The sequence below is a fragment of the Schistocerca nitens genome, chromosome 3, assembly GCF_023898315.1.
Source record: "Schistocerca nitens isolate TAMUIC-IGC-003100 chromosome 3, iqSchNite1.1, whole genome shotgun sequence".
NCBI classification, from domain to species: Eukaryota; Metazoa; Arthropoda; class Insecta; order Orthoptera; family Acrididae; genus Schistocerca; species Schistocerca nitens.
In genome coordinates this window covers 321,150,221-321,294,399 of record NC_064616.1, presented here as the reverse complement: position 1 = coordinate 321,294,399, position 144,179 = coordinate 321,150,221, and the positions used below count along the sequence as shown (strand labels likewise).

The following is a 144,179-nucleotide window of genomic DNA, read 5'->3' as shown; positions in this document are numbered from 1 at the left end:
CCTAGGATTTTCTGTCAAGTCGGTACATAGAATTTTACTTTCGAATTCACTGAACTCTTCATGCATGGCCCTCCTTATGCTAACTTTGACATCGTTGAGCTTTATCTCCATGAGTCGGTTCTCTGTTTAATTGGTGGAGGTAATTTTCGGATAGTATTCCAGATTTTCTCTCAGTTGTTCTGCCACTAATGCTGCTGAGTCGGGAGGTCGGTAAAAGGAGCCAATTATTAACCTAGCTCGGTTGTTGAGTATAACCTCCACCCATAATAATTCACAGGAACAATCCACTGCTGTTTCACTACATGATAAACTAAGACAAACACGCCACCACCGGTTGCATGCAATCTATCCTTTCCAAACAACGTCTGTGCCTTTGTAAAAATTTCGGCTGAATTGATCTCTGACTTCAGCCAGCTTTCCATACCTATAACGATTTCAGCTTCGGTGCTTTCTATCATCGTTTGAAGTTCCGGTACTTTACCAACGCAGCTTCGACAGTTTACAATTACAATACCTGCCGCCGTTGGATAAGCAGCTGCCAGCAGAAAGTCGTATACTCCTAGCTCACTCATTTCTTACATAGTTTAATTCTTAATTTCTTTGCGTGTTTTTGGTACTTGCATTGTTTAAATTCATAAATTTCGGGCGTATTATAGTATTTGAGAGATGTAGCATCGCGTTTTAGTACCTGAATAGTGTAAATTCGCGTAGTCGTCTGTCTCCTGTTTTTGTTTTGAACGGCCAGTGTCGGTTGGTCTCAGCCAGTGTGCTCCCTGCCGCCGTTGGATAAGCAGCTGCCAGCAGCAAGTCGTATACTCGTAGCTCACTCATTTGTTACATAATTTAATTCTTAATTTCTTTGCGTGTTTTTGGTACTTGCATTGTTTAAATTCATAAATTTCGGGCGTATTATAGTATTTGAGAGTTTTAGCATCGCGTTTTAGTACCTGAATAGTGTAAATTCGCGTAGTCTCCTTCCCCCGCCAAGCAGTGGGTCAGCAGTGCGCAAGTACCAGCATTACTGCATTTACTAGGCAATCTTGTATTTTAATAACCGTTTAAATTTTGTGTCGATTTGTTTGTGCTCTCTGTAGATTAGTTCAGACGTTCTTTGCACAACAGTATTTAGCATGGATAGGGACTGTGACTGCTGTGTTCAGATGCGGGCTGAATTGGCATCCCTTTGCTCCCAGCTTCAGGCAGTGTTGGCTTCGGTCACACAGCTTGAGGCTGTTGCCAATAGGCATCACTGTGGGGGGCTGGACGGGGGTTTGTCGGGGATGGCCAGCTCGTCCCATGCATCCCCCGATCGGATTACAGCTGTTGCTGCCTGGGATACTGCCCACATTGAGGCTGACCCCTCACCCATGGTAGAGTGGGACGTCGTCTTGAGGTGTGGCAGGGGGTGAAAGACATTCCAGAGGGCTGAACGGAAGGCCTCTCCAGTTTCTCTGATGAACCTGTTTCAGGCTCTGTCTCTGACTGAAACTGATCTTCGGCCGGACATGGCTGCTTGTCCTGTTCCAGAGGTTGCCCCTCAGTCTGCAAGATCCGGGCGGTCGCAGAGGGTGGGCTTACTGGTAGTTGGGAGCTCCAACGTCAGGCACATAATGGGGCCCCTTAGGGATATGGCAGCAAGAGAGGGGAAAAAAAACCAATGTGCAGTCTGGGTGCATACCGGGGGGAGTCATTCCAGATGCGGAAAGGGTCCTTCCGGATGCCATGAAGGGTACAGGGTGCACCCATCTGCAGGTGATCGCTCATGTCGGCACCAATGATGTGTGTCGCTATGGATCGGAGGAAATCCTCTCTGGCTTCTGGCGACTATCTGATTTGGTGAAGACTGCCAGTCTCGCTAGCGAGATGAAAGCAGAGCTCACCATCTGCAGCATCGTCGACAGGACTGACTGCGGACCTTTGGTACAGAGCCGAGTGGAGGGTTTGAATCAGAGGCTGAGACGGTTCTGCGACCGTGTGGGCTGCAGATTCCTCGACTTACGCCATAGGGTGGTGGGGTTTCGGGTTCCGCTGGATAGGTCAGGAGTCCACTACACGCAGCAAGCGGCTACACAGGTAGCAGGGGTTGTGTGGCGTGGACTGGGCGGTTTTTTTAGATTAGATGGCCTCAGGCAAGTACAGAAAGGGCAACAGCCTCAAAGGGTGCGGGTCAAAGTCAGGACATGCGGGGACCAAGCAGCAATCGGTATTGTAATTGTAAACTGTCGAAGCTGCATTGGTAAAGTACCGGAACTTGAAGTGCTGAGAGAAAGCACCGAAGCGGAAATCGTTATAGGTACAGAAAGCTGGCTGAAACCAGAGATAAATTCAGCCGAAATTTTTACAAAGGCACAGACGGTGTTTAGAAAGGATAGATTGCATGCAACCAGTGGTGGCATGTTTGTCGCTGTTAGTAGTAGTTTATCGTGTAGTGTATTAGAAGTGGATAGTTCCTGTGAAATATTATGGGTGGAGGTTACACTCAACAACCAAGTTAGGTTAATAATTGGCTCCTTTTACTGACCTCCCGACTCAGCAGCATTAGTTACAGAACAACAAAGAGAAAATTCGGAATACATGGCACATAAATTTTCTCAGCATATTATAGTCTTAGGTGGAGATATCAATTTACCAGATATAGACTGGGACCCTCAGATGTTTAGGACGGGTGGTAGGGACAGAGCATCGAGTGGCATTATACTGAGTGCACTATCCGAAAATTACCTCGAGCAATTAAACAGAGAACCGACTCGTGGAGATAACATCTTCGACCTACTGATAACAAACAGACCTGAACTTTTCGACTCTGTAAGTGCAGAACCAGGAATCAGTGATCATAAGGCCGTTGCAGCATCCCTGAATATGGAAGTTAATAGGAATATAAGAAAAGGGAGGAAGGTTTATCTGTTTAGCAAGAGTAATAGAAGGCAGATTTCAGACTACCTAACAGATCAAAACGAAAATTTCTGTTCCGACACTAACAATGTTGAGTGTTTATGGAAAAAGTTTAAGGCAATTGTAAAATGTGTTTTAGACAGGTACATGCCGAGTAAAACTGTGTGGGATGGGAAAAACCCACCGTGGTTCAACAACAAAGTTAGGAAACTACTGCGAAAGCAAAGAGAGCTTCACTCCAAATTTGAACGTAGCCAGAACCTCTCAGACAAACAGAACCTAAACGATGTGAAAGTTAGCGTAAGGAGGGCTATGCGTGAAGCGTTCAGTGAATTCGAAAGTAAAATTCTATGTACCGACTTGACAGAAAATCTTAGGAAGTTCTGGTCTTACGTTAAATCAGTAAATGGCTCAAAACAGCATATCCAGACACTCCGGGGTGATGATGGCATTGAAACAGAGGATGACACGCGTAAAGCTGAAATACTAAACACCTTTTTCCAAAGCTTTTTCACAGAGGAAGACCGCACTGCAGTTCCTCCTCTAAATCCTCGCACAAACGAAAAAATGGCTGACATCGAAATAAGTGTCCAAGGAACAGAAAAGCAACTGGAATCACTCAACAGAGGAAAGTACACTGGACCTGACGGGATACCAATTCGTTTCTACACAGAGTACGCGAAAGAACTTGCCCCCCTTCTGACAGCCGTGTACCGCAAGTCTCTAGAGGAACGGAAGGTTCCAAACGATTGGAAAAGAGCACAGATAGTCCCAGTCTCAAGAAGGGTCGTCGAGCAGATGCGCAAAACTATAGACCTATATCTCTGACGTCAATCTGTTGTAGAATTTTAGAACATGTTTTTTGCTCGGGTATCACGTCGTTTTTGGAAACCCAGAATCTACTCTGTAGGAATCAACATGGATTCCGGAAACAGCGATCGTGTGAGACCCAACTCGCTTTATTTGTTCATGAGACCCAGAAAATGTTAGATACAGGCTCCCAGGTAGATGCTATTTTCCTTGACTTTCGGAAGGCGTTCGATACATTTCCGCACTGTCGCCTGATAAACAAAGTAAGAGCCTACGGAATATCAGACCAGCTGTGTGGCTGGATTGAAGAGTTTTTAGCAAACAGAAGACAGCATGTTGTTATCAATGGAGAGACGTCTACAGACGTTAAAGTAACCTCTGGCGTGCCACAGGGGAGTGTTATGGGACCATTGCTTTTCACAATATATACGGTATAAATGACCTAGTAGATAGTGTCGGAAGTTCCATGCGACTTTTCGCGGATGATGCTGTAGTATACAGAGAAGTTGCAGCATTAGAAAATTGCAGGTAAATGCAGGAAGATCTGCAGCAGATAGGCACTTGGTGCCGGGAGTGGCAACTGACCCGTAACATAGACAAATGTAATGTATTGCGAATACATAAAAAGAAGGATCCTTTATTGTATGGTTATATGATAGCGGAACAAACACTGGTATCAGTTGCTTCTGTAAAATATCTGGGAGTATGCGTGCGGTACGATTTGAAGTGGAATGATCATATAAAATTAGTTGTTGGTAAGGCGGGTACCAGGTTGAGATTCATTGGGAGAGTCCTTAGAAAATGTAGTCCATCAAAAGGAGGTGGCTTACAAAACACTCATTCGACCTATACTTGAGTATTGCTCATCAGTGTGGAATCCGTACCAGATTGGGTAGATGGAAGAGATAGAGAAGGTCCAAAGAAGAGCGGCGCATTTCGTCACAGGGTTATTTGGTAACCGTGATAGCGTTTCGGAGATGTTCAGCAAACTCAAGTGGCAGACTCTGCAAGAAATGCGCTCTGCAACGCGGTGTAGCTTGCTCGCCAGGTTTCGACAGGGTGGGTTTCTGGATGAGGTATCAAATATATTGCTTCCCCCTACTTATACCCCCTGAGTAGATCACGAATGTAAAATTAGAGAGATTCGAGCGCGCACAGAGGCTTTCCGGCAGTCGTTCTTCCCGCGAACCATACACGACTGAAACAGAAAAGGGAGGTAATGACAGTGGCACGTAAAGTGTCATCCGCACAAACACCGTTGGGTGGCTTGCGGAGTATAAATGTAGATGTAGATGTAGATTGCTGCTTGGTCCCCGCGTGTCCTGACTTTGCCCTGCACCCTTTGAGGCTGTTACCCTTTCTGTACTTGCTCGAGGCCATCTAACCTAAAAAAACGCCCAGTCCACGTCACACAACCCCTGCTACCTGTGTAGCTGCCTGCTGTGTGTAGTGGACTCCTGACCTATCCAGCAGAACCCGAAACCCCACCACCCTATGGCGCAAGTCAAGGAATCTGCAGCCCACGCAGTCACAGAACCGGCTCAGCCTCTGATTCAAACCCTCCACTCGGCTCTGTACCAAAGGTCCGCAGTCAGTCCTGTCGACGATGCTGCAGATGGTGAGCTCTGCTTTCATCCCACTAGCGAGACTGGCAGTCTTCACCAAATCAGATAGCCGCCAGAAGCCAGATAGGATTTCCTCCGATCCATAGCGTCACATATCATTGGTGCCGACATGAGCGACCACCTGCAGATGGGTGCACCCTGTGCACTTCATGGCATCCAGAAGGAACCTTTTCATATCTGGAATGACTCCCCCCGGTATGTACATGGAGTGCACATTGGTTTCCTTCCCCTCCCTTGCAGCCATATCCCTAAGGGGCCCCATTACGCGCCTGACGTTGGAGCTCCCAACTACCAGTGAGCCCACCCTCTGCGACCGCCCGGATCTTGCAGACTGAGGGGCAACCTCTGGAACAGGACAAGCAGACATGTCTGGCCGAAGATCAGTTTCAGTCAGAGACAGAACCTGAAACAGGTTCATCAGAGAAACTGGAGAGGCCTTCCGTTCAGCCCTCTGGAATGTCTTTCACCCCCTGCCACACCTCGAGACGACGTCCCACTCTATCACGGGTGAGGGGTCAGCCTCAATGTGGGCAGTAACCCAGGCAGCCACAGCTGTAGTCCGATCGGGGGATGCATGGGACGAGCTGGCCATCCCCGACAAACCCCCGTCCAGCCCCCCCACAGTGATGCCTATTGGCAATAGCCACAAGCTGTGTGACCGAAGCCAACACTGCCTGAAGCTGGGAGCGAAGGGATGCCAATTCATCCCGCATCTGAACACAGCAGTCACAGTCCCTATCCATGCTAAATACTGTTGTGCATAGAACGTCTGAACTAATCTACAGAGAGCACAAACAATTCGTCACAAAATTTAAACGGTTATTAAAATAAAAGACTGACTAGTAAATGCGGTAATACTGCTACTTGCGCCCTGCTGACACACTGCTCGGTGGCAGAAGGCTAATTGTACTGTCAGTAACGTACAAAGACAATTTGAAAGAAATAAACAAATGACTCACGACTCTGCGACTTGACACATCACAGATATCAAAATACAAATCTGACCCTGCTGATTACGAAACTACACAATTATTTGACGGATTTAGATAAACAAGTGCGCTAAGGACACTCAAACAAATTTTAAACTTGACTACTACAATTATATGAACGCTAAATAAGCCACTTGCTGCTACTTGCGCACTGCTGACACACTGCTCGGCGGCAGAAGGCTAACTGTTGATGTGTTGCAAGCACAACGTGAATATAGCTAAGGTATGCCAAACGTGATAACCACTGCACCACAGATGAGTATATGACCAACAGTCATTTATTGCCAGGATATCTCAGCATACAGAGGACATGAGAGATAGTGTTCTGGCACTCAGCCAGTGTGATGGTTTCAATATGCTGTCCCAATGAAGTGATCCAGTTCCAGCTGGACCACTTACCAGTTCACACAAGTCGAATTGTTCAGCAATGGTTTTCACAATAATCTGACATCAACCTGACTGACTGGCCTGTTTGATCACTGGACTTGAATTCCATTGAAAATTTGTTGACCAAAATGAAGCCTCATATTAACTTACACTGGCCAACACCAATCTCCGTACCTAGTTTTGGATACATGGGAGAGTCTTGTGCATGATGAGACATATTTTCAGAGGCTGACCACCCCCATGCCAAATCAGATGGGGCAGGTAATTGATGCAGTGGTCGGTGGATCTCATACTAGCCTCATCCCTGATGTGAAACTACACTTTAATTGCAACATTCTATACGACTGTTAATTGGAAGTCTATGTGAAATCATTGTACATTACATTTTATTTATTGAATTCATGCTATCTAACACTTAATATATGTAAATTTGGAAAAAAGCTCAAACACATCAGTTTGAATAGAAATGATGTCCTAGTACGAGACAGAGAAAATAATACACCCATTTAGGATCAAAGAAATGTAACTACAAAAACAGTGTTTTGAGATAATTCGATTTAAAAGTTTTGTCCAAAAAACTGAGTACTTTGTAATAGTTTTTCACAAACCTTTCTATGGTGAATAAAAAGTATACTTCATTGACTGTTTTTTCTACTATGTGTTAGATATTTTAGTGACTTGATGGACACTAATGAAACTTTTAATGAAATTATGCACGCAGTTACATTTGTCCGATCCTTAACTTAATGGCTGCTGCTGTATAACATATTAAAGTCAAACAAATAATATGCAGCTTTACACAATATTATCATATTAAAGATTACTGCAGTTGTGTTAATAATGTCTTTATAAATACAGATTACATGGAACAAGCTAAGGGAATGTGTGTCAGTGCTTTAATGAGTAATATAAGCAAAAGAACTATTTTCCAGGAAGTTTATTATCAGTCTATGGTGGAGAATACGTAAAAGCCATTATTATTTTCACTTTGCATTATTTGTCTGCAGTATCATTGAACTTACAATAAATAATTTACAGGTAACAGAAATAATATTCTTGTTTTCTAATCTTCACGTAACAAAAATAAGAAAAATCATTTTAATGAAACAGTGCCCCCACACCCCTGTTTTTCTGTTCGTGGATTACTGTTTCAAAAATAATACTACACTGACATTTAAACGAGACAAAATTAGTAGTTTACATGAAATAGCTAAGGTGATGAACTAGCAACAATAATAACAGAGACAAAACCAGAAAATAAACATGAAGTCTATTCCTGTGATTCTTCCACGTTTTCCTCATTTTCTAAATCATTAGCAGCATTGAGTCCTTGATATAATGTGTGATACCTAGGCGGTATAATACCCTTATTACATAAATCTATAAGATCTTTTTTTCTTTTCTACACTTATGGAGAGAGGACTCTTATATGCTGGGCACATAGTCTTCAGGTCCTGAATTCAAAGAATTTCGTAGGCAAGGTCTTTTCTTGGTGTGCAAAACTTGAAAGTCACGGTCATCGTAGGAATACTTGAAAAACATCATGTCAGGCTGATCATTCCTATATTGCAACCAAACCATCTTAAGCCATTTCACAGATTCTCCATTCTCAACAGTTTTCCTATTCTGAATTATTTTCTTCTGAAGATGGTCGAAATCTAAAATTTGAGTGTTATCCATTTCTGTCACTCTGTACTTGTTGGAAGTCATTCTTACAATTGTATACCAGCTAATGGGATCAAAAACACCCACATGTTTACCTTTTCGTTTGATGCTCACATACACTGAGTCTACTTCCATTTGTGCATGTCCAGGCTCAAAAAAGCATTGGTCGATAGTTGGAATTTCCAGTGCATTCAGTGCATGCAAACATATCGTGCTCATGTTGGCATTGCTGTTCTGGCCCTGACATGTATCAGAAAACAAGGTTATCGCTTTTCCCTGTGCATGTTTTTTCAACAAATCCCACAGACATGAAGCCACCTTTATGGGCCCCCTTTTTGCTGTTGTCTTGTCCCACATGTAGCAATCGGTTTTGTTTTCTCCTACACTAAGAACTGTGTTGTACATGGAGAGCCTTCTTTAATAGAATACTGCCTTTGCATTCACTTTAGGGAAGTAAAGCACAGCTTGTAAGTCAAATTCAGCTAGCAAAGATTCACCCCTTCTTTTACTTTCTTTCTTAATGTTCTTAAATTCTCTTGCCATTTCTTTCCTTTTCAGATGCTCTTCCTGTTCCCTTTTAAAATCTTTGTCTTTATTTTCCTCAACCGAAAGGTGCAAAACATTAAACATTTATCACACATATCTTTTTGTAGGATTTCAGATTAAATTCCTTTGTGAATATCTCCCTATACAGCCATAATTTCTCGATTGTCTTTCCTTCCTCATAGCGTTGTTCCTGATATAACTCGTACATTATCTTAATAGTCATAGCAGGTAAATAATCTGCTGTACACTCTTTCCTCTTGTAATGAGAAGGAAGGGTAGGAAAACTCTTAATGTGTTTCCTTATAGCCTCTTTACTTTTTCCTGATCTCTTTATACCTGGCTCATGGCATCCTCTTCACTCTTTCTCAATTACATGATCTTCATCTCCTTTTTTTAAATAGTATTTCTCACAAAGGTTTCAGAAATGTCAAATGTCTTGAGAAAAACCTGCATACACACTTGAATTTTATCAGATCCCTTTATTAGATAGAATTTCTTGGGCCTCTTCCTTTGTGAGTTATCCGATTTTGTCCTCACACTTCGTTTCTCTTCTTCTTCCACAACTTTTTTACGTATTGCCTTTGTAGCTCAACTGACCCAAGATCCCAGTAGGCTCTATGGATATTTTGTCTGTCTTGCTCAGTAAATTTACTGGTGCACTGTCGTGGACATTTAAAGCGACCTTTTGGCTTCACATTTCTTGCAGGAACTTCGGAATTCTTAGTAGAAATATATGCCCTACCATGCTGTCGATTGATTTTTCTTTGATTTCTTTTCCATTCCTCTTTAACCGCTACCCTCTTTCATTTTCTTCTTTTGTTACTATTCTCAGTACCAGCATTGTCATCTGAAATTTCTGCTTCCTGACGGTGATGATTTACTTGTGCACTAGTTGCATCCTCAGCATTTTTTGTGACATTCTTTACAAGCGACGTTCCTTGTTCAATACTGCTGTCTGTAACAATAACATTACAGGTATTCAGAGGAAGAAAACAGAAAATTAACTGAAACTGCTATAGTGTCTAGTAATTGTTGGCTACTCACCAGAATCTGTAGTGTTGTCCAGTTCATAGGAAGGATCATCATCTGTATCTGAACCAATGACTGTCCTGACCCTCTCCACATAACGTTCTTTCTCAGCTATGAATTTAAACAATAATAATAATAATAATAATAATAATAATAATAATAATAATGATGACAATGGCAGTAATAGTAATAATAATAATGGCAACAGCTGTGATAAAAAAAATAATTATTATTATAGTATTTACTGCCAAAATACATACACTAAAAACAGGTTCTAATACTTACAAGATTCCATTAAATTATGTTCCTTCTGACAGGCACATTTGAACCATCCTTCCTCTGGACTCCATAGCGCTCCTACTTGCTTGTAAACCCATTCACATGTGAAACAAAATTTATCTTCCTTGCCAGGAAGTAGCAGTTCATTGTTGTCACTGAGTGATGGCGACAATGCTTCTAAAGAGAAGTTGCGGGAAAAGCAACTGCCAACAGTTCTGTTAGGATCAGAGAAACATAAGAGCTGTTCCGTTTCACAAATCAACACTTTGTCCAGTGGTCAAAAAACGGATCAGCTCTTCTGTCTGTCTGATTCTTACTATTTTTTGTAAAGTGTAGATACGTTGACAACTAAAACGGAGACCACATAAGATAGAGTTACGCTTGTTTGATCGTAACAAAGGTGTTGATTTAGTGTATCTTATGGTACTAACAACTCAAAAGTTGCAAAAATGTAGTTACGTCTGTTGGATCCTAAATTGGCGAATATCAGTCAGTATAAAAATGGGTAAACCCAAAACTAATAATATGCCCTTTCGTAGTACCTCGTCAACAATTTCTGTGTTTATTATGCAAAAGAAGTGTAATCTGGACATAAAAAGCTCTTTTTCAAGTAAACATTTTTCAGGACCCTAAGGATAGTATTCCATCCATTGTGCCCATTCCGTATCTCAGTCTTCAGAGAAACAACCACTGCAGAATATGCATTCAAATTGCACATTGGGGCATTGATCTCATTTAAATTTGTATCATACTATGACCCACTGGAAGATTTTATCCTGTGTTTTTCTTTTTCCACAACAAAACTTTTGTTTCAGTCTCCTTTGATTCTTCTGCAAATTTCATCTCTTTGAACTGTTTTAAACATTCCCTGTATGGCGACTATGTTAGCTACTTAGCAGATTCAAAATGTGCTGATTTTACTACGTCAAGTGGCTCTTCATGTGGCTTGCTGATTTCTGAAGTGGGCCAGGTACAAGTTAGACTCACATTAATTCATTCTTTGCACCTTTTATGTCCAACTCCTTGTGTTTTGCCAAGTCACTGTCTCTAAAAATATGTCTGTTATATGGAAAGAGCTCTGTTGTCCTGCCGGCCGGAGTGGCCGTGCAGTTATAGGTGCTACAGTCTGGAACTGAGCGACCGCTATGGTCGCAGGTTCGAATCGTGCCTCGGGCATGGATGTGTGTGATGTCCTTAGGTTAGTTAGGTTTAATTAGTTCTAAGTTCTAGGCAACTGATGACCTCAGAAGTTAAGTCGCATAGTGCTCAGAGCCATTTGAACCTGTTTTCCTGAGGATGATTATACAGTGACAGAAAAAAATCGCATCAGCAAAGAATAACTAATATAGAGTAATGAAATTTCAGAAGTATATATTTTTATGTAACACATTTAAGTGATTAACACTGCAAGATCACAAGGTTATGGAAGCGCAACACAAGCCATTGCAAATGTGAAATGCTAGTACATTAATAACTGTGCTGTAACCACCAAAATGTTGAATTCAAGCATGCAAACATGCATGCATTGTGTTGTACAGGTTACAGATGTCAGTTTGAGGTATGGATTTACATAGGTGTTGCACTTGTTTGGTGGATGCAGGGACAGTTTATGCTGTTTGTGGATGATGCTGGATTTGTCATCAGCTGATGCTCCACAAGTGCTTGATTGGAGGCCAAAGCAACATGTTGACACTCTGTAGAGCATGTTGGGTTACAACAGCAGTATGTGGGTGAGTGTTATCCTGTTGGAAAACACGTGTGGCAGCCATTCCATAGAATCCCGTGGATGGTGGCACACCAGTATTCACCTGCGAGCACAGTTTTTACCATTGGGACAACCTTTGGCAACAGTGCAGCACCCATGGGCACGAAAAAGACAAAAGTGAAAGTCAATGTGAGCTAGATCTCCTTGCATTGTGGACGTTTACTCCAATCACAGATTCTGTCACATGTGAACCACACGGGTCAAGTACAATGCATGCTCCCCACCAACACGTTTGTGAATTTGAACAGGTGTTGATCATTTGCTCCATCCCATCATGTCCACAAATTAAACAGGCCCTGACACGAGAGGTAATTTGTGGATTCAGCCGGGCAAACGTCCTCTGTCTCTCCACAGCCCCGAGACCATGCTATGCACTCAATCACTGAGAAGTGTGCACCCTCTCGCATCACTGGTTGAGCTATCTACCACAGTCATTCGACCATGGTGTGTGAACATTTCAGACGGTACCTCTGCAACGTTCTTAGTGTACCAACTGTTGTCAATAAATGTATTATTACATAATCACGTGTTTGATCAATTACAGTCAACTGAGCATACACCCTGAACTTAGTGCATAGGTGTAGCAGTAAAAGCTACACTATGTGATCAAGTCTCCGGACAGCTGACTTAAAATTATTCAAAAGTTCATGGCACCCTCTGTTGGTGATGCTGGAATTCAATATGGTGTTGGTCCACCCTTAGCCTTGATGATAGCTTCCATTGTCGCAGGCATCTGTTCAGTCAGGTGCTGGAAGGTCTCTTGGGGAATGAGAGCCCATTCTTCATGGAGTGCTGCAATGAGAAGTGGTATTGATGTCGGTTGGTAAGGCCTGGCATGAAGTTGGCGTTCCAAACCTTCCCACAGGTGTTCTATAGGATTCAAATGAGGACTCTGTGCAGGCTAGTCCATTACAGGAATGTTTTTGTCATGTAACCACTCTGCCACAGGCTGTGCATTATGAACAGGTGCTTGATCATGTTAAAAGGTCTAGCCGCCATCCCCTAATCGCTCTTCAACAGTGGGAAGTAAGAAGGAGCATAAAACATCAGTGTAGGCCTGTGCTGTAATAGTTCCACACAAAACAATAAGGGGTGCGTGCCCCCTCCATGAAAAACACAAGCACAACATAACACCACTGCCTCCGAATTTTACTGTTGGCACTACACACGCTGGCAGATGATGTTCACCAGGCATTCGCCACACCCACACCCTGCCATCAGGTCGCCATATTGTGTACGGTGATTTGTCACTCCACACAACGTTTTTTCACTTCCTTACAACAAGCTAGGCGTCACTCGGCATTTACCGGCGTGATGTGTTGCTTATGAGCAGCCGCTCGACCATGAAATCTCAGTTTTCTCATCTGCCGCCTAACTGTTATAGTACTTGCAGTGGATCCTGATGCAGATTGCAGTTTCTTTGTGATGGTCTGGATAGATGTATGCCTATTACACATTACGACTCTCTTCAACTTTCGGCAGTCTCTGTCAGTGAACAGACAAGGTTGGCCTGTACGCTTTAGTGCTGTAGGTGTCCCTTCACGTTTCCACTTCACTATCACATCGGAAACAGTGGACCTAGGGATGTTTAGGAGTGTGGAAATCTCATGTACAGACGTATGACACAAATTACACCCAGTCATCTGACCATGTTCGAAGTCCATAAGTTCTGTGGAGCGCCCCTTTATACTCTCTCACAATGTCTAATGACTACTGAGGTCGCTGATATGGAGTACCTGGCAGTACGTGGCAGCACAATGCACGTAATATGAAGATTGTGTGTTTTTTGATCACATAGTGTAATTCACCACGCGCTGGACTTGAAAGTAATAAAAACCACTCATTTCCCACTTCACTGGTGACACCAACATGATTTGTAAGCAAAACATGTGGTCATGGATTTGATCAGCAGAAGTGATGCAGAACCACAAGTGGAGTCCTGGAAAAATGTTTCTGTGCTTGCCCATAGCCGTGTGCACGTGGGGTTTGAACATTGAAAATTTATTCTTTTTGTGTGTATGTTTTATGTATGTGTGTCACATTACCCTTAGTGTGTGCTTTCCCCTTGTGTGTGAGGGCTTTGTTATTACATTATAACCGCTATGGGAACTAGAAAAGGCAATAGAAGAGCTGTTGGCATGCAGACAGCTCCTAGGGAATGAGCTACAGACATGGCCCACAATAATGGACCCACCTCACCTGCAGCCCGTTCATAAAAACTTGTATGAGCAAAACAGCGCCACACCAATGCCACCCACCATCGCTGAGGCAATGACTACCACAGAACGTGTGGTGGTTATGCTGCCCCCTTTTGGCCGTGCAACAGATTCATTTGGTTTAGTAAGTGGAGGCAGTTTTTCTATGTAACATCACTTGTGAGCTTGCCACATTTGGACGTTATCAGCCAGCTCGATCAAAACTATGTAGCCAGAATGCAGAACATAATGATGCAAAGTACTGTTATCCAAGATGGCGGCCATGACATCACAGACACCCCCCAGTGACAACATCCAAGATGGCGGCCGCGACGTCACAGACACTCCCCCTGTGACGTCATCCAAGATGGCCGCCGTGACATCATAGACATACCCCCAGTGACGTCAATCAAGATGGCGGATTTAGGTGGGAAGTTTGAATTTTGATGGCAAGAAGGTCAATTGGGCTGCCTCCACTAACATAACCCCCTCCCCCCCCCAGAAAATGACCGGAAGTTCAAATTCCATCATAATACATCACACCTATGAAAAATAGACTTGTCTTTATTATTTAACCAATTTCAAGCACATGTGTTCCCCACTGGGTCTGGACTCCAACTGACTTAGTTCATATTGTCGCCACCAGAGAGCGCCACTGTGACGTCAGATCATGATGCAAGTACCCTTATTCAAGGTGGCTGCACCCAGTGGGTTCACCTCAAGCTCCAGAGCCCAACTGACTTAGTTCATATCGTGCCCACCAGAGGGCGCCACTGTGAAGTCGCGTGATGACACAAGATCGTCTGCTCTCTCTCTCTCTCTCTCTCTCTCTCTCTCTCTCTCTCTCTCTCTCGCTCGCGCGCGCGCGCGCGCATTGGTACCGGACACGCACCGCACCCCCGGCCCGCGGGTGTCTGACAGATTACGTCACACATCCTTGGCCGCCTTCTCCATACAGACGCCAGACATAGTCTTCTGTAAATATGCTAACTAAAGTAGCATTCACATCCCGCATCTAACCTATCAATTGCCTCAGTAGCTAAGTACTTAATTCCATTTCAATTTTAATCATATTCAATAATTCAATTTACAATTTCATATGGGTAAGAAAAGGTGTTCAATATACTTTCAACTGCTTTTCAAGGTCCCGAGCGCCACCTCTTCCTAGCAAGAGGTGCCGAGTTTGAATTCTGGCAGTAAAGAAAGGTCACTTGCGCTTTCGCCACCAACCTAAGAAAATTGTTGCAAACGAAACTCACCACCACTAACCTAAAACTCCAGGGCGCTATTTCTTCATAGTCGTTGCTTGTAAAAGGACTCAGCCCACACTAGGCTGATGGAGAGAGGAAGGAATATATTTATTGGGCGCAGTTTATTTAGGGATGGAGTATATGCATCACAGAACACATGCTCTGACATACCCCACAGCATACAGACCTGCAAACTGTTCCTACATAACTCATGTATAAGGCTCTAAACACACACTTGCTGATTGTAAACCATCAAAATTAACGCATTGCACAACCTACAGACATGCGAACCACTCGTAATAATGCAATACATTTACGTCCAGATAGCCAAACAACTCCTAAATTGTCAAAATAATAATCCATTTAAAACAGTCTGCTTGCCAATCTGTCTAAATCAAACACCACTTTTTGTTTAAACAATTAGAGGTAGCACCACCACCAAGTGTATTCACCGCTGAGTCCATAGTCCAACTGACTTAGTTCATATTGATGCCACTAGAGGACACTGTAATGACGTCAGGTGATGACGCAAGTACCATAGTCTAAGATGGCACCACTTAGTGGCTTCACCACGAGCACCAGACCCCAACTGGCTTAGTACATTTCGTCGCCGCAAGAGGACGCCTCCATGACACCAGCTGATGATGCAAGTACAGTTATCCATGATGGCGGCAAACTGTGTGTTCTCCATGAGGTCTAGTACTCAGTACCACCAGCAGAGGACGCTGTCCTCCTTTTCATGATGTAAACCAAAATGGTGAGGGAAAATGGTGGGAAACCGACTCAGCCTGCTCTGGGCTGCTGGAGAGAGTAAGGACTGAGTGCATTCTATTTATTTTCAAACAACTTATTTAAGGGTAGAGTATATCTATCACACTGATACAAAAGATCCGCCCTGATGTGCCTGGGGTCATGATGCACAGCCCACAGACACACAACCAACTCGTAATTTCAGGACACAATAGAAAACTGCTCCTAAATAATACTTCACACTGACGTGTAGACACACTCAGTACTCGTAAACTGTCGAAATAGCGCATAGCAGGGCCTACAGAGCCGCTTGAAGAATAATGCAATCAATGTGCGCAATCACAGTCCACCGCCCCCTGTCCAGCAGAGTGCACAGGAGGGAGTGACAAGTGACGCATTCATGAGATGTCAAACTGCGTACAGCCCCTGCTCGTCTTCCACAAGCATGAGGTGGTGGCACCCCGTTCATACATAACACATGAGAAATTCCTATCCGCTAGACACCAATGATGACGCGAATGCACGTATGTTGAAGGCAGGAAGCCTATCACGTTACGTCTGGGAAGAAGACTGGATTCAGTGATATTTTGGTAAACAGGTCCTGTTAGCGCAGGAATTTTGGCGCATACAAGCTGAGACAACAGGAAAGCGAGCGTTAACTATTTCTCGGCCACTATAAAATTACGGAGAGCTGGACTTGGCTCATTTTTTTTTGACAAAGCCATGTGATGTAAGAATAACATTGAGAATGTTTTAGATGGTGATGTGTCGGTCACACTTGGGCGGATACGTGCGATTGAACATGTGTACCAGTACACTCTGTGCTATTCTGCCTTCAGTGGTAAAGACAAGTGGTGCCTGGAGATGCCTCGAACATGGGACTAGCGTGAACGCACTTTGGGATGCTACGACTGTATGGAGGCATGCAAGTTTCACCGGTGCTTGACAACGCTGGCACGGGGACTGTGACGAAGTGTGTGGCACCCGAGCTGGGGCTACCTCACTTCGTGGAGGTTGTGGTGCGTGCGGCCATAAATGGATGTCTGTGAGTGCTTTGACAGCTGACGGCCGTATCGACCGTATGTGTGATTGCATCATCATTGGTGTCTAGCGGATAGAAATTTTTCATGTGTTATGTATGAATGGGGGTGCCGCCAGCTCATGCTTGCGGAAGCCGAGCAGGGGCTGTGCGCGGTTTGACATCTGACGAATGTGTCACTTATCGCTACCTCCTGTGTACTCTACTGGTCAGGGGGCAGTGGACTGTGCTTGCACGCATTGATAGCATTATTTCGCGAGCTGTGTATCATGACCCCAGGCATATCGGGTGGATATTTTGAATCAGTGTGATAGATATACTCTATCCTTAAATAAGTTGTTTGAAAATATATAGAGTGCACTCAATCCTTACTCACTCCAGCAGCCCAGAGCAGGCTGAGTCGGTTTCCCACCATTTTCCCTCACCATTTTGGTTTATGTCACGAAAAGGACGACAGCGTCCTCTGCTGGTGGTACTGAGTGCTAGACATCATGGATAACTGTACTTGCTTCATCAGCTGATGTCACGGAGGCGTCCTCTGGCGGCGACGAAATGTACTAAGCCAGTTGGGGTCTGGAGCTTGTGGTGAAGCCACTAAGTGGCGCCATATTAGATTACGGTACTTGCGTCATCACATGACGTCACTACAGCGTCCTCTAGTGGCATCGATATGAACTAAGTCAGTTGGGCTATGGACTCAGTGGTGAACACACTTGGTGATGGTGCTACCTCTAATTGTTTAAATAAAAAGTGGTGTTTGATTTAGACTGTTGACGATTAGCAAGCCGACTGTTTTAGATGTATTATTATTTTGACAATTTAGGAGTTGTTTGGCTATCTGGACGTAAATGTATTGCATTATTTATGAGTTGTTCGCATGTCTGTAGGTTGTGAAATGCGTTATTTTTGATGGTTTACAATTAGCAAGCATGTGTGTAGAGCTTTATACATGAGTTATGTAGGAACAGTTTGCAGGTCTGTATGCTGAGGGAATGTCATAGCATGTGTTCTGTGACGCATATACTCCATCCCTAAATAAATTGCGCCCAAATAAATGCATTCCTTCCTCTCACCATCAGCCTAGTGTGGGCTGAGTTATCAGCAATCCCTATGAAGAGGTTGCGCCCTGGAGGCTTAGGTTAGTGGTGGTGAGTTTCGTTTGCAACAATTTTCTTAGGTTGGTGGCGAAAGCGCAAGTGACCTTTCTTTATTGCCAGAATTCAAACTCAGCGCCGGCTCCTAGGAAGAGGTTGCGATCTGGACATTGAAAAGTCGTTGAAAGTATAGTGAACACCTTTTCTCACCCATATCAATTCGAATGACGCGACTAATGCAGTAGCCAATAGGAATGCGGCATTGTAGGTTGGGGGAGGGGGGTGCTAGGTGATGAATGAACACCACGCAGATAGTGGGAAAATGTGGAACTTCTCATTTGATCACTGAATATTGAAATTGTAAATTGAATTATTGAATATGATTAAAATTGAAATGGAATTAAGTACTCAGGTACTGAGGTAATTGATAGGTTAGATGCACGATGTGAATGCTACTTTAGGTAGCATATTCACAGAAGACTATGTCCGACGTGTCTATGGAGGTGACAGCCGAGGGTGTGTGACGTAAGCGGTCGAACACCCGCGGGCAGTGGCATTGTGCGTGTCCGGTTATATTGCGCACGTGCGAGAGAGAACAGACAATCTTGTGTAATCACGCGACTTCACGGTAGCGCCCTCTGGTGGGCATGATATGGACTAAGTCAGTTGGGATCTGGAGCTTGAGGTGAACCCACCGGGTGCAGCGATCTTGAATAACAGTACTTGCATCATGATGTGACATCACAGTGGCGCTCTCTGGTGGCGACAATATGAAATAAGTCAGTTGGAGTCCAGACCCAATAGCGAACACACATACTTGAAATTGGTTAAATAATAAAGATAAGTCCATTTTTCCTAGGTGTGACGCATTATGATGTTGGAATTTGAACTTCTGGTCATTTTCTGGGGGGAGGGGGGTTAGGTTAGTGGAGGTAGCCCAATTAACCTTCTTCCCGCCAAAATTCAAACTTCCCGCCAAAATCCGCTATCTTTGATGACGTCACAGGGGGTATGTCTGTGACGTTACGGCCACCATCTTGGATGACGGCACTTTGTCCCTGTACATACATTGTTCCAATACTCACAGGTGCAAGCAGTAATAGCCACGCAGACAGATATGCATGAGGACATTGTTGCAAACTTAGCTAATTAGGAATACAATGCACTGGCAATGGTGCCACTGCCTCAGACTCCAACCTACACTACCTAGTGCGGGAATTGGCTGTCCAGATGGCCAGTCTTAACATGCAGGTTGATCTCTTGATGCACTCACAGCCGGAAGGCAAGAGGCATCTCAGCAACAGCAGATCTGGCAACAGACGATCTGGCTGTGCAATTGGAAATGCAGCAACAGCCATTCTAATGGTACCCTGCTGACAGTGGAACCCCTTATGAGCAATTACTGTTGGTACTATGCCCATTTTGGCAACGAAGCAACCAATTGTTGTTCATTATGCTCACACCCAGATGCTAGTTGCGACTGGGCCTCAACACACTGAGCTGCAGTGCAGGATGAGTGTGTCTGTTTGTAGTAGAACAGGGCAGGGGTGTGAGGTACCTCGTCGGCAGAGGTTCGAATTTATCCATTTCCCCACAGACGATGTTTAGAGACCGTAGGAAGGCCAAAACTCCATGTCTCATGGCATCAACAATTCAGTCATAAAAACATACAGTACTCATCACCGGAATCTGAACCTTGGACTGTTCCACAGACACTATAGGCTGCTTGCTGACATTGCAAACATCTAAGTGAACGACTCCACAACGAGTTTGAGGATAGTGGGACAGCGACAGCAGGCAGTGTTCTTTAGCATAAAACCCATGCGTGCTCCTGAACTACAGACATCCTCAAGGAATTCCTGGAGCTTATTCGCCCTTCAAGGGCATTGAGGGAAGTCAAGCATATGACACTCCACCACATTATTACCACGCCCGGCCCTCCTACCTCCTGCTGCCCATGTTGCTTCACACTTGATAGTCTCGCAGTAGCATAGGCTGAGTTGGAGGCCATGCTGAGATAAGGTGTCATGTGACCGTCTGTGGTCTTCCACCTCACATTAGTACCAAAAAAGGACATTTCGTGGTGCCAATGTAGGGACTACCATGCACTGAATTAAAGGATGGTGTGAGACAGCTACTCAGTACTGCACCTGCTGGATTTTAGCTACGCCATGGGGGGCTTGACTATATCCAGCAAGCTCGATTGCATGAAGGTGTGCATGCAGATCCCCATGGCACTGGAAGACATACAAAAACCAAAAAACAGGGATAATCACCTCCTTTGGCCTCTTCAAGAGCGTTTATATGACGTTCGGCCTTCGAAATGCTGCCCAGACTTGGCAGCATTTTCTGGACAGCGTTTTACGAGGCTTTCCAGGCTGTTTCACATACCTTGATAACATCCTAATGTTCTTGAAGTTGCCCAAACTCCATTGCAGCCACCTGATGACCATCTTTCAGTGTCTCAGCGAGGCTGGCATCGTTATAAATAGTCATAGTTGTCGACAGCAGCCAGACTGCTATGTTGCAACAATGAGTTGGCGACAGCCGGCAGCCAATTGGTTTCTTTGCCTGTAAGATATCAGTGCGGCAGCACTCATGCAGTGCATGCGATCACAAGTTGCTTGCAGTATACCAGGTCGTGAAATACTTCCATTCACTGGTAGAAGACCACCCTTTCAATATTTTCACCGACCACAAGCTGATAACTCACGCATTTCAGAGCAACAAGATCAAACGTTCACTGTGTCATCTATAATGGCTGGAGTATGTGTCACGGTTCACCAAGATATTCGCCACATTTTTGTGGTGTACAACAACATCATCATCAACTGCTTATCCTGTGATTGTGCTGTTATCTCCTCCCATGTGAACTTTGAGGACTTTGCCCAAGAACAGGAGAGTGAGGACCAGCTGGACAGTTTCCATCACAACACCTCCAGTGGCCTATGACTGGAACTAGTGCTCATTTCCAGGGTCCTCCTGCAAAATTTGGTGCAATGTTTCTACAGGTGTGTATCGCTTATTTCTGCCAGAGAAATTCTGGTGCTGCACATTCGACTGCATCTGCAGGCTAATACACCTTGGTGTAAACACCACTGTGATTCTCGTGGCTATGTGCTTTGTCTGACCAGGACTCTGGAAAGATTGCCAGGAATGGGCATCCACCTGCGCTGCGTGGCAGTGTGCCAAAGTTGGGAGTTATACCCATGCACCCATCGATGCCTTCCCGGACGTGATATACTACTTTGCACATGTACACATGGACATCATGGGGCCCCTTCCTCTGTCCCAATGCAAGCAGTATCTGAGAATGGTAGACCATTTCATGCACTGATCTGAGCCAATAGCGGACATCACCGCCGATACTATCGCCACTGCCTTCATCGACACCTTGGTGATATGCTTCAGCTGTCCCAGTCACATAACAACAGACTGTGGCTGCCTCTTCAACAGTGTGCTGTTTACGCACATTGACCGACTCTGTGGTGTGCAGCTACATCAAATGACCAGCTACCACCCAGCATCTAATGACATGTTCAAGCAGTTCCATTAGACACTGAAATTATCCATTATGTGTCATGACATCGCCTGGATGGAGGCACTTCTGCATGTACTCGTCAGCCTGTGAGTAACACCAAAGTATGAGATTGTTGCTTCACCTGCAGACTTCATCTATGGTCAATCCCTCGTGATCCCCAGTGAATTCATGGAGAAGATACCACCGCGACACAATGCCTCGACCCCATCACTGACAGAATGTCTCCACAATAGCTTGGTCAGCCTCCGACTGCACACACTGATGTGGCACAGCGCCATCAGAGTATTTGTTCATGCTGATTTATAGCACTGCACAAATATTATGTTGTGCATAGATGTACTTAGGCTGTCCTACTTGGGACCACACTGCATTATTGCCCGTGATGAGAAGACTCTGTAGATCGAATGTAACGGCAAGCTGACTCAAATCTCAATCGACTAAGTCAAGCCAGCTTATCTCTTGACTGCTCCAGCAGCCATTCCCTTCTTCAACCCAGAGGAGAACCTCTCAATGGATGACACTTCCCACACAACCTGTCAGGCAGAGTCCGCACCCATAACTACCAGTGATGCATGGATGCCACCAGCTGTCATCATGCAACCATGTGCACCTCAGCTCGCCCAACTAGCCGCACGCTACTTCCTGAGTTGGAAGGCGTGCCAGTCCCTGGCACGAATTCACCTGGCAGATTAGTGTCGAGGTCCTGTGCGCCGATTTTAAGGCCATTTTCCATCTACCTTGGCAAATGCAGGCTGGTTTCCCCTATTCTACCTCAGTTCAGTTACACTGTGTCAGCAGTTGCTGCACAAACTCAATTTCCACGTACGCGTATGCTGTTAATTATTCTACCACCACCCAAACATTTGGGGTTACACTTGACTGGTATGAGATGTTCCTGGGGGGGGGGGGGGGGCGGCAGAGGGCTCAACAGGGGGCAAACTGCACAATAACCCTGGGTTCGGTGTGGGGCATCAGTGGGATGGGTGGACTGCTGTGGCCTGTTGTGGGGTTGTGAACCACTGAGGCCTATGGTCGGATGTAGCCTCTCTGTCGTTTCTAAGTCCTCGGTTTAATATGCACATACATGCTCGTGCACCTCAGCCTACTCCCAACCTGCCCAGGGAGCCACCAGTACGCCCTCCACACAGTACCACCGGCCACCCCTACCACAGCAGCGAGCAGATTACATCACATAAACTGGCTACCGAGACCATTTCAAACGCCCATCTCATGATGTAGCCATCACTAGACCCATTTGCTGCCTCCTGCTCAGGCACTATCTCCAGCGAGCAACCTCACCAGTTGCAATGTCATCTCCAGGTGAGATGTTTGTTTGTCACAGCTCCTGAACCTGCTGTCATGTCTCTGTGCGTCCAACATGTCCCGCGTTGAGGCCGGATCGACTCCTGTGCCAATCTCCATGGTGTGTTTCTCCATGGCATGTCCCTTTTAAGCTCTGAACACTGCCTCCCAAACTACTGGGCTTGTCTATCACAGTTCTAGGACCTGCGTTCGAGTCCCAATGACAGCACATGTGTGCAAGCCTAGACTCTCTGTAGTCTCCATGCCCCTGCAGCCATGCGTATCGAGGCCACATCAAGTGCAACACCATGTTTGTGAGTCGGCTGTGCCAAGAACTCAATGCATTATGAACAGCGGATCTGTGTGAATGTATGTGTAGCGTGCAGAGAGGTTGGTTGCAGGCCATCGAATGGCCTTGTAACCAACACACCGCCATCACTGGCACTGAGGCAGAACCAGCTTTCATTGGAAAACACAACAGACCTCCACCCTGCCGTCCAAAGAGCTCTTGCTTGACACCACTGATGTCGCAAATGGCGGTTGTCTGGGGTCATTCTATGTCACCTCAAAGGCATTCTTGATTAACATCAGCTCATCACATCAAATCTCAAAGATAACTAACGCTCACAACCGTTAGAGCTTGTATTTAAAGCATATCTGATTTGCATCCTCACAGTGGCGCTACTAGTGCGACACTTACGTGACTGGTGCGAAATCTGAATAGACATCATCTTTCAGATGTAGAAACACGCCTACCAACTTTAGTTTATGCCATACAACTCCTTCTTGGTGTTTCAAAAATGGCTCTGAGCACTATGGGACTTAACATCTATGGTCATCAGTCCCCTAGAACTTAGAACTACTTAAACCTAACTAACCTAAGGACATCACACAACACCCAGTCATCACGAGGCAGAGAAAATCCCTGACCCCGCCGGGAATCGAACCCGGGAACCCGGGCGTGGGAAGCGAGAACGCTACCACAAGACCACGAGCTGCGGACCCTCTTGGTGTTTCATTTTTTCCTATTAGTGTAGCATTTTTATTGTTACTGACCTCAAGTAGGCCACTCCAAATAACTTTTTCATCAAAAATGAAATTACTAGTTGACCTGGGTTATTGGCCCACTAGGTTTCTATTTCCTGGAAATAATACGTTTTCAAATGTCACATGAATTCCACACAAGAAGTGTAGACTGGTGTGATATACAGATGATGTGCACACAGTTTTCTCTTGCTTTGTATATCACATGAATGTGATATGATGCCCACCAAGTATTAGCACAACAGGTTCATGACCATGTGGCTTCATAAAGTTAAAAAAATTGTCAGATCACTTAGTAACTTAAAAATATGAGTCTGAATCTAGCTACTTGGGTGGCGAGATAAAGTTACCCTAATGTGATATTCCATGTCCTAATATGCGATACTGTTACATATTAGGATACCCATGGTATCACGTACTAGGAATAAGCCATCTTACACTAGAAACCTAGCCTCACAGTTACACTGTTTGGTTTGAAGGAAAATTCATTATAGCGAATGAAAGAGTACTTTGTCAAGAATATAATCATATGAAAATTGTTGCAACAGCTACTCAACTTCAGATATTAAAGCCCTACAAGTACATATACTCAAAAAAACTTGAAATTCGACATTTTTAAAATCAATTATTCAGCTCTGTAAAGATCTTATTGTCACTACTATATTCCTAAGTCGCTGTGAGAACGAAGGTCTGATACTTCCCATCAGAGAAGAGCAATTACTTTAGTTAGAATCTAGGTTCCTCATATTAGCAAACACTCCCACAATACGCGTTTTTCTCTGTATTCAAAACTATTAATTTTCCTCAAATTAAATTCTAATTTCAGTAAGGCAAAGAGTAGCACATTCCGTCATTTGGTATCTGTAGTTTTATACCGGCAGATCATCGAAGTTATTTAGTTCGATTTTCCTTACGAATTACGGAGAAACGAACCATGCTTTACGCTGGAAAACAATATTCTATTCTTTTCCTGTCTGTTGGAAGGTCATGCAATTTTGTACCTGCTTATCTCTTTCTGAGCGTTATCAATGTCCAATGGGATTTTAATAAATACTGTCTAGCAGAATCTAAACGTCTTATTCAGACCCATTACGATGAATATGTACTCACTCACTCCTTGCCGCTACAGCCCGTGTCCATGTACGATCCTGGTCTCTCTGTCTTGACGAACTTCTGCTCGTTTCCTCGGTCTTCTTACTCCCCTCATTCTCAAGTCTTTTTCCACATCATCCAGCCATTGTTTCCGTGGTTTCCCTTTGCACCTGGATTTCCTCTGAAGATCTTTTTGATAGATCTGTCCTGTCATTTACTGTACATGATCCAACCATCTTCATCTGTTGTACTTGATTTCTGAAACTAGGTCAGCGTAGTCATATAGTTCTTCCAATTCCTTGTTTTCCGTATTCTCCACTGCCCTGCCTCACTCACAACTCCAAAAAATTTTCTTAACCCTTAACTTGCGAGGGGACTTTTCTGTAATGTATACCATGAGGTGGGGTCTCTGGGACCTCTATGTTCAACCTGAGATTTAAGGCAAAAATCATTTGAATTTTTTAGTTTATGCTATATAACATTTATTTTTACAATTATTTAAGTGTTGTTTAAATGCTTCTAGTTTATTTATTGCACTAAACAAAGCCTACAGCATTTTACTATTTATCACACAAAAGCACATAATTTTGTGTTGTTCTTTTAAATGGTACACATAAATAGACTGTTAGAGTACTGCATTTTACATTCTGAAAAATTATACAATCTCTGTAGGAAGTAAGTCTCCAAATAAAACTAAATTCCAGGGTCTAAATTTGCACATAAAAATTCCACTCGATAGGTGCAAAAAGAAAGTCTGTCACACTGACATTCTTTGCTGGGAACTTCATTTTTATCACCATCCAGAACATAATATAGTTTAACAGACAGTTTAAGTATTTCATTGAAGAAACAGGCAGATTCTCATCACAACTTTCCTGAAGATCTTCCTCTGAATGACACTCTTGTTCGATAGCAGAACTGTGATCACTGGCTAATGTAAAATCGTCGTCTTTTTGTTTATTTCTTGAACTATATCACTGACACCTTCCTCCATAGACCGACTAACAATTAAATCAAACAATGGAAAGTTAAATTGATACATCCGTGCCAACACATTTTGAGCTATACAGTGTGGTATTGAAGAAAACAGGTACGTAGTTCATGATGCGCGGTCTAGGAGACTCCAACACCTATCAATAACAAGTGTAAACAATAGACACAGAAGGTGATAACAAAACATTGCAGGCTTGGCAATTTAAGGAGGGTAGGCGGAGTATAGAAGCATTTCACAACAACTGACTGGTCTTGGAGAGCGAGTTCGAAAATTTTCGCGAAGTCTGAGAGACCACACTTCGTGACTTAAGCGTTAATATTTTCCTCTTCCATCTTCTCAGGAACTTATCTTTTGTCAAAGTCATTGTCAATGTTTCTGAGTCACACATTACCACAGAGGCCGCTCCTGCAAAGGTTTGTAGGTGTGCGCTATCTCTACGAATACATTCGTTAAACTGCGTTTGCATTTTGAGCTTTCTATAAATGTGAAAATGTAGCACGCCATTTATCACTTTTGAAATTCCCTGGCTGTAAGTGCCGACAGTGCGGAGGAGGAGAATAGTGTTTTAACGTCCTGTCAGCAGTGACGTCATTAGAGACGGAGCACAAGCTTGGGTTAGGGAAGGATGAAGAAGGAAATTGACGGTGTCCTTTCAAAGGAACAATCCCGGCATTCGCCTGAAGTGATTTAGAGAAATCACAGAAAACCTAAATCGGGATGGACAGACACAGGTTTGAATGTCATCCTCCCAAATGTGAGTCCAGTGTGCTAACCACTGCGCTACCTCACTTGCTCGAAAGTGGCGGAGCGGGACGAAAATGTGTCGACGGCGACTTGTGTTGCACCGGGCATACAAACACATACATTTGCTTTGGCGTATAAACGCCACACCCGAGCCACCTGACAGTGGACGAGGAAGCCAGGAGTAAGCCGAACAGCATCTGACCCTGACATGCTCAAACACACGAGACAACACGTCCTCACCACACAACAAGCGTGACTGGACATGCGGACGCGAGCTGCAAAATCACTTTTGCTTCATGCTTTCATTGTTATGGCCACCACTTGAATCGGATGATGATTAAAGCCCCTGAGGTTAAAAAAAAGTGCAAATGCTTTTCATCAAATGTAAGGGACTTCGCAGCTCCTTTTCAGCATTTCCACAAAGAACAGTAATCTTCAATGAAACGATACTAAAACAGCTGCCATATTTAGTGCCTGTTCATTGAAATTTTCAGTCAATACTGTTTTCGAATTAGGAAGGATATTATCAAGCACGAGTGCGTGAATAAAATTACCAATACGGAAAAACTATGTAATGAAAAGCCAGTCCTACTAGCCTGCAGCTTAGTAACGACTTTGAAAGATAAAAGGTTCATTTGGTGATTTTCGGTTGTTCATAAAATTCCAATCCATATGGATATTTTGCATAAACAGCTACAGAAAAGAGATACTGGCCCAAGCTGATAGCTTTTGAGCATTAAACTACAAACATTAGGGAAGGTGTGACTGAAAATTCAACAGATCTGCACGAGTATCATGAATGAGGTAGAACGTTTTAAGTTGCGAAGCGAAAGAAAGATTCAAGTTCACTGGACACGTAGTTCCTGCCTCTCTTTTTTTACCAGGGTAATTAGCTCTTCCAGCTTTCAGCGTTGGTGTTGAATACTATTGTTTTTTGGAAGCAAAGAAACTTCGAACAGAACTCTCAGTTATTTATGGGAGAGGGGAGTACAAACATATGAATGGAGCTTTGAGTTTGCTGGATTACATAACCCGTAATAATCTTTGTGATACACTGAGCTAATCTGTGAAATTCTTAAAAGCAGTAATTACTCAAGCTACATGACTGGATAATCTTAAACAGGGCCCAGTAATATTTATTTCCCGCAGCAATCTTTGCTTTTATTTCTTCAGTTATGCTGTTATCATCAGTTACCAGTGCTCCAAAGCACTCTAATTTCTCACACCTCTCATAGTTTGCCCCATTCAACTTCATGTATTTCTCTGTAACCGCAGCATTTCTCCTGGAAGTGAAGGGATGGTGTGTTTTTGTGTCGTTTACTCGAAGCCTCAACTACTTTGTCTCCTTTTATAGTGTGAGAAATCCTTCTTCCAGCTCTTCCAATCTTCTAGAGAGATATATACATCATCGGCATATGATAGTTTTTGGTTCACATGATTAAATAGAGTGCCACCTGTGTTATTGATTTCCACTCTTCTCATCACTCTCTGCAACACTATTGTAATGTCATTACACAGCAATGCCAACTTGCTGTCCACACTTGCTGCTGTCCACACTGTACTCCCTCTCCAGCACTTAATGCCACAGTGCCAGCCACTGTCTGACTACTGCTAGGGAGCAGCATGTCGAATCTTGTTGTCAACAGTCTTCCCTCACCACTGCAAAAGATGCCACTCATCAGAGTGGTGTCAGCAGGGTATCTCTGAATCGATCACCACGCTGTTTGGTGACAGCAGAGGGAGCAGCAACGCCTACAGCCACCATCTGTGAGTGAAGATCATGGCTTAAGGGTGGAGCTTCGTCAGCACATGGTTGGGTGAGTGCAGTCCTAGTCGTCTTGTTTTTGTTTGACTGTGGGGTCAGGCAAGTCAGTGGTTGCCTGGCGTTGAGTTGCACTTGTAAGTTCAGTAGCTGATAGGTGAACTCAGATGGTATTTTGAGGACGGGTAAATGTAAGTGTTAGTTTTCACCTGGTTGATATGGGCAATATGGGTGTCATGAAAAAGAGGTGTGGCTTATTAAAAGTATATAAACTATGAACCATGAGTCGTGATTCAGGAGGTGATGCTAAGTTTAGTCGTTGTTTCGGTGTACAGCAATACGTGTGAGCAGCCACTCAGGCAAGAATAATTAAGTTATAGCAGGGAGTAATATGATAGTGTTAAAGTTAGATGTTCTCATGATTTGATTTTGTATTGTGCCGAGCAAGGAGCATGGCTCGGTCTTCAACAATTTTAAGTAGTAGAAAGTGTCGATAGTTGCATGATTAGGTGTTTCTTTTCGTTAATGTTTGTCTAATTGGTTACAGGAAATCACGACGTGGTCAGTACTGCAGGTAGCAGGTTTGTCAGTACCGCAAAAAGCTACCAGAGAGGAAGTGTTTAAAATTTTAAGAGGCGAAGTAGATATGTTGCAAGCAGTAAGGGTGGAACTGGATAAGAGATTAGAAGCACTTGATGCTGAGGCGTAGGAAATGACTTATCACAAAAACCCTGGAGTAAAGGGGAAAGTTGTAGAAAGAGCATGAGGACTGGAAAATCGAAATCGGGTCTTGGGATTTGAGGAATATGTTGATTATACAAAGAATGGAAAGAAAGGAAAAAGAGTAAGCAGAGAGAGGGGAGAACGAGGAAGCTTGTGGATAGTTTACATGTTCCTGCAGAACATCTAACTATCATTAATGTAGTTGAACTTATCAGTCCTATAAAAAGCTGGGAAGAATATAACCGCTGGGCGAAGGATTTTTTCGGTGGAAAGATTAAATTAGTTGCAGATGGTGTCATAATACAAGTTCCTAGGAATTTACATAAGCCATGGAATTATGACATTGCAGAAGTTAAAGAGAGTGATGTAGATGCACCAGCTCCAATATCCAGTGGAATTGTCGAGTCTGAGGTAGATTTAGTGGCAGAAAGAATGATTGTGGACTGTACTGAAGTGATTGAGCATGGGGAGGGCAACATGGGTGATTTAAGTGCGGTGATATCTGCCCCACTGAGTGATTATGGGTGTTGTGTCAGGGCCAGAGAGCCTGGACCAGATGCACAGAGAAGTGCATGTGCCGGTAACTTTTGTGTCATGAGTGGAACTGTTAATGATGCTGCAATTTTACATATTACAGGAAATCCACAGGAAGTTGTTGATACCCATGCTGCAGATGTTGTGGCTGAAGCGGTACAGACATATACATTTTCTCAGAAGCAAGGTGAATGAAGGAAAAGTAAAAGGAGATGAGTTCGTTGAGCATATGACCAAGTAGACACAGCTGAATCTGTTCAAGAGTGTACACCAGAAGTTCAAGATGTAGCGCGAACGCAAGTACTGTGTCACAGACTTGCAGGACAAGCAGCTGACGTGCACAGCAAGCTGTTTGCAGCACAGCCAAGGTATGATCTACTTGACGAGTATGAAGTAGGTGAAGGGTGCAATGCGAGCCTGAAAGTAAACGTTCTGACTGAATATCATGCCAAAGTTAACCTATAGCGACAGAAAGCTGTTGACAGTGTAAAGCTGTCACGAGGTATTCTATAAGAACAAAGCTGTTAAACTGTGGACAAATACATAAGAAGCAATTCGCATTTTATGGTGCCACCAGGCACCAAGATGTTGTTTCGGGTGAGTAGGAGTACCAGAAAGCCAAGCATTTCGAGGAGGATTCGGTTTTTAATGGGCTCTACAATACGGGGACTAAGTGGGACTACCTGTCAAAGTGTTGTGAATGACAATGGTGTATGTGGTTTTCACGTGACAATAGTCTGTTGAGTATGTTGTCATGAGAAGCATAAGGAGAACTCCTGTTGCAAGGACAAAGTTGCGAAACTTGTTCCACAACAAAGGGTTAAAAAACCACTGGGTAGACAGACAAGATACCAAGTGTAAGAGTTTAATGAAGCCAGACAATGTTCTGTTGAAGTATATATGTTAAGAATAGTTTATTGGGAAAGGAAGAGTGTCATTTTTAATTTGTATAGTTAGAAGCATTTTGTGCTTAAGCATGGCAAGAAGCCTAGCAGTGAAATGTGTTTTGTAATATTTGAGGTAATGAGCAGTGCAAGGGATCCTTGAGAGATGATGTGAGATTAAGTAGCACGAGTAAGAGACGAGAAATAAGTTTATGGAGTTTTAAAAGATTAATATACTACTTGTATAGTAGCTAAGAATAGCGAATCTAGTACCACATACTTGTTTTACACATTAAGTGCAACGGTAACCTCAGCAGAGAATCAGCCCAAAGCAAGAGCTGAGTAACTGGGTCTTTTCCATGGTGGGAGGCAGTGTGGTGTCACTACCAAGTCTTTTAGAAAAAGTAATAAGCATTTTAGCAAAAGTAATACGAAGTCATGAGAAAGCCATTGTGAAATATTGCATTAGCAGCCATAGGCTGGTAGCCACAATGTGGTGACATGTGGTTCAGTATGACATACACATAAGGGATTGCAAGATGAGACTAACCACACTCAGCAGAAAAGCGCACCCCACAGGTGTAATGACCATAGTGTTAAGGTCAATGTCATGACATCACGGCAAGTCTCTTGCTGTGGGTAATGTGACCAGGTGCCAGATTTTAGTGAAAAAATGCGCCTCAGAACGACATAAATATTACAGAATTTTGAGGTAGAAGCACTTCTCGGCACCAATGTCCACCAGCACCACCCTGAAGCCAGGGCAACACCAAACAGCAAGACGATTGCGCTTTACCACCAGCAGCCTTGGGTTCAAGACCAGGCTGTACCTTCTGCCACAGCACTAAGTTCGCCACAGCACTGCCAACCTGCCATATGCACCTGTTGCCACTTACACTTAGTTCCCCGTAATACCAACTGCCATCTGACTCCTGTTCACTGGCAGAGGGCAGCCCACTGGCTGTCCGTGACCCGCCAACCATTGCATGGAAGTCCTGGCAACCTTTGTTGAGTGCTGGTCAAACGAAGTACCCCTGGTGCCTTCTTTGATGTTGAATCAGGCGAAAAGTACCAACCTGCTTTCTGTTTAACAATCTTGGAACACATGGGCACTTTAAAATATGCTTCAAATATTCTGTATATGCGCCAACACTGTGAACAATACTGGTATCAGGGATTATGCATCAGCTTTGATGTAACTGACAACAGGTTTTCCTGTAATGCGGACCTTGTGAACTATATCCCTCCCAGAGAATTTAAACCAGTTTTGATGTTACTGACAAATAATGCTGCATATCCTGTCTTCCCACCTGTGTTCTGTATGTGGGTAGTCCTGAAGGATGTAAACAGTTCCCCTCCCAGCGAATTTGCCCCAGCCTTAATGTAGCTGACACCTGATTTCCTGGCGAGGGCTGGTGGATGTTGACAAAGGCACTCCCTGTCTTTCCAACTGCGTTCTGCATGTGGAGAATGTAACAATATCTGATGTGTCTGAACCTGCCACCTGGGGTTTCCCCCCACCTGGAAACTGTTGAGAGACTAGTTCGCTATATTGCAACCAGAGGGTGCTCAAAATTGTGATGTTATAGGTTCCCCACCCCTCTCCCCATCCCATCCCCCTCGCCTCTGGAAAATCCCCCAGCCCTCCACACCCCTATCCTCCCCTCTCCACCCTCCCCGCCCATCCTCGCTACCCCAAATGCAAATCTGGCTTTTCTCCTGTTGGTTCCCCCCAAATTATTGGGAGGGGTTTGAGTCTATTTAAACCATATCCCCTCCACAGTCATCCTCATCCTGCTCCAATCTGTGGTTTTGTCCTCATCATTGTTAGTGATCTCATCTAGCACAATGAAGTGAGCAGCAAGCAGCAGTACCAGTGGCACTGCCAAATGCCAAATGCAGTACTTGGAGAAATTGCCATGCAAGTACATATTTTCATACAATGTGTCCTGAATGTGTGTGTGTGTGTGTGTGTTTACAAGTTCCTCAGCAGCTATTTCATTTGTAGATTGGCAGGAGGCAACTCTTCCCACACTGCAATGATAGTTTGCTGCAGTATCCCTTCATACCGTGTAAGTATGTGTGTGTACTAGTTACACAGCATCTATTCCTTTCTACATTGGAGCGAGGCAACTGTTCCTACACTTCATTGGTAGTTTGCTGCCCTATCCCTTCATATGATGTATGTATGTGTGTGTAAAAGTTCCACAGCGTCTATTCTCTTGTTAGATTGGTGGAAAGCAACTGTCCTTACACTTCAGTAATAGTTTGCTGTCCTATCCTTTCATACCGTGTAAATATGTGTGTGTGCAAGTTCCACAGCATGAATTCACTTATAGGTTAGTAGGAAGCGACTCTTTCTACACTTCAGTGATAGTCTGCTGTCCTATCCTTTCATTCCATGTATGTATATGTGCGTGATCAGATTTCGTTTATATTTTCGTAGTGTTCATACTTTGTAGTATATTTTCGTAGTTTGTGTTCAGACTTTGTAGTATATTTTCGTAGTTCTTGATCGGATTTCGCAGTATATTTTCGTAGTTGGTCTTCAGGTTTCGTAATATATTTTCGTAGTTTGTGTTTAGATTTCGTAGTATATTTTCGTAGTTCCTGTTTGTGATCAGATTTCGCAGTATATTTTCGTAGTTTGTGTTCAGATTTTATAGCGTGAGGCAACTCTTCTTCTTCTTGTTGTTGTAGCATACACACCCCAGATGCTGGCTGAGCTCAACCAGCAGCTGGTGGCCAAGAGAGAGAGCAGCAGCAACAGGCCATCCCGGGGCAGCCTCCTGCAATAAATGATTTTCTGTCACCGCTGGGTCATATAAGTACATATTCTTGTTTGAGAACGTTTCTATGTTTACACTACAGCTCATTACTTTCAATACGCCCTGGTATTTCAGATTTACAACACAAATCAAACGTTATTTCTCACAAAATATAATTATATTAACGTCCACATAAATAATACAATCACAATCATTATATTTTACTTTCATCAAAGTATCCTCCTTTGGATTTAATGACTGCCTCACAAACTCGAGACACGCGGTCAATCAGTTTTTGTAGGTGAAACTTCCTGGCAGATTAAAACTGTGTGCCGGACCGAGACTCGAACTCGGGACCTTTGCCTTTCGCGAACAAGTACTCTACCAACTGAGCTACCCAAGCACGACTCACGCCCCATCCTCACAGCTTTACTTCTGCCAGTATCTCGTCTCCTACCTTCCAAACTTTACAGAAGCTCTCCTGCGAACCTTGCGGAACTAGCACTCCTGAAAGAAAGGATATTGCGGAGACATGGCTTAGCCACAGCCTGGTGGATGTTTCCAGAATGAGATTTTCTCTCTGCAGCGGTGTGTGCGCTGATATGAAACTTCCTGGCAGATTAAAACTGTGTGCCGGACCGCAAGGTTCGCAGGAGAGCTTCTGTAAAGTTTGGAAGGTAGGAGACGAGATACTGGCAGAAGTAAAGCTGTGAGGACGGGGCGTGAGTCGTGCTTGGGTAGCTCGGTTGGTAGAGCACTTGCCCGCGAAAGGCAAAGGTCCCGAGTTCAAGTCTTGGTCCGGCTCACAGTTTTAATCTGCCAGGATGTTTCATAACAGCGCACACTCTGCTGCAGAGTGAAAATCTCATTCTGGAGTTTTTGTAGGTATTGTGAATCTATATGGTTCCACACATCCTTAACAATATTCCAGACACGTTCCTTGCTAGATATATTAACTTTCCTGATAAGTCTGTCCACTTCATCCCAGGCCACTTCAATGGGATTACAATCAGGGCTTTGGGATGGTCATACCTTGTCATTCAGTACTTTCTGTTTTTCCTTTGATACAATGTAGTTCATGCAGTATGCTGACCAATGTTTTGGGTCATTATCCTGTTGTAAGGTGAACCCTTTCCCTAATAAGCGCAAACCACTTCGTATTGCATGATGGTGGTACTTCTTCTGATCAATATGTCCTTCTATTTTCACAATATCGCCAACACTATCTCTGGCAAAAGCATCCCCAAACCATAATAGAACCTCCACCGTTTTAACTGTAGGTAGAACACACTGCTGGGCTACCTTTTCCCCTACAAATTGGCGATCAAATATTCTCCTTCTGGTTCCAAAAATCTCGAACTTCGATTCATCGATGAATAACACCTTTTTCTAATCTTCTGATGTCCAGTTAGTATGTTTTCCACCTTTTTCTAATCTTCTGATGTCCAGTTAGTATGTTTTCTAGCCCCTTCAAGTCTCTTCTGTTTATTTATGGGCCTTATAAGGGTTTTTCTTCCTGTGACACATCCATTCAAGGCGGCTTCAGTCAGCCTCCTTTTTACTGCTACAACAGATATTGTTGTCGCGTTCATTTCTACCAATTCTGCACGAATTTGGTGTGCTGTTTTGAATCTATTTCTCTTACTGGTAATTCTGATATATTTATCATCACTTTTAGTTGTTTTACTAGGTCGTCCTGGTCGTGGCATGTCCTTATTGCTACGGTTACCTGTTGTCTTCTAGAGATGGTGTATTGCAATCGCCCTATAGGCACACTACACTGTTTCACAATTTGGCGAATAGATAAACCTGCTTGGCAAAGTGCTACAATTGCAGCTCGTTTTTCTATGGATGTCTCCACTCGTGGAGCCATATTAGCGATGTCCACACTTCAATGTCATGAAGGAACTGACGTGCAGGAACCACATGTTATGTATCGTAGCAATGCTTGCCGTTCGCTGCGGACATCACATCACTACAGGGAACAACACAGGTGCACCAAAAAGTATCAGATAGGTACATAAAAGTTATGTACACAACACTGTTTGTTGGGTACTATTGTATCTCGATGAGCACGAACAAAAATCATGACATTTGTATAACTGTTGTACCATTACTTTGCTTCCTCAACCATGACCATGGTATTAGACTTTATCTACAGAGAACTAGATGTCATTTATTTTGTGTATTGAAATTAATGAGCGATAGTGTGCCTCCTCAGTATAGTTTTCCCCCCCTAAATCAGTCTGTTGCTTCTGTATAGATAGGAGATTGTGAGAAGCTTGATAAATGGATCCGTACCAGTTCTGACACTGTGATGCTGGAATGGTTGGAAGAGGTGGAGCGAGAGTTGCAGTCACATGATACCGAATCACCTGAGTGGGCGGAGGTGGCTGCCATTGCAGAGCTTGGGGATGTGATATCATCATGGAGGCAGGAAGATTTCGGTAATTTATTTACCCATCTTTATTATGTCTGTAGTACCTACAACCAGTGTTCTTTCTTTCTTTGCAGTGGCAGCCGAGTTTATAACAAGTGTACTAATTTTTCATATCCTTTCTCTATAGGTGGTGAGCCAACATGGCTGGGTATGCGAGCTTCCCCTCCACCATTCCCGCAGTATGCTATGATGTTGGTGCTGGGGCAGGTGAAGACGGTGTCGCCAAATTTCAGTCCTGTGCAGCATGCCTCGCCTGCCAGGATGAGGCTAATGGCTCCACAGCCACCTCAGCTACCACCATCCGAGATGTTCTCAGCCCCACTGCTGCTGGTGTCGCTGTGGCCCTGCTCTGGCCTCCAACATGCAGGAAAACAGGTCAGGTGTCACCCTCACCACTACTGCCTCACCTGCGCTGTCACTATGGTGACTGCAGATGGCAAATGGCTCACAGACATCCACCACTCTGGCCATGCTCTGCCCAGTCATTAGGACGATACCACCAACTGGGTCAGGGCTAGGAATTGCTGACATGCATTGTCCCCCCACACAGGAGCCATCTCCACACCCTAGATGCTCACACTGGGCAGATCGAGTGTCATTCCACCCGAGATATCTGCGGAAGAATGGAGCACCTCATTGGGTGTCATACTCCTCACTGCAGCCAGCGTCATTGATGGTCTGGATGTAGTATAGTCATAGTGATAGTTTTGGTGATCATGTGGCTAGTGTCAGTTCCCTCTCCCATTCTGTTATAGATAAACGCCAGGTTAGTAACACAATATCATAGCTAAACTATGAAATGATTGAGGGTTCATTTGAGGAGTGCATCTGGTTTTCTCGTATAGAGGACCGATTGGTTTTCTGAAAGCACGCTTTCCTGTTTTGGAAACTGAGCTCCTCAAAATCATTAATGATCCATGGTACCATGCCATAACGTGCTGAGTGGTGCTATGTTGTAAGCCCTCATATCTCCTTCCCCCCCCCCCCTGCAAACAAGACTCCAGTGTTGAGGAGACAAGCATTTTGTACATTGGGAGGGGGAGGGGGGGGGGGAATGGCATGGTATCGTAGGGCATCTCAATCCATAAGTTGTTTCATGATTCCACCTTCTTGAGTGCTATACCCGCCAAGTTTACCAAGATGGAAGTTAGTGTCTCAGGTAAAGCACTCAGCCAAGTACTACATATCAACATACATAGACATGTCTTTGATCCAATAAATGAGGGCGTCAGCTATATCAAGCTTCCTAAGGATACAGCTGATAAGAAGCCATCTACAAAAAAGACAACTATTGTTTTGCATAGTCAATCCTGGTTTGTGAAAGAAATTATAAGAAAGATCTGAAGTGTACATCTCAATATGGCAGAGATACTGACATTCGTCAATGCTATAACTTTGACAGTATCAAGTTCCCTAGTAAGATCCAGGCAATCCTGAATTTGAGGCACAGAATATCCGGGTATCAGTTCATATTTATAGCCTGAAGGACAACAAGAAAAATAAAAATGGTGAAGTTACAGAGAAAGTTGCCAGACCTCTTCATTTTTCTGAATTTGCCAGTCAGTATAAGAGGCTTGTAAACATGCTGATATTCTCCGATGGGGATAATAATAGTCACTACATCTGGATCAGGGATATGTCATGACTACTTTCATCCCAACTCAGTAAACAAGGACATAAACAGCACATTTGCCTAAGATGCCTCAATGCCTTTTCCACAAGTGACTTATTAGCAAAGCTTATTGTGGATTGCTCTACCAGGAAACCGATATGTGTTGCAATGTCAACTGAGGTAAAAACATCTTAATGATTAAGAATTCCCAACATCAAGAGCGTTGCTCTTTTGTAGTGTATGCTGACTTTGAGTGCCTCCTCCTCCTGTGACACGCAGTGAAGGCAGTTCTACAGCTTCACATTCACAGAAAAGCACATACCATATGTGGTAGCGTATCTGGCTGTTTGTTCATATGATTCGAGTCTTAGCCATCACAAATCACATGTCAGGGATAATCCTGCGATTTGGCTGCTGACTGAGCTCGAAAAACTTTCATGGAAGATTAATAGGTTTTTCAGCACCAACATTCCCATGACCAACTCGAAAGAGAATGATGGTTTGTACAAGAAGGCAGTTGCTGTCATTTCACTGGGCAGCCATTAGATTGGAAAGCGGAAACTCCTCATAGGGACCATTGCCATCTAACAGGGAAGTTCTGTGGTGCCACCCATAACATATGCAACCTGAAGTATAAATTACCACGATACATATCCGTCTTTTTGCACAATTTGAGTGGTTATGATGCTCACTTTCTTACTGAGCACTTGACTGATTTCGGTATTAAGAATGACAAGGTCAGTGTCGTGCCTGAGAGTGTTTAGGAATATATTTCATTCTCCAAATGAATGATGCCAAGAATTATGGTCTGCTTCCTGGACTCGTTACATTTTATGTAGGCACCACTCTAGGAACTTGTTGAAACTCTCCCTCAGGATGATATGCACATTACTCGAGGTGCATATTCCTATGACATAAAAGTTTCATCTTGTGACAGGTAGGGGTTTTTCCCATGTGGGTATCTGAATTGTATGGGAAAACTCAACAAACCAGACTGCCCCACAGAGCTGCATTCACCAGTAACCTTACATAAGATGCCATATCAGATGCAGAGTATGAGCATGCTGTGAATGTATGCCAGGAGTTTAACATTTACACTTTAGGAGAGTATGCGAAACTGTTTTTGGACACAGATGTGTGTTTACTTGCTGATATTTTTGAGAAATTCCAGACTATATGCACAACCACATATGGTCTAGACTCTGCCACTCATTACACAGCACCTGGGATGTCTTGGGAGCCTATTCCCAAGAAAACGAAAGTAGGCATCAAACTATTGACCGAAATTGACATGCTTCTTTTCCTTGAGTGAGGGATTTGTGGAGGACTTTGCCAATAAGTCCATGGTCACACCAAGGCAGATAGCCCATAGATGGACAAGAGGTTCAAGGTATCCCTTGATTTGAGCTGCATCATGTAGTTGGATGTGAATAACTTGTATGGGGATGTCATGGAACAATTGTTTCCAATTGGCGAATTTCAGTGGCTGTCTGAAAACGAATGCAAGGGATTAGGTGGAAATGTCCATAGTGCAGTGCCTGATTCTGGTGTACGGTTGGTTACCCTGTTAGATACCCTATTAGTTTGCGTGATGTGCACAGTGATTTGCCACTATGTCCAGAGCAACTAGTTCCATGAAAAGGCCCCATCCACAAACTGATGATAACGCTGGGGAATAAGCAGAGACACATCATGCATTACAGAAACCTCTAGCAGTGTCTCAGCTTAGGAATGGAGCTGGTAGAAATCGCCCACACTATCTACTTCAAGCAATCAACCTGGTTGGAGGAGTATATTGATTTAAATATCGAGAAAAGGGTTTCAACAAAGAATGATTTCGAAATAGATTTTCTTAAATTGATGAATAATGTGATTTTCGGCAAGACAATGAAGAATTTGAGAAAACACTGCATAATTCCTATTGCAACACAGTGGGATGGGCGTTATGGCGTAAGGAAGTGTATTACCAGACCAAATTTTAAGCAGGTCACTATCTTCAGTAAGAACTTTATTGCTGGGAGATGGTAAAGACCACAGTTCTTGAACCTGTGTATGTGAGGATGTGCATATTAGACCTGTCCAAACTCCACATGTACCAATTCCATTATGGGTTTGCAAAAATTAATGTCGCTGATCCAAAGTCACTTTATATGGATACAGATAGCATCAACTGTTGAGTGAAGGGCAGTGATCCACATAAAATAATGAAGTGCCATACCAACGCATTCGACAAATCTTCCTATGCAGTCGATGATTCTTATGGTACTGTTCCACAGAACAAGAAGGTTATAGGCCTAATGAAAGCCGAGGCAAATTGGTTGCTCATTCTTGAGTTTGTGGGTCTTAGATCCAAAATGTATGTATACAGCACGCTGGGAGGTGCCATCCAGAGGTAGGGAAAGGGTGTGCATCGTACAGCAGCAGTGGCCCTCACAACTGAAGATGATTTTCAATGTCTGCACAGCAGCGTTTGTGGTGCTCCACCACAGCCACAGAATATGGTGCAACAAACTAGTATCCAATTGTGAGGGCACAAGGTGTACACTATTTTGCAGTCTAAAATCGATCTATCCCCTCATTGTGATAAGCAGATCATTTGTGAGGACAGGACTGAAACTCGACTGTACTCACACTATTCACCTGATTAGAGTGATGTGAATGACAGAGAGTGAGAGTGAGTGTGAATAGTGTGCATATGTGGAATGGTGTGCCCTGTTCATCATAGTGACAATATTTTTTTAGTGTAAGTATATATGTATACCATGTGTGCTGCCATAGTCATGCACTTGTATATATACATACACAACACTTGTGCAGTGGTAATATAAATAGACCAAAAATTGTGTAAAATATATGCACATCACGTGTACCGGCATAGTTGTGCACTTGTAAAAATATATGCACACCATGTCTGCAGTGATAGTGTAAACAGACCAAAAATCGTATAAAACATAGTACACCATGTGTGCTGACATAATGCATAGTTGTAAATAGCCCTTTAAAATGCCTACACTTGTAAATAGTCCCTGCACATAATCTAAATAGAATAGTTTTTAAGTTTCACGTGCCACTAATCATCTGTTGAGTGGTACTTAAGTAAATAAATTAGTGAAATCAAAGTGAACTAGAAATTAGAATATAAATGAAAAACTTGGTTTAGTTTAGAGAGTTACATACTCGCAAACAGCGGGCAGAACAGCGGAACAGAAGAGACAATGACTGTGAAGTCAGCAAGTTCCACATAAGCGGGCGCTGTCGATTCAGCCGTCAGGGCATCGCCCGACCGGCTCACATGTTTCTCAGTTGTCGCATGTGAGCAAAGGCCCTCGCCTACATCCCAAGAGCCAATGACCGACGTTAAGAAGATTCTTCGAGAAGCTTTTCAACGTGACAGAAGAGGCAATGACCGGCTCACGTGTTTCTCAGTTGTCGCATGTGATCAAAGGCCCTCGCCTACATTCCAAGAGCCAATGACCGACGTTAAGAAGATTCTTCGAGGAGCTTCTCAATGTGACAGAAGAGGCAATGACCGTGAAGTCGTTCACCTCCAGTAAATTGAAGTGAATAAATACGCGAGACGCAGGGAGCCAGAAGGAGACGAAGACGGAGTCGGAGACGGGGACGGAGACGGGGACGGAGACGAGAGACGAAGGAAGAAAAGAAGAGTAGCAGTAGTTTTCAGTCAGTTTCGGTGCTGAAGACCGTCATGCAAGAAGAGTCTGCATCATGCACAGACGAACCAAGTCCGCTGCTGTAATGGAATAGCAAGCAGCAGCCGCGGCGCCAGAAGACAGAAGTTAAAAGGTATTTGAAGTCTGATTTTTACGTACCCGGGTGACTCGTGGGGACGGGAAGGAGACGGCCTCACCTCAGCAGTCACCTGTGAGCTGGGATGAAGACCTGACAGCCGAAGAATAGCAAGCGGGAGTCCGTGGTTTGAGTCCGGGACACTGGCCTTGCCCCGCCGCGCCGCTCCGCTGGTCGACGCACAACACACGCGGTCGCTTAGAGAAGAGAAACACTGGGACGCCACATCCAAGGTATCACCATCCGATGCACGACTTCGCTCGCAATAATTAAAAGGGCCACCTCGCGCTGCGCGTCTCCAGTCAACTGGGCGAGACGGCGACACGAGATACACACCGCTACGCGTAATCAGACGCCGCCGCCGCTGCCGCAGCAGAAGACTTCACAAACGACACAGCTGCCGCTCTCCGAACCAGAACATCCTGTAAGATACAGTTGTACAAATCTTCAATAAAAGTTATCTTATGTAAAAATGATGTTTCATTCGACCTCATACCCGAGCCAAGGAAGAACCCACCCTGCCCACATGTTGTTAAGAGAGAAAAGTTAATTTATTTAATATTTTCACCCTGACAGAATGCTTTAGAATGCTCATCCTGACAATTGACAGCAGCAAAAGAGAAAACCCAGTTACATTTAGTGACAGAAGTGTCACATTTAGTATCACAACTGTTACACATCCAAGTCTGATTAGTTTTTAGTGTTGATATATTTAACCCCCAAGTCCGTCGAAAAAAATTGTGAATATTTTCAGCCAATGCAACCTACTGAAAAAACTGTGAATATTTTTTGCCAGGGCTTGTGTGCCCCAAAAATCGCCGCACAACACCAGCAATGGGACTACAGTTAATCACACGGTGATGTAGAACTAGAGCATATGCCACAGAGCATTCTGGTAAAATTTCCAAAGGTTAAAATTTAGTTCATACATCTATTGGTCCTGATTTAATTATCTCATTCTGTTTTTAGCACTCTGTTATGATGATTAGAGTCAGCTCCACAAATTTTTGTGGGCTGAGTAGACATCCTTCCTCTGTAACACCCTCATAGCAAGAAGCATGGAACTTCACATACATGTCAAATGCTATACTCATTTTCGTCCCACTCTAGTAGTAAATTGTCATATAGATACAATTCCAAATTCAAAGAGACCCAGTTATTAGTTAACTTGCAACTATCAAATGTGGTGGAATCATTTGCTATATTTCCCTTCTATCAGTCTGAAATGCAAGTATGATGAAACTGTGTATCTCCAATTGAACAGATGTTTTAATAGCTTATGTCTGTATGGCTGCTGTCAGCAGCACTGGGTATTCGAAAAGCTCCCATGAATAGAATTTTAATGGCTGATATACAACAGCATTCAGAACTTTCAAAAGCTTGAAACACTTCTTGTCTGCTACATTGATGTGAGGCGTTTCCCGTATTGTTGTATTCATGGTGATCTCGTTCTCCTCTTGGGTTCCTTGAAAGTATGGAGTTGTTGTCTGTTGCACTCTGTACCAGAATAACTTCCTGTTATTATTAATTGCATGTCCTCAAAGTATTCCACAAGCAGTTTTACAGGTATTCATGCAATAAATCTCTTGTACTCTTCCACTGTCCTAGCCACTGGCTCGTCTGCGAACCATCCTGCATTTTGTAAATCTCTCAAAGCTGAGAGCGAGACAGAGACATATATTTTAAGGGTTGATGCTATGCCTGCATTATGTGTACAATCAGTCTGTCTCGTTAAGTTCACATCTCCTGAAGTAGGAATGCTAAAGCATTATGTGTAAGCTTTGACTCCAGTATGAGAGAACTATACTTTTTTTTCCTAAATACCCCATCTAAATACATGAAACTCTTGCATGGGAGGGTTAAAGCATCTTGGTGCTGGATGACAACCCTAATTTCATGAGTCTTGTTAAATGTGATTGGAGCATAAGGTTTATGTGAGAAGTATTTTTGGCATATAATTCACTCATCGATATTTTACTGAGATCGTTATAGTGAGCGACCTCATTGCAGGTCTCATGCCTACTGATGTAAGAAATTTGAAGTTCACCAATGTTATCACTTTGCATTTCTGCTGTGAGGCGCTGCACTGTGGGTTGTGTGCATTGGTTTTATACATTACACCCAGCCTGTCTTAGATGTAGTCACACAATAATGTTCTCACCACAGAAATCAACAAGTTGATTGCTGTGGTCCACAATATGCAGTTGCAGACAGTCCAATGTCTGAACTGTCACTGGAAACTATATAGCATTTATGAGAGTCTCGGAAATCTTATACACCAATCCAACTGAGGAGAAGATTCCGTAAATTGTATGAATCAGTCTGCTGTGAGATAGGAGCTTGTTGCAATGTTACACTTGACGGGGCTTGAACTGATGGGGAGTATATCCACAGTCTGATCAGATCTGTAAAATTTATAAGAACTCTTCTTCAAAACCCAGTACTTGTCCTACTGAATCTTTGTGGTTAAAGTCAACTGTTGCATTCACCACCCTTATTTCAGACAAAAGTGTATTGATGTTTGCACATAGCTCGATCCCTTTTCCAGACTGTCTTAAAACTTCCTTTAAATTGTCAATTCAATATGCATGAGGTTCTGTTTCCACAGTTTCTTTTCTACCATTAATTTCCAAATGCAGGTTATTATTAGCCTCTGTGATATATTGGATACAGTTTTATGTCTTCAGCCCAGTTACTGCAACACACCAATCTCCAGTGCTTAAATCAATCTGTGGTAAGTAATTCGCATGTCATACTTATTATCGTTCTTTTAAATGTAGAGTATATGACATTGCATCTGACCCCACCTGGCGAATCGGTGCTTAATGCACCTCCTTATATATCCTTCTTTGTAAACATCAGGAGGAACCTGATGCACAGTTCACCACATAGGTAAGTATTGAAGTCTTGGTAGTGCTGAAAATTATAGAACACTTGTCTTCTGCTGGTGAATTATCGCTGTAATTCTTCCAAGGGTTGCATGTCGCCAAATGAGTCAGAAGAGACATTAATTGTATTTTTTTAACATACGCCACCCAGTGGGTTCCAGGTCCTACAGAAACATCTAAATTCACAATTCCACATTCACTGGCTTTCCATGTAGTCTTCACTAATGTGTCCTGCACAAACACACAGCACAGAATCATGGGATATGGAATCTTTTTCTAACAAAGTTAAACAAATCAGTATTTGTAAGCGCTCTGTCTGGTAGGATGGCTAAGCCACTTTTTTATTTACGGAGAGACCTAGCCCTTTCTTGAATGGTTCCAGATACAGCCCTTTCCCAATAGCTGCTGCTTCCATCATGCAGTCATGTCTTCTTGGCCCTCTATTTGCTCCTGAGAGTTATGTGCATTTTTGACTGTCCTAGCAATAGCTACAGCCAGAGAACCAACTGCAGAGATACCTGTGAGGACTGGAATGAGGAAGGGAATAATTCAAACTGACGTCTTGAGTAATGGCAGAACTCTGGGTGCTTTAATCGCTCCTTTACGCTTCAGAGCACTTATTTTAGCTGCATACATGGCTTCCAGGATACTCCTTCTCCCTCTTCTTCTTTGTCATCATTTTCTTCTTCTTCTTCTTCTTCTTCTTCTTCTTCATCTTTAGTGTATGATGTACTGTGTTCATAACTTACTTGAAATTTATCCCGAAACCGAACTCAATTATACTGTGCATGGTATTTTTGAATGCAAATACTACAATACGCTGTCCTATGCCAAAATCTCTTCTTGCATGAACTGGCTTGGCTTTATCAGCTGAAATTCAGTGTGCAGCATGGATCTTTATTTTCTGCATATTGAGTGTCATGTTCCAAACACACCTTGTCAAGCACATTAATCCCATTAACATGACGTGCCAACCATTGTTGAAGCTTTGTTTCAGGTCCACACTAGCTACATTCCAGAATGTGTAATTTGACCAGCAGTTTGTTGAGAATATCATCACTTCCTCTAACACTTCTCTTATCACACATGATATACTACTATGGGTATGTTTATAAATAACTTTTCTGCAACCAGTCACAATATACTTTTATTCATACTTTACACGACATGTTTCAGGAAATAATTCCTGTTTTCATGTGTTTCTTCTTTGTACTTTGCCATTTTTACGTAATGTTTTCGATGTGTGAAGATCTGTTTGGTTTTGTTTTCTTGTTAACTTAGATAAACAAGCAGTTACAAAGATGTTTTATTAGAGTCAGGCATCTAAAAACACCTTTGTAACTGTTTGTTGATGTAAGTTATTCTTGATGTATACTGTGCACTGAAAGTTGTGTGTGATGTTTAACAGGTGTGGAACTCTTCACAAATGGGCCATAAGAAAACTTAAGGTCAAAAAAACCAATCAAAACCTCACACAACGAAAATATTACGTAAAAATGGCATAGTACTAAGAGTCCTGCTCCAACATGCTGACCAAGTGTGCTACAGGATCCCGCATGCTAGGGGTCACTGTCACTTGTGCAGGTCCCAACGCGCTGGAGGCCGCTTCTGGTCCACACACACCAGAGGTTGCACAAGGTCCAGACATGCTGGAGATCATAAGCAAAGAAGAAGAAGAGCCATTAAATACATTAGTAATACATAGTTTTCCACTTCTTCCTATTCTGCTGCTGCTGCTGTTGCTGTCTCGTGATTCTTCCACTGAGTGAGACTAGCAGGCTACCACATTTGCCTTATGTCCCTGACATCATGATCATGTGAGCGGGTGCTGCATTACCGTTGGTTCCCACCAGCTTTTTTCATCCATGATGTCACAATTTCAAGCACACTCTGGCGGCAGCACTGTGAACTAGGTCAGTCGGGCTGGGGTTGTTGAAGAGCACACATTCATCTCTTATGTATACTGACTGGCCATCCCAAAAAGGGTAGATAGTGCCAGCACAAGCAACTATCTGTATGAGTTGTGAAATGCACTTTCAGACCCTCCTGATGCGTCACCATTATGTGATTAAAAATGTTCTTCTTACACCCCTCCATTAGCTTTCCTTTCCAATCCTTATGTAAGGCACTATGGACACAGTCCTCGGCAGCATGCTTACAGGTAATACATTTATTAAACGCCTCTCTGTCTGCACCACAAGATTTTCCCAACAACTTCCAACAGGATAACACCCAAAATAAAGAAAATAAACTACCCTACACCCTTCCACACTAACAGCTCAGCACAGACTGAGCGATTTTTCCCTGACAATTTCCAAATGAGAGGAAGGGAGGACAGGTAGAGGGAGTGGGAAGAGGTGGGAAGGGCTGTAGATTTCCCAGAGGGGGAAGGGGGAAAACCTATGACAATCATTGACACTATCAGTCCAACTGCCACAGCTACACTAGGGGGTGGGGGGACAGTTCACCATCTCGAATAAATTAAATCAGCACCACGATCGACTCTCCTTCACTATTGTCACTACACCAGAAAACGCCCCCCCCCCTCCCCATTTTGTTAACCCTGGAGCACATGTGACGTGGGTGAACAGGTGTTTTACTGCTTTTCCCACTCTTGTTACCACTGCTTCTTATGGTGGCAGATGTGTTTGTAGCTGGTAGTACTTGTGTGCCAGCGAGTCTCCCCTCACATTGTCTTAGGCCTCCATTTGTGTTGGAGGAAACAGGCTGAAATTAGAGCCTGGTGGAACAGAAGGTGTAACCCATAGCCTCTGATCCATTGAGTCCTCCTCTACATGGGCTGGCTTCAGTTGTTCGAGGAAACCGTTCTTTCCCTATCATTGCATACTATCTTGCATGTTTTCACTTAACATTGGCTGACTATATACAGTCCTGTGTAAAGAGGTCTTAAAGGTGGTCATACTGTATCATTCCACAACCAAACATGCAAGGTTTTTTGTTAGTCTTTGTGAATGAAGGTAGGTTTAGTACCATGAGTTTTTGGTGCTGAAGGTCAAATTTGGGCCATGCTTTTTTCGAGAAACTGTCTAAATTCCTTTGTGACTTCCTCAAAACGCTGAAGGGGGCAGAAATGATTTTGGCTGGAAGTTTCAGATGCTCTCTGTCCACCAGTTGAGCTGTGGTGTATCCCAGTCCACTGCTCTTCCCTTGCTGCTAGCGGAAGGGATAGCTGGTTGTTCTAATATGCAAGCAGTCACATAGTCATACGAGTTCATCGAACACTAATGATTCGAGCTGCCTTACACAGTCTATTGTTATTGTCTGAGATACCCTAAATCTTGCAATCCAGCCGCTTACAACAGCTCAGCTCTGGCCACAGCTTCTGCAGCCATATAAGTGATCAGGAAGACTTCGAGCTAACGTGTAAATCTGTCAACCATCATTGATACGTAACTACCCTGTCCTGTACTGGATAAAGTACCAACAGGTCAACATGAATATGGATGAAGTGCGCATTAGGCATAATTATGATACTGAGGGGTGCTGATACATGCCTGCCAATCTTGCACTGTTGGCAGCTGACACATGTTTGAACCTATTTTCATTAATCTTCCTTAAAGCCCCCAACCAAACCACATTTTCTTATCAACTTGACTGTGGCTCTCACTCCCAGATGTGCTAAATTGTGGAAGGCCTCAAAAACTTGGCAACTGAATCTGTGGCTTGCAGTGGTTGCAGCTGTAGGTTGTGCTATATGTCACACCACAATGAAGCTTGCAGTTTGTCCACATATATCTGTGACAAAATGAGGCTGAACTGCTTCTGCTCTAGCATAAAATGTGAGATGCTGTCATTCTGTTGTTGTTCTGCAGTGCCCACAGAATGGCCCTCATACATGAACAACAATGTGAGAAAAAACCAGCAACCACATTTCTGCACCTACTGGTATGTTTTACATATGTAGTGATCTGAGAAATGCACTCATATTGCCTACACTGCCTCAGCGAGCCACATTAGAGATTTTAGAAAAGAATGCAGTAAGTGGAACAAGGTCCATGTAGACAGTGAAGTGCTTGCCTTCCACTGATTTGCAAAAATGTTGTATTGCAGCATATATAGCATAAAACTCCCTGTCTCTTGTGCTCCAGTTCTTCCTGTGCTGTCCTAAGTATTTGCAAGAAAAACACTATGGGCTGCCAGGCTCACTGTATGAGTTGCTGCAGGGTGGCTCCTATTTCTACCTGGTTTGCTTCTACCATTAATGCCATTGGTGCATTAATGTGGATGTGCGAGGAGCATGAGCTGGCATATTCCTTAACTGAATTGATCACCAACAGTTGTTCTTGACTCGACTTCACTTCTCTCCCGCCGCCTGTATATTTTCCTTTCAACAACTCCATGAGGTACATGCAGTTCTCCTGATTTTGGGAGGTGCCCTCTGTAATAATTAAGCACACCATGGAAATGCTGCAGATCTTTGTATGTCTATCCTATTGGCACATTGCGCATGTTTTCTACCCTCGTAGGCACTGGAGCTATACCCCCTACTGACATATTAAAACCAAGAAAGTTCACATTGCATTATCCGAAGACGATTCTTCTTTGTTGATGATTACCACATATTAGCATAGGCTTTGGAAAAGCTGTCTGAGATAGTTCTCATGCTGTTCTACCTACTCAGAAAACAAAACAATACCATCCATGTTACAAAATACAAAATCAATGCCTCTGAGAACATGGTAAATAAAAACACTACCATATTTGTGCCACATTTTTCAAACTGTATGGCATGAAATGGCACTTGAACAGACCAAACTAGTTACTGATGGCTGTCTTTTTTATATCAGCAGAAGCAACTGGTATTTGTGAATAAGCTTCCTCACAATCAATGATACTGAATACTCAAGCTTTCAAAATACCATTTTTTAAGCCCATTACAAGTGGAATAGGATATTTATCTGGTACAGTTTTGGTGTTCAGAACTTTGTAGTGACCCACAATTGCCACGTATTTTTCCACTTTAACACCTTGGGTAGTTGGAGATCCAATGACTGTCCGAAGGTGCCATCACACCCTCTTAGAACTGCTTATTAGTGTCTTCTTGCATACTCTCACATTTTTTGGGCATCATACAGCATAGTGTGGCCGACACCAGCGGTGCAGACAATGTGTGAATGAACTGTATAGTATTGTTCTTGTCACAGTGTGTTGCATTTTCTACTGACTTAATTTTTGGAAATTCTTCTATGATGCTGTCCAAGTTTCTGATGCAGTGTGTTGATTCTACTGTTGCTCGTGACAATAGCTTCCCATTCTTGGAGATCTGCCACAGGCAGAAAATGGTGAAGGAAATCCGCCCATATTATAGGTTCAGTAACATTCACAACTATGAAGGTCCACCAGAACTTCCTCTCCAAACTAAGGCTCAGATTCAACTGCTTCTTCCCCTTTGTTTGAATAAGAGAGTTATTAGCTGCCATCAAAAGTTATGATCTTGCACAAAGAGTATTGTGCAAGATCATAACTTTTGATGGCAGCTAATAACTCTCTTATTCAAACAAAGGGGAAGAAGCAGTGCTGAAACTGTGATTTGGGAGTACATCGAGAGCAAATCGTGTGTCCACCAGGAATTCTGTTCCTGTTAAATTGCCTGCAGAAATAGTCTTCTGGAGTCATTTACAGCCGACTACAGGAAACCAATTCTCTGTAGTTGTTGGAACAACTCATTGCAGGAGGCCCCGAAATTCCTCTGGTATTTGAAGCACATTTCTTCAAAGCTTAAGTTCTCAAAACCTTCCATAAAGGTTAGCACTGGCATCTGGCAGTTATGAGTTTTGGAACTCAATCTATGATTACTGTATCAGAACCCAGAATGGGAGCGAACTTTGCCTTGTGAATGTTAACATTATTCTGCTTTGAGGAGAAGCCTGTGGTACTTGTCTCCACTTTGTTTAGTATGAATCTGAGCCGACTGGTTGCGATTGGTACCAGAGCCACTCATGACCTGTTTGTTTGTTTGTTTGTTGCTTTCCATGTTGCACTTCTGGATCTGTCAAGAGAGTAGTGCTGAAAGGAATTTGCTGCAACAAGCTGTTATTGGACATCTTCCTGCATTGTGCAACTGGTTGCACTCTGCGGGCATTAACAAAAGCGTACACCATGAGAATTCCCAACACGGCAGCTGCAGAGGGAGGATAGTGGGTAGGGTGACTATTTAAAAGAGAGTCACAGCTACTGATGCCCTTTAGTGACTGTCAGAAGCGTTTGGATGACTACAGGGTACTACAATTTCCCTAGCTTTGCTTCTGAATCGTTGGTGATACCAGCATCAGCTGAACTTCTCAGCACATATTTTGTCATCCTGATCATGGAGAAAGAAAGGATGCATTGGTATGTCTTACAGCATCACTATGTTGCACTTTTTAAGTGCCGTAATTTGAATTTTGGCACTCGGCTCTTTCATGCTTGCAGCCAATTGATACGTAGTTGTCGAGTGTGCACTGCTTAGAATGCATGGTCCAAGGCCGTAGAGTGGATCTGCACCTAGCACGTACAGTTGGGGACCATCCACCCTGTAGTATTTTGCTTCCATTCTGCCAATGTTGTAGTGCAAACAACTTGCAATGGGTTTCACGCTATCCACTAACACGCCAAGTGACAACTCCGTGTTTCCTGCCAAAATGATACGAACATCTGTAGGGAGCTGTCTGAGCCACAACATCCATAAGGAATTTCCTGGTAACAAATCTAGCCCCAGCAGTGACTAAGCTCCTGTAATAGTTGTCTGGGAGATCTATATCCCAACAGCTCATCTGTAAGTAATCCCTGAAGCTGTACTTCAGGTGTTGTGGCATGAAATTTTTGATAAGGCAATATTTTTAGGCAATGTAACTATGTGTTAGCAAAACTTTTTCTGCTTAAACAATCTGAATTTTGATGAAGTGGGCAATCATGCAGTGAAAATTTTCCGTATCATTCCTGACATCATACTGACTGAAAATGCTTTCTGCCTCATTGAACCATAACTCAGGTCCATAACGAAGGCAATGTAACATAGTTAGCGTTGTAAGTTGCGTGGGATGATGATCTGTGATGTACCTGCCTCGGAATGCTATGCCATATGCATTCCTTGATATGTACCCTGCAGCTGCCATCTTTGAGGTTATTCATTTCCTGTGTTCCTTTGTGGGGTTACCAGCGTAGGCTTCGTATGTTCACTAACTGAACAACACTTCAGTGATCATGTAGACACGATGTCTGAATATACACGTTTATTTTACTTCACTTTCCACCACATGAAGACTTCTTACAACAAGCAAGAGCGCATGATAAGCAAAGAAGTAAAAAGAGCACAACATACAAAAATATCGCATACAATTTGTCTACTGTTTGTTCATGACTGATTGGTCGAGCCTGAGGTCACTGCAAGCTACTTGCAGAGCGACACTAACCCCTCCTTCAGACGGCATCTAGCCTTAATGGTCAAATGTCAAAAAACCCCATACTTTCATGTATAATGTTTAACTGTTATTAATTTCCAATGTTGTGTATACTACATGTCGCTGGTATGATAATATGTTGCGCCTATAAAGCAACATGGGCTTTAACAGGGTGAAACAGTGTGAACAACAGCAAGTAGGGGGTATTAGTAGTAATGAAGTGTGTTGCTTTGGGATTGCAGAGATCCCCTCTGGTTTCAAGAGGCTAGCTCTAGTGATAAAGACTGCCAGTCTTGCTTGCACGGTGAAGGTGAAGCTCCCCATCTGTAGCATCGTCGACAGAACTGACTATGGTCTTCTGGAACAGAGTTGGGTGGAGTACCTGCATCAGAGGCTCAGATGGTTCTGCAATCATGTAGGCTGTAGATGCCACGACATACACCATAGGTTGGTGGGTTTCTGGGTTCCACTTAGGTCAGGGGTCCACTACAAACATGAAGTGGCTACACAGGTAGTGAAGGCTGTGTGGAGGGGACTGGGAAGTTTTGTAGGTTAGAGGGTCTCGGGAATCTACAGCAAGGGCGTCAATCTACAAGTGTACAGGGGAAATGCAGGACCAAAGTAAACCTAACAACAATTGCTTGTCGCTGTAAATTGTCATAGCTGTGTTGGGGAAGAATCGGAGCACAAAGTGCTAATAGGAAGCACTGAACCTAAAACTGTGTACATACAGAAAGCTGCCTAAAACTGGAGAAAAGTTTAGCCAAAATTTTTACAAGGAACTTAATCTTGTTCAGAAAGGATAGAGTAAATACAGCTGGTGGTGGAGTGTTTATTGCTGTCAGATGTAGTTTACTTTGTAGTGAAACTGAAGTAGATAGTTTCTTTGAGTTACTAAGGGTAGAAGTTCCACATGAAAACTAGCATATACACTATGTGATCAGAAGTATCCAGACACCACCAAAAACATACGTTTTTTATATTAGGTGCATTGTGCTGCCACCTACTGCCAGGTACTCCATATCAGTGCCATGAACTTTTAAGTCATTTTTAGCCAGGTGTCCGGATACTTTTAATTACATAGTGTATTAATAATCGTTTCTTTTCACCCACCCCCTGACTCAGATGATACAGTTGCTGAACAGTTCAAAGAACACTTGGGTCTCATTCCATATAGGTATCCATTCATACAGTTATAGCTGGTGATGACTTCAATCTACTTTTGATACGTTGGCGGGAATAGATGTTTAAAGTTGGTGGTACGCATAAAACAATGTCCAAAATCACACTGAATGCTTTCTCGGAAAGTTATTTTGAACAGTTAGTTCAGGAGACCACCTAAAGTGTAAATAGTTGCAAAAACATACTTTACCTCTTAGCAACAAGAAATCCTGAGCGAATAGGGAGCATCATGATAGATATAGCGATCTTTTCCCAGAAGGTGGATGTAGCAAGACTAAATACTGTAACATCCAAAACCACCAAAAATAAACAAAAAGTACATCTATTAAAAAAGCATATAAAAATTCGCTTGAGACATACCTAAGAAACAGTCTTCACTCCCTTTAATCAGTGTAAGCGTAGACCACAGGGAATCTGATTTCAGAGAAATAAGATTGACGACAATTGATATAATATAAATTTATGAGAGGTGGTACTGATCCCCCATTGTACAGAAACAGGTCAGAAGACTGTTGCAGAAGCAACAAAAAAGGAATACTAAATTTAAAAGAACGCAAAATTCTGAATATTGGCAAAGTTTTACAGAAGCTTGAAATTTAGTATAAACTGCAATGCGAGATGCTTTTAATAGTTTCCATGACGAAACTCTATCTTGAAATATGACAGAAAACCCAAAGAGATACTGGTCCTATGTAAAGTACACCAATACCAAGACACAGTCAATACTTTCACTCTGTGATAACAATGGCAATGTTACTGATGATAGTGCAGGTGCCACTAAAGCAGAGTTACTAAACACAATTTTACGAATTTACTTCACCAGAGAAGACAAAGTAAATATTCCAGAATTCAAATGATGAACTGCTAGCATGAGTATGTTTGTAATAGACTTCATCAGTGTATCAAGCAAGCTTAAATCATTTAATAAAGGTAAAGCCTCTGATACAGGTTAAATAGCAGTCAGGCGCCTTTCAGAGTATGCTGATACAGTAACTCCATACTCAGCAATAACATACACTCATTCGCTTGTAGAAACATCCGTACGCAAAGACTGAAAAACTGCACAATCACACCAATACCCAAGAATGGAAATAGGAGTAACTCACTGAATTAGAGACCCATATCACTAACGTTGATTTGCAGTAGGATTTTGGAACATACACTGTGTTTGAAAATTATGAATTACCTCAGCCCGGCATTGTCTCCAGTAAGGAGCCCCACTTTGAACTGAGCTCCGATGAGCAGCAACGATGTATCTACATCTACATTTATACTCCGCAAGCCACCCAACGGTGTGTGGCGGAGGGCACTTTACGTGCCACTGTCATTACCTCCCTTTTCTGTTCGAGTCGCGTATGGTTTGCGGGAAGAACGACTGTCTGAAAGCCTCCGTGCGCGCTCTAATCTCTCTAATTTTACATTCGTGATCTCCTCTGCAGGTATAAGTAGGGGGAAGCAATATATTCGATACCTCATCCAGAAACGCACCCTCTCGAAACCTGGCGAGCAAGCTACACCGCGATGCAGAGCGCCTCTCTTGCAGAGTCTGCCACTTGAGTTTGCTAAACATCTCCGTAACGCTATCACGGTTACCAAATAACCCTGTGACGAAATGCGCCGCTCTTCTTTGGATCTTCTCTATCTTTTCCATCTACCCGATCTGGTACGGATTCCACACTGATGAGCAATACTCAAGTATAGGTCGAACGAGTGTTTTGTAAGCCACCTCCTTTTGATGGACTACATTTTCTAAGGACTCTCCCAACGAATCTCAACCTGGTAACCGGCTTACCAACAATTAATTTTATATCATAATTCCACTTCAAATCGTTCTGCACGCATACTCCCAGATATTTTACAGAAGTAACTGCTACCAGTGTTTGTTCCGCTATCATGTAATCGTACAATAAAGGATCTTTCTTTCTATGTATTCGGAATACATTACATTTGTCTATGTTAAGGGTCAGTTGCCACTTCCTGCACCAAGTGCCTATCCGCTGCAGATCTTCCTGCATTCCGCTACAATTTTCTAATGCTGCAACTTCTCTGTATACTACAGCATCATCCACGAAAAGCCACATGGAACTTCCGACACTATCTACTAGGTCATATATATACACTCCTGGAAATGGAAAAAAGAACACATTGACACCGGTGTGTCAGACCCACCATACTTGCTCCGGACACTGCGAGAGGGCTGTACAAGCAATGATCACACGCACGGCACAGCGGACACACCAGGAACCGCGGTGTTGGCCGTCGAATGGCGCTAGCTGCGCAGCATTTGTGCACCGCCGCCGTCAGTGTCAGCCAGTTTGCCGTGGCATACGGAGCTCCATCGCAGTCTTTAACACTGGTAGCATGCCGCGACAGCGTGGACGTGAACCGTATGTGCAGTTGACGGACTTTGAGCGAGGGCGTATAGTGGGCATGCGGGAGGCCGGGTGGACGTACCGCCGAATTGCTCAACACGTGGGGCGTGAGGTCTCCACAGTACATCGATGTTGTCGCCAGTGGTCGGCGGAAGGTGCAAGTGCCCGTCGACCTGGGACCGGACCGCAGCGACGCACGGATGCACGCCAAGACCGTAGGATCCTACGCAGTGCCGTAGGGGACCGCACCGCCACTTCCCAGCAAATTAGGGACACTGTTGCTCCTGGGGTATCGGCGAGGACCATTCGCAACCGTCTCCATGAAGCTGGGCTACGGTCCCGCACACCGTTAGGCCGTCTTCCGCTCACGCCCCAACATCGTGCAGCCCGCCTCCAGTGGTGTCGCGACAGGCGTGAATGGAGGGACGAATGGAGACGTGTCGTCTTCAGCGATGAGAGTCGCTTCTGCCTTGGTGCCAATGATGGTCGTATGCGTGTTTGGCGCCGTGCAGGTGAGCGCCACAATCAGGACTGCATACGACCGAGGCACACAGGGCCAACACCCGGCATCATGGTGTGGGGAGCGATCTCCTACACTGGCCGTACACCACTGGTGATCGTCGAGGGGACACTGAATAGTGCACGGTACATCCAAACCGTCATCGAACCCATCGTTCTACCATTCCTAGACCGGCAAGGGAACTTGCTGTTCCAACAGGACAATGCACGTCCGCATGTATCCTGTGCCACCCAACGTGCTCTAGAAGGTGTAAGTCAACTACCCTGGCCAGCAAGATCTCCGGATCTGTCCCCCATTGAGCATGTTTGGGACTGGATGAAGCGTCGTCTCACGCAGTCTGCACGTCCAGCACGAACGCTGGTCCAACTGAGGCGCCAGGTGGAAATGGCATGGCAAGCCGTTCCACAGGACTACATCCAGCATCTCTACGATCGTCTCCATGGGAGAATAGCAGCCGGCATTGCTGCAAAAGGTGGATATACACTGTACTAGTGCCAACATTGTGCATGCTCTGTTGCCTGTGTCTATGTGCCTGTGGTTCTGTCAGTGTGATCATGTGATGTATCTGACCCCAGGAATGTGTCAATAAAGTTTCCCCTTCCTGGGACAATGAATTCACGGTGTTCTTATTTCAATTTCCAGGAGTGTATATTGTGAAAAGTAATGGTCCCATAACAATCCCCTGTGGCATGCCAGAGGTTACTTTAACGTCTGTAGACGTCTCTCCGTTGATAACAACATGCTGTCTTCTGTTTGCTAAAAATTCTTCAACCCAGCCACACAGCTGGTCTGATATTCCGTAGGCTCTTACTTTGTTTATCAGGCGACAGTGCGGAACTGCATCGAACGCCTTCCGGAAGTCAAGGAAAATAGCATCTACCTGGGAGCCTGTATCTAATATTTTCTGGGTCTCAAGAACAAATAAAGCGAGTTGGGTCTCACACGATTGCTGTTTCCGGAATCCATGTTGATTCCTACAGAGTAGATTCCGGGTTTCCAAAAACGACATGATACCCGAGCAAAAAACATGTTCTAAAATTCTACAACAGATCGATGTCAGAGATATAGGTCTATAGTTTTGCGCACCTGCTCGACGACCCTTCTTGAAGACTGGGACTACCTGTGCTCTTTTCCAATCGTTTGGAACCTTCCGCTCCTCTAGAGACTTGCGGTACACGGCTGTTAGAAGGGGGGCTAGTTCTTTCGCGTACTCTGTGTAGAATCGAATTTGTATCCCGTCAGGTCCAGTGGACTTTCCTCTGTTGAGTGATTCCAGTTGCTTTTCTATTCCTTGAACACGTATTTCGATGTCAGCCATTTTTTTGTTTGTGCGAGGATTTAGAGAAGGAACTGAAGTGCGGTCTTCCTCTGTGAAACAGCTTTGGAAAAAGGTGTTTAGTATTTCAGATTTACGCGTGCCATCCTCTGTTTCAATGCCATCATCATCCCGGAGTGTTTGGATATGCTGTTTCGAGCCACTTACTGATTTAACATAAGAGCAGAACTTCCTAGGATTTTCTGTCAAGTCGGTACATAGAATTTTACTTTCGAATTCTCTGAACGCTTCACGCATAGCCCTCCTTACGCTAACTTTGACATTGTTTTGCTTCTGTTTGTCTGAGAGGTTTTGGCTGCGTTTAAACTTGCAATGAAGCTCTCTTTGCTTTCGCAGTAGTTTCCTAACTTTGTTGTTGAACCACGGTGGGTTTTTCCCGTCCCTCACAGTTTTACTCGGCACGTACCTGTCTAAAACGCATTTTACGATTGCCTTGAACTTTTTCCATAAACACTCAACATTGTCAGTGTCGGAACAGATCTGTTAGGTAGTCTGAAATCTGCCTTCTATTACTCTTGCTAAACAGATAAACCTTCCTCCCTTTTTCTATATTCCTATTAACTTCCATATTCAGGGATGCTGCAACGGCCTTATGATCACCGATTCCTGGTTCTGCACTTACAGAGTCGAAAAGTTCAGGTCTGTTTGTTATCAGTAGGTCCAAGATGTTATCTCCACGAGTCGGTTCTCTGTTTAATTGCTCGAGGTAATTTTCGGATAGTGCACTCAGTATAATGTCACTCGATGCTCTGGCCCTACCACCCGTCCTAAACGTCTGAGTGTCCCAGTCTATATCTGGTAAATTGAAATCTCCATCTAAGACTATAATATGCTGAGAAAATTTATGTGCAATGTATTCCAAATTTTCTCTCAGTTGTTCTGCCACTAATGCTGCTGAGTTGGGAGGTCAGTAAAAGGAGCCAATTATTAACCTAGCTCGGTTGTTGAGTGTAACCTCCACCCATAATAGTTCACAGTAACTATCCACTTCTACTTCACTACAGGATAAACTGCTACTAACAGCGATAAACACGCCACCACCGGTCGCATGCAAACTATCCTTCTAAACACTGCCTGTACCTTTGTAAAAATTTCGGCAGAATTTATCTCTGGCTTCAGCCAGCTTTCTGTACCTATAAAGATTTCAGCTTCGGTGCTTTCTATCAGCGCTTGACGTTCCGGTACATTACCAATGCAGCTTCGACAGTTTACAATTACAATACCGATTGCTGCTTGGTCCCCGCATGTCCTGACTTTGCCCCGCACCCTTTGAGGCTGTTGCCCTTTCTGTACTTGCCTGAGGGCATCTAACCTAACAAACCGCCCAGTCCACGCCACACAACCCCTGCTACCCGTGTAGCCGCTTGCTGCGTGTAGTGGACTCCTGACCTATCCAGCAGAACCCGAAACCCCACCACCCCATAGCGACACACATCATTGGTGCCGACATGAGCGACCACCTGCAGATGGGTGCACCCTGTACCCTTCATGGCATCCGGAAGGACCCTTTCCACATCTGGAATGACTCCCCCCGGTATGCATATGGAGTGCACATTGGTTTTCTTCCCTTCTCTTGCTGCCATATCCCTAAGGGGCCCCATTACGCGCCTGACGTTGCAGCTCCCAACTACCAGTAAGCCCACCCTCTGCGACCGCCCGGATCTTGCAGACTGAGGGGCAACCTGTGGAACAGGACAAGCAGCCATGTCCGGCCGACAAACTGGAGAGGCCTTCCGTTCAGACCTCCGGAATGTCTTTCGCCCCCTGCCACACCTCGAGACGACCTCCCACTCTACCACAGGTGAGGAATCAGCCTCAATGTGGGCAGTATCCCGGGCAGCCACATTCGTAGCCCGATCGGGGGATGCGTGGGACAAGCTGGCCGTCCCCGACAAACCCCCATCCGGACCCCCACAGAGATGCCCATTGGCAACAGCCTCAAGCTGTGTGACCGAAGCCAACACTGCCTGAAGCTGGGAGCGAAGGGATGCCAACTCAGCCTACATCCGAAGACAGCAGTTGCAGTCCCTATCCATGCTAAAAACTGTTGTGCAAAGAACGTCTGAACTAATGTACAGAGAGCACAAACAAATCGACACAAAATTTAAACGGTTATTAAAATACAAGATTGCCTAGTATATGCAGTAATGCTGCTACTTGCGCCCTGCTGACACACTGCTCGGCGGCGGAAGGAGACTACGCGATTTTACACTATTCAGGTACTAAAACGCGATGCTACAACTCTCAAATACTATAATACGCCCGAAATTTATGAATTAAACAATGCAAGTACCAAAAACACGCAAAGAAATTAATTAAACTATGTAACAAATAAGTGAGCTAGGAGTATACGACTTTCTGCTGGCAGCTGCTTATCCAACGGCGGCAGAGAGCCCTGGAGATGCCTTGGACAGTGGTGGGATACTAGCCTGACTGCTGCCCACCGTATGGCCTCACTACCAGGAGTGATCGTCTGGGGTCAGGGGTGCCATTTCATTTCATACCAGCACTCCTTTGGTTGCCATCTGTGGCACCCTTACAGCACATCAACAGTGCTCTATGCCACGTTTTGTTGCCCTTCATGCCAAGCCATCCTGGGCTTACATTTCAGGAAGATAATGCCTGCCCCCACATGGCAATAGTTTCTACTGTTTGTCTTCATGCTTGCCAAACACTACCTTGCCCAGCAAGGTCACCAGATCTCTCCCCAATTGGGCACATTTGGAGCATTATGGGCAGGGTCCTCTATCGCAGGATTTTGATGATCTAGTGCACCAATTGAACAGAACGATATCCCTCAGGAGGACATCCAACAACTCTATCAATCAGTGCCAACACAAAGGATGGGGCCCTCCACGCCCACGCCAATGTGGTTACCAAACCAAAAGTTCTCGTGTCACATCCGTATAACATGTTAGTTTTTTAATCAGGAGTAATAGGATGTGGGCTGTGATGTTATCCATGCGTCTGGGTAAGATTACTCATTAACATGGTCCATCAGGAGATAGAAAGTGGACGAAAGTGATCGAAGGGTAGCGGTTGTAAGGGCAGAGGAAAAAAAGTGTCAAGGCAAGCGCCAAGGGAAAAAAACTTCTGCAACAGTAGGAGTGGCTTGCTATCTGCGACAGTGTATGCAGGGTGTGGTTACGTTAGTGCGAGGTATCGTGCATCGTTACCATTGTCATTGCGGAAGCTCGTTGTGGGGCCTGCTGCAGTTGCTGCGTCCCTGTAACAGTTAAAGGTCGTCATACATTAGTGGGCGATTAGTCATAGATCGACTCACAGACAGTGTACGGGGTGTGTGTGGCTGGTTTCCCTGCGGTTGCCTGTTTTTCGGCGGGTCGAGCATCTGGGGTTACCAGTAGTAGCTGTGTTGCAGGGGCTCGCCAGTATCGTCGTGTTAGCGTTCTATGGACCATAGATGTTTAGTTCCTTGCCAATAGTGTCTTTGGTCTATTATGTTTCCATCTATGGTTGTGGTCGTAGTTACACAGAGAAAGGATAAACGGGTTGCGCGAGTGTCTCGTGTTATTGTACAGTCGTGTGGAGAGTTGTTGGAATACCTGCAAGATAGTATCTAGCCGATATTCCCGGTGAAGGTCCGCGGTGAGTGTGTAGAGCGGAGCGTTGCTTATGATTCTGAGTACTTTGTTCTGTATGAGCTGCAGACGGTGCAGGCGTGTGGGCGCAGCGTATCCCCAGACAGGGGCTGCGTACGTCATCAGGGGTCGAATACGTGTCATGTACATGGACCTAGACACCCTCCTATTCAATGTGCTACGCCTGTTAAGCATAGGGTAGAGTTGTTTGAGCCTTGCGTTTGCTTTGTTGGTCACGTGTTGAATGTTGTCCCCCCTAGAGTAGTATCCGGTCCAGCCGGAAACTGAGATATTTGACCTTGTCGCGGAAACGTATTGGGCGTGCATGTAGTGTTATTGGGTTGCAGTGCTGATGTTTACGCAGTTGTTTCGGTCTTCTAGTGAACAGAACGGCTTCGCACTTGTCGACGTTTACTCTAACCCACCATTTCACCAGCCAAGGCTCTGCCGCTGTGAGTGCAGTCTGTAGTCGTGAGTTAATGTTAGACGGCTTCCAATCTTGTGCAAGGATGGCAGTGTCATCTGCGTAGATTGCCACCGTTGTGTTGTGTGTAGCTGGGAAGTCGTTAATGTAGAGGTTAAACAGTAAGGACCCTAGGATGCTTCCTTGGGATACTCCTGCCTGGATACCATGTCGTGTCGATTGTTTGCCCTGCGTGTCGGTGTTGAAACTCCTGTCCATGAGATATGAGTGTATGAGACGTACAAGCTCGTCGGGGAACCCTGCGTCACTGAATTTGCGTATAAGGCCGTTGTGCCATAGACGATCGAAAGCCTTATCGATGTCCAGTTGCTTTGTTTGTGTTGTATCCGTGTGTTATGTATTCAGTGACGTGGAGCAGTTGTTGTGTTATTGAGTGGTGATTCCTGAAACCGAATTGCTCCAGTCTCAGGGTGTCGTTTGTGATACAGTGCCTGGTGAGTCGTTTTAATATTACCTTCTCAACGATCCTGCTGAGTGCGCTCAGCAGACTGATGGGTTGGTAATTTTTTGGGAGGAAGTGATCTTTCCCCAGCTTCCTGAACATCAGGACCTTGGCTGTCTTCCAAAAGGCGGGGAAATGTTGATGTTTAAGTATGGCTTTCGTGATGTGTGTTAGGTAGTCTACTGCTTTGTTCGTGAACTCCTGGAGGACACGGTTTTGAGTGCTATCGTGACCAGGGGGCTTCCTAGTGGTGGTATGCATTATGGCCCATTTGACTTAAGCTGTACTAGCTTGTCGGATGATGTTGTGCGCTGGTTGGGCCAGGATGCGTGTGACCTCGTGGTCGGTCGCAAGTGTGAATGCTGGGTCTGAGGGATCCAGGTTCGGTTGAATAACGCTGCGAGTGTGAGGGCCATCAATTCCGCTTTTGCTTCCGCAGAATATGCTGGTCCATTGGGCCCTTGTAGCGTGGGTGTCTACAGTTTCTCCCTGGCGAAGTGTCGGGCCATTTGCCACACGCCAGGTCGCGTGGTGTCCAGCCCTTCGAGTTTCTGGTCCCACTGTTGTGTTTTAAATGTTTGTATTTTGTCCCGTATTATTCCCTGGAGCCTGTTCATGTGCTGTTTGAAGTGCTGGCGCCTGGTACGCTGCCAATGTCTCCTGAGGCGGTTTCTCATTGAGATAAGGCCCAGGATCTCCTGGGACATGGCAGCACTGTGTTGTTGTTGTGTGTGAATCGGTATGGTGTCGGTTATTGCGTCTTTGACGGCGCTGGTGAGGGTTTCAACTGCCTCATCAATTTGAGCTGTCTCGTTAATCGCGTGGGTGGGTGGGACGCGACTGTCAAGCGTTTCCTTGAACAGCGTCCAATTCGCGCGCCTGTAGTCTAACATCCTGCGTTGTTCCATGTGCTGCAATGTTTCTTCAATGTACAGTATAACGGGTTGGTGATTTGAGGGCAGATCGTTTTCAAGGCAACGTTGAGTGTCGTTGTTATGCCCTTAATGAGAGCCATGTCTAACACGTCTGGCCTGTGTCCCCTCCGGTAGGGAATGTGCGTCGGTTGGGTCGGCGCTAGTGTGATGTAGTTTCGTCCTAGTGCGTGTTCGTATAGTTTCTTGCCATTGGAGTTTCATATATATGAGTTCCAGTCAGGGTGTTTTCTGTTAAGATCTCCAGCGGCGATTACGCGCGGTGATTTGTTGAGTATTGTGCTGATGTCGCGTGTTTCGATGTTTTTAGGGCTGCTGTATACTGACACCAGTGTAGTGTAGGCTCTGTTGAACATGACCCTGACGGCGGTTGCCTGTAGTTTTTTAAGTTCAGGGAGCACAATGTTTGTGTGTTCTATGTCTTTGTGTATGATGATGGCTGTTCCGCCATGACCAGAGCCGACCTGTAGGTCGGTACGATAGACGCAGTAGCCGGTGAAGTTTAGTTGGTTGCGTGGTTTGAGCTTAGTTTCGCTCAGTAGTGCGATAAGGACACCCTTACTCTCCATGAGCGCGGCAAATTCCGCCCTTTTGTTGTTGATCCCATCTGCATTCCGGAACAGGATCTGTGTCAGTGTCTGGTTGTTTGTGATGGGGGCCGGGGGTGTCATGTTATCCATGTAGGGGTGCGAACAGCATGGTGAGCGCTGTTTCTATGGCGGCGCAGTATTGCCCACGTGATGAGTGTAGTGACGGCCACCGCTCTCTTGCTAAAGATCTGAGTGGTCATGTGCTGGGGGAATATTGTTGCCAATAAACCCTCAAGTGTTATGTTGGTGTTGTGTGTGTGTGTGTGTGTGTGTGTGTGTGTGTGTGTGTGTGTGTGTGTGTCGGCCTGTGGCTAGGTTGTAGTGTTGGCGGCCGCTGGTGCGGGTGTTGGCGTTATGTGTGGGCTGGCGCTTGTGTTGCTGCTGTGTGGTGCATTTTGTAGTGCCTGTTTTTCAGCTGTAGTGAGGGGTGGAGTAGTGTGTGTGCTGGTATCACTGGCTTGCTGACTGTGTGCCTGCGTTTCAGTGTTCTGTTGTTGCTGGGTAGTTTGTTGTGGTGTACATGTGATCCCACTCCTGTTACCTCATGGTCGCCTACGCTTTCTCTGGGTTCTTGGTCGCCTTGTGTAGGTGCGTCTTCCTGTGTGCTGTGTGTGGATTCGCAGGCTGTGGTCTCAGGGGGTGGGGGTTGTGTTGTTTTGGGGAACTGGTGTCGGTACCAGTGTGGTTGTGTTGTTGCATGTTGGCTGAGACGGTTGTGTTGTTGTCGCAGTGGTTGTGTTAAGTGTGTGCGCTGGGCACGGAGGTTCCTCCGCTCCTCCAGGACGTGTGGCCATGGCAAACGATACTCCGTTCCTAACAGGGTTTGGTGTGGGCCTTGGACGTGGTATGGCGTTGGGTTGTCTCAATTTTTGAGTTTTGCGCCTCTGCGCCTCTTTGTATACGCTGCAGCCCCTGTAGTTGGCCGCATGGCCTTGACCACAGTTGTAGCAATGGCGTATGTTTTGATGGATAAGTGTACAGGCGTTGGATGCGTGTTTGCCAGCGCACCCGCGGCAACGGAGTGCCAGGTCGCAGCGAAGGCCTGAATGACCGAATCGCTGGCAGTTGTTGCATTGTTGGGGGACTTGTGGTGGTTCATATAGCTCTACCCTTACATCCATCTGCAGAAGGCTCTTTATCTGCAGAAGGCCGCGGGAGGTGGCCGTGTCAGCCAACTCGACCAGGTAGTGTGGTAGACGATTGTGGGAGTGGAAGCCCATCATCTGGGAAGCACTTTTGCAGTCGAATCCCAAGAAGTTGAGCGCCGCTTGTACTGTTGTCCACTCCCTTGACCACATACTGCTGTGTTCCTTCTTCAGCTGTTCTGTACATGTGGTGCTCGATCCCCTTTTCTTTGAGGAAGATAAGATCTTTGTGTTCATTGTTTGTTGATACGTACAGTGAGGCCCTATCCCCAGAGTACTTTGTGTGAAGCGTACAAGGTGTGTGTGCCTTACCGCAAATGTTGTGTTGAGGACACTAAGGTCCCCTTAGTTTTGTATTATGACTGGGGGAAAACCAGTCTTTTGTTGTGCGGGCATAGCTGTGGTTGGTGTTTCTGTGGTGGTGTTGACCGCAGGTTGGGTCGTGTTGGTTGTTGTGGTAGTGTCCCTAACCGGAAGTGTGGGTTTCGGTGTAGGCAGCAGCGCCTTCTGGCTGCCTAGCGAGTGTGGTTGCTCACTTGTTTGCGTAGTGTTTCTGAGTTTGCGTCGTGGGCCCTCCACCTGCCAGAGCACAGTGGTGTGGTGTTCTGGGTCTGCATCTGCAGCCGCTGGTTCCACCGCTGGAGTCAGCTGCCACAGTGGGACGGTTGTACAGGAGTCACCAGTTGCAGGTGAATGTAGCGTAATGTGAAGAGTGCTTGTCTGCGTGGGGGAATCACTTGGGCGCAGAGGTCGGTGATTAATTGACACTGGTTGAGCAGTTCCTGTGCTTGCGCAGTGATCTGCCGATCCTTGTTGGCTAATACCTCCTCAATGGCAGCAAGCGGGATGTTGGCACTGAGCACAAGGCGTAATGCTGCTGAGACTGTTTGGTTGGCACTTAGGGGTACCCTCCGATGCTATCCGTACAAAATCCATCGGCATCATGAACTGTTTCCTGGCGATTTAGTGAGGGCATTTGCGGTGTGGGCGTTTCAAAAGATGGTGGAAGATGATGATTGGTTGAGTAACGTGTTGTGGACCGATGAAGCTCATTTCACGCTCCAAGGGTCTGCCAACGCACACAACTGCAGAATTTGGTCTATCAAAAATCCTAGAACTGTCGTGGAAACTCCAATGCATGACGAGAAACTCACGGTATGGGTCGGATTTACCACATCTACCGTTATCGGGCCTTTTTTCTTCGAGGAAATGCGTGATTCCGGTTTTGTAACTGCTACCGTGACAGGTGAGAGGTACACCGATACGTTACAGAATCACATCATCCCCAGCCTGGCTGATAAACACCTGCTGGAACGTACGATGTTTATGCAGGATGGCGCTCCACCCCATATTGCTAGATGCGTGAAAGATCTCTTGCGCGCGTTGTTTCGTGATGATCGTGTGCTCAGCCGCCACTTTCGTCATGCTTGGCCTCCCAGGTCCCCACACCTCAGTCCGTGCGATTATTGGCTTTGGGGTTACCTGAAGTCACAAGTGTATCGTGACCGACCGACATCTATAGGGATGCTGAAAGACAACATCCGACGCCAAAGCCTCACCATAACTCCGGACATGCTTTACAGTGCTGTTCACAACATTATAGCTCGACTACAGCTATTGTTGAGGAATGATGGTGGACATATTGAGCATTTCCTGTAAAGAACATCATCTTTGCTTTGTCTTACTTTGTTATGCTAATTATTGCTATTCTGATCAGATGAAGCACCATCTGTCGGACATTTTTTGAACTTTTGTATTTTTTTGGTTCTAATAAAACCCCGTGTCATTCCAGGCATATGTGCCAATTTGTACATCTCTATCTACATTATTCCCTGATTTATTCAGTTTTCAAATACTGACTTTTTGATCACCCGGTATATGAGACTGTGGTAAAAAGACAGAGCTTGTAAAGTTGTTGTCCAAAGGCAGTATTGGGATTCGTGGCTTGTTATTTATGTTTATATATGTATGGATATTCTACATGAGGCTTAGAACTACTGTAATCCTTTTGTAATTATATTATATATACTATATACTAGTATACTATGGCAGTGCAAAGCCTAAGGCCCACTGCCCATGTTCGGTCTTGCAACGCATTTCTGGAAATACTGGCTGCTAATCCAGGAATTATTGACAGCTTGATGATATCTAATAAGGCACACTTCTTATTGTTAGGGGCAGTTAACAAGCAAAGCTACCATTTTTGGAGCACTGAGAACCCACAGAAAGTCCATGAACAGGCACTACACAGGCCAAAATTAACAATGTGGTGTGGACTCACTACAGATGGGATCATCAGTCCATATTATTCGGGACAACAATTGTGCCACATGTACTGTGACTTCTGAATGATGTGTGTCCACAATTCAGAATTTTCTCATCCCTGCACTACAACAGCATCAATGGCCAACAATGTGGTACCAACAGGATGTTGCAACTGCACACACTGCCCATTTGTCAATGGATGAACTGTGTGAATATTTTCCTAACCATCTCATCTCCTGACTTGGTGATGTGGCTTGGCCAGCACCTTCACCCTATCTGACGGCTCCCAATTTCTTCCTCTGGTGGTTTCTTAAGTCCACAGTGTTGGAAAATCACGCTGTAAACCTCCAGGCACCGGAGGCAAACATCTGTTGAGAACTCATCGTTATACCCGTCGCTGTACTGGAGGACACTGTGTAGCAGCTTCATAGCTCATCTACACGAGTGCTCTGATAAGGCGCTGCTCATACGAATGATGTGATCTTTAAGGAGTGAGTGCTGTATACCACATGTAACTCTGAAGATTTACAAATATGTCTGCATTTGTAGATCATGAAGACCTGTGTTTATAAAGTTTTTTTTAAACTGTAGAGAAGGGGTTTCTTTCTGGATCATCCTGTATTTGTGAGTAATACTTTGTTGCTGGACTTTGTCAGCCAGCCTTGTGCCTGTCACCACCTTGATGAGCAAGACCCTTTCAGTGATGTCTCAGCCTGTTACCTGCAGTAGCCTGCCTTTGTACTCAGCACCCTGTTCTGGTCAAGCTCACCAAGTTCCATCTCAGTGCCACGTCAGCCTCCTCGACCAAGCTGCGAGTCAGCCAGGATTGTAAACTCAATCTCTGGTACTTTCAGTAACTACTTCTCATACAGTGCAAAGATGTAGGCCTACTGAACGACATGTATGACAGTGTTGTGGACATATTCATTTCCCCTTCATGCTTTCTTTATTCTTTGTATTTGGCTGTTAACTTTTCGAGTGCCTTACCCATACTGCAGATAAAGGCATTTGCAGCAATTGTTTCTTTATAAACTGCAAAGAGCCAATGAGTAATATCTAAGATCACATTGTTATTACTCTTGCTAATCAGATATGGTGGTTATATTAAGGCATGTATACAATGAAGCAGAAAACGGGTTTCTATTTGCAAAATGTTCAACCAAATGTTGACAACCTTGTTCATTGTTTGTGTCTATCTCAACACTAGTGACAAACACGTGTATTCGCATCATCTGCTGTGGTGAGCTTGTGCAACATTCCATGAACCATGGACCTTGCCATCGGTTGGGAGGCTTGCATGCCTCAGCGATACAGATAGATGTATCGTAAGTGCAACCACAATGGAGTGGTATCTGTTGAGAGGCCAGAGAAACTTGTGGTTGCTGAAGAGGAGCAGCAGCAGCCTCTTCAGTAGTTGCAGGGGCAACAGTCTGGATGGTTGACTGATCTGGCCTTTTAACAGGAACCAAAACGGCCTTGCTGTGCTGGTACTGCGAACAGCTGAAAGCAAGGGCAAACTACAGCCATAATTTTTCCCAAGGGCAAGCAGCTTTACTGTATGGTTAAATGATGATGGCATCCTTTTGGGTAAAATATTCTGGAGGTAAAATAGTCTCCCATTCAGATCTCCGGGCAGGGAGTACTCAGGAGAATGTCGTTATCAGGAGAAAGAAAACTGGCATCCTACAGATTGGAGCGTGGAATGTCAGTTCCCTTAATTGGGCAGGTAGGTTAGAAAATTTAAAAAGGGAAATGGATAGGTTAACATTACATATAGTGGGAATTAGTGATGTCCGGTGGCAGGAGGAACAAGACTTTTGGTCAGGTGAATACAAGGTTATAAATACAGAATCAAATAGGGGTAATGGAGGAGTAGGATTAATAATGGATAAACAAAATAGGAGCGCGGGAAAGCTACTATGAATACATTATTGTAGCTAAGATAGATACAAAGCTCACACCTACCACAGTAGTTCAAGTTTATATGCCAACGGGCCCCACAAATGATGATGATGACGATGATGATGATGATGATGATGATGATGAAGAGATTGAAGAAATCTATGATGCGATAAAAGAAATTATTCAGATAGTGAAGGGATACCGAAAATTTAATAGCCATGGGCGACTGGAATTTATGGCAGGCAAAGGACGATAAGGAAAAGTAGTAGGTGAATATGGAATGGGGGTAAGGAATGAAAGAGGAAGCCACCTGGTAGAATTTTGCACAGACCATAACTTAATCATAGCTAAAACTTGGTTCAAGAATGATGACAGAAGGTTGTAAATGTGGAAGAGGCCTGGAGACACGAAGATTTCAGATAGATTGTACAATGGTTAGACATAGATTTAGAAACCAGGTTTTAAATTTTAAGACATATCCAGGGACAGATGTGGATTCTGACTACAATTTATTGGTTATGAACTGTAGATTAAAACTTAAGAAACTACAAAAACGTGGCACTTTTAAGGAGATGGGACATGGATAAACTGAAAGAACCAGAGGTTGTAGAGAATTTCAGAGAGAGCATTAGGGAATGGAGGAGAGAAATACAGTAGAAGAAAGAACGGAGGAGAGAAATACAGTAGAAGAAAGAACGGAGGAAAGAAATACAGTAGAAGAAGAATGGGTACCTTTGAGAGATGAAATAGTGAAGGCAGCAGAGGATCAAGTAGGTAAAAAGATGAGGGCTAGTAGAAATCCTTAGGTAACAGCAGAGATATTGAATTTAATTGATGAAAGGAACACTGAAAGTTTTAAGTTGAAACAAGGCCCTGGGAGTAGACAACATTCCATTAGAACTACTGATAGTCTTGGGAGAGCCAACTATGAGAAAACTCTACCATCTGGTGAGCAAGATGTATGAGATAGGCGAAATACCCTCAGACTTCAAGAAGAATATAATAATTCTAGTCCCGAAGAAAGGAGATGTTGACAAATGTGAAAATTACACCGAACTATCAGTTTAATGAGTCATGGCTGCAAAATACTAACATGAATTCTGTACAGACGAATGGAAAAAGTTGTAGAAGCCAATCTTGGGGAAGATCAGTTTGGATTTTGTCGAAATGTTGGAACATGCAAGGCAATACTGACCCTATGACTTATCTTAGAAGATAGATTAAGGAAAGGCAAACCTACTTTTCTATCATTTGTAGACTTAGAGAAAGCTTTTGACAATGTTGATTGGAATGCTCTCTTTCAAATTTTGAAGGTGGCAAGCGTCAAATACAGGGAGCGCAAGGCTATTTACATTTTTACAGAAACCAGATGGTAGTTGTAAGCGTCAAGGGGCATGAAAGGGTAGTAGTGGTTGGGAAGGGAATGAGACAGGGTGTAGCCTGTCCCCAATATTATTCAATCTGTATACTGAGCAAGCACTGAAGGAAACAAAAGAAAAATTCGGAGTAGGAATTAAAATCCATGGGGAAGAAATAAAAACTTTGAGGTTTGCAGATGACATTGTAATTCTGTCAGAGACCGCAAAGGACCTGGAAGAGCAGTTGAACAGAATGGACAGCATCTTGAAAGGAGGATATAAGATGAACATCAACAGAAACAAAATGAGGACAATGGAATGTAGTCATATTAAATTAGGTGATGCTGAGGGAATTAGATTAGGAAATGAGACACTTAAAGTAGTAAATGAGTTTTGCTATTTGGGGAGCAAAATAACTGATAGCAGTCGAAGTAGAGAGGATATAAAATGGAGACTGGCAATGGCAAGGAAAGCGTTTCTGAAGAAGAGAAATTTGTTAACATCGAGTATAGATTTAGATGTCAGGAAGTCGTTTCTGAAAGTATTTGTATGGAGTGTAGCCATGTATGGAAGTGATACATGGATGATAAATAGTTTAGACAACAAGAGAATAGAAGCTTTCGAAATGTGGTGCTACGAAGAATGCTGAAGATTAGATGGGTAGATCGCATAACTAATGAGGAAGTATTGAATAGAATTGGGGAGAAGAGGAGTTTGTGGCACAACTTGACTAGAAGAAGGGATCGGTTGGTACGACACGTTCTGAGACATCAAGGGATCACCAATTTAGTATTGGAGGGAAGTGTGGAGGGTAAAAATCATAGAGGGAGACCATGGGATGAATACACTAAGCAGTTTCAGAAAGATGTAGGTTGCAGTAGTTATTCAGAGACGATGAACCTTGCACAGGATAGGGTATCATGGAGGGCTGCATCAAACCAATCTCTGGGCTGAAGACCATAACAACAATTTGCATCAAGAGCTACGCTATGTCTTAATGACATTTGGTGCTGCATTACTGATACTCAATGAATTAAGTCGACAAAGAAAATGATGTAGTCATCGTCAGTGCACCAAAACGTACTCTAAGACGAAGTGGCAGGAATGACATGCTTAGTGAGCTGAATTTGGAAGACTGTTCTGGCTTTCGTAACTTCACTACGATTTCACTGTCAGATTTTGAAATTATGATAAATATTATAGTGCCAGTTGTTTCAAAGAGAAACTCAAATTTCAGACAAGCAGTCCCCGTGAAGCAAAGACTTTTAGTTACTCTTTGTTTTCTCGCAACATGAGATTTCTATCAAAGCCTTGCATATTTATTTCATATTTCAAAGCAGGCCGAACCTTAAATATTTCCTGCAGTTTGTAAGCTTTTGTTGAATGATTAACAGAATATGTAAAGATAATTCAGTTATGTTACTATCACTGAGCTATATCACATAACCAGGAATGAAAGTGACATAAGTTGAAAGATGGCAGTTTTGAGTTTATCACATAATATGGGTACAATTAAAACATTACTACTCTATACATCATAATAACGTCCTTAAATACTTAACTGGAATTTAAAAGCAGCGTATACTATTTCAATATTAGTGTTGTATAGTTCTTTAAGTAAAATTTTCTGAAGTACTGCATTTTTTGTGTTTCGTCACAGTTCTTGCTGGGATGTGATGCATTTTGTTGATTATGTATTTAATTTTATTCTTATATAGTTATTTTAATATTTACAATGACAATACTACTTCATATTTTCATCCATAATGAAGAAAGTTTCTCCTGATTCCAAATCAGTAATGTTGTCAAGGAAATATTTTTACTATAAAGTCAGTAAAAATATTTATCTTACTGATAAATCAGATATATGTACAGTATTTAACAATCATTTTCTGAGCATTGCTGGTGAATTAAACAAAGTTAGTTTCTACACGGAATCATAACTTTCTTGGCAAATGCCTTTCCGAGATTGATGTCTGAAATACTCCTCTGTGATACAGACAAGGGAGAGATTGAGTCAATAATTAAATCACTGAAGACTAAGCACTTCCATCGTTATGATGAAGTGCCTAGCAGAGTATTCAAGTACTGTGCTGCACATGTTAGTTTCCAGAACGATTGAAGTACTCAGTAGTAAAGCCCCTTTATAAAAAGGGAGAAAGGGATAATTTAGATAATTTTAGACCTATTTCTATGCCCTCAGTGTTTGCTAAAGTTATTGAAAAGGCTGTGTATCTAAGGATAATTAATCATTTTATATCACACAATTTGCTAGCAAATGTACAGTTCAGCTTTGGAAGTCGTTTAACAACTGAAAATGCTATATTCTCTTTTCTCTCTGAGGTACTGGATTGGTTAAACAAAAAGTTTCGAACACTAGGCATATTTATTTATTTATTTATTTATTTAACTATGGCGTTTGATTGTGTTGATGACAAAATATTGCTTCAGAAGCTGGACCATTACGGAATACGGGGAGCAGCTCACAATTGGTTCACCTCTTACTTTAGCAACAGACAGCAACAGATCATTATTCACAATGTTAAGAATGGCTGTGATGTGGGGTCTGAGTGAGGTCAAGTGGGAGGGGGGAGGGGAGGGTGCCCCAGGGATCAGTGTTGGGGCCAATCCTGTTCCTTATTTACATAAATGATATGCCCTCTAGTATTATGAGTAACTCCAAAATATTTCTGTTTGCTGATGAAACTAGCTTGGTAGTAAAGGATGTTTTATGCAACATTGGCTCCATTTCAAATAGTGCAGTTCATGACCTAAGTTCATGGCTTGTAGAAAACCAAACTAATGCTAAATCACAGTAAGACTCAGTTTTTACAGTTTCTAACACACAATTCAACAAAACCTGACCTTAAATTTCACAGAATGGGCATATGATTAGTGAAACTGAACAGTTCAAATTTCTAGGTGTTCATATAGATAGTAAACTGTTGTGGGAAGCCCACGTTCAGGATCTTGTTCAAAGAGTTAATGCCGTCATTTTTACTATTCGAACAGTATCTGAAGTGGAGTGACCGTTCCACATGAAAATTAGTCTAATTTGCTAATTTTAATTCGCTTATGTCATATGGTATTATATTTTTAAGGTAACTCTTCCCATTCTAAAAGGATATTCTTGGCTCAGAAACGGGCAGTTTGGGCAGTAAGTGGTGTAAGTTCACAAAACTCTTGTTGACCCCTGTTCACAAGTCTAGATATTTGACATTGGCCTCTCAATATATACATTCCTTACTGTCAATTTTTGTTAACAATATTAGCTGATTACCAAGAATAAGCAGCTTTCACTCAGTTAATACTCAGCAGAAATGAAACCTGCATTTGTATCAGATTTCCTTAACTCTTGTGCAGAAAGGTGTGCAGTATACTGCTGCATTCATACTCAATAAGCTACCACTCGAATTCAAAAATCTTAGTGGTAATCCACGTGCTTTCAAATCAAAACTAATGAGTTTCCTCATGGGTCACTCCTATTCTGTCGGGGAGTTTCTTGAAAATTTGATGATTCTTGTTGTATTGTTGATTTCATTTAGTTAAATTTATGGATTGACCTTTTCGGGTTCATAAACATTTTATTTTTATTTGTAATTACTTTTATGTTGCAATTTCATGTACTGACACATTCCATGACCTTGGAGACTTGCTTCTCAATTTGGTCCTATGGAACTTGACGAGTAAATAAAGAAATAAAATTAATGTGACATGTGAATCTTAAGCTGAAAGTGATGCTGATGATCCCCCTGCCATATCCATGTTTACTGTTAGACGTTGCTGCCTCCCCAGTGCATTCAGTTCTTCCTCTTAATATCATCATTCATGCCTTTTGTGGCCACTGCCCTTTCATGATGTTGAAGCACCTTCAGTTTACTAACAACAAATTTTTTAAAACATAATCAAGAAAGAGTAGAGTGTGTATGGTAACAATTAAAATGGTAACTGTTGCCTGTTTTTGACTAAAAGTATAACCAGTGAATTATACTTTCAATCAAAGGAGAAAAATTTGGTTACTGCCTTGACAACACTGTTTGTTTAGCATTCCCTAAAAGTTTCATGCAGAGCCTCAGTTTTTTAAGTTATCCTTCCCTGTCTACCATTCATTCAGCCAAGGTAGCAGAGTCTGCAAAAATATTGGGGTGCTATGCCTATAGAGCCATTGTTGCCTGTATGTTTCCACTGTCCGCATTAACTATGCATGTTTATATAAGAAATGATCACTAAAGACACACTGCATTAGTACTGACTTCCTAAATTTATTCGTGAGTCGGATATGATTATGAAACGTACACAGTACTAATCTCCTGTAAATTTCCCCTTTCACAAAAATGGACACAAATTTCTCAACATGAAAGCTGCACTAGGCAATATGTACCATATCTACAATGGTTTATCCCAGAGCACTAGGGTACTAGCAAACGTGACAGCCATACTTTATGGTGTGGCTACTGTGGCTGCTCCATAAAGGGGCTTGCACACGCTCAGTATTTATTGAAAATACTGGTTTGCCCAACCTTCACTGTATCAAAGTGACATACACTATCAGTGATACGGTCACTCTGCAATGCAATTTTACAAGGTTAAGATGTCAAACAACCAAAAGATAGCATGTGGTGCAACTATATTAGCTATAGCTGGTGAAATTAAAAGCAAGGGTGGTAACATTAAGAGTGCAATGTGGACAGTGTTAAATACGGAGAAGAAAGCAGATAGGTTGAAAGAGCACACTGAAGGCCTCTATCAAGGGGAGGACTTGCCTAAGACAGGATAGAAAAAGAAATGGGAATCAACAGGGAAGACACTGGGGATCCAATACTAAAGTCAGAATTTAAAAGAGCTTTGGAAGACTTACGATCAAATAAGGCAGTAGGTATAGATAACATTCCAATGGAACTTCTAAAATTATTCATGGAGGTGGCAACAAAACAACTATTCATACAGACATGCAGAATGTCCGAGATGAGCAATATACCGTCAGACTTACGGAAAAATCATCCACACAATTCCAAAGATTGCAAGAGCCGACAAGTGCGAGAGTTATCACACAATGAGCTTAACAGCGCGTACGTCCAAGTTGCTGACAATAATATACAGAAGAATGGAAAAGGAAATTGACGATCTGTTAAATGTTGACCAGTTTGGCTTTAGTAACGGTTAAGGCACCAGAGAGGCAGTTCTGATGTTGCAGTCGATAATGGAAGCAAGACCGAAGAAAAATTGAGACATATTCATAGGCTTTGTTGACATGGAGAAAGCACTGGACGATGTAAAATGGTGCAAGATGTTCAAAATTCTGAGAAAAATTGGGGTAAGTTATAGGGAAACACACACAAACCTAGAGGGAAAAATAAGAGCTGAAGACCGAGAATGAAGTGCTTGGATTGAAAAGGGTGTAAGACAGGGACTTAGCCTCTCACCCCGTATACACATTGAAGAAGCCATAACTGAAACAGATTATATATATATAAACAAAATAAAATTAAATTAAATAAATGTTCAAGAGTGAGATTAAAATTCAAGGGGAAGGGATATCAATGACGAGATTCACTGATGCCGTTGCTAGCCTCTGTGAAAGTGAAGAAGAATTACAGCATCTGGTGAATGGAATGAACCTTCTAATGAGTACACAATATGGGTTGAGAGCAAATCAAAGGAAGACTATAGTTGAATCCATGAATGATGGTGGGCCGTGCAGGTCCGCGCAGTGTAGAGGTGCAAACGGGGACTGCAGCGTTGCCAGTTGCAAACAACAGCTCGGGTATGCACATAGAACTGTAGATGCCAAACAGTTTTTAAACTTGTGTTTATGGGGTAGCGGGCAGCAGAGAAAGTTATTTGGTGAATTTTTATTGAGTTTGTTGCGATTTGTCTGAGACTTAAGCTCCCACTATCCCATGACTACCACTATGAGATAGTCGGATCGAAAGGAATGAGACATGAAATGTCGTCTGGCACAGCAAGTTGAGATGCTTCATCCTGAGCATTTATGTACAGGGAAGCACGAATGCTTGTGTCCAATGACAAAATTCAAGTTTACAGATAGTTATTTTCATAAACCACCAAAAAATTGCTGTTGTGCAGTGCTTAAGTACTTCCAAAATGGACACAGTCTATCACAAACTACATGTTATATAACATTCTGACTGAAATAATACACATTTTGATTTTTTAAAGCAGCTCCACTAAAACAGTTGATAAAGTATACGAAGTCAGTTGTGGACTCATAAAAACATAAAGACTAAAATTTGTAGTGTGTTAGTGAAGTTCAATGTGCCAAAAAATGAGCTTATTTGAGTGTGTGTCATAAACAAACAGCAATTATTTGCTAAAATATAGATTTGTCAAGACAAATGTTAAATATGATTTTACAACTGTTGTGATGTACAACACTAAAACACATAAGCAAGTAGCAGTACAGAAGCCAAAATACTGTCCACTGAAGATGCTTCAAAATAAAGCCAAATGTAGCTGGTATAAATAAGACTTATTACAATTGCAAAAGAAGAATATACCTCAATATTACTGGCAAAACTGCAACTCACATTCAGTTGCTTTTAGTCACTGCAGTCCATGTCAGTGTCTGACTCATCTCATCTTAGAGTGATGACGATGGGGTCAACCAGATTATCAATTAAAATTTCAGTGTCCATGTCCTACTCCTGTAGCCGTTCTGCATTCCAAACACATTTGGCCCATGCTGAAGGTGGTATGCTGTCTAGTGCTTCATGCAAAAGCCTCTCTGTGTCAGCAATTTTAAATGTTGTGTTTCATGCTGTGACATACCCTTTCACTTGGGCCCCATGAGCCCTATCACATTGTATTGGCAATGCTGTTGTGGCAAGCGCAAAACTGTATGTCCATTTTCCTGTGTAATACAATTCATTTCATACACTTTCACACAAGAATTATGAAGCTCTACAAGATTTAACAGTTTAGTCCGAGTCTGACGAGCAGTGTGCGAAATCGTCTTACTTTCAAGCCACAGCATATCGGCTTTTTTTTGTAATTGTTGTACAAGCCTTGTCAACAACAACTGAGTGACAACTCGCGTTGTCCATAACAATCGCTGAGTTTCCAGGCAAGTAAGGAATAACCCGTTTCCTAAACCATAATGTAAACGTCTTCGAGTTCATTTCAGAATGATTTTCACTTGGGTTGCCCTTTTTTGCCTGGAACACTAATTTTCTTTCTGTAATGAATCCGGAAGCCGAACCAGTGTGAAGCACAATTATTCAACAACAACTGGCACTTAAAAACCATCCAAACCATCACTCAGTTTCCAACACGCTTTCCTTGTAGGATTCTGGTTTACCCATGTTTCGTTCAAGTAAAAATGTTCTGATTGCCATATTTTCTATTTCAAGAATGCTTATTAAAAACTGTGCTCTTTAAGCAGAGATATCAGAATGTTCCATTAAAAATTTTCTTCATTTGTATTTACATATTTGAACCCAATGCCTTTTGGTATTCTTTGCACTGAGGTAACACCACCTTTGAAATTTATAGTTTCATGAATTTTCAACATAATTCTTTTAACAGTAGGAAATTTGCTTGTCGTGTACATATTTAGCACAACTTGTCTAATATCATCTTTGTCCAAATCGTCAAAATTCGGGACAGGCTTCTCACAACTGTGATGTTTCCCTGGCGACCTGAAAACTGGGCTTCCACTCCTCTGGACAGATAAATTACTTTCTCTGGCAATCCACTGAACAGTTCTCAAGCTGACATGACTCGTTTCTACTGTGCATTCCTGATATCTGGGAACATCTGTGACAGGTCCACTGTTTGATGCTTCATGCTTGAAGAAATTATGTGTCTCGCTCGCTTATAGAGAATTTGTCGCTTACCACCACCATCAATCATGACAAATCCCAACAAACTGAATAAAAGGTCACTGAATAACCGCCACAACCATGTTTAACACTTGCAGTGGCCAAGACATTCACAGCAGCGCACTGAGAAAACTGCTGAATGTTCACTGGGTGTCGGAGGATGACTAGAACAGTGAGAAATTTATCATAATTGGTGATCATTAAGTTGATGAAGAGAAGCAATTCTGTTACCTACGCAATAAAAATTTTGTTTTCCACTTCGTGTTGTTGTTTGCTGGTTATCATTATCTTTGTGATAGCTAGTTAGACTATGTATTTATTCAACTTTTTTAAAGATCTTGATATGAAGGTAGAGTCAACACTTCCTTTAATGCAACTACATTGTCCTCTGTAAATGATGGGACGTTTACAAAAAGAAATATTCTCATATTTGTGGGTTACCATTTTATTCATCTTATCATTGATGAGGTTACCATTTTATTGGTTAACACCACTTTTTTAATAATACAATATCCATACAAAAATATTTTTTTAATAGAATGAAGACGATCGCAACAGAACTGACCCTAGGAATAAAGACATCACATTGAAAACATCAATAAAAAGAAAAAAGCTAGTAACAAACAACAACAGAGCAAACTTGCAAGGAGTAGTGAGAAATTTAGTAGGAGCTTCCTGTAAACTTTCTAAAAAGTGTTTTAAACAGATTGGGGAAAAGCTTATACAGAGTATGAACAAGTCATTCTGAAGTCCCCAAAGGGATTCAATATACAAAATGCTTATTTGTTTGGTTCCATGCAGCTAGAACCAATGCCACCTAGAGAGAAGGCCTATGCGCTGAGCAGCTCGCCTGCCAAGAGTAGTCATACAAGTTCCATCCATCCAAGAGCAGCTTCTACTGGCAGGCACTTCTAGAAACGCTTTTCTCTGGATACATATTATATTTCTAGTGTCGTACATCGCTATTTCAGCAAAATTTCTATAATATCAATTATTTCACATGCTAATACATTGGAACTTACCTGTTTTTACACTGCAAGTCCAAAACTTGTAACGGGATTGATGGATTCATTAGGCCAATACATATGTTCTTAACTACACACAAATTAGTTTTAATAATGAAAACATCAAGATCTTTCCATGTGAACTCCATCAATACAAAATTTAATTTAACATTTATGATTCGGAATTTTGCATATCATTTTATTCTATTAAAATGATGAAAAATCCAAAATTGAATATTTTTTGTGCTTTTTATTTTAGAGTTAATTTCTAAAATGACCAAAATTCTGCCAGTTTTGTCTTGCTTTCAAACCTTAAAAAGGCCACAACCCCAAAACCATTTGACTTACAGACCACTTTGCACCACTTTATCTTAAAGATGTGTGCTACTTTACTAGATTCACAAAAATGCTGAGTTCTTCCAAACCCATTTTTTTTAATCCTTAAAATTTCAAAATTAGAGTTTCTTTAAAATTGTTACTTACACACTATTTTTAACGTATGCGCAAAATTCATGATGGTATGCCAGTGGGAACATATTGAAATAAATTTTATTTTACTGCAATTTGCTTTGCCAACTGTATTACAACTTTTGCAGACTGGTTCAATGGGAGTTACGTTAAAATGAAATAAACAAGTTACTTGTGGTAGCAGCTTTTGCAGAGGCTGTATATAAATTGCAGTAGTTTAAAAGTAAAAGGCCTTTTGCAAGCTGCACATTAAGTGTTTTTTATTTAACTCGTGCACACAGACCTAATTTGCCTTATTTACAAGGTGTCTTCAGTGGGTGTCAGATCAGCTTCTAAAGCTGTTTGGCTTAAAAATTGTAACTACCAACAGAAAATAAATACTATGGAATAAATAATAATAAAACAAAACCATTCAATTTTATTGACACAATAATGAGCTTCAGGAGAAATCAATTTTTGAAAGAAAATTAACAAAGGACTAGAAGGAGAAAGGGGATCAGGTTGCAGCAATGCAACACATGTAATGCACAAGTCAAGCATACGTACAGCAGCCTTTTAAAAATAGTAGTAGTGGCATTTTCCACAGCATGCAATAAGATTCAGTACATTCTGAAGACTCCAGCACTAAACTTCACTGGTAGGCATTACTGTGTTTGAATAATGGTTATTTAAAAAGTGTTGCTTTAAACTAATGAATTTTAAATTTTTTATCTCTTATCTGTTTCATCTGTTTGATAATTGTGATTTAATCTTCTATGATTTCTTAAGAAGACAAACTGTCGATAAAAAATGGTTAAAATTTTGTTGTAATCCCTTAGAAAGAAACTTACACTGCATAAGTAAATGTTGTGGAAATGTAACTCATGGACGATTAATCTGAACTTGCGTATTTAAGAAAGACTTCATGTAGAGTGAAATAATCTAATGAAAGAAAATCTGAATTACTGATAATTGAAAGCAAAAAATCTTATGGAATGGTACAACTGAGCTGAAGCATATCTAATGGCCCTGAGTTTGTGGATGCTGAAGAAGGGTTGTATTTGTTGAAAGTGTCTGCCTTCATTACAGAAATCCTCAGTAATAAAGAAATGTATCATCCCAAAAAATAATGTAAATATAAAGCTGACAAAATAACATTGAAATTAAGTGAAACCTTCTTTCAGGAAAAAAACTGGTGATGATTCACAAACAGAAATGATTGACAAGTTTAAACAACTAGTAAAAATAAAAAATTCTCAGTGTTGACTTTCCTACGTAACTCATACAGAAAGAGAGTCTGGAGTAAGCAACTGCAGTGTATGAAAAAAAAAAAAAAAAAAAAAAAAATAGTGGAAGAAAAGGGCCAACTCTTTACTTTTGACCCTAAACCTGGACAGTCTTTGTTTGCTAAAACTGTTCTGTTAGTGAAAAAGTTTCATTGTAATGATAATACTAGCCGGTGAATGCCTGACTAACATGATTACATTTCTATGGGAAAAGATGATGATAGCAAGCCTATGTATGTTCAAAACAGATTATATGTATGTTCAAAACAGATTAATTTAAGGAAACTTACGAGAAGTATACAATCTTTTCAGATCAAATTGCATTCTCAAAATTTGCTGTATTAAGGCCAAAAAATTGTATTATAGCTGGAGCTAGTGGGATACTCACTGTTTCCATTTGTTTCAAATCATCAAAATGGAAATTAATGATAACTGGAGCAAATTTGAACACCATGCACAAAAAATTTATGAAAATCTATGGTTTCAAGAACCAGACCAATGGTTGATTTCACATGCACAGACCAATTAATCAGTCTTCTTTTTTAAGTAATGGCTTTATTAATCACAATAGTTCAGAGAAATACAGGGTAGTAATGAATAAAAATATTCTTACAACTTGTGTGTACAATATGTATTCAATCTGCATAAATTCTGCATGCTGTTTACAATTAAAGTTCAATTCAGCCTTCACTTACTTCTGCTGAATATTTTTTTCTTTCTAGGGACAGCATCCTTCACAATGCGTTGATATTTCTTTTTGGTGAAATGATTAAGAAATACATTGGTTGAAATCCATATTACTTTTTTGCAAGTATCTTGAGCACTGTGACTATCACATTCTCTTTCCCAGAGCAGTTCATTCAGTAAAACTGAATTCCAAGCCAGGTGGGAATCTAGTTCTCTTTGGTTTGGTACTTTAAGGAACTCAGCTTCAAATTTATGACACAATTTCATAAGTCAGATAAGTAGTGACAACCACACTGATAATTTGAGAGCAAGGAATGAGTAGTTTTCCTCTACTTATATTCTGTATTAGGGAATACATTTCTTGATCATCTAAAATGTTAGATAACACCAGAATATCTTTACAGAACTCACATTTTGTATTTTTCAAAACAGAGTAGCAACAATACCCTGCTATATATGTAAGAACAGGCAAATCTTCACTGGAATTTTCAGTAAGTTCTGATGGATTGACTACTATTTCATCATATATGGAAGGAATCTCAATGTCAGTATTTGGGCCATCTGAGAAAATATCATGTATGGACTGTATACTTATTTCTCCAAAAACAGTTGATTTTAAATTTAGCCTAATTAAAGACTGCAAGCGAAGCTTCTTACATTGTACTGACCTCCACATAACTGCCTATACTTTCCAAATCTCTCTTCGAGCAAATCAGTTTGAAATTTTCCAGGTACAAAGTAGGAAAACTGCAACTCATTAATACAATATTCAGACAATTTTATAAAGGCCTGTGTTGTCTGAATTAATGTTGAACATGTTTCTTTTGTTAGTGAGCCCTCAGGATATCGGATGTTTATTTTTTTCCCCATCTGCTTAGTCATTCTAACATTCCTGTAAGATATGCATACTACTTGGGGTCACCTATTGTAGATTTTTTTAAAGGGCTCATGAATTCATTGTTTAACCTATTACCTTTAAATGGTGTTTCCACATTAGCTATTTTCCACCATTTGATAAACAAACTAATGTAATTTGCTGTTTCCACACAGTGATCCAAGGAGTGTTTTGGACCCAGTGAAGGGCATTAGCTGTGACATCACTGAAAATTTGCAGAGCTAGTTTAGCATTTTGTTTTTCAAAGTTATTTGGTCTCATAGCTTTCAAAGTCAGACCATAACAATATTTTGCCAGTTTTTCATGTTCATGTTCAAGGTCATATAGCCTCAGTAAGGTATCAAAACAGGCATAATGTATGCAAGAATCATTTTTTTCAAATGTGGGATAAATCATATAGGAATCATTTTTTTGCTTTAACCAGTTATACCAAATGCACTTCATAATGTGTACAGAGTCAATTACAAAAAACAATGGTCTGGTTGAATCTTTAGGATGGTTATATACATAAGAGACTGAAGAGGGAATTGAAAATGATGACATTGCCCTTCTATTAATAGAATTATTATCTGAAATTACAGACAGTACTTTGAATCCTGTATCTTCAAGACCCAATATAATTCTTTTGATCCATTGATGCAAATTATCACCTGTTAATTTCTTGACTGGTAAAATATGAACAACACCTTTAAAGTTACTCACAAGGGAACTTCCCCATCGAACCCCCCTCAGATTTAGTTATAAGTTGGCACAGTGGATAAGCCTTGAAAAACTGAAAACAGATCAATCGAGAAAACAGGAAGAAGTTGTGTGGAACTATGAAAAAAATAAGCAAAATATACAAACTGAGTAGTCCATGAGCAAAATAGGCAACATCAAGGATAGTGTGAGCCCAGGAGTGCCGTGGTCCCGTGGTTAGCGCGAGCAGCTGCGGAACGAGACGTCCAAGGAGTGTTTTGGACCCAGTGAAGGGCATTAGCTGTGACATCACTGAAAATTTGCAGAGCTAGTTTAGCATTTTGTTTTTCAAGTCTTCCCTCGAGTGAAAAGTTTACTTTCTTTATTTTCGCAAAGTTATGATCTGTCCATTCGTTCATTGACGTCTCTGTTCACTGTAATAAGTTTAGTGTCTGTGTTTTGCGACCGCACCGCAAAACCGTGCGATTAGTAGACGAAAAGACGTGCCTCTCCAATGGGAACCGAAAACATTTGATTACCAGGTCCTAGGTCAACCGATTCCTCCACAGGAAAACACGTCTGATATATTCTATATGACACTGGTGATGGCATGTGTGTCACATGACAGGAATACGTTGTCGACCCACCTAACTTTTACACTTGGTGAATGGGTAAAAAGATTCTTCTACCTTGCCCGATTTAGGTCTGCTTGTGGATGTGATAATCACTCCCAAAAAAGTGATGAAAACATAAGAGTTTGTCACACAAACTGCAACAAATGAATGCAGCAGTTTCACAGTTGCACAGTTTTCCCTGTGCTCTGTCAAAACATATGTTTTTAATGTTTTCAAATTTTTCCGTGTGTAGACTGTAAAATCCTGCATATGTCCAAGCAAATCTGAACATGTCCTGGAATTTTGGAGAGCGAAGTTAATTATGTATGAGTGCCTGAACTTTGATAATTGACACACGATCACGTAAACAATACTGCTCTGTGTACCTGTGCAGCTTCGCAAAATCATAGAATCTTTTCACAAAGTATTTCACTTGCTGAAAACCAAACACATCTAACGGTTGCACAAGAGGTGTACAACCTGGAGGAATGGTAATCACGTCTACTCCCACACTAAATTGTACGAGGGCCGTTCAGAAAGTAACCTCCGCTTGATTTAAAAAAATACACCAAGTTAAATAAAAATATTTTAATATATACATCTTACAACTACATCTTTGCACTATTTTTCTACATAGTCTCCATAGCGATTGAGGCACTTATCGTATCTCTTCACAAGCTTTGAAATTCCTTCTGCATAAAAATCACCCGCTTGTGCCTGGAGCCAGCCTGTGACCGCATCTTTGAGCTCTTCGTCGTCATCAAACCGCTGTGACCCGAGCCATTTCTTCCAATGCATGAAGAGGTGATAATCACTTGGCGCCAGGTCTGGGCTGTAAGGTGGATGGTTGATAACGTCCCACTTGAAGGACTCAAGAAGGGCCGTTGTTCTGCGAGCAGAGTGAGGACGGGCGTTATCGTGCAAAAAAACGATACCGGAAGTCAGCATACCACGGCGTTTGTTCTGTATAGCCCGTCGTAACTTTTTTATTGTTTCACAGTACACGTCTTGATTAATGGTCGTACCACGTTCCATGAATTCAACCAACAACACCCCTTTGGCATCCCAAAACACCATTGCCATCAGTTTTCTGGCAGAAAAATCTTGCGAGGCTTTTCTTGGTTTGGTAGGCGAATTTGAATGTGCCCACATCTTTGATTGTTCTTTTGTCTCAGGGTTCACGTACTTAATCCAGGTTTCGTCACCGGTCACGATTCTGTTTAACAATGGTTCTCCTTCGTCCTCATAACGTGACAGAAAGTCTAATGCAGAGGCCATTCTTTGAGTTTTGTGGTGGTCGGTAAGAATTTTGGGCACCCATCGTGCACAGAACTTACGGTAACCCAATCTTGCTGTCACTATCTCGTACAAGAGAGTCTTAGAAATCTGTGGAAAACCAGTAGACAACTCCGACATTGAGAAACGTCGATTTTCACGAACTTTTGCATCAACTGTCTGAACGAGTTCGTCAGTCACCAATGATGGTCTACCACTCCTCTCTTCATCATGAACGTTTTCTCGTCCACTTTTAAATAAACGTACCCATTCACGGACAACTCCTTCACTCGTAACTCTTGGTCCGTACACGGCACAAAGCTCACGATGAATAGCTGCTGCAGAATATCCTTTGGCTGTAAAAAACCTTATGACAGCACGCACTTCACATTTGGCGGGGTTTTCTATTGCAGCACACATTTCAAACTGCCACAAAAACTAAACTAGCGCAGGTACGACGTTCACTCGACCACGGCTTGATGCCGACTGACCTGTTGAGTGCGTGAACGCACAGATGGCGTCACTACTCCCCCCACAACCCGCACTGTGACCAATCGGAGGTTACTTTCTGAACCGCCCTCGTACAATGCCTGATCCATCTGTCCTGTATAGCTGTCAAGGAGTAAGGCAAAATCTTTGTCCGCGTAAGGAGCAATCACACGTTCATTAAAGTATTTCACTAGTCTTTTCTCCATTTTCCCTATGCACTGCAATTCACAATTACATTCGGCGTTTACGCAAGTACCCTATTCACCTGTTGCTACATTTGCTGTCAAAATACACTATTTTTTTCCCTTCAAACATAAATAAAATGTAGGTAAAAGAAATCCTGCTTTGTTCAGAGCATATTGTATGGTATAACTATGTGAAGTGGCTTGCAGTTGGTCTACAGTACATTCCGTGTCACCTTCTCCAACTAATGATAACGTGCGGGTCGATTTCATTTCATAGTTAAAACCGGACTGATCTGTAGTGATAATATATGCGTCATCATACTGCTGGAATCTGACGTTAGTTTATGTAACAAACGTCTTGGAACACTCTAAAAGTTCTTACAGTTTATTCGTGTAATTCTTGCTTACATATTTCATAATCTTCCTGCTCGTAATTATGTATTTTCTTTTGAACGTGACAAGCCAATGAGATGAAGCCTTGAAGTCCAGGCCAATTTGTTTAGCGTAATGCAATCCCCAAATCTGTAGGTCTGTATCATGCACTGCACTTAATTCATTTCTGGCTTTAATAAATTGTCGGTATACATGGTTTTCTAGTTCACTGAACTTCTGTCTTCTGGTTCCACCTCATTCCACGACTTCTTTGCAATATTTAATTGTGTTTTTTTCCTCCATCCCTTTAAATTTCTTAAATTTATTTGTTACTTCACTCCATAATCTATATTTGCCTTTTTTATTTGGTTTGGACAGTAACCTGTATTGAAGCATTTCATTCATGTAACCCAAAGAAACACCATCAGATTGAAGTCACAATATTTCCTCTTCGTGTTCTTCGTACGGATCGTCAACAATCTCATCATCTGGTACATACAGCCCAACAGCAATCAGCAAGGTATTGTCATCACCACACGTACTGTTTATCAACAAATGTAGGAAATACTCATACAAATGTTCGACAATCGTTCAATCACTTAAGGAACTTTTCGATTCCTTACAGTTCGGAAAATATTCATTGACCTTGTTATTGAAGTCGCGAACTATATTTGCTGGATTCATATTGCCCACGGAATATATCTCACGTATTTAATGCACTCTCGTCCGAAGTAGCGAACAGTCAACTGCCAGCCAGGGAGCCTCTTTAGCAGGAATACTCTGTCTTCCGTACGCTGTAGTCGACTGACGTCATGTGTTTCGAAGTTTGTTTAGGTGTAGCGCCCCCATACTACGGCGCAGTTACCTTGCATCGGATGGACGGACAGATAATAATTGTCTGAAAATAAAAAATTAAACTTTTCACTCGAGGGAAGACTTGAACCAAGGACCCCTCATTCCGCAGCTGCTCACGCTAACCACAGGACGACAGCGCTTCTGAGCTTACACAATCCTTGATGTTGCCTATCTTGCGCATGGACTACTCAGTTTGTATATGTTGCTTATTTTTTTCGTAGTTCCACACAACTTCTTCCTGTTTTCTCGACTGATCTGTTTTCAGTTTTTCAAGGCCTATCCACTGTGCCAACTTATAACTAAATCGGAGGGGGGGGAGGTGGGGGGGGGGAGGTGCGGGTGGGGGGGTGGGGGGCGATGGGAAGGTTCCTTTGTCAGTATACTGCTGATCATGAAAACATATGCTGAATTTGCTGTCAGACATTCACCATTAACCATACCAACAACACTTCCTCCTTTATAGTCAAAATATTCTTTTAGATGTATCTCATCTATTAAAAGGTTGACATGATATTCATGTGGTTCAAGAAATTTAAATTTACCTCTTGTATATGATAAAAAATTATTTTGATATTGCTCTTTCTGGGGGCCTATGTTAATACTAGAACACACTCTTTGAATTATTGATGGATGAGGGCCTACAAAAAAAACCATAATCTCTATTAAACCTATAAGCACATGGGGAAATACTGTAAGATAAACACGAAAATATCATGAATGATGGAGTGTATGAAATTTTCTTTGATGATAGTAATTTCAACTGTGCAATTATAAAGTGTATGTTTTTGCTCTTTTCATACTCAGATAAATTAAGTGTCTGCAGAATGTCACATACATAACTCATAATTTGTTCAATAATATTAGGAACATTAATCTCCATGTCAGCTTCTTCCACACAATCTAACACATTACCTAATTCAAGAATGCTTGAAATCCTTGTTAAAACCTTGTTCCCATTTAGTCCTATTTTGTTTTTTTTGCTTGTTCAGGACAAATACTGATACATCAAGGCCTTCACTAACAAGAACAGAATATTTTATCACAGGAGAAGGAACTGTCTGAATGTTTGCAAACAATACAGATGTAGGTTTTGTAATGATATTCCAGAAATCAGATAGCTTTAACATTGACAGTTTTGCCTTTAACTCACACAGTGATGCAATGGACTGAGCTTTTAAATATATTTCCCTTTCCTTCAGACTATCCTGAACAGCTGCCTGAATATTTTGCTCTTCAAGTTTGTCTCTTTACCTCCGGGCCAATTCTGTAGCTTGGAGGTTTGCTCAAATAGTGAGGGCAGTTCGGAAAAACAGAAGGAACTGCTGTTGAAAGTAAACTTGGTCTTGCAAGGGTGTGAGGAATGTCTCTATTTCTTCTGACATCTTGAGATGATGTTATAATTTCATGAGGGTGAAAATGCTGTTCACACACCTACAACCAATAATCCACATGACAATGCAGGACCAATTACAATGATCTTAGTAAAGGAACTAATATTACTGAGGGACTAAATTAAAAAGAAGCTTTCATATTTGTAAATGCTGAATATTACATTTTATAACTATTTCTGGCAGATATTTAGGAACTATTAGTTGAGTTATCTTTGACCTCAGTGTCTCACCATTCATATAAGGCTACCTGTTCTCTCCCGAATCACGCTATTAAAAAAGCTGGTTGAAATTCTCATTAATTTTTGCAAATATCTTGAGCACTGTGAGAACCACATTCTCTTTCTAGAGCAGTTCATTCATTAAAAATAACCCAAAAAATATTTAAAATGGGAAATAATAAATTGACCTGCCCTAGCAAGTAGTACCACATGTCTTAACCATCAGAACCTCATCAGAGAAATGTATAAGCCTGACAAAGCCAGAGATATATTGGTCTTGGCAATGACAAAGAACATCAGAATATAGTACAAAAGACACACTAAAATTTAATAAAAATCTAGGCCCAGTTCCTTGTTGTAGCAAAAATGAGCTAATTTTGTTACATGTAAATGTACAATCCTTCAGTAGTATACTTACTTAATTCCAGTACTGGCTGGGTGAAATTAAGTGCAGAAATTTCTGTGTGACTGAACACTGGATTAAAAGTACAGAAATAAACTTGTTTGTACCATTTACTTATTCAGTGACAACAAGTTATGTTTTTGAAGCATTTGCTGTGGAATTTCACACTCACAAACTTTTTATTCCATCTATTTACCAAATGCCAGCTACTGATGAAGAAACATTCACAAGAAGGTTCTCCACTTTAATTCTAATGACTGCAAAATATAATCATTACAAAATTTTTGTGACTGGAGATATTAACCTAGAAATAAAAAGTAAAGAAAAACAATGTTATTTGCTTAATGTGGTAAGCTCAATGAATTTATATTGCTGAAATAAAAAAACAACCAGGATGGAAGCATGGCTTGACAATTAGCAATGAGCAGAAATAAGCAGAATGTGATACCATCAAATTAGGAATATATGACATGATGGCATATGGCTTGAAGATGGAAAACTGTCTACGTATAATTTCAAGATGTTAACTAAATCCAGAATTCTCAATGAAGAGAACACTGAAAGAATGAGAAATGACTTCAAACTAATTGAATGGTCCATTATACTGACCAGCTTCTTTACATTCATTTCCATCATGAAACACACACTAGGCAGTAACAGCCCCTCTTGTTTCTAAAGATGCAACACTGGCAATACCATAATCACTAACCACACACTAAAAAATGGAGCACACAACAACTCAGTAAAATGAGGATATTTTACTGCTGCTGAAGAACATAACTGCTGACAGTTGTAAGAACAAGAATAACTGTAAGCTTGAGAGAAGTGTACATATTTGAAATTAAAGCAGCGAAAATCAAAGCTAATGAGTACATTTTAAATTGTAAAAAGAAATGTAAAGCATCCTGCAATGTGATAAAAAGTGAAGCAAACATAGGAAGGGAAGAAATCACTATCCCAATTAACTTCAATGAATATTTTTAGAACTCTGAAAGTTTCCTTGTATCACAAAGTGATGATACATCTTATGTGGGGACCTTTCTTTTGCAATCACTTGGAGAAAAATTACTGCTACACATCTTCCCAACTCAGAAAACAAGCTGAACAGCTCCAGAACAGAGGATTACCATGGGCACAGCAACTATGTTCTAAAACGTATACTCATAGAAATTAGAAAGCCAATGCTCCATTTCATAAATAAAATTATTTATGATAATCCTTTCCCTGAATGTCTTAAAATTATAGTTACACTTTCAATACACAAAAACAGTGACACAGACATACAGGGTAACTATAGACCAATATCAGTTGTCCCTACAATAGCCTATTTAAAATCACAGAGAGCGGCATGCATGTAGAACTTCAATTGATGAAGCTATGATAAACATGCTGAAAAGCTAACAGCCCTAACCATCTAAACCTGCTAAACACAACGCCTTGTTAGATTTATAAGAGCAGGTCTGCTGACATAGTAATAAAACTCCTCAAATGCAGTTCTCTAAATCAATAACAAAACTACATTACATGGAAAACGCCGAAGCACATAATGATTCGTGCTTGTTCTATATTAGGCTTCACTTTCATGGAAAGCAAACAACTAAAATTGGATAGGAAATAAAAGGAAGTAGGTAAATACGCTCATAACCCAACAGAAATTGGTGTTTAGTGTCCTGTAACTTCTAAGAATTCAGCGACAACATAGAAAATCAAAATTGCAATGGACATGCTTTATGAATGGTGTTTAGCTCTAACTTCCTCTTACAGAATTTAAGGTACATTAGTGGCGGTAATAACAATAATAATACAATACTCTCAAAAGATTAATACAGTAAGTGCCAGGGGATGTGTAAATTTATGGTTATGGCTCACATTGTTTACTTTATACTGCAGCATAATCGTAAGTGAACTTAAATGACTTACATTTGTTGTTTTGCTGATAGTTAAATTTTTCCTTGGGATAGGCCGTTTCCATTTTTCTAATAATTTTTCTTCCTTTGGAAATGTAAAAACTTGCACTTTCGGTCCCGTCGGGTAATTTCCTTTGCACCCGGTCACACAACATCTGTAAGGCATTTTGTCTATTACTAACACAAATTCGAACTGTGCATCACATAAATAACGTTAAAAACAATTACGTTGTGCTGCATTCACATACTCCCGTGCTCAGCACAACGTTATAAGACACTTGTCGCTTTATATAACAACTCTGTTATTGAAAGCCTCCAATCCAGAAACATCTTTAACGGTACTACCATCGTACCGTACAATAGCAACAGTTATCCAGCCGTTACCATGCTGTGCAGCTGTACTTTTGGTAACAGTAAAGTTCAAAACACCTCCTCAAAACGTAGAAGGGCCCTGAAAGATCACTTGACCTCCAAGACCTGAAGTTGTAGTAATTTCAACATCATCTATTGCCTTATACACAGGAAGGCGCAAACACCTAAATCTCCTCCTATAGCGGGGCATGCCCTCTGTGTAGTCTTCGATGCTGCTGCACGCGCGGCTGCACGACGACTGACGCCGTCTTACTGATAACACCACTTATATAGCAGCGCGACAGGAAGTCCTTATCCCTTGCGCTCTGTTTGAATTTAGTGCTCGCGGTGACCTTTTTCCTTTAAAAAAAACTACACACTGATCTTGCCAAAACCTGAGAAGCGATTCTTCTTGGTGTTGTAGCACTCAGGGGCACTCTGGGATGCTCTCTGCGTGAGGCACCTCTGGGTAACTCTGTGGGCTACCGCTCGATGGCACCAGCATACTGCGCATGCGCAGTCTGTGGCGCTAGTCTCTCTCTGCCGGGAGGCGGGTGGTGGGGCGCGCGGCGACTCTAGTTTTAACAAGTCACCGCGAGCACTAAATTCAAACAGAGCGCAAGTGATAAGGACTTCCTGTCGCGTTGCTATATAAGTGGTGTTATCAGTAAGACGGCATCAGTCGTCGTGCAGCCGCGCGTGCAGCAGCATCGAAGACTACACAGAGAGCATGCCCCGCTATAGGAGGAGATTTAGGCGTTTGCGCCTTCCTGTGTATAAGGCAATAGATGATGTTGAAATTACTACAACTTCAGGTCTTGGAGGTCAAGTGATCCTTCAGGGCCCTTCTACGTTTTGAGGGGGTGTTTTGAACTTTACTGTTACCAGAAGTACAGCTGCACAGCATGGTAATGGCTGGATAACTGTTGCTATTGTATGGTACGATGGTAGTACCGTTAAAGGTGTTTCTGGACTGGAGGCTTTCAATAACAGAGATGTAATTGCTTTTCGTACATTTCAAGTTTGTGAGGTGTTCAATAGGGACATTGGAACATCTTATTTTACTAGTAACATGGCTTTTGTTTTGAGGACTCGGAATCATCGCAAAATAAATGAACAAGAGGGTGTTTGTCTTTGGGTCAAAGGATCCAGAACTTGTTATGAAATAAAAGTTGTTGGTGATATTGTTTATTATTATAAACATTAAATAAAGTGTGTATCCTTGAACCTTTTTCCTTAAAAAAACTACACATTGACCTTGCCAAAAGCCGAGAAGCGATTCTTCTTGGATACCCGTCATGCTGGGCACAGGGAGCGCTCAGGCCTTCTCTAGGTGGCGTTGCTAGGACTCATGAAAGAAGATATACAGGCAATGAAATTAGCTGGTGTAACAACACTGTATGATACAGTGTTATAAAAGATGGCAGAAGCAGTTTTGTTTTGCTTTAGGGTGCAAAAAACAACTGGGGTCATATGCGCCCAAGTCAAAACTATGGAACACAAACACAGAGAGGAGTTAAACGACTATATGTCAGTCCCAGTGGACAGAATAGGAAACAGCTAAAAACAGGCATGCGGAAAAAGGGCTAAAAAAACACCATGCAGAACTGGAGGTCCTAAACTAAAAATTAAATGGCATATTGCTTTGGCAGATAAAAGGTAAAATGAGGTGAACAGCCACACGTCATTCGCTAAAACGGCTGATAAATCAGATGGCAAATCCAAGCTGGAATGTAAATTGTTAAAAAAATGGCATTCCAGCAGGAAGTGGTGGACAGTTAAAATTTGGGTGCAATGTGTACAAAGTGTTGTTGTAGCACCACTTAGGAAATGATGATGGCTAAAAAGACAGTGCCCAATAGGCAGCCGAATTAAAATAATCTCTACCTGGCCGGAGGACCGAGAGAACATCGTTCAAGACACTGGTAGAGGGTTAAAGAACCGAAGCTTATTCCCGTGAAAGGAGGACGATTGGCAATGCCAAAGGGACAGCCCCTCCTGACAGACGGCAACATAAAGATCATCGGAAGGAATATACGTACTCGTGGGCTGAGGTACGAGGACTGCAGCCTCGTTTCCTGGCAGACTGACATGACCAGGGACCCACAGAAACACGACAATGGCTCCACGAAGAGTGAGCAAGTGACAGCTTTTCTGGACCCGCTGCACTAAGGGATGAGCAGTGTATAGTGCACATAGACTTTGGAGGGCACTGAGTGAGTCTGAGCAGAGGACACAATTGGAAAGGCTGTGCCACCGGATGTACTCCGTGGCCTGATACAAGGCAAAGAGCTTGGCTGTAAATACTGAGGAATGAGCCGGAAGCCGATATCAAAAGACATGGGTGCCAAGGACGAAGGCACAACTGACCACATGGTCAGTCGGAGAGCCATTAGTGTAAACAAAGGTACTACTGCCAAGTGCAATGTGAAGGTTGTGATACTGGAGGCGATAGACCAAGGCTGGAGTAATGTTCTTAGGAAGCGAATGAAGGCCAAGATTAACATGGGCCGCTTCCCGAAGCCAAGGTGATGAATGGTTCACACCTACTGGAGAAGGTTACATTAGTGTGAAGTTTAGCCATCGTAGCAAGTGGTGAACGCGGACTCCAGGAAGTAACAGAGAGGAGGGACGAGCCCCATACTGATGATAAAGGAGTCTTCAAAGAATGAGGCAGAGGAGGGGTGACCACACATGGCACACAAACAGTATGCATACTTGCTGAGGAGAAAGTCACGGTGGTTGGACAGTAGTAGTTCAGCAGCTTCAACATACAGACTCTTAACCGGGCTGGTGTAAAAGACGCCCTTGGTCAAATGGATGCCACAATGGTGGATAGTGTTGAGACGGTGTAAGAGGGATGGGCGAGCAGACGCACAAACAAAGCACCCATAGTCAAGTTTTGAACGGACATGGGACCAGTGCAAACAAAGGAGAGTGGTTCGATCAGCACCCCAGGAAGTACCATTGAGGACACGTAGGAGATTGAGGGACCACATACAGTGGGCTGCCAGTTATGACACATGGGAGGACCAAGAATGTTTCCCATCGAGCATGCGCCCCAGAAATTTTGTAGTTTCAACGAATGGAAAGGCAACAGGTCCAAGATGTAGAGGTGATGGGAGAAACCATTTGTCCTGCCAGAAATATACAGATGGTTTTGTCAGGGGAAAAGCGAAATCCATTGTTGATGGTCCAGAAGTAAAGATGATCAAGACAGAGCTGAAGACAACGCTCAGTAAGACAGGTCCGTGGAGAACTGCAATAGATGGCAAAATTGCCTACAGAAAGAGAGAGAGGACAGAACCTTGAGGCACACCATTTTCCTGGATAAAGGTGTCCGGCAAGGCAGATGACGATGATGATGATGATGATGATTATGATGATGATGATACAAATTCCCAACCTTTGCTCAGTCCAATTTCACCACTTTCATAAATGATGAGGACAACACAAACACCCAGTCATGTCGAGGCAGGTGAAAATCACTGAACCCGCCGGGAATCGAATGTGGGACCCCGTGCTCAGGAAGCAAGAACGTGACCGCAACACCACAAGCTGCGGATCCAACAAGGCAGAACCTACACGCACCTTGAAAACTCGGTCTTGTAAAAATGCCTGAAGAAAACAGGGCAGGTGCCCACGGAAGCCCCACGTGTAAAGAGTACAAAGGATACCAGTTCTCCAGCAGGTGTCATAGGCCTTCTCCAAATCGAAAAACATGGCCACAGTCTGGAATTTCCACAGAAAACCATGTATTACATGGGTGGACAAAGTATGAGATGGTCAACTGCAGAACGTCGCGCTCTAAATCCACACTGTGCATTTGTTAGTAAATGTCAAGACTTGAGCCACCACATCAGCCGGGCATGAATCATACGTTCCATCACCTTGCAAAAACAGCTGGCAAGAGAGATGGGGTGGTAGCTAGAAGGAAGGATTTTGTCCTTACCAGGCTTAGGTATGGGTATGAAGGTGGCTTCACACCAGCATCCAGTAAATGTGTCCTCTGCCCAGACGCAGTTGTACGTGTTAAGCAGAAAGTGCTTGCCCGCAAGAGAAAGGTGCTGCAACATCTAAATGTGGATGGCGTGTGGCCCTAGGCCAGAGGATCAGGATGAACTGAGAGCATGATCTAGCTCCCTCTTAGTAAAGACAGCATTGTAGCACTCACAATTCGGAGAAGAGAAGGGCATTGCCTGAAGCTTCTCCACTCATTTCTGATGGAGGAAGGCAGGGTGATAGTGGGAAGCGCTTGAAACTTACACAAAATGGCAACCCAAGGTGTTGGAGTTAGCAATAGGGTGAACAATGACATCATCAGCAACTGTCAGGCCGGAAATTGGGGAATGGGTCTTGGTTCTAGAGAGACGTCTGAGATTGTCCCACACGACAGGGGAAGGTGTGGAACTGTTACAAGAACTAGTGAATGAAATCCGGATAGTTCTAGTTCTGTTCCTATCCTGAAGAATGCAACGACACTTTGAACGCATCTGTTTATAACGAACGCAGTTTGCCAGTGTAAGGTGGCAGTTAAAAATGCGGAGAGCATGTCTACGTGTGCGAATTGCGTCGCAGCATGCCTCAGTCCACCAAGGGACTGGGACACAATGTGGTAGAAAGGAAGTGCGGGGGATGGAACGTTCCACAGCAGTAAAGATAACATTTGTGAGATATTCAACCTAGGCATCACAAATGGGGAAATCTTGTTCTTCGAAGGTCGGCAGGGAGGAGTAAAGCTGCCATTTAGACGTGCAAGCAGATGGGGTAGAGGTCAGCAAACGGATTGCACATGAGAAATTGTTGCTCGAGTAGGTGTCAGAATGAATGGACCACTCAAGACGATGGGCAAGCTGGGCAGTGCAGAGAGATAGGTTCAAGTGGGAATAGGTATGTGAGGAGTCAAAAAGGAAAGTGGTGTGGTCCAGTGTTAAGGCAGAAGAGGTTAAGTTGGTTAAGAAGATCAGCCAAGAGGGCACCCCTCTGACAGGCCCTGGGAGAACCCCAAAGGGTATGATGTGCATTAAAGTTACCGAGTAGCAAAAATGGGGGAGGCAGCTGCCCAATAAGTTGAAGGAAGTCTGCCTTGGTGACAGCGAATGATGGAGGGACATATATAGTACAGAGGGAGAAAGTCAGGTGGGGAACGGAAAGGCGAACTGCCACAGCTTGAAGATTGGTAGTCAGGGAGATGGGTTGACTATGAATGTCATCCTGCATGAGCAGCATGACACCCCCATGACAGGGCATGCCGACCTCAGGGGGAAGGTCAAAACATATCGGTAAGAAATGTGAAAGCTCAAAGCAGTCGTGAGGGTGCAATTTCATTTCCTGACAGCAGAGTACAAGGGGTCGCTGCAACGCTAGAAGCAGCTGTAAATCCTCTTTGTGGGAGCAAAGGCCACGAACATTCCATCGGAGGAGAGTCATGATGAAGAGACATGGGGGTGTCACTTTGGCGGCTGCCGAGTGACAGCTGGGGGAAGAGGCGCTATTACAGGGCACAGAAGCACGAGGATCCTGCTCCATGGGGTCCACAGACTCGTGCGGTCGGTCTGTGGAGTCCACTGCTGCAAAACGGTTGTTGGTGCGCACCCGTGATAGCAGGCTGGCTGGGCAAAGATATCACATGCCAACAACATCGAAGAGCTGCAAGGAACTGGATAAGGTACATTTTCCTTTACCTGGATCTCTTGAACAGCCCGCCTTTCAAGGTACACTGGACACTCCTGAGAGGAGGTGGCATGGCCGCCATTGCAGTTGATACAGCGGGGAGGAGAAGGTGGACAATCGCCCTCGTACGCATCCCTACCACCGGTGACACATTTGGTTGGGTGTCGACAAGGCGTTCTAGTGTGGTTAAAACGATGACACTGGTAGCAGCGCGCCGGGTTCAGAATGTATGGCCAGACAGTGGTGATTTCATAGCCTGCTTTGAGCTTGGATGGAAGCACCACTCTATCAAAGGTGAGAAAGAGAGTGTATGTAGCACTCAGGAGGAATCTGTGTTGTCACCGCCAGACACCACACTTGCTAGTTGGTAGCCTTTAAATCGGCCGCGGTCCGCTAGTATACGTCGGACCCGCGTGTCGCCACTGTCAGTGATTGCAGACTGAGCGCCACCACACGGCAGGTCTAGAGAGACATCCCAGCACTGGCCCCAGTTGTACAGCCGACTTTGCCAGAGATGGATCACTGACAACTACGCTCTCATTTGCCGAGACGATAGTTAGCATAGCCTTCAGCTACGTCATTTGCTACGACCTAGCAAGGCGCCATAGCATTTGATATTGAGATTATAACATGTACCGTCAAGAGCGATGTACACCAATTGTGGATTAAAGTTAAGTATTATATCAGCTACGTACTTTATTTGCTACTATTAATTCCCTTAACTGTTCCAGACCTCGCGCCAGCCTGCGTGAGCTTAAGCGCGTGCCTTTCGGCTTCCTCTCATAGTGACTTGGCTGTCTGGCCAAGTCACTACAGAATCTACCTTTTTCATTACACAATGAACGGCAATGACACCCTCTCATCACAGAGGTAAGATTGTATTTCGGCATCAGTTAGACCGTTGAGCAGCCTGGTGTAAATTACACCACGGGAAGAATTCAAAGTTCTGTGGGCCTTGACATGAACAGGGTAACTGTGGAGAAGTGAGGCAGCAAGCAGTTGTTGTGCTTGAGAATCAGAAGTGGTCTCCAGAGACAAAGTGCCATTCCTTAAACGAGAACAGGATTCCACAGGGCCAGAAATTGCATCTAAACCTTTCTGAATAATAAATGGATTTACTGTGGTGAAGGACTGACCATCTTCAGTACGTGAGACCACGAGGAACTGTGGTGCAGCGGGAAGGATCTCTGAATCATTAGCCTTGTTGCGTTTATGTTTTGTAGAAGTTGAGTGGGAAGATGATTGACTCATTCCGAGGAAATCCCCCATGATTGCCAGAGTCTCCAATGGCGCGCTCCTTCCAACTGGGGGGCCCCTTCGCAAGGGGGTGCGCCCGCCTTAGGTGATTATTCACACCTCCCGAACACCTGACTGAGGGACCAACTGGCAATTTGGAAAGGTTACAGCTCAGGCAATCACCCCTCCCTGGGCCTGGCCTGTACCAGGGGGTAAGTGCAAAACCTACCTGTCGACCCGGGGGCTGGCAATTACGCGTTACCCAGTCACCTTTTATGCAGCAGATGCGCGGGCTGGCCTTCAGGAGCGCACAGGTAGGAAGAAGAAAACAGAGGATCCTCAAACGCTGAGACGGAGGAACAAGAGGAGAGGGGAAACAAAGAAAGGAAAAGGGAGTGAAAAACAAACGAAGATAGAAGAGGCAAACACAAGAGTATACCACATGCCTACTAAGAGGAAGACATGTAATTAGTCAAAAAACATAAGAAGGTATTCTAAAATACAAAAGTCACTACAGTAGAAAAGATAATGGTGAAAAATTCTGTGTGTTGATGGAATATTCCATACAAAGTTGCTACAACCATTATAAAGATGAATATTGTCCCGATATCAAAGCGAAGCCAGTATCTTTTTGATAAGTATCATCGCATCTTGATTCAAGATCTCAATATTTCATTCAAACTGCCAAAATCAGATACTTGCCCAAGATGCAATTAAAATGAAATTCAACTGATAGAAGCAAAAAATGACATAGAAAAATTAAGAGAAATAAATGTACAGGAGTTACAGCTCAGAAAATCCCAGGCAGGCCAAGATAATATAAAAGTGCAAACAGAGAAGGCAGTTTTTGATAAAGACATTCACATAATAACTTTCAATCTACAACAGGCATTGCTCACTTCTAAACTCTCTACAGGTTCAATATTCTGTAAGTGGAAACTGTGGGCATATAACTTCAGCATCAAGGGGTTAAGAGGAAATAGGCAGCTGCTTACGAAGTATTTTGAAGATCACAATATATGAGGGAATAAGTTGACTGCAATTTAAGACAACTGCTCTGGGCAAAACAAAAACTGGAACATTGTGTTTGTTTGGATGCTGCTTATAGCTAAAGGAAGATTTTCCACCACTGATAGCCACTTCCCACTCCCTGAACATTCCGTGTTGCCAAGTGATCGAGATTTTGCTGTTGTGAAGCAATATGTTTGCCGACATGTGCAGTTTGTATATGCCCCTCAAGACTGGGTGGACATCTTTAAGTGCAGAAAAAAGTGACCATTTTGTGTCCATGTTACATCATCAGAAGATTTTGTATGCATCAGTGACATGAGATCTACATTTAGTCAAAAGAATATCTCAGTAGAAGGGCACACAGTGTTATTGCAAGATGCTGTACGGCTCCTCCTTCATGGAGATGACCCAGGAATCTTGTTCGTATCAAATACATTTCATGGGGAAGATTGGCAGAAAGTCAGTTTACACAAACAAGGTTGCCCTACAACCTTAAAAGGAACCAGTCTTCAAAAGAAGTATTCCGGGTCAGTTCCAACTGACTCTAAGAACAGACAAGACCTCATATCTGCACTGAACTGGATACCACCTATTATCACAAATTCTACAAAACAATAAAAACTAAGAAGACATCTACAAATCAGGATGAGTACATAGATGCAACTGAAGATGAAAGGTGAGAATTTTCAGCTGTCCTGTGTTTGTTGCAGGAAAACAATGGTATGCCACATAATATGTTCGCCACAGCTAGGAGAAGGTAGCGTTTTGGTCATTATTAACTCAAAGTTAGTATTCTTTCCATTGATTTGTGTGCTTAAGATGATGTACAGTGACTACTAGTTGCATAAATAATGAAATATTAGTAACTTACGTATGAAATTTTTTTTTAACTTTTCCAATTGAATATCTCTCTGTGGGTTGAATATCTCTAATGTGGGTTACCATTACATTTCCCCATACCCTTCAAATAATCCATGACAGATGGAGCCAGGACGACGTAAAAAGCTGAGAAGCACTGGCAACTTGGGCATACATGGCCAAGAGAACTCTACTAGCATCAAATATAGGCTTTTATTTGAGGAAGAAACTCCTGAGAATCTGGTAGTGAAATATGGCCTGTGGGCAAACTGGAAGAGAAGAGAACTGAAGCATAAGGGATGTGGTGCTACAGAAGAATGATGAGAATTGGGTGGACTCATAAGATAAGGAATGAGGTGGTGATCTGCAGAATTGGCATGAAAAGGAATATATGGGAAACACTGACAAGAAGAAGGGACAGGATGATCCAATAATGACTGAAAAAAGAAGTGGTTTGTCGTATGTTAATTTAATGACTAAAATCGTAACCCATGACCCTACAGATTTCATAAACTATTCTCAGATGATGAGTTCTAAAAGACTGTTCCCACAGCAAAACATGGGAGGTGATGTAGCTCACACACATTAGCACATCCAGCTGAAGGTGTTGTATCAACTTTGAAGACAAACTTTTTGGCAATGACAGAAATAACAAGGGATCTAACAATTTCACAACCATGGTGTCTGAGCTCTAACCAAGCTACAAGCAAAAAGTCAGAAGTGGAAGACCAATTGCAAAGCACTGTTTCACCTGCATGCTGGTTTAGATTTTAAACTAAGTTACATGAGCTTTGTATTCTGGCTTTGGTTTGTTGTTGGTCTGTTTGAAGCTCACAGCAAATTCAGCACAGTTAGCACCACTGATAACATGGTGGACAAACAGAGTTAAGTATCTCAAGTGAGTGGATCTCTGAAATCTCAACATATTCATACAAAAAACAGCTAAATATTTGTGACAATGTAGAATATAAATGTCATTTAAGCTGTACTCTTTGGTTCTTGCCAACCTGCATCCTCAGAAATCTCAACATATTCAGAAATAAACAGCAAATATTTCTGACAAGTGAGGAATAGAGGAAAGTGCCCTGAACTGGACTCTCCTCCCTAAACTGGAGTCCCTACTTTTCCATGTTTAAACTCTGCCTATATTAGTACACACTCTTATTCTCTTTGAATTATCTTGCTAATTCCAAGAGGATAAAAGGAGCACTAATAAAAGAAAGTGGAGTCTGTCTACACTGACTAAAGCTATTGATGCAGTTCAAAAAGAGGTCAGTTGGAAAAAAGCCAGTAAACAGTTTAATGTCTCAGAACAAGCTCTTATAAAGGCATCAAACATTAAGTACAGTTCACCTGAGCAAGCAGCAAAAACAAAAAGAAGCATACTTACAATTTTGGTACAGATTTTGAAGAGGAGCTGGTTTAGTACTGTCTTGCTATGGAAGCTTCCTTCTTCATGTTTACTTGTAATAACTTGTGAAGAATGGCTCTACAACTGGCACTGTCAGAAAAATCTACAGGAACATCGAACAGCAGGGCTCTTGGGTTCTGCAAAGAAAACAGAGAGAAATTCTGTAACTTCTGGAATATGTTAGTGTATATTATACCTACTTATGTTTTCTCTGATTTATTACCCCTTTCTAATCTTGTTTAGTGTTATTTTGATTATTTTCAGAAGGGATCAAATTTTGGCAGCTATTTTTCAAACTTGCTATGTGTGAAGTTCTTTTTGATTTCTTTTTCATAGCTTTGCAGTATGTTTTCTATTACAAAAACATTAATGGGGCTTAGCATTATAAAGTAAATATTTCAAGCATCTGAAACAGAATTTTTTACCATGAAACAATAAATAAATAAATAAAATAAAAAACAAAATGTAGATCCCTTTTAGTACTTTCCTCTTTAAATGTCACTGCTGCTCATTCACTCACAGCAATGTGATCTGCACTCTTAGGTTCCTGCCTAACCACACCCATGGAAACTGACATTGCCAGAAAAAATGGTTAAATATTTCAGAGAAGTTAGAACACAAATATCACTGATGGTCTCTGATTTTGTCAGGAATGCAAGGATGAAGGAAAAAATTAGCATATAAAAAGCATGCACCTATTTCCTTTGACATGGCAGAGTTGCCACAAGGTCCCCCAACCGAAATTCCCTCATATTTCTCTAATTTCCAGACAAGTTTTAGCATTTTTCCCTGAAAAATTTTGAGATTTGGGGTAACTAAAGACGTAAGTTGACAAAAAAATATAAGGACATCTATATTTCCAAATGCGTGAGCAAAAATCTTAAGTACTAACATCATCAACGTCTATTGTAATGAACTGTTTTAAGATGGAGAAAGCAATTGAAATGTTATAATTATTTCATTAAGACCAATGAAGTCATTTTATTTCAATAAAACACATTTGGTGACAAAAATGCACATTTCATTGGAGCCACAAGACAGATTTAAAATACTTTGATGATTTCAGAAATAACCCCAGGAAAAAGTAGGCCTCTTGAAAGAAGTGTGTAAGGCAGGGAAGAGTTGTGTAAACCAACACTATAGGTGACTGCCAATAAAATGTTGGTTCTACTATGCTCGTTATTGTCGGTTATTAACCACTATATTATGTCTATTATTTTACAGGTAGTGTGTGGTTTTTCTATCAAGAAATACATTAGTACATAGTATACAAACTCTTCTTCTTATCGTCCATAATTTCTAATATATAAACTACTTTTGAAGTGCCAGAATGTACTAGAATAAATACACTCCTGGAAATGGAAAAAAGAACACATTGACACCGGTGTGTCAGACCCACCATACTTGCTCCGGACACTGCGAGAGGGCTGTACAAGCAATGATCACACGCACGGCACAGCGGACACACCAGGAACCGCGGTGTTGGCCGTCGAATGGCGCTAGCTGCGCAGCATTTGTGCACCGCCGCCGTCAGTGTCAGCCAGTCTGCCGTGGCATACGGAGCTCCATCGCAGTCTTTAACACTGGTAGCATGCCGCGACAGCGTGGACGTGAACCGTATGTGCAGTTGACGGACTTTGAGCGAGGGCGTATAGTGGGCATGCGGGAGGCCGGGTGGACGTACCGCCGAATTGCTCAACACGTGGGGCGTGAGGTCTCCACAGTACATCGATGTTGTCGCCAGTGGTCGGCGGAAGGTGCACGTGCCCGTCGACCTGGGACCGGACCGCAGCGACGCACGGATGCACGCCAAGACCGTAGGATCCTACGCAGTGCCGTAGGGGACCGCACCGCCACTTCCCAGCAAATTAGGGACACTGTTGCTCCTGGGGTATCGGCGAGGACCATTCGCAACCGTCTCCATGAAGCTGGGCTACGGTCCCGCACACCGTTAGGCCGTCTTCCGCTCACGCCCCAACATCGTGCAGCCCGCCTCCAGTGGTGTCGCGACAGGCGTGAATGGAGGGACGAATGGAGACGTGTCGTCTTCAGCGATGAGAGTCGCTTCTGCCTTGGTGCCAATGATGGTCGTATGCGTGTTCGGCGCCGTGCAGGTGAGCGCCACAATCAGGACTGCATACGATCGAGGCACACAGGGCCAACACCCGGCATCATGGTGTGGGGAGCGATCTCCTACACTGGCCGTACACCACTGGTGATCGTCGAGGGGACACTGAATAGTGCACGGTACATCCAAACCGTCATCGAACTCATCGTTCTACCATTCCTAGACCGGCAAGGGAACTTGCTGTTCCAACAGGACAATGCACGTCCGCATGTATCCCGTGCCACCCAACGTGCTCTAGAAGGTGTAAGTCAACTACCCTGGCCAGCAAGATCTCCGGATCTGTCCCCCATTGAGCATGTTTGGGACTGGATGAAGCGTCGTCTCACGCGGTCTGCACGTCCAGCACGAACGCTGGTCCAACTGAGGCACCAGGTGGAAATGGCATGGCAAGCCGTTCCACAGGACTACATCCAGCATCTCTACGATCGTCTCCATGGGAGAATAGCAGCCTGCATTGCTGCGAAAGGTGGATATACACTGTACTAGTGCCGACATTGTGCATGCTCTGTTGCCTGTGTCTATGTGCCTGTGGTTCTGTCAGTGTGATCATGTGATGTATCTGACCCCAGGAATGTGTCAATAAAGTTTCCCCTTCCTGGGACAATGAATTCACGGTGTTCTTATTTCAATTTCCAGGAGTGTAGAATGTCTATAAAGTACTGTACAATGTAATTGCTGTGAGACAGTCGCAATTCCTGAAACCCATTGCTCATTGCCTCCAGCCTGCCCAGGAGCACCGCAGTCCTGGGCCCATCCATAAACCACAAAAATGCGCTGCATTACACCACACACAGATAGGCCTGGACTGATAGGTGAGATTAGATCCAACGGACAGGGACTGCACATTAGCGGGAACAGAATGGCTTCAGATCGGCAGGCCCAATCCGCTAAAAGATACCTGCAGAAATGACCTGTGGTTTTGGCCTGTCATGGAAGTCTACTCGTGTGGCCAGCTATTCACATGCCGCAGACACCATGTTGATGAAATGAGACCTTGGTGATCAATCCATGCAACAGGTAAGTTGCACAAATACTCTGAGAATCAGTACTCACCGTGGATATGATCACTGAGCTGCAGACAGCCACATGGAAAAGACAATCATACTCTCACAACTAAATTTTTGGCCATAGCTTTTGTCAGAAAATGACAGCACACAAGTATTCATACAGTCACTCAGACACAATACGTGCACACATGACCACCGTCTCTGGCAACTGCATCAACTGTGTCTGAGATTCAAATCCAAACAAACCACTCCTCATGCCTCCTTGCCTCTCGGCAGCAGCAACTAGGCTAGCGGCAAGAAGTGGTGGCAGCACTAACTGCAAGCTGGGGGGGATGGTAGAAAGGGGAGAAACAGTAAGAATGAGGGAGTAGGGAAGTGGTGCATATACTAAGCTGAACCCAGCCAGTGACGATGCCCGACATCTCAATAAACAAACCATTACATCCACTGAGACAAAAAGGAGATTTTTTCCAGCATTTTTTTCATATTTCCCTGATTTTCTTGACACATTAGAAATTCCCTGACTTCCAGAACTTGTGGCAATGCTGCATGGTAATACAATGTCTCCAACCACACTGTGGATTTGTAAAAAAGTTATTGTTCATGTTGAGATCTCTTGATAACTTTTACTGTTGATTTGTCATTACCTCATGCTAAAAAATCCTTCAAAGGGTGATAAGTTTGTGATAAATCTTCAATGTGTCAAGAACAACTTAAGTAAGAAAACGAATATAAAACTGCCCATGGGTGAAACAATGCACTTTTTGACTGGCCTTCCAGTTCCGCCTCTTCCTTGGTCACTTGGTTAGAGTTATATATAGCCAATATACCTACAGCCTATATAAGGCTATAGGTAAAATCTGAAAGATACAATCATCCCAACAACTGTAACCAATATCGTGATGTGCACATTCAAGCTGAAAGTGCAGTTGTGTATTGAGGAATGTTATAAACTGTAGATTTATTTACTTAGTCCTAGTAAAATGATTATACTGGACTTAATGATACAGGGTACTTTTCCGGCTCAATATTATGTAAAAATCAACATCTATTTCTTTCAGGCACTGTTCATAATGTATATGTTCTACATATTTTTTTGTTGATATCAGGTAATGCAGCAAACTTTCAAAAAAATTAGAAGTATTTTGAATATTTTTGAACCTGCTTAGGGTTATTAAAAAAATTACAAAGAAATTGATGCTTTTTTTTTTCAAAATGCTTCCTGAAATTGAGTTGCCACTTAATCCTATGTTATAAATTTGAAGGAGACCAAATTTTTACCAGATATGCGTGACATGATGGCTGAGTTACTAGACCTATTTAATTCCACCTATTGTGTATATTACAATGATAAAAACTTATCACATTTTATATTTTAATTTTTAAAATGTTATTTTTTTCTATAGTTTAGTTGATTCTGCAATAAAGGTTAGGTCTACTACGTAAGTATGGACTACTGCAAGTCACAGAAAAAAATCAAGAGCAATGCTTTATAAACTTTAGGAAATATTTTTATCTGAATTCTGGAAAATACAACTTGCGGGAAATTGCAAATGAAGATATGAGTCCAATTAAACTGTGCCTCAGAACATTCCTGAAGCATAGTCTTCATCCTGCAGCATTTCTTCAGCTTCAAGCTTCCTCTTGGCATTCCTTTTAGCACTTCTTGCTTCTTTGGTAACTTGAAGAATGAATCTCTCAGCTCATGCACCCGTTATCTGCCACACACAAGCAATATTAGAGCCACATTTACCTAAATTTCTCAGGACTTCCAACCTTGCCATCACTCCAGCATTGAAACGTATCACTCCATCTAGTACACCAACTTTTAACGTATTTAGTCCTACAAAAACATTCTTGGGTAATCTTTCCCATATGCAATGGCTGAAACTTTCATTTGTATTCTGAGTGCCCCCATGAAGACATTTACTGAGCACAACGGGGTCACTCAGGTCTCTAAAAATTGGTTTTATTTCATTCATAATAGACTCAGGGAGAGAATGCTTATTATGGTATATTTGACCACTGTTTTAGCTTTTTGGTAACCACACCAAGAATCTGCTCCTTTAGGGCAAAGATCGTGAACAGGGTGGTCATCTGTGGCCAACTTATGAAAGCAGGTGGCCAATACAGCTTTTCTCATTACTATATCATCATTCAGAGGTGCAGTTCGTCTAATGGCCAGTCCATAATAACTCTGAAGGAAGTATATTTCAGTTTGTCAATTTGCCTCAGCCAGACAGAGATTTTCCATCATATAGCAACTTCCCTTTCATTTCTCTTCGTAGCTTCCTCAATCTAGCACCCACCCTCTTTTGGACACGTCCACAACACACCAGTTTTGTTACCAAGGTATCACCATAAACATTGAACTTAGCAATTTTATTGAAAGCTTTAGAGTCCCCACTTCATATTTCCAACATTATAAACAGGCACCAATCGCTGAAATATTTTTAGAGCTCCATCACACTCCATACCTCCATTGAAATATCACAATTCTTAGAACACTGATGTTCAATAAGTCATTCAGTGTTACCACGGCAGGTGTGGCAGTACTTAGATATGCACTCAACATCAACAACTTTTCCATTCTCCAGAAAAGTAACACTTACAACACCATTCAAGGAATGATGTCCTGGACGTTGCCATGTTGCATCAAATGCAACAGCAATGTCCCTGGTTCCACTAATATTTCCAGTTTCTTCTACTGCATGTTTCATAGATGGTTTAGACACAACCGTCATGGCACCTAAAAGTATTTTTATTTACTTGCTGAAACTACTGACAGAGGGAGGAAGGTCCATCAAACCACAAAACGTTTGAGCAGCCTTTTTTACTTTTCATATTACACGCATTGCATACACTAACTTCCAAATTCACACAATATGAATTATGCACAATGTTTGAAATCATTTTCGAGGTAGATTTATTGCAGGACCTACAAATAGCAACTAATTTTGACACTCAAAACTTCCTGATACTTTGTTGTTGAGTTATTTCCAGACAACAATGTTTACATTTAGCCACTTCCTTTGTCAAAGAAGGTAAGATGCCCACATCAACAACAATAAATCCACTACAAACAGCATCATTATTAACACAAAAATTTGAATCACCAGGAGGCGTGCCATGTGGGAGTTTCTGCCCTGAAGAACTGATACATTGGTTACTTTCAACAGTGTGGCTTGCTATGTTTGTGAACTGGTTACCTCCTTTTATTGAATTTCTTGATGTGTGGCATAGTTCATATTTATTGCACACTAAAGGATATGTACTTCCACAAATATATGTAGCACTTGAGCAACAAACATTCAGTAACACCTAAACAAACTGCTTCAGCAAAACAAAAGTAAATACTAGCAAAGACAATCATTTACAGACACTAGAAACCTGCACTGTTACCAACATATACAATGTGTCATATCAATGTATAATTGCTGGAAACAGAAAGTTTACAGTTCTTTTCGAAATAATACTGGTTTCTGTAGCAGAAATAAAGGGGGCGTGGCAGCATACACGACCGCAACTTTAAAATTTGGTATATATAGGTCATTTTTCATTTGAAACCCTATAATGTACATATCAATGTAAGTTTCCTTTAATCTACATCTATGGTCACAAACATTTTGTTAACAGATTACCGGTTTTGGTCTTTAATGCCGAAACCAATAATCTGTTAACAAAATTTTGTGACCATAGACGTAAATTAAAGGAAACTTATTACATATACAGGTCACTGATTTTTTGGGACTGTGTCACAGCTTGTGAAACTAGTGCCATATCAATGTAATCAGAAAAGACTACAGAATTTAATAAAGCTATAAAAAATTCGATTTTTCCACCTTTTATAAGTACTGTGCATCCTTAACTCTAGTCATCATAGATAACAGGTTTCAAGATTGTATCAGTTCCATACATTATACATTACAAAAGTTACAGATCTATATATTTATTGTAGCTCAAGTATTCACTTACTGAATAGAAGCAGTGGTACTGTTGACACACTCCTCCAATGTATCTTTCAAAAGCATTAACATGAAATATACATTTTATACCATTTGGCAACTTGTTGGATAGTTTTATTCCCATGAAAAATGTATGTTTCTGATACAAACTTATATTAGGTGGAAGTAAATGCAAGTTACCTATTAATCTAGTGTTGTGATTATGTAAGTCACAGTGTTTTCTAATGCTGTTATTTCCAATTACATCTTATAAGTATACATTGGTATGTCAAAAAGAAACATGCATGGGAGTGGTAGCACACTCCGTGTTTTAAATATCAGTTTACATGGTGTAATAAACCTAATGTCTCTTTTTTGGATTCTGAAGGGGCCAGAGCTGTTGGTGAATTTTCCCAGAATATGAGTCAATATTTTAGATGTGCATTAAAATGTGTGTCACAGGCAGACATTAGAGCCTGTTCATTTAGGCATCCTCTTTGGGCCTTAAAAGATGGCAGCTTGGCATTAATGTGTTCAATATATGTGTCCCATTTAAGATAATTCTGAATCTAAATGCCAAGAAATTGTGTTATTTCTTCATTCACAATGGGCTGTTGGTTGAGACTGATATCTCGACAAGTCGAAGTGTTGGTTTGACAGTCATGGAAATTTAATGCTACTGTTCTCCTGTTTATTATAAGCTGGTTCGCTTCTGACCATTTACTTAACTGATTTGTAACTGTTTACTTCCTGTTGGATATAATCATTTTTGCTGCTTTTAATAAGTGTGTCATGAGAATATACAATTTTTTTGTGAGATTCAACATGCATATCCAGATCATTGATATACACACATCAAAAAAAGTTTTGCATCACCTCGGTTCTGAGAGTTCCAGAACCTGTACAGAAAATTGGAATAGAGATCTACATAAACATCATTTCCGCCCTTTTTATTGCTCATGAAAACCACACATTGCATGTTGTACCCCCATACAGTGAGACCTTCAGATGCGGTGGTCCAGATTGCTGTACACACCGGTACCTCTAATACCCAGTAGCACGTCCTTTTGCCTTGATGCATGCCTGTATTCGTCGTGGCATACTGTCCACAAGTTAATCACGGCATTGTCGGTCCAGATTGTCCCACTCCTCCACGGCGATTCGGTGTAGATCCCTCAGAGTGGTTGGTGGGTCACATTGTCCATAAACAGCCCGTTTCAATCTATCCTAGGCACTAGGCATGTTCGATAGGGTTCAAGTCTGGAGGACATCCTGGCCACTCTAGTCGAGCGATGTCATTAACTTGAAGGAAGTCATTCACAAGATGTGCACGATGGGAGTGCGAACTGTCGTCCATAAAGACGAATGTCTCTCCAATATGCTGGCGATGTGGTTGCACTATCTCTCATAGGATGTCATTCACGATCCGTACAGCTGCTATGGCACCTTCCATGACCAACAGCAGCATACGTCGGCACCACATAATGCCACCCCAGGGAACCTCCACCTTGCTGCACTCGCTGGACAGTGTGTCTAAGGCATTCAGCCTGACCAGGTTGCCTCCAAACATCTCCGACAATTGGTTGAAGGCATTTGTGACACTCATCAGTGAAGAGAACGTGATGCCAATCCTGAGCAATCCATTCGGCATGTTGTTGGGCCCATCTGTACTGCGCTGCATGGGATAGTGGTTTTAAAGATGGACCTCACTGTGGTCATCCGGAGTGAAGTTGTGCATCATGCAGCCTATTGTGCAGTTTGGAGTTGCAACATGACGTCCTGTGGCTGCACGAAAAGCATTATTCAACATGGTGGCATTGCTGTCAGGGATCCTCCGAGCCATAATCCATAGGTAGCGGTCTCATCCACTGTAGTAGTAGCCCTTGGGTGGCCTGAGCGACGCATGTCATCGACAGTTCCTCGATGTCCGAACAACATCGCTTTGGTTCACTCTGAGATGCCTGAACACTTCCATTGTTGGGAGGCCTTCCTGGCACAAAGTAACAATGTGGACACGATCAAACCATGGTATTGACTGTCTAGGCATAGTTGAACGACAGACAACATGAGCTGTGAACATCATTCCTGGTGGAATGACTGGAACTGATCGGCTGTCGGACCCCCTCCGCCTAATAGGCACTGCTCATGCATGGTTGTTTACATCTTTGGACAGGTTTAGTGACATCTCAGAATAGTCAAAGGGACCGTGTCTGTGAAAGAATATTCACAGTCAACATCTATTTCCAAGAGTTTTGGGAACCGGGGTGATGCAAAACTTTTTTGATGAGGGAATATCAGGAAAAGAGGTCCCGTTACTGACCTGCGGGGTACCCAATAGGTGACCGTGTTCTTCTGACAGGTGTTCCGAGACTATTTGTGCTTTCTCATCTACATGTCTACATTACTTACGTTGGAAACCATATCAGCAACAGGCTCATTCCATTTTTATTAATAAAATTTATTAACTTACTGTACATTATTTTTCCAATACTTCTGGAAAACAAGATGTTAATGTAATGGGGCGATAGTTTGTCAGTGTATTTTCCACCAACTGTGACTACTGGAATAACTTTGGATGTTTTTAGCTGATCACGAAAGATCCTCATCTCTGATGAGCAGTTACATACAATGTGTGATCAAAAGTATCCGGACACCCCAAAAACATATGTTTCTCATATTAGGTGCATTGTGCTGCCACCTACTGCCAGGTACTCCATATCAGTGACATAAGTGGTCTTTAGACATCGTGAGAGAGAAGAATGGGGTGCTCCGCAGAACTCATGGACTTCAAACATGGTCAGGTGATTGGATGTCACTTGTGTCATATGTCTGTATGTGAGATTTCCACACTCCTAAACATCCCTAGGTCCACTGTTTCTGATGTGATAGTGAATTGGAAATGTGAAAGGGCACTTACAACACAAAAGCATACAGGACGACCGCGTCTGTTGATTGACAGAGACTGCCGACAGTTTTAGAGGGTCGTAATGTGTAGGAGGCAGACATCTATCCAGACCATCACTCAGGAATTCCGAACTGCATAAGGATCCACTGCATGTACTATGACAGTTAGGCAGCAGGTGATAAAACTTGGATTTCATGGTCAAGCGGCTGCTCATAAGCCACACATCATGCCAGTAAATGCCAAACATTGGTGCCTTGCTTGGTGTAAGGAGCGTAAACATAGGACGATTGAACAGTGGAAAAACGTTGCATGGAGTGGAAGATTCATGGTACACAATGTGGCAATCCGATGGCAGGGTGCGGGTATGCTGAATGCCCAGTGAACCTCATCTGCCAGCGTGTGTAGTGCCAACAGTAAAATTCGGAGGCGGTGTTGTTATGTTGTGCTCATGTTTTTCATGGAGGGGGCTTGCACCCCTTGTTGTTTTCTGTGACACTACCACAACACAGGCTTACATTGATGTTTTAAGCACCTTCTTGTTTCCCACCGTTTAAGAGCAGTTCAGGGATGGCGACTGCATCTTTCAACATGATCAAGCACCTGTTCATAATGCCCGGCCTGTGGCACAGTGGTTTCATCACAATAACATCCCTGTAATGGACTGGCCTCCACAGAGTACATACCTGAATCCTACTGAACACCTTTGGGATGTTTTGGAATGCCGACTTCATGCCAGGCCTCACCGACTGAGATCAATACCTCTCCTCAGTGCAGCACTCCATGAAGAATGTGCTGCCATTCCCCAAGAAACCTTCCAGCACCTGACTGAACGTATGCCTGTGAGAGTGGAAGCTATCAAGGCTAAGGGTGGGCCAACACCATATTGAATTACAGCATTAACAATGGAGGGTGCCACAAACTAAGTTATTTTCAGCCAGCTGTCCAGATACTTTTGATCATGTTGTGTATATGAGTGACGGGGTTAATAATATTTTGGAGGGTGAGCTGTAAGACTCTGCTGTATATGCCCTCAATTTCTGCTGAGTAGGTTAATTTTTGATCTGTAATATCCTTGAATTTCCTTCCTGCTTGCATGATCCACAAACACTGATAATTTGCAGCTGTTGATCTTGTTTCCTGTTGGCTGCCGATTTGCAACAAAATTAGTTTTTGTAAATTTTCATTTATTCCAGTGATGTAGCTGTGAATATATTTGCTGTTTCACATGGTTCTTAAATCTTTGTATTGTTATGTAACAACACCATATTCTCATTGGTTTTCTTATTTTTGCTGTTTCCTTTTTTATATAGTCCCTCATAGCTTTTACTTGTACAATTTTTTATGTACCTATAATTGTGCACATTTTATGTGACTTTTCCTTGCAGATTTGGTGCAGTTCCCTTTTTTCTGGCAAGAAGTTCTAGTTCCTTTAGTAATCTAGCCATCATTTCTGGCATTTATAAATTTTAGAGAGAAGGCTGTATCAAAATTCTGTATCAGTTTTTCCAGAAATATTTAGAATTTTATACCCAAACTCTGCACTTCATACATAGCACACCAGTCTTCATTGCCCAGTAATGAATTGAAGCAGTTTATGCTTTCCTGGTGGTCTTATGTTTGATCTGATTGATTGATATGTTTATTAATCCGTATAACAAAACTAATTGTATGGATGCCATCAATTGTGTCTTATGAACTAAAACATACATGGGTTCTTACAATGTTTACAATTCAATTGTTACAATATTTATAATTATGCCACATGCTGTCGCTCTATATAGGCCTATGTGGTATTTGTGTCTACTAAATAACTATCTGTAATTATTCTAAATACTCATTTACCTTGTAATAACTTTTGCTTAATAAATATGTTTTAGCTTTTGGTTGAAGATATGAAGTTAACTTACACCTTTTATTAAATGTGGCAATCTGTTGTACAGCTTTATGCCATTATGTAGCATACTATTCTGTTTTTTGGACTTATTTGTCCTGTTTAGGTATAAGTAGTGGCTGGATTTAGTTTCATGGTCATATATTGAGCTGTTTGTAGCATAGAGATGAATATTTTTCTTTACATACATTACAGTCAGGAAAATGTATTCACATGGGACAGTCAGAATTTCTAGTTTTTTGAATAAGTCAGTACAATGGGCCCTATTGCTGCTATTTGTGATTATCCGTACACCTCTTTTCTGTACCTTGAAGACAGACCAAATATTCCCATCACTTGTTCCCCAAAACATGATTCCATAATTGATGATTGAGTGTATGTATCCAAAACATGTCTTTTGAGGCATGAAATATTGGACACTGGCACAAGTATTCATATAGCATAACATGCTGTGGATACTCTCTTTGTTAAAGCTTTTACATGTTCTGTCCATTTGAACTGATGATACACCTTCAACCCCCAAAAATTTGGTATCTATTACACATTCTATTACATCATTGTTAACTGTTAATTTATCATCACTGTCTTCTATTCAACTGTAAGTACGTACTATTAGTTTTCTTTACATTTGAAGTGACATTATTTTTCTGTGACCACTTGTGAACATCTTTGAGGGCTGCATTAGCCTTTTCTGTCAATGTGTTGAAATTCTGGCTGTGATCACTGTGTTGCTATCATCAGCAAATAGTATTTTTCCCACACATCTGATACTCTGTGGAAAATAATTAATGTAAATAACAAAAAGGATTGGACCTAATGCACTACCTTGTAGGACCCCTATATTTTTTGGATCTCCTAAGTGTTTTACTGGAAATCCGTCTGAAGTATGTGAAATCTCAACATGCTGCATCTGGTTTTCTAGGCAGGACTTAAACCACTTCTTATTCCTCATAACTCTAATTTATGTAATAAAATTATGTGGTCTACTGTATCAAATGCCTTTGACAAGTTCAAGAAAATTCCATTCATATGGTCAGCTATGTCCAGTGCCTCAAGAATGACCACTGTAAGCTGTGCAATAGCTGATTCTGTACCTCTTTTTGGCATGAAACCATGTTGTTCTTTGCAAAGAAGGTTAAACTTATTTAGATACTGCATTAACCTATTTTTCATTACTTTTAGAAATGGTGGACAGTAGGGAAATTGGTCTGTAGTTTTCTGTTTTCCGCATCATCATTTTTAAGTATGGGTATTACTTTCGCTTATTCTATGCGCTCAAGAAAACAGCCAGATTTGAATGATTCATTGATTATTTTTGTTAATGGAGCTTTTATGGAATTTGAACATTCTTTAAGGACACAAGCTGGGACTTCATCTACACCAGTTGAATTTTTATTTTCTAATTGATGTATAACTTGTGCGACATCTTTCTCAATTGCCGGATAAAGTGCCGTTGAGTTTGGCGGATGGTTCTGGGTGCTTAAGACATACGTGCCTGCAAAGTTCTGTTGTAATTTCTTAGCAATGCTGTTGAAGTACACATTTACAAAGTTAACCATTTCTTTTGGGTGGTTCATTTGTCTATTTTTGTTCTTAATTTGTGAATTCAAAAGTTTTTGCCCTGTGTTTGCTGTTTCCCCATTTGATAATATTCCAGGTTGCTTTGCGCTTGTTTTCTGCCTGGAATAGTATTTTATGGTTTGCGAGTTTTTTAGCAGCTGGTAGTACCTTTCTGTAGATTCTCTTGTTTTTATAAAATTGCAAAAAGTCTGGGTCTGTCTGTCTATTTTTGATTGAAGCGAGATACCTAAGAGTTTCAGAGAATTGTTTGATACCTCTAGTTATCCATATATTTTTCTGAAGTTGCAATGGTATGAAAAGTTTTGGGGAATGCTTCCTCAAATAGTAGTTTTAAAAATGGACATGATACTATTACATTTCGTTCAGATTTGTTTCTGCACAGACTTTCTCCCACCCTTCATATTTTATTTGGGATGAAAATTCATGCAGGTTTGATTTTGGGAACAGCCTTTTGTATACTTTTAATTCAGGGGGCTTTTCTACACAAAAATTTACTTTTAATATCTGAAAAAAATGATCAGATGAGCCTAGATCTTGAACATGTATATAGCATTTGTTCCTGTCTATATCTGTTGCTACATGCTGTATTAATGTAGAAGATTGATTGGTTACTCTCTTGGGACAGCTTACAAATGAAGTCATGCCATAACTGTACAAAACATTTTAAATAGACATGGCTGACATCATCTGACTTCATTGTATTGATATTAAGGTCCCCACAGACGATTATGCTTTTTTTTGAGCAAGATACCTTAGTTACTGTGATTTAGTTTTGAGAAAAAAATATCCTCAGCACCACTCGGTGATTGGTACACACAAATTACCATTAATTTTTTTGACATGTTGTGTTCTGTTACTTCAATAGCAGAGAATTCAAAGTGTTTATCAACACTTAATGCAATAAGGTCATTTGTGTCTTTAAATAAAATACCTCTCTTCACGTAAATACAAGAACCCTATCTTTCATGGAGAGTCTACTGTAGAAACAAACAAGTTCATATGAGGCTAAGGCTAAATATGAGATTTCATTCCCTTTGCACCAGTGTTCCGTAAGACATACAACTGAACTGTCTAATGTTTGCAGATTTACTTGTAGTAGCTAAGTTTTGTTCTCACGTCACTGACAGCCTTGCTTGTGCAAGATACTTTGCAGATCTCTTTTGCTGTTGGCAATGCAACTGTGTCATATTTATCACTTCTAGAAAAAACACTTGTCACTAACATTTTGATCCTCTGACAGATTTATGATTTGCCCCACTTATTTAGGTGCATTCTGTGTCTCGTAAAGTGCTTTCTTTCCAGGTCATTTAGGGTGAGAAAAACAGCATTTAAAGTGGATTGACATATCTTTTTGTAAGCTTTGTTTGCTTTGTGGACATCTCTGTTTACACATGATGATTCAGTAAGGTCGTGCCTATGTGGTATGCCTAGCACAATTATTTACTGATGCCCAAATGTACAAAGTGTCTCTCTTAATACTCTTGTTGCTACTTTCAGTTCATTTCTATATACATCATTTGCGCTGCCTACTATCACAATACACCAGTTTTGTGATACACAATTACTGTTTTTATGGTCCTTCAGTATTTCCTGTAATCCTGCTCCAAGTTTCACCACACCTGTCACATTGAGGTCTTCTAGGTAACAAAGAATTTCTGCTATTCCTCTGCCATGGCTGTCAGAAAGCAACACTATACTAAAACTTTTTGGTAACCCTTTGTTTACATTGTTGCACTGCTTGTTTACCTTCATTTCGTGACAGTTGGTTTCTCAAGCTGTATTTCGACATAATTCGTTTCCAGTTCAGTGCCTAAGGGTAGATACTGAAAACTGTTTCTTAAGGGTAACTGGAATCCGTTTGAATTAAGTTTGGGTTTTGAATATTCCTTTGGTTTGTTGTAGGTTTGGGATTTTCCAAATTCTTTTTGTGATGGTGTAGATAGGTTTGGGGTTGGGTTGTTTTGGGGAAGGAGACCAGACAGCAAGGTCATCGGTCTCATCGGATTAGGGAAGGACGGGGAAGGAAGTCGGCCATGCCCTTTGAAAGGCACCATCCCGGCATTTGCCTGGAGCGATTTAGGGAAATCACGGAAAACCTAAATCAGGATGGCCGGACGCGGGACTGAACCGTCGTCCTCCCGAATGCGAGTCCAGTGTTTAACCACTGCGCCACCTCGCTCGGTGTAGATAGGTACTTCACTGTATTTTCCAGCAGCTTAACATGTTCTTTTGTGTCTCTCAAGTCTTTCTGAAATGCTTCTAGCACTTTTAGTTCATGGGTAGAACAGCACATTCCAATTGCATTATTCTAACACCATTTAGCACTATTTTGTTGCATAATATGCAGTTTACGGATGCTAAATACTTGCGATTTACGAAATGATATTCTATTATGTCTACACACGTCACATTCTTAAAAGTATTTTTTTGTGTGCATGGCTTCCTCCAAAGGTGGTGTTCATTATTATGGTCACTGAATCCTGCACTGGATACTTTTAATTGAATCACTTCTTGCACAAACACTAGTCCATGCCTACTGATTTTGAGAAAAACTGAAACAAGTATGTTTGTTTATCGGAGTATTCCTTTACCTTTCTCAGTTCAATTTTACTTTGTAAGTTTGTTTCTGGCGATATCCCGACACCATTTTTTAAAGATGTTATGATTAGATTACATAATGGTTTTAATATTTAAAGTGGGTTAAAATGTGTTGTTCCTCAAATCAGTTGCTTTCCGCAAATGCAATTCTGTGCTACTCATCAGTTTATTTTAAAATTCATTGATTTTAATACCAAAACTGTTATTGTAAGGCTACATAACAGGTTCTGAATATTAACTTTATTGTTCCTGAATACCAAAACTTATTTTAAGTTTACATAACAGATTATGAACACCAACTTTTAACTATCAAACACAGTCATAGCAAGATTGGTGAAATATTGCTTGTGCCCATATTTCTTATTCATTGTCATACTCTTTCCTGTTTACTGAAGATCAGTTGTAAAATGTTCTATAAAAAGAATATGTGCTCTTCATGGATATATGACTCCAAATTCTTGAAGCCAGCTATTTTCTTGTCAATGGAACATAGTTTTCATATCCTGCGGCTGTTGGCAGAGTTACTGTTGTGTACAAAATAAATAAGTAAATGATAAGGGTGCCTCACTATATGAGCAACTTTGCTATCGAATCCCCACTACTCACATTTGTATTCATATTCCATGAATTCTCTCAGTGAAAGACTGTTTCTTATTTTTGAGGAGTACTCTGCTGTTTGTTGTTTCTGAAGACAATGCATTATGTTTGTAATATTTTGGTCATAATTTTGTAGGCTGTGATAGAGTTTGTAAAAAAAAAAAAAAAAAAATGTAGTATTTTTGTAAGATACTTGCAGTAGCTGCAAGTTCTACAAACTGCATGATGGTATAAATCCCACCAACAGCCCGAATTTTCTTCTTAATCACTGCAATGTCCCATTCAGAACAGGAACAAATGGCCTTGGACCAAGGAAATAATGATTGTGAAAAATACTCAGACACTGCATTTAATATATGGAACCTTACCATAGTATTATTCTTATTCTGCTATGGGTAGCCATCTGAAAATCGATGAAGGTATTTTATGTTTGGTGGCAAATCATTTCATAAGCAATCCAGCAGAGAAGTACAGACTTCATCAGGACTTTTTAGTGACACCTTCATGATAAATATGCAATGTTGCATGCCCCATTTTGATGCAATGGGTTTTTAACACACTAACATTAATTTGCAAAAGTAAAACACTTCTTGAGCTGGTATGGTAGGAATGGACAGATTCTTCATACAATTGGTGATAACACCTGCAACACCATGCTCTTTTGGACATACTTCTTTCACTTCACAAATATGAGTAAACATTTTGAAGCCCAATCTTTATGAACCATCAGTTCTGCAGCAGTACCGATCTTGGCTTTTTCACCCAGTGTCTTGGTTTATAATTTATTTTTATGCCCTTCACAAGTTCCACATGTGTCAACTTGGGGATGACCACATGCAATTGAAAACCATTATTTAAATATTTTCAGGAAAAATTCATACTTGATATTACTTGCTTGGGGGGGTGCCATGTTTTGAATTGCTCAAGCATGATTTCGGCATTCAGTTGACTATTTAAACCACACTGTTCTCTTGTGTCATAGTGAGTAATTTTTTGGGGATATGAATTTGATCCATAGCGGACTTTCCACAAGCAAGTAGATTGCTTATCCTCCAGACTCTTTGTGTTTTGACTCAGTGGGTACCTCTGATCGTCCAGAGCTGTAAGCAAAGAAATACTGAAAGTTGTTGCATCTTGGTTTGCTGTTACCTCCTTCTGGTACTCTTCCTCCCCCTCTAGAATTATTATCTACAGAAGTAAACATTTGAAAATATGAATCCTGTGCATTCTCTGATGTCATGCCACAACATATTTCATTTCTTTCCTCTTTAAGAATTCTTCCAAAGCAGTTTATACGACGTCTAGAAAACTATACAATAAATCATTAGTTTACTATTTTAATTATGCATAATCTTCCATTACCATAACATTACTTCTCAGCCCCATTTGCACTTAGAATATTTTGCAAATATTGGGGAGAGATAAATCAGCAAGTTGGCATTTTGCATATTTTCATTCAATAATGCCGTATGGAATAATTTTCTGCGCAACTCATCTTTAGGAAAGAAAGCTTTCATTGCAAAAAAAAACGTACTGTAAGAATAGTATGTTGTGTTCACCCACGATCATCTTTAAGACATCTGTTTAAGGAGTTGGGCACTCTGCCTATTGCTTCATAGTGTATTTATTCCCTCATGAATTTTGTTGTAAATAATCTACTACAGTTCAAGAGGAACAATGAAATACATATTACAATACCAGAAGGAAAGTGACATTCATTACTCCACATTAAGATTGTCTTTAGCACAAAAAGGGCTGCACAATGCTGCAGCAAGAATTTGTATCACTTATCCAGTGATATAAAATGACACAGTAAAATAAAATTCATTAAACTGCGAAAGTTCCTCCTCAATGACTTATATTCCGTAGAAGTATTTCTATTACTGTAATGTGTAGAAGGTGGTGGATAGGAATTACTTACACACATCTTAATATCGTTTCTTTTTGTAAAAAAAGAAGTTAATTTGTGACATGAATGTAAAATGACTCGTTCCATATCATTATGATCTCCTGTGCAAAATGGTCCATGGAACTTGCAGTCTTTTTCTTTGGAACTAACTTTATACTGTAGTTTTTGTGAACCAAACCTTTAATTTGCAATCTTTTTATGATTTCACATTCCTGCATTGGTGGGGCTTACTTCAAAAAAGGTCTTCCTGTTCTGGTCATATGGCTGTGGATCTACTTCAAACACTCTTTTCCTCTGTGGCTGCACATTTTACTAAGGATTAATAAATCTATACTCTATGGCAGTAAAACTTCATATAACTACAAGCACTGTTTCTCGTAATTAGATACATAGATAGATAGATTGATAGATAAATAAATAAATAAATAAATAAGTACTTTCATCAAACTGTTGATACTGGAGGAATTCCTTACATTGTTCTCAAGAGACAACTCTTTTTATCACTGTATACCTACAGAACATGTTGTCAAATTTGTATAGTAAAAATGCGGTTTTTCAGGAAAAAGTAGGCAGCAAAACAAACATTTTTAGCAGTATTTGGAATTTTTGTGCAAATCGTTTTATATCCTACTGTTATTTGAAATAATGATCTGAACTGAAAAAAAGTTTAAAGTTAAGTTAGGACTGAACGGAGTATACTAGTTATTGGAAACAGTAGCCTGTTGTTAGATTAATTCTCATTACAATGTATTTAATTTGTGGCTTGTCAATTGCACCCTTTAAGCAGGGCACGAGCGGATGCCCTCAAGCGCACGAGAAATGGCCGCCAGCTCTGCAGTGAAAACACTGCAGCCGTCTGGCAAAGAGTGCTGTTCATTATGTCCTCCATGAACATACGCGAAGCCAATGTGACCATCAGCCATCAAGCCGTCAGTGTAAACCACTTCATGGTCCTGGTACATGTCAAGAATCGAGAGGAACTGACAGCAGAGAGCTGCGGGGTAAACTGAGTCCTTAGGACCATGTGAAAGATCCAGGCGAAGCTCCAGCCTAGGTGTACACTGTGGAGGTGTATGTGAATAGACCTCGAGTATAGGTGGTAAAGGCAAGACTTCTGACAGAAGAGATTGGACACAAACCGTAATCTTAAGCCCTGATCTGGGTCTCTGATACGGGAGATGAACTGCCGAGGATGGGAAAAGGAGACGGTAATTCGGATGCTCAGGATAACTATGAATGTGTGCAACGTAAATGGCGAGCAGTTGTGCACACCTAACCTTCAATGCACAGTGATGCACTGGGTTGAGGAAACGCAATCCTGAGGCCACCAGCGAACCATAAACCAGACTCCCACAGTCAAGGCAGGGTTGAATAAGGAGTCTGTAGAGCTGCAGCAGCGTAGAGGGATCTGCACTCCAGTTGGTGTTGCTAAGGCAGTGGAGGGTATTGAGGTGCTGCCAGCACTTCTGCTTCAGCTGACAAAGGTGAGGAAGCCACGTCAATCGGGTGTTGAAAACCAGTCCCAAGAATCGCTGAGTGTTCACTACAGTGAGTGGTTTGTCTGGATGAATGGTACGACGCTGACAGAAGTGCATGACACATGACTTCATGGCTGGAACCTGGAAGCCGTGGGCTAGAGCCCATGACTGCGCCTTGTGGGTGGCTCCCTGCAGGCGCTGTTCGGCAACACCAGTACTGGAGTAGCAGTACGAAATGCAGAAGGCATCTGCATACAGGGAAGGTGAGACTGTCAGCCTGACAGCTGCTGCTAGACCGTTAATGGCCACTAAAAATAGAGATACACTCGATACAGAGCCCTGTGGGACACCATTCTCCTGGATGTGGTGGGAACTATGGGAAGCACCAACTTGGAAATGGAAAGTATGGAGCGATAGGAAATTTTAGATAAAAACTGGGAGCAGGCCCAGGAGACCGTACTCATATAATGTGGCATGGGTAAGCCGTTGCCAGGTAATTTCATAAGCTTTTCGTAAATAAAAAGAGACAGCAACCAGGTGTTGGCGTCTGGTAAAGGCTGTTCGGATGGCAGGCTCAAGGGAAACTAGATTATCAATCATAGAGCAACCCTGGCAGAAACTGTCCTGGCATGGAGCCAGTAGGCCACATCACTCCGGGACCCAACACAACCGCCACTTACCATACATACCAGCTTACAAAGAATGTTGGTGAGGCTGATGGGCCGATAGCTATCTACATCAAGCGGCTTTTTACCATGTGTGAGCTCTGGAATGATGGTGCTCTCCCGCCACTGTGATGGTTGGTTGGTTTAAAGGCGGGAGATGGGACCAAACTATGAGGTCATCGGTCCCTTGTTCCTAATAAAACAATGCCAAAAGTGAGAGAATAAAATGGATGAAACCTATAACACAAAATGGAAAGAAAGGAAAAGCCACAAGAATGAAGGGAAGGCAATGAACACTAAAAGTAAAAAAAAAAGAGGCCAAGAAAACAACAGAGACGCTAGAAACAGAAGAGAGTAAAACATGAAAGCAGATTACAGTTGCTGGCCAACCACGAGGATAAAAAGGGAAAGCCAGCCACTCTGCAACACATTAAAACCTCCACCCTTAAAGCACTAGGGTGGAGGACACAGAGGGACAAAGAACATGCGCTGAACCTACATAGAAGTATAAAACCCACTCCCACGGATAAAACGTAAAACTAAAGCTGCTGTGGAGGCATTGTCGCCCAATACTGAAGGCAGGGTGCTGGGAAAGTTAAAAGTCTGCCACAGAACGGCTAAAAGTGGGCAGTCCAGCAAGAGGTGAACGACTGTAATTTGGGAGCCAAAGCGATACTGAGTTGTGTCCTCGCGATGGAGGGTGGCGAGGGTAGCACTGGTTGATAGCTTGTAGGCTGTTCAATGAGTCAGTACACAGAAGAAATGACTCGCCAGGGCACGAGCGGATGTACTCAAGAGCACGAGATATAGCTGCCAGCTCTGCAGTGAAAACACTGCAGCCAACTGACAAGGAGTGCTGCTCAATATGTCCTCCATGAACATATGCGAAGCCTACGTGACCATCAGCCATTGAGCCGCCGGTGTAAACCACTTCAGAGCCCCGAAACATGTCAAGAATCAAGAGGAAGTGACAGCGGACAGTGGCAGGGGTTAACGGAGTCCTTATGGCCATGCTAAAGGTCCAGACAAAGCTGGACCGTAAGTAGAGGTGATAAAGGGAAGGACTCCAGTTCGGAGAGAAGGGACCACACAATAACCTCAATCGTTAGTCCCGATCTGGACCGCCAATGCAGGAGATGGACTGCCGCAGGCAGGAAAAGTAGACGGTAATTCGGATGCTCAGGGGAACTACGAATGTGTGCTGCGTAACTGGCGAGCAGTTGTACACGTCTGATCTGCAATGGAGGGAACCAGCCTCCACCAGTACGCTAGTCACCGGATTCGTCCTAAAAGCTCCTGGCACTAATTAAACCCTACAGTGGTGCACAGCGTTGAGTAAATGCAATGCTGAAGGCACTGCCGAAACATAAACCACACTCCCAAAGTCAATTCGGGATTGGACAAGGGCTCTGTAGAGCTGCAGCAGCGTACAGCGATCTGCACCGCAATTGGTGTTGCTTAGGTAACTAAGGGCATTGAGGTGCTGCCAGCACCTCTGCTTAAGCTGATGAAGATGAGGGAGCCGCTGTTGTAGCAGCGGCGTAAGACGTCATACGTACAGGATGCAGGTGTTCAAATTTTCTCTTAGCACAGTGTAGGTCAGTCGGTCCAGGGTCTTTTACTCCACGATTTTCCTTTCTTTCTGGAGATCCTGCAGTCAGGCGAGCAAGGTGAATGGTGCTCTCCACAGCTGACACAGATGGGAGGTGGGACACATGGAGTATTGGGATGTGATGGGCGTCCGCAATCTCGGCATGTGATGCTGGAAGTACAGTGGGAAGACATATGGCCGCACTTACAGCACCGCATCAGGGGAGGGATATAGGGCTTTACATCACACCGGTAGCCCATCACCTTGACCTTCTTGGGCAATGTATCACCCTCGAAGGCCAAGATGAAGGCACCGGTGGCAACCTGATTATCCTTCGGACCATGGTGGACACGCTGGACGAAATGTACACCTCGCCACTCTAAATTGGCGCACAGCTCATTGTCGGACTGCAAAAGAAGGTCTCTGTAAAATATTATACCCTGGACCATATTTAAGCTCTTATGGGCAGAGGATGCTGTTTTGATCAATAATGACCCAGATCTCATTTTGGATAAGCCCTCCACCTCCCCGAACTTGTCCTCTAAAAAAGAAAAATTACATATATCAAATAATAACAAAAAAATTCAAATTTTGACCTTATTTCCCCAAAGATGGTCTATCAAAAAGACTATGGAAGAAATTTGTGTTTCAGAAAGAATGGTAAGGAAGGCTAGAAAGTTAAAAGCTGAACAGGGAATATTGGCACAGCCCAAAGGTAAATGTGAAGGCAAGAGTCATAGAACATTTTTATGATGAAGAGTTTAGTCGGATTTGTCCAGGAAAGAAAAGAACTGTATTACTGTTCGGATAGATGGAGAAAAGGTTAAAAACAGAAATACTTATTACTGAGCAACTTAAAAGAAATGTTTGTTGCGTACCGCAATAAAAATGGACCGGAAATTGGATTTTCCAAATTTTGTGAATGAAGGCCAAAGTGGTGTGTGACGGTGGGCACAGCTGATTCATATTCAGTTTGTGTCTGCACAATACATCAAAATGTGAAACTAATGTTGGCACATAGCCCAATAAAAGAAGATTACAAAATTTTACTGAGCAAAATTGTCTGTAATTTGGGAACAAAGGATTGCATGCTTCATCGCTGTGAAGTATGTCCAGCAACAGAAGCTCTAAATGAATATTTGGAAAGTGCTTTTGCAGATATTGATCCTGAGGATACAATTCAGTTCAAACAATGGACTCACACTGATAAAGATACACTTGAAACCAGAGAAATGACAGTTGAAGAATTCATTGAACTATTAGTTACAAAACTGTTGGCCCTTTCTTCTCACCACTACATTGCAAAGCATCAGAGCAAGCATTTGCAGTTCGCTAAAGAAGGTCTCAAACCAGGAGAATTGATTATATTAATGGATTTTGCAGAAAAGTACTCCTTTATTGTCCAAGACGCAGTGCAGGGATTCCGTTGGGAAAGTAGTCAAGCTACAATACATCCATTTGTCATTTACTACAAAGGTAATGAAGACCTGAAGAGTGTCAGCTACTGCATAATCAGTGATTGCCTCAGACATGACACAGTTGCAGTGCACGTGTTTTTAATGTACTTGATAAAATCCCTTAAGTGCATTTTTAAAGAAATTAAGCATATTCATTATTTTAGTGACGGTTCTGCAGCACAGTACAAAAATTTTAAGAGCTTCTTAAATCTTTGCCATCATCAAAAAGATTTTAGCATTACTGCAGAATGGAATTTTTTTGGAACAAGCCATGGGAAATCACCATATGATGGAATTGGGGGCACAGTTAAGCATTTAGCAGCAAGAGCTATACTTCAACGCCCAATTGACAACCAAATCTTAACACCAACTGATCTGATTGAATATTTTTAAAAAATCAAAAATAAAAAAAATCATGGTATTGAATTTATTTATATTGAAAAAGAAATTATTGAAGAGGCAAAAATTGATCAAGAGAAACGATTTGAGGATGGATGTACAGTGTCTGGTACAAGAGATCATCACCATTTTGTGCCAACTGATGAAAAACGACTTAAGATTCACAGAGTATCAAGCGATACAATGTCCTTTATAGCACATGTTAACCGACATGCTAAAGTTGCTACTAAACATGTTGCCATTAATGAACTACAGCCTGACCAGTATGTTGCTTGTGTTTACATTGGAAAATGGTGGATAGGAAATATCTGTGAAGTTTAATGTGAAGAAAGAGATGCCTTGATTAATTTCATGCATCCTCATGGAGGTGCTCAATCATTTCATTGGCTTACCAGAAGAGACATTTGCTGGATCCCAGAACAACAGGTAATTGCAGTCATACCAGCCCTAGCTGCTTCAATGATGGGGTCGCAATACAGTTTGCCGGAAGCAATAGTTTTGGACATCAGCAAAAAATTTAAAACATTTAACAATTGAAGAATTCTGTATTACGGCTTGGGAACCACAGAGAGACCCGAAAAAGGCTTGGGAACCTGCTAGATACTCACATTCAGACTTGGGAACCTGCTAGATATTCGCATTCCTGCTTGGGAACCTGCTAGACATCCACTTTTAGGCTTGGGAACTTGCAGTAAAGAAACCCACCCATGGCAGACCTTGCATGGCTAACGGGCATGGCCCCTTGGTGATGGGGTTACCAGTCTTGAGCTTGGTAGTGGCATAGCCACCATGGACCAACGCAAGGATTTTCCGAATTACCAAAAAAGTCAATAGTTTAGGCAAATTGTTTGCACCTTACCCTAGGAGACACCAAAATGAAAATAAGTTTTGCTAATGGAGTGAAATGTGCTCTGTTGAATGGTGTTAATGAATGTAATGTGGTAGGTGTTAATTTTGAGATACATGACTTTGAACATGGGTATATTTTGATACATTCAGTACAGTAATTAAACACACAAGCCAGGCCAAAATTTGTGATATACTGAACACCTAGACAGACAGTAGTTTGACAAAACACCAGGTCCATAGCGCACTTTCTCCACTACTTATGCCTCGTTAAACTATGGGGGCAAATTTTCCGCGACATGATTTGTTGCCCTCTTTAAACTCAGATTATGCGAAATGCATTGCTTTCTGAACTCTACTTGCAACATTTGTGTGTAGAGCACACAAAGTTGTACCACTATACCCAGAAGCAAGAGTCTAGCTCTTTTACATTAGGAACAGTGGAATGCCAAACTTGACGATTTCTTCACAACTTTTCGGTCTCTGTAAAAGTGGTCTTTACAAAAATGGCTCTAGCACATCAACAAAGTTACAGGTGAGCCTGAAACTTTGCATAAGTTCATGTAGGGCCCTCAGGTACATCCTGTACAAATTTCATCAAAACTGAAGATGGTCGAGCTGGGATCATCTTCTAAATTGGAATACTTGACATGGAATGACCGTTCTGATGAATTTTAAGCAACTCAACCAAAACGTATCCTTGACTTATAATCATCAGTGGGTGGGCCAAGAAGCCCTTTACTTAAACGAGTATTGCTTGGCTGAGAACCAATTATTTGCTTTATGTTAGCTTGTCGAATACCTTCACACCATAGCATATAATTTTGCTGTAATACCTAGACAATGAAGTTAAGTTTACACATCAATAATATTTGTGTTTTGTATTGAGATAATGCACAACACAGTTTAGCTTGAACTGATTTGTCCTGACCACACTACACTCTGACTAAAATAACTGTCACTGATGTTTTGGTCTGTCTAGTGGCAGGGGCTAGGAGTCAGCTGACTGCTGTTCTTTCTTGGCACCCACATGCCCATTATATTGACTGATTTTTGGGCACCACTCAAATTTTCCAGGTACAGTAAAATGTACAGGAAGGGGAGAGCCAACTGCCACCCCCACTAATTTACTACCCACTGCCACTTATGATAAAAACAACCTGGAAGTATGTTTTTACCCAATTGCAGAACATGTGCAGCTATTGCTTGCCTTAGTACAAGGAATGTTTTATACAACCAACAACCCTGTTGCTACCATAGTTGTTTGTCAGTCACAAAGTTATTTTAATCAAAATTTAGAAGAAAACATAATAATGCAATAATTTACCGCTAAATCTGCCAATTGCTCAGGAAAGCATTCAACAATAGCTACAAAAACTTGCTATTGTTTGTCCACTAATATAAAGTATCTGACAGTTCACCCAATTTTAAATCGGAAATGAAATTATGTCTTCTGAACAACTGCTGCTTGGTAGGTAGGTATTTAATTAAAACTTGTAGCACAGAAGATTAAAATGAATACTTCTCTTATTAAGATGGAGATGTAAATATTGCTTAACAGTAACATGAGCAATGACAGACTAATATGTTCACATGCTATTATTACTTTTAAGCAATTGAGCTAGTTGGTAATTGGTAAATGGCTAGCATATACCCATAAAGATAAGGAAGACACAAACTTAAAGAGTATACAACCAATGCAATCTACACAATTTTGATAGAAACAGGCCATCAGTACTTGAAACATGGTGTTATTTTTAACTAATCACACAAAATATACATTACAAGAATAAAATCAGAGTATATAAGGGATCAACTGCTCAAACTTTTACAGAAGGTATGCTGGCAAAACCTGAAGTTTATTTCACCCAACAGCTTTGATTAATGATGTCATCAAGGTGGTGTAAACACCTGTTTCAAGCATATACAATATTGCTATCATGACATCACCCATGACACCCACAAAAACAAACATTGATAACTTGTGAAATAATTAATTGCAATGACATAAGTAAACTAATGAGGCAACCACAGGAAGAAGGGGGCGTAGGGCGGGGAACAAACTAAATATACAACAGTAAGAATAACGACACCATTCCAAAACAATCAAACACACAAAATTCTTAAAATTTAAAAAATTGGAATTGTAAATTTTGTCTGACATATACAGCTCAAATGAAGACCACAATACCAGTAACCCAACAACTCAAAAACACAGTACCACAAATTTCGCTTTGCCTAATTAGCTCAAACAAAGCCTTCAATACCAGGAACCCACATACGAGTCAAACTTGGTATTGCAAATTTCACTTGACCTAATGAGCTGAAATTACAACCAAGATACCATGAACTCCCCCAGAATTCCAAACGCAACACCACACTTTCACTTGACCTATATAGCAGCGAAAACAAACCCCGAAGTAAAAACACTAATTCTCAAATAAATTATCCAAATCTTCACTTATCTAAAATGAAGTTCATAGCATTAAAAATGACACCTCACCTCACTCATGTAACTAATATAAAAGATGTAATCTAATGAACAATGGTAAACCAATACCCATGATACCTACCAATCACAATTCAACACAGTTACCAAACATTAATGAGCAAAACCCCAATATTCATGAAAACCTGCACCATCACAGATTCTGATCAACTATAAATCCACATGCAATACATACAAAAAAACATATGTACATAAAATACTTCGCCCCCTCCCCACAATCTCACAAAAAACCTAGGAAGAGAAAACTGCCATCAATCCAAAGAACTGTAGGAATTTTAGTGTAGACAACTTATCTCCAACCATTGCAACAAGGAATAGCCTACTCATAAATTACTATGCCATACCCATGAATGAAAAGATAGAAAAATAATACCTATTAAATTTCCAACCATAAAAAAACACTGCACTAATAATTCCAAACAGAAAAATGAATCCATGAGCCAGAATATGCCAAGTCAAAGTAGCAGACTTGCAAACTGCCACAAATTCTTCCAATAACAACCTGAAACACTCAATTCTCAGTATCAAACGAATAACTAACAAACATAGTTCCAGCCCAAGAGAGTGTCATCAAATACTACAATACACCATCTACAAACAAAAACTGAATCAAAACCACCACGCCCCGTCACGTCCTCACACACCACAGCACAGTTACATTGTTGATCAAAACAGATGGACCGAATTGCAAATTTCACTCAACCTAGTGCGTTCACCTCATTCACACCTACACTAACAATCTCCAAAGCAAATGTTTCAATTACATAGACACTGTTCCACACAATAGCAGAAACTCTATGCACAGCCTCATCAGAAGTTAATCTATAGGCATAAACTTACACTAGGCTAGGCCCAGTAAATAGTTGTAAGAGGAACACTGTAGATATTAGAATAGCATACTGCTGTAATATTCTAGAATGAGTCTAACAGGTGCCAGAGTCTCTGGTCATACTACCTGTTGAAATATAGTCTTGCTTGAAATGAGACTACTTACTGCTGTGGCATATAGCAGTTGAGGTACAATCACTGCCTGATGAGTGACCCAAAACAGAAACACTACCACCATCAGCAGCATTAATACATAAGCCTGTGGGCATAACCATATAGCAGCCCCCAGGCAGTAAATAAAACTGAGATGATGATAGCCAAATGGCAAGAACACGTCTAGAAAGCTTAATTGCTGTTAAACCTTCGTTCTCTCATATAAGAGAGAGAGAGAGAGAGAGAGAGAGAGAATAAACTTAAAAATGTCAGTACTGCCCGATTTGCACTTACTGATTTGCCTATGATGTCACTACCTACACACGGCAACAAACACGAAAATACGTACAAATAAGACAACAACATCTCCCTCCAAAAATACAATCAAACTAACGGGGCACCCGCGAGAAATTGGGGGTTTTACGGAGGGGGCAAGCTAAATATAGCAATAATAAAAAGACACCACGATCCCAAAACACAAAAATGACGAGAAAAAAAGAAATTACGAATCAGACACTTCCCTTGGTATAAAATTGATAACTGAACGATTTGGTGACGCCTCTTCAGGGACAATGGTATACGTATTCTTACACTTACGTCCAAATACATTTACTCCCCAACGGTACTCACGGCTAATACTACAGAGAGAGAATTTAATAGACACAGATTTTGTCTATGAATTTTCTTAATGTCAACAGTGACACTCATCTAAACTTTTACCTTCTATTTCAGCTCCTTGTTTTGCAGTTGCAAATTTCCCCTGCATATCATGTTCTGCATTCAATAAATTTTATCATTACCCACTTCACTGGCTGTAAAAGTTGAACTGCATTACTTACAACTCAAAACGTTTAAATGACGAAGCCTTCCAATGGCCACTACAATACTGTTCACAGAACAGCCGTATCCACCCTCTCATGTCACTATTACAATGCAAAGTAACCACTAACTTGCACACAGCTTTGAAAGTAAATCTGCAGATGATATGCTCCTATGCAACATTGGAATTGCGGCTCCAATAAATACGCCAAAATAAATTATATACATTTATGTTCTAGAGAAAAATTCTATATTCTATCAGCAATCACTTTAACCGATGAACTTACTTAGCTCACAGATACTGAAATATATAGCACGTTTCCCACTTACTACTACATGTCGGTGTAGCATGCTGGATCTTGACGAAAACAATAACAAACAACAAACCTTCCTAACCCCCAAGAATTTCGTCCGTAATGTTAATACTCATAACGCCTTCAACTGCATGTGCAAACGTCCGTGAAGTATATCGCTTCCAATGTTTTGCTGCTGGAACACTGTTGTACGAGATCTGCACCTTACGACAAATTATTAATGTCGATACGACATGAAATTGAGAAACAAAATATGTTAATGATAGATGCACTCATAAAGGGGCTTGCAAACGTTCAACATTTAGTGGCAATATTACGATGACGTACCTTCAATATATTGAAGCGACTCGCACACGATCGATAACGTCTTCCGTTGGCAGCGCAAATTTGCGTGAACTTACGGCCGAGAATGGACAGTTGGAAGATGCGTGCTGCCATCTCGTGTAGAAGTTGAGAAACAGTAGCTATTAGCTACGTAGGTGAGATACATTAGGAAATTAGATACATTAGGCAATTAAGCCCGATTAAACGGTCAATATTCTGTGTTTCATATCTATAATTATTAAAATATGACGGAAATTCTGTAGTTGAAGGGATTCTAGGGTTATGGTGATACAAGAACAATAAATTTCATTGTATTGTATTCACTCTCGTTAGGAGTCAGTATTATAACTACTTATAAATAGCGAATCTGTAACACTGCACAAAACGCATGCTATGAAAGAGAACTAAATTTTTTTTTCTCTATTGTGTGCAGAAACCGAACTGTCTCCGCCCTGAGTGGGTATTTTATCATCATCACCCACCATTGGTTTCAACTTTACAGTTTCCACAATTTTCCACCGTTTTATTGCCTGTTTGGTTGGTTGTTTTGGTGAAGGAGACCAGACAGCGAGGTCATCGGATTAGGGAAGGAAGTTGGCCGTGCCCTTTGAAAGGAACCATCCCGGCATTTACCTGGAGCGATTTAGGGAAATCACGGAGAACCTAAATCAGGATGACCGGACGCGGGATTGAACCGTCGTCCTCCCGAATGCGAGTCCAGTGTCTAACCACTGCGCCACCTCGCTCGGTATCGCCTGTTTTTATTGATTCTTATCTCCTTATGTTTTAAAGATTCTGTAGGCCGACGAGCGGCGACTTAGCTGCTGCCAGCCCGCCCCCTTCGGGGAAATCCAAATCCAATAAAGGAAAAAAAAAACACGTGGAGACGTAAGGAAATGGGATATCTAAGCACAGACAAACATGTACAGACAGGACACCTCCGTAAGGGCCTGTTGACGTGAACAGGGATGCGGGACGGGGTTACAGAAGTTCTGTTAGATGACGCCGGATGGCGCTGGGGTGCGAAACGGCCCGGGCGGCAGGTAACTGCACAAGAGCCCGTGGCAAATCCAATAAAAGAAAAAAAAACGTGGAGACGTGAGGGGATGGAATATCTAAGCACAGACAAACATATACAGACAGGAAACCTCCGTAAGGGACTGTTGACCTGAACAGGAATGCGGGACGGGGTAAGAGCAGTTCTGTTAGATGGCGCTGGGGTGCGAAACTGCCCGGCCAGCAGGTAACTGCACACGAGGCCGTGGCAAATCCAATAAAGGAAAAAAAGCATGTGGAGACTTAAGGAAATGGAATATCTCAGCACAGACAAAGATATACAGACAGGAAATCTCTGTAAGGGCCTATTGACGTGAACGTGGGGTTACAGCAGTTCTGTTAGATGACGCTGGATGGCGCTGGGGTGCGAAACTGCCCGGGCAGCAGGTAAGTGCACACGAGGGTGTCGCAAATCCAATAAAGGAAAAAAAAGCGCATGGAAACTTAAGGAAATGGAATATCTCAGCACAGACAAACATATACAGACAGGAAACCTCCTTATGGGACTGTTGACGTGAACAAGGATGCGGGGCAGGGTTACAGCAGTTCTGTTAGATAACGCTGGATGGCGCTGGGGTGCGAAACTGCCCGGGCAGCAGGTAACTGCACACGAGGCCGTGGCAAATCCAATAAAGGAAAAAAAAGCACGTGGAGACGTAAGGAAATGGAATATCTAAGCACGGACAAAGATATACAGACAGGAAACCTCCGTAAGGGCCTGTTGATGCGAACAGGGATGGGGGATGGGGTGCAGCAGTTCTGTTAGATGACGCTGGATGGCGCTGGGGTGCGAAACTGCCCCGGCAGCAGGTGACTGCACAGGAGGCCCTGGCAAATACAATAAAAGAAAAAAAAGCACGTGGAGACGAGAGGAAATGGAATATCAAAGCACAGACAAACATATACAGACAGGAAACCTCCGTAAGGGCCTGTTGACGCGAACAGGGGTGCGGGACAAGGGGTTACAGCAGTTCCGTTTGATGACGCTGGATGGCGCTGGGGTGCGTAACTGCCCGGGCGGCAGGTAACTGCACACGAGGTCGTGGCTAATCCAATAAAGGCAAAAAAGCACGTGGAGACGTAAGGAAATGGAATATCTAAGCACAGACAAAGATATACAGACAGGAAACCTCCGTAAGGGCCTGTTGATGCGAACAGGGATGGGGGAGGGGGTACAGCAGTTCTGTTAGATGACGCTGGATGGCGCTGGGGTGCGAAACTGCCCCGGCAGCAGGTGACTGCACACGAGGCCGTGGCAAATACAATAAAAGAAAAAAAAGCACGTGGAGACAAGAGGAAATGGACTATCAAAGCACAGGCAAACATATACAGACAGGAAACCTCCGTAAGGGCCTGTTGACGCGAACAGGGGTGCGGGACAAGGGGTTACAGCAGTTCCGTTTGATGACGCTGGATGGCGCTGGGGTGCGAAACTGCCCGGGCAGCAGGTAACTGCACACGAGTTCGAGGTCGTGGCTAATCCAATAAAGGCAAAAAAGCACGTGGAGACGTAAGGAAATGGAATATCTAAGCACAGACAAAGATATACAGACAGGAAACCTCGGTAAGGGACTGTTGCCGTGAACAGGGATGCAGGACAGGGTTACAGCAGTTCTGTTAGATGACGCTGGATGGCGCTGGGGTGCGTAACTGCCGGGGCAGCAGGTAACTGCACACGAGGCCGTGGCAAATCCAATAAAGGAAAAAAAAGCACGTGGAGACGTAAGGAAATGGAATATCTAAGCACAGACAAAGATATACAGACAGGAAACCTCTGTAAGGGCCTATTGACGTGAACGTGGGGTTACAGCAGTTCTGTTAGATGACGCTGGATGGCGCTGGGGTGCGAAACTGCCCGGGCAGCAGGTAAGTGCACAGGAGGCTGTCGCAAATCCAATAAAGGAAAAAAAGTGCATGGAAACTTAAGGAAATGGGATATCTCAGCACAGACAAACATATACAGACAGGAAACCTCCTAATGGGACTGTTGACGTGAACAAGGATGCGGGACGGGGTTACAGCAGTTCTGTTAGATAACGCTGGATGGCGCTGGGGTGCGCAACTGCCCGGGCAGCAGGTAACTTCACACGAGGCAGAGGCCGTGGCAAATCCAATAAAGGAAAAAAAAAGCACGTGGAGACGCAAGGAAATGGAATATCTAAGCACAGACAAAGATATACAGACGGGAAACCTCTGTAAGGGCCTATTGACGTGAACGGGGGGGGGGGGGGAGGGAGGGGGGTTACAGCAGTTCTGTTAGATGACGCTGGATGGCGCTGGGGTGCGAAACTGCCCGGGCAGCAGGTAAGTGCACACGAGGCCGTGGCAAATCCAATAAAGGAAAAAAAGCGCATGGAAACTTAAGGAAATGGAATATCTCAGGACAGACAAACATATACAGACAGGAAACCTCCTTATGGGACTGTTGACGTGAACAAGGATGCGGGACAGGGTTACAGCAGTTCTGTTAGATAACGCTGGATGGCGCTGGGGTGCGCAACTGCTCGGGCAGCAGGTAACTGCACACGAGGCCGTGGCAAGTCCAATAAAGGAAAAAAAAGCATGTGGAGACGTAAGGAAATGGAATATCTAAGCACAGACAAAGATATACAGACAGGAAACCTCCGTAAGGGCCTGTTGATGCTAACAGGGATGGGGGACGGGGTACAGCAGTTCTGTTAGATGACGCTGGATGGCGCTGGGGTGCGAAACTGCCCGGGCAGCTGGTAACTGCACAGGAGGCCGCGGCAAATCCAATAAAGGAAAAAAAAGCAAGTGGAGGCGTAAGGAAATGGAATATCTAAGTACAAACAAAGATATACAGACAGGAAACCTCCGTAAGGGCCTGTTGACCCGAACAGGGATGCGGGACGGGGGTTACAGCAGTTCTGTTAGATGATGCTGGATGGCTCTGGGGTGCGAAACTGCCCGGGCAATGGCAGTGGAAATCCCCACCACCACTTCCCCTGAAATGCCCGCACAGGGTAAGATCCAGTTGTTAGTTTCGTCAGCTGTAGCTGTATGTAAAATTATGCAACAGAATCGTCTTGTGACACTATGTTGTAACGTCTCTTATAGAAGGCCAGTTTTCAGCACAAAACCTAGTTATGAAAATTGGCTTATCACGGTTCCCTACTAGAGAACCAGCCAGTTACTAGAGCCAAAGCCGAGAATGGGCAAAATTTTGTTGGGGTGCTCCTTTCCATTATTTATTAGAAGTATTTTCCATCATTGCTTATTTCAAAAGGTCTGTCTTCTCATCGTACTGTGAAGAACTTGTCTCAGGCTTTGCTGCCTCAGAGAGAGCCCATAGTGTCTGCACAGATCTGAGATTTTTCTCCGATCTGCGCAATACGTCACCGTCGAGAAGTCCCACGCAGTTCGCGCGCACTGTTACGTGTTGATGCGATTAAGTTTCATGTTGTTGCTGTTTATTTTTGTGTTCTTTCGTGTTTGTCTGTTATGTTTGACATTAATAATGCCGAATTGTCCTATGGCTGTGTGTGGAAACTGTAATCAGACGACTAAAAGGCAATAGTATTACCTGTCATAAGTTCCCTCAAATTCCTGAAACATTTGCTCGGTGGGTTCAGCTCTGTAGCACTAGTGACAGCATTAACATTAAAAATGCTACTGCCTGTAGCATGCACTTTAGAGAGGACGATTATTTACGGTATCTACAAGCTGAATTGAAGAAACTTCAATCATAATAGGTCTTAAAGCCGACTGCAAATTCTTTAAGCTCGTGAAACTCGTAAACGTGCACATAACATGCTAGAAAAAGTAGACCATAAGCATAGAATCAGAAAAAGGTCTTATCGAGGATGAAATGAAGAAAACTTAGTGGAGAATTATCACCAGTGAGAGAAAAGCATTCAGCGTTTAATTTGCTTTTCGTTCTCAGGATATTGTTATCCGCTATTACTGTTTCATGCATTAAGCAAGCAGAGGAAGTAATGCAAAGCATTGAGTATCGACACAGTGCTGACGAGTGAAGTACACAAAAGTTTTACTAAAAGCACTTCATGAGTAACCAAAAATAAGTTTAAGTGAAGCAGAAAATTTGCGTGTGTTGAGCATTTGATGAAATGATTGGCACATGCTACGGCCAAGAAAGTGACGCCATATACAAACCACATAACCAGGTACAGGTTGTTATGGCATGTGGTTTATGTGGAGCCTGGATGCAGTCTGTATACTGCTGGTCACGAAAGAGACGCAAAAAGATCTCCGCTGAATCACTGGATGTATTTCTTCCAGATCCGACTCCATAGAGCAATCACTTGGACATCATACTGACAAGATAATTGTAGTATCAAAAGATCCTATAAGCTCTGGGGCAACTGAGAAACTATCTCGTCCTAGCTTAATTGTCCCTTCAAACGCAGCTCTCTGTATAAAGAAGCAAATGTGAATAAAAACCATACAAAACTTTTAATCGGAAGCTTCAAACTATTTCTCAAGAGGTCTTCGCAATTTACACTAAGATCATTACTGTACCTTCATCCGGATAAGGCACCTCAACACATCGGCAAAGACAATGAGGGCTGAACAGCTGCAGAAAGGAGCACACACATGGAGAACTTCTGCAGTTCATTCCAGATCGGATTAAGATATTTAATTTGCTGTTAAATTGTTGAAGTAAGGCGATTAATACTGAAGCTTCAGAATCATCAAACGTAGAAATGACAAATAAATGGAATTATAGCTTTTCCTTTCTACTTAATATCTGCACGAAAAATATGTTATATACAATTGCCGATTGTGACGAAAAATTTGCGTTTAGAAACTGAAAACTCTTATGATTGTTGCGTTTTCTGTACTACTAAAAATGTTTAATACTTAATAACGACTGAAGGATGCCAAGTTATAACTTATCTCATAGAAAATGTTGAATAATAGAATGTATATGTCAAGATGATCCATAATACGTAATTATACATCTGTCATTACTAGAAAGACAATATGAGAGTTTCACTGTCGTAGGAAGCGGTAACGTTAAGTCCCTGTGTAGGTAAGCTTCAATCTAACTCATAACTCATTACATCGCCCTTCACCTTCGTAAATTAATGGTGGCTTAGGCGGAATACTGCCATGCGCAAACGTGAAAAATCGTCTCTTCTCGACAGTGACGCCATGCGGAAGCGCTCGCTGCCGAACGCTTTGGCCCAATCTTCTGTGTTGCTGGCTGTACAGATGCGGCTACGCTCTCTCGGTCTCTCCCCTCTGTCATCTAAGGCAAGAATTCAATCTCATTCGTTTTCTTTAAAGAATGACGATATAGATGAGATAAAATTTAACTCCGGCTACACTGTCTGTGGAGTGAGTTGAGTAACTCTGCGGATACTGTTGTCGGTCCCAAGCACGGACAAAGGAGGAGGGTTGGCTGAATAAAGAAGCCGTAAAAACTTCACTAGACGATAAGAAGTAGCTTCTTCTCGGGCTCAGTGCTTTAATAGTGATAAGATCGTTTACAATCTAAAATTCAACATAGTAGCACAATGTAACCTTTTGCAAATAAAGCAACTACCCTACGCCTCAGTAAACAAGCTAGGGCATCTGGGTCATCGGAGCTCCGACTCAATCTTGCATGATTCGAGTCGGAGTTTGTTACACTTCTTCAACGTAAACGTAGACGCTTCCACGCCAAACTATTACCTTACAGTAACCCTTTTTGTGGTTATCTTTAAACACAGTTGACGAATGCACAACCTGCACCCCTCCGTGCTTGTGACAACAGGTCTTTTGCTTAGAGCTCCTCTATCGATGTAAGGGTTATGGCTGTCAGAATAAACGCAAAACTACGGTAGGTATGATTGCTGAACTGTGCTAACGACAAGAGGTACTATGTTCATGGCCAAAGCCTTGCAGACAAACAGAAATTACGCGAAGGGAAATGTAGTGTGAGGAGGGCTATGCGAGAGGCGTTCACTGAATTCGAAGGTAAAGTTCTATGTACTGACTTGGCAGAAAATCCTAAGAAATTCTGGTCTTATGTCAAAGTAGTAGGTGGATCAAAACAAAATGTCCAGACACTCTGTGACCAAACTGGTACTGAAACAGAGGATGACAGACTAAAGGCCGAAATGCTAAATGTCTTTTTCCAAAGCTGTTTCACAGAGGAAGACTGCACTGTAGTTCCTTCTCTAGATTGTCGCACAGATGACAAAATGGTAGATATCGAAATAGACGACAGAGGGATAGAGAAACAATTAAAATCGCTCAAAAGAGGAAAGGCCGCTGGACCTGATGGGATACCAGTTCTATTTTACACAGAGTACGCGAAGGAACTTGCCCCCCTTCTTGCAGCGGTGTACCGTAGGTCTCTAGAAGAGCGTAGCGTTCCAAAGGATTGGAAAAGGGCACAGGTCATCCCCGTTTTCAAGAAGGGACGTCGAACAGATGTGCAGAACTATAGACCTATATCTCTAACGTCGATCAGTTGTAGAATTTTGGAACACGTATTATGTTCGAGTATAGTGACTTTCCTGGAGACTAGAAATCTACTCTGTAGGAATCAGCGTGGGTTTCGAAAAAGACAGTCGTGTGAAACCCAGCTCGCGCTATTCGTCCACGAGACTCAGAGGGCCATAGACACGGGTTCACAGGTAGATGCCGTGTTTCTTGACTTCCGCAAAGCGTTCGATACAGTTCCCCACAGTCGTTTAATGAACAAAGTAAGAGCATATGGACTATCAGACCAATTTTGTGATTGGATTGAGGAGTTCCTAGATAACAGAGCGCGGCATGTCATTCTCAATGGAGAGAAGTCTTCCGAAGTAAGAGTGATTTCAGGTGTGCCACAGGGGAGTGTTCAAATGGTTCAAATGGCTCTGAGCACTATGGGACTCAACATCTTAGGTCATAAGTCCCCTAGAACTTAGAACTACTTAAACCTAACTAACCTAAGGACATCACACACACCCATGCCTGAGGCAGGATTCGAACCTGCGACCGTAGCAGTCCCGCGGTTCCGGACTGCAGCGCCAGAACCGCTAGACCACCGCGGCCGGCAGGGGGGAGTGTCATGGGACCGTTGCTGTTCACAATATATATAAATGACCTGGTGGATGACATCAGAAGTTCACTGAGGCTTTTTGCAGATGATGCTGTGGTGTATCGAGAGGTTATAACAATGGAAAATTGTACTGAAATGCAGGAGGATCTGCAACGAATTGACGCATGGTACAGGGAATGGCAATTGAGTCTCAATGTAGACAAGTGTAATGTGCTGCGAATACATAGAGAGATAGATCCCTTATCATTTAGCTACAAAATAGCAGGTCAGCAACTGGAAGCAGTTAATTGCATAAATTATCTGGGAGTACGCATTAGGAGTGATTTAAAATGGAATGACTATATAAAATTAATCGTTGGTGAAGCAGATGCCAGACTGAGATTCATTGGAAGAATCCTAAGGAAATGCAATCCGAAAACAAAGGAAGTAGTTTACAGTACGCTTGTTCGCCCACTGCTTGAATACTTCTGACCGGTGTGGGATCCGTACCAGATGGGGTTGATAGAAGAGATAGAGAAGATCCAACGGAGAGCAGCGTGCTTCGTTACATGATCATTTAGTAATCGCGAAAGCGTTACGGAGATGATAGATAAACTCCAGTGGAAGACTCTGCAGGAGAGACGCTCAGTAGCTCGGTACGGGCTTTTGTTAAAGTTTCGAGAACATACCTTCACCGAAGAGTCCAGCAGTATATTGCTCCCTTCTACATATATCTCGCGAAGAGACCATGAGGATAAAATCAGAGAGATTATAGCCCACACAGAAGCATACAGACAATCCTTCTTTCCACGAACAATACAAGACTGGAATAGAAGGGAGAACCGATAGAGGTACTCAGGGTACCCTCCGCCACACACCGTCAGGTGGCTTGCGGAGCATGCATGTAGATGTAGATGTTACCGGACTTACTTGTCAGGACGAAAGGTTAGCGTGATCAAATTGCAAATAGAGGAAAAAATTACAGAAGACGCGGAAACCTTAGGTACGGTGAAAGTTCCAAATGGACCCGTGTTGTATTTTTAAATATGGCGTGTACTGAAACATCAGGCTTCGCTTCATTTGAATGTTTAATCCTACCAAAACAGTCCACTGAAAGTATAAATTAATATTCTATGATTCAAATGGCTCTGAGCACTATGGGACTTAACATCTGTGGTCATCAGTCCCCTAGAACTTAGAACTACTTAAACCTAACTAATCTAAGGACATCACACCATCCATGCTCGAGGCAGGATTCGAACCTGCGACCGTAGCGGTCACGCGGTTCCAGGCTGAAGCGCCTAGAACCGCACGGCCACACCGGCCGGCTAATATTCTCTCTTTGGGTTTTAAGTTTATGGTACCATCACAGAATATGTATGAAACTTTTTTTGCGTGACTTTGAGAATCATAATGTAAGCTGCCACATAGTCCAGCACGAGATCGTGTTTACGAGTACGATTTCTAACCCCTTTGTTACATGTAATGCCTCAACTACATTTTTAATCACATGACGCATAAAGAAAAGCGTTACTGACAGCAAAACTGGAGAAAATTACACTGATGCTTCAGACCTTCTTCATCTGAAGAAAAGTTTTTCTAGTTTGTGAGGCCTATTGTGGATTTGAAAGTGATGTTAACTGTCTTCCCTCTCAACAGCTTTCATTAGCGGAAAAACTCCCAGTTGTACGCTGAAAATAACATTACTATTAACAGTAATAATAGAAGGTTGTTAGAATCCTAGTGATTTCCCAGATTAAGTTCCCAATCCGACGCCTGTTTGTCCTCTGTATCATCTTCATAATCATCATCATCATCTGGGACAGAACATCCCGTAGGCGTAGAGCTAAAGGCAACCCTTAAGGGTACCTGTACCAGCAGTTGAAAATTTTTATAACGTAAGCACACGTGTTCGAACGGAGTATATGAACTCAAGTCATTATGTCTATTTATTCATTCTGTAAATCGTGGTTTATGGTGAGTCAGGTTTGATATAGTACAAGCGATTTTCCACGTACTGTGATTTTGAGAAATCATTCATGTCGAATATTGATAACATAATTATAAAAACAATAAGATGATTGAAAAATAGTATGGTTAAGAATATGTGATCAAATACACTATATTTCCTTGGTGTTTCAAAAACTCAGACAGAACAGAAGCAGTAGTGAAGCAAGCACACTTTCAGTTTCACTTTAAACTTGTGTAAATTTTTTAACTGTGTCAGATAGGATGGCATTTTGTTTTACCACATAATACCAGTATGATACACTCCTCCCCTACACATGTTTATACAGGGTGTTTCAAAAATGACCGGTATATTTGAAACGGCAATAACAACTAAACGAGCAGCAATAGAAATACACCGTTTGTTGCAATATGCTTGGGACAACAGTACATTTTCAGGCAGACAAACTTTCGAAATTACAGTAGTTACAATTTTCAACAACAAATGGCGCTGCGGTCTGGGAAACTCTATAGTACGATATTTTCCACATATCCACCATGCGTAGCAATAATATGGCGTAGTCTCTGAATGAAATTACCCGAAACCTTTGACAACGTGTCTGGCGGAATGGCTTCACATGCAGATGAGATGTACTGCTTCAGCTGTTCAATTGTTTCTGGATTCTGGCGGTACACCTGGTCTTTCAAGTGTCCCCACAGAAAGAAGTCACAGGGATTCATGTCTGGCGAATAGGGAGGTCAATCCACGCCGCCTCCTGTATGTTTCGGATAGCCCAAAGCAATCACACGATCATCGAAATATTCATTCAGGAAATTAAAGACGTCGGCCGTGCGATGTGGCCGGGCACCAGCTTGCATAAACCACGAGGTGTTCGCATTGTCGTCTAAGGCAGTTTGTACCGCCACAAATTCACGAAGAATGTCCAGATAGCGTGATGCAGTAATCGTTTCGGATCTGAAAAATGGGCCAATGATTCCTTTGGAAGAAATGGCGGCCCAGACCAGTACTTTTTGAGGATGCAGGGACGATGGGACTGCAACAAGGGGCTTTTCGGTTCCCCATATGCGCCAGTTCTGTTTATTGACGAAGCCGTCCAGGTAAAAATAAGCTTCGTCAGTAAACCAAATGCTGCCCACATGCATATCGCCGTCATCAATCCTGTGCACTATATCGTTAGCGAATGTCTCTCGTGCAGCAACGGTAGCGGCGCTGAGGGGTTGCCGCGTTTGAATGTTGTATGGATAGAGGTGTAAACTCTGGCGCATGAGACGATACGTGGACGTTGGCGTCATTTGGACTGCAGCTGCAACACGGCGAACGGAAACCCGAGGCCGCTGTTGGATCACCTGCTGCACCAGCTGCGCGTTGCCCTCTGTGGTTGCCGTACGCGGTCGCCCTACCTTTCCAGCACGTTCATCCGTCACGTTCCCAGTCCGTTGAAATTTTTCAAACAGATCCTTTATTGTATCGCTTTTCGGTCCTTTGGTTACATTAAACCTCCGTTGAAAACTTCGTCTTGTTGCAATAACACTGTGTTCTAGGCGGTGGAATTCCAACACCAGAAAAATCCTCTGTTCTAAGGAATAAACCATGTTGTCTACAGCACACTTGCACGTTGTGAACAGCACACGCTTACAGCAGAAAGACGATGTACAGAATGGCGCACCCACAGACTGCGTTGTCTTCTATATCTTTCACATAAAAATGGCTCTGAGCACTATGGGACTCAACATCTTAGGTCATAAGTCCCCTAGAACTTAGAACTACTTAAACCTAACTAACCTAAGGACATCACACACACCCATGCCCGAGGCAGGATTCGAACCTGCGACCGTAGCAGTCCCGCGGTTCCGGACTGCAGCGCCAGAACCGCTAGACCACCGCGGCCGGCTTATCTTTCACATCACTTGCAGCGCCATCTGTTGTTGAAAATTGTAACTACTGTAATTTCGAAAGTTTGTCCGCCTGAAAATGTACTGTTGTCCCAAGCATATTGCAACAAACGGTGTATTTCTATCGCTGCTCGTTTAGTTTTTATTGCCGTTTCAAATATACCGGTCATTTTTGAAACACCCTGTATTTACTTTATTGTCATGCAGATAATGCTAGCGCCTAGCATCATGAGAGGGAAAATCACAGTTGTGCTTGAAGATATTTTCTTCTTTTAATATGCTTATTTTTATGAAGATTAGTACTTTGTAGATATATAAATGAGGAGGGGGCAGTATGTTGGGACCTTTAAGTACTTTTAAGTACTGGCCTACAGGGACTGTTGTTCTAACTCCTATTTTTATTTATTTATTTTATTTTATTTATTTATTTATTTATTTTTGTAGACTAAACGTTTATCTGCTTCATATGGGATTCCTCCAAAAGATATTTTTGTACATCAGTCGTGAATGGGCACTGTCACTGTACAGTCTTAGACATAAAAACTGACCGTCGGCCGGCTGCCACGGAGACTAGGTCCGAGTCGTTCACTTAAGGTGGCCAATAAAACCAACCGCCCCTGACAACGCTAAGCGCGGCCATCTGCACAATCTGGCAATACTGTAAGATGTGGAAGTGTCAGGAGGACGTGTTGTCTACTTCCGAGATGTGTTGTGTGAGCCCGTGGTCTGGTGTGCCGGAACGGTAGCTCAGCGTATTCGGTCAGAGAGGTGACTGGCCTCTGTAATAAAAAAACTGAGTGAACGAGCTACAACGGATGTCACGTGACGTCCGCTACGACGAAATACAACGAACCATAACGAACAAAATGAAAAAAAAGAAAACGTGGTTATGGTCGTGCATTCTAAAGTTAAAGTTGCTGTCCATGCATCAGCACGGCTTTAGAAAGCATCGCTCCTGCGAAAAGGCAACTCGCCCTTTTTTCACATGATATCTTGCGAACCATGGATGAAGGGTATCAGATGGATGCCATATTCCTTGACTTCCGGAAAGCGTTTGACTCGGTGCCCCACTGCAGACTCCTAACTAAGGTACGAGCATATGGGATTGGTTCCCAAATATGTGAGTGGCTCCAAGACTTCTTAAGTAATAGAGCCCAGTACGTTGTCCTCGATGGTGAGTGTTCATTGGAGGTGAGGGTATCATCTGGAGTGCCCCAGGGAAGTGTGGTAGGTCCGCTGTTGTTTTCTATCTACATAA

At 42.3% G+C, this 144,179-nt stretch overlaps 1 long non-coding RNA gene across 1 annotated transcript; it reads right to left on the bottom strand.

Annotated features, from left to right (window-relative positions):
• Nucleotides 1-33,547: 33,547 nt before the first annotated feature.
• On the bottom strand, nucleotides 33,548-131,096 carry LOC126249587 (uncharacterized). Its single transcript, XR_007545619.1, has 5 exons — nucleotides 131,011-131,096; nucleotides 101,044-101,201; nucleotides 90,538-90,679; nucleotides 60,437-60,486; nucleotides 33,548-33,724 (listed from the first exon to the last, which is right to left on the bottom strand). It is a non-coding gene; the product is annotated as an uncharacterized LOC126249587 (long non-coding RNA).
• Between the last annotated feature and the right edge of the window lie 13,083 nt (nucleotides 131,097-144,179).